At 39.1% G+C, this 121,896-nt stretch overlaps 1 protein-coding gene across 14 annotated transcripts; it reads left to right on the plus strand.

The window, feature by feature from the left end:
* The first annotated feature begins 33,851 nt into the window (after positions 1 to 33,851).
* OSBPL3 (oxysterol binding protein like 3) lies at positions 33,852 to 116,338 on the plus strand. Of its 14 annotated transcripts, none has more exons than XM_086853799.1 (24): positions 33,852 to 34,137; positions 52,579 to 52,699; positions 73,416 to 73,658; positions 80,064 to 80,183; positions 80,380 to 80,433; positions 80,649 to 80,762; positions 81,491 to 81,661; positions 85,198 to 85,324; positions 86,159 to 86,262; positions 86,409 to 86,501; positions 87,087 to 87,243; positions 89,649 to 89,779; positions 92,477 to 92,584; positions 95,287 to 95,421; positions 96,111 to 96,204; positions 99,211 to 99,461; positions 101,264 to 101,401; positions 104,122 to 104,185; positions 107,058 to 107,136; positions 109,214 to 109,358; positions 110,634 to 110,778; positions 111,462 to 111,588; positions 112,128 to 112,250; positions 113,391 to 116,338. In XM_086853799.1, exons 3-24 carry the CDS (start codon positions 73,566 to 73,568, stop codon positions 113,485 to 113,487), a joined length of 2,670 nt encoding a protein of 889 aa, XP_086709925.1. In that variant the 5' UTR covers positions 33,852 to 34,137; positions 52,579 to 52,699; positions 73,416 to 73,565; the 3' UTR covers positions 113,488 to 116,338. The 14 variants fall into 14 exon arrangements, with proteins under 14 accessions (XP_086709925.1, XP_086709946.1, XP_086709970.1 ...); XM_086853820.1 differs by having other exon boundaries at positions 80,067 to 80,183; XM_086853875.1 differs by having other exon boundaries at positions 33,859 to 34,137; positions 79,986 to 80,183.
* Positions 116,339 to 121,896: the final 5,558 nt, after the last annotated feature.

Consider the following 121,896-nt stretch of genomic DNA (forward strand, 5'->3'; position numbering starts at 1 on the left):
CCCAGCTCCCTCAGATTTCCTTGTAGACCTTGTTCTCCAGACCCTTCACCAGCCTTGTTGCCCTTCTCTGGACCCACTCCAGCACTTCAATGTCTTTCCTGTGAGGGGCCCAGATCTGGACACAGAACTTGTGGTACAGCTTCACCAGTACCAAGTAGAGGAGCAATCATTTCTCTGAATATTAGATCTGTATTCCTTCCGGTGGTATTTTTACAGCAATGGTACCATATTTTCAATTCCACAAGTTTTTGGGAATAATTTTAATTCTAATTCTTATGTACGAATTGTTTCTCTTCTTCATTTCACATGTTCCTGTTATATTTTATACTTTTCATGTCTGAGCTGCATGCAGCTTCTTGTACTTTACTATTAAAATCTATTCTTTATTTAGACGTCTCTTAACTCTACAGCGGACTCTAAAATGTACATCTCTAATGTAGACTCTAAAGGTAAAGACTTGAAGAATCCTTTACATTGTTTCAATTTTTTTTTTCTTTAAATTCACTGAAAAAGGTTCACTTTCAACTGGATACCTAAGAAAGTCTTTTCTTGTGATCCTCAGAAACATGCTTCCAAAACACAATGATGCAAGTGCTGAGAAATGTCTTTAGCTGGCTGCACTTCATCAGTTTCTTGCTTGCACTCAATGAACAGGAGAGGGAGCCAACGTACAAAAAAGCTGCAGAAGAGTTGTAACACGCTCTTGAAAGTAATTTTGAAAAAAACCTCAGTTTGACGAATTTCATTTGTAGATAAAGCAGTTTTAATGCAAGCGCTCAGCAAAAAACCCTGGAGGTGGTTATCCAGTTGAATACAATACATATGTCTGCAATAATTCTGTGGTATTCTGAAGTTTTACACCAATTCATGTTTTATATTTCATCAGGCATGCTCAAGTTTGAAATAGTCTGCATTAAATTTCAGCCTATTCAATGGTAAAAGATTCAGCTACAGAGCAAAATGTTTCTTTCTGGCATTTATTATTATTAAGAATCTTAAAGGTGGCAATCTCTAATGCGTATTCTGGCTTTGTTTCTACTGTAGAGCTCACTTTGATGTCAACAGTCAAAATATTAAGCTTGATAATAAGAAATGGAATATATAGGTAATATAGTTTATCCACTAGCAGTTAGGCAGAAACATTGTGACTTTTGTTAGCAAAAATGCATTTTAAAATCTATTTTTAATACTGCTTTATGGATGGTGCTTGGTGATAGTCTCAAATTATCCTGAAAACCATGATGTTTTATAGTACATGTGCATCTAAATACTAGCATTGATCCTATATAAGATCCTACAAAAACTAAGATTTGTAACATTTAGTTAGATTTTTACTCAGCAGAGATATTTTTTATGAGGCTATCAATGTTAATTTAACTACCATTATGGATTTTCTGGCACATGCCTGATCACGAAGCCTTTGCAACTCTTCAAAAGACCATGCTGCCTTTTGTACTGTCAGTTCATGGTCAATGTGTATGTTACAAGTTAAGCTTGTTTTCCAGTGTCTAACTCTACCAGGAGCACTCTGATCAGACATTAAAAATTTAGCTCATATATCTGTTTTCTCTCACTCTGAATTCTCAGAAAGATGACATCTCTCTCTGTACCAGCATCCAGTGACACATCAGAAAAAACTCCCCAAAGAGAGATGTAATCAAAGGCAGAGCTTTGCAGATGAAAGATACTTCCACATCAGAAAATCTGTCAAAAACATAGGGTAGTCTACAAATGAACTGGATCACAGGATAGAAATCAAGATGACACAAATGAAGCAAAGAAAGGGGAAGCAAAGTGGAAATTAAACAAGGTTAGGACAGGGTGACATATATGTTCAACAGGGACAAAGAATGCACCTGTGATTTCACCTACTGCAGAATGAAGGGAAAAGCAGTGGAAACCCAGAAGCAACAAAAACCCAACTTGTGTATCTTCAGTTAGAAGTTTAGAGGGAGTGGGTGTGTGCATTCAGTGAGTATCTCTTTGGTTGGATGCATTTAATTTTGCTTCAGCTAATTGAAGTCATCCAATTGAGGCTACCTGGCTCCAGCAGTTTGCACTTCACTTCCACCGATTTTACTGATATATGTCCCATGTTAGCAAATCAGCCAGCTGAGAAATGGTGTGATGCTTACTCAGTGCACATATCAAATGATGTTTTGCGGGGCTATAAGCTCTGATTCTTCAGAAACGCCAAAGCCTAATGTCCCCACTTACACAACATGCTTGAGTTACACTGCAGTTGATGGCATAGCTTTAATTTTTGCTCCAGCTTCAGATCTTACCTGAAAAGCACAGGTCAGTAATCTTTAGTAGATGCAGTGAACATACTGTAGATAAGAAGGTAACAAGGAGGGCTCTAGCACAGGAGAGAGTAGTCATACAGTAGAGTCAGCATGAAAAGGAGCCTTTGTTCCTTAGCAAGAATATATAAACAGTATTGATGGGGAGCTTGGCTTGAATTACATTTACATTGCTGATATATTTTATTTTAAATTTAAAGATGCTAGTTCTCTGAACTGCTCTGTGCCAATCCAGAATTCAGTTGAAAGTCAAGTCATCATGAAAGTCTCCAGAAGTGAAGATTAAAAGCCCACTGAATCCACATCTGCTGGAGTGCCATCTGTCTGGCTCTTTGCCTGTCTGGCTCTTTTTACACCAGTTTTCAGTTTCTTGGTAGTGCAGGCTGATGCTCTGACTGATAAGGTTAGCAAAATTTATGTTTCTCTCTCAGAAAATGGTTTTGAATTACCTTTTTTAATCATCTCAAGATTTCAAGAAAACTATTCCTTTGCTAAAGCAGTTAGTTTTATTTTTCTCATACAATCAAGTCAATGCTGTGTGTACACCTGGTGCTATTGCCAGGAAAGCAGGAGAGGGAAAGGTCACTATGAAGGCTTCTCCTGCTGCCTGAGTGAGGTAGAATCACCTCCCAGGGCTTCACACCATGACCCAAAGACAGCACTGTCCCAAGTTGTGCACTGACAACAGTTTGGTCTCTGGCAGCTGGAGTGTTTTGCCATAGCTCTAGAAAGCCTTTCTGGGTCCCATGCCCACTGCTACTGTGGCTAAAAAGAGAAGGATGGAGGGAGAAACTGTTGTCTGTTTCTGCACTGTGGTGTAGAGGTTTAGTCTGAGAGAATTTGCAGTTTGGGATGGCGTGCCAAGAGATGTTTGTCCAAACAGATTTATCTTAAATCCTGACCTTCCCACTGCCCATTACCAATAATGTTTGCTACCTCTCACCTTGTCTTGGTGCAGCTCCTTTTCCTGCATGGCTGCAGCAGGAACTTCCAATAACCAGGTCACAGACACTGGTTTGACTTCTTCAAAAGAGGGACAAAAAGAGGGACAGTCTCCACTCATCCTGTGTGTGTGTGTGTGTGATTTTCTTTCTACTGTGTTAAAATTTCCAAACATCGTTTCTTTCTCACCTTAGGGTTACATATTTTGGTTCTTACTTCAAAGGACAGCACAGGATTATAGGATCACTACGAACAGAAATCTTTAGATTTTCCCAGGACTTTGGAGCAATCCAGTCACTCATCTGCTTAACTGGAAGTGTTGGGATCATAATTTTCTGCTTGTTCATGTGCATTGCAAGAACTACTAGTATGTTTTAATTTAAAGACTCTTTGAAAGGCCCAGCCAGTCCCTTCCTCATGGGAAAATACCATAAACAAGAGGGCTTTTCTTTTATTTTCCTATTTTTCTATCTGCTTGAATTTAACCCTGAGTGACTTCTAATACAGGGTAATTATTGGGTGAGTATTTCTTACTAACTCATCTGCAGATGTTCACTTTGTTGGTGCACATCATGTGGTCAATTCCTCTTTGTTTATGGACCTAACTGTTACTAATTACTAATTAATTAGTTACTAATGTAACTTCACTGAAAGTAATAGTAAATATCAAGTGTGCATTTTATGACAGCACTCGACATGAAAATGTTTCAGAGACAGATTTCTTAATTTTCAGTAGCACAGGTGCTCAAGTCTAAACAAAAGCTTTATAATAGCACAATGAGAATATTTAACTTGGAATTTCATATACGAACAAGCAAATATTAATGAAATTCTGAAAAGTTTGATCTTCTGGTGACCCATCCTGTTGTTTTTTTTTCTGTCTACAGCTATTACAGCTACATTTTTCCAGAGAATCACATATATGGTTATAGTGATTGTTAAAACATTCAGCCAACAAATGCTTGGTTTAAGCTATTTTAAAGAGACATTCTGCATAAACACAGTAACTTGTTCTAGATTTTTCTTTTTATTTGATTGAGGGCCTTGTTTCTCTCTTACACATATGGAGGGTGGAAGAGGAAAGAGGGGCTCATGAGCTCTGACTGCTGTATGGAGCTCTTTCCCACAGCTGTGGATGTAATCCATATGGGTGGGACTTTCTTTTTGTCCTGTGACTTGTTCATGCCTACAGTTTTTTCCAGTCCAGAGGAGGGGACCTTCTCCCTCTTCATGAAGCCACGTTTTAAAGCAAGGCCTGTTATTTTATTACCTAAACCCATCTTTTCCAGTAAATGTAGATAGAACCAGTCTGAGTTTGTACAGTCTTGTGACTTTCTCTGTTTCTTTGAAAGTTTTAAGTGGTGCAGCTGTTTTATTTTATAAATAGAAAAGTTTTCACTACTCTCAGGAATGGAATCCACTTAAAATTGTAAAATTATATGCTTTGAACTTTCTAGCTGTGGGAAAATACACATTTCCTAATTTTTGCAAGTAGGTGAAATTTTTTTGTCTTGCCAAGCTTCGTAGGAATTACATAGTGCTGTAAGCATTTTCTAGGTATTTAATAGACTTTGGTGAGTTCAGAAATGCCAGGACTTTTTTCTTATGCTTTAATGCCTGTATGAGACTATGAACCTGTCAATACATAACTAATCACAAAAAATGCAAGTGCCAGGAAGTCTACACAGCGTGTATAAAGCATGCCAGAGGTGTGAACTTGACTGTTTATTTCTTGTCAGTCTCAGGGAACCCAAGATCTTAAAACATTGCAGGCATTAACTATAAATCAGTGTGGATTTGTTTCCCACTTCTGCCTAAAGTTTGTCTCCTACACCCAAAATTCATTGGATAGGATTTGCTCTTCATATCTGCCTTTGTTTTATTTCCCTGCCACCATAACCATAATGAAAACCTAAGCTGGGGGAATTTCACATGTATACATCGCTTATTTAGGCATCTCAATAGGGTCTTGCAAGGCTGGTGTGTGTGTGTACATATATATATATATAGATAGACAGATATTTATAGGTTTGGGCTTTTTTTTTTATTTCTTCTGTGATTCTGTGTCCTTTCCTGAATTGTTTCTCTGTAGTTTCAAAGTCTGGCTCAGAAAGGCTTAGAGGCCAATATTTATATTCCTTGCTTGAATTCCATGTTAGGGAAGTCAGAGGAGGCAGCCCAATAAAACCCAATGAAGTCTTGTCTTTGTTTTGCTCTGTTGTTTGCTCATAGATTACTATCTCAAATATACATATATATAGGGGTGGGGGTGTATTCTGTAGTTTCCTGCTGCTTCACAGTTTATGTACAGATAATAGGAAATTTGAAGACTGCAGTATATAAATTATTTCAATAATGATTACGTCAGTGCATCAGATTTGATGCACTGACGGATTTTTTTTAATTTTTTTAAGTAATGGTCCTTAGTAATTCAGAACTCATAAATAGGATGTGGAATAAAAATATGTAGCCCAGGACAATGTTTTCAGCAATCCTGTTTTTGCAGCTCCTTTCCTCCTGTTTAGATGCATTTTCTTGATTTGTGTCTGAAGCTCAGGAGGAAAATAATCAGCTTTTGCGGGATTTAGGCATTACAGTGCTTCTCTGTTTCTAAGCACTCAAGTAATAAAGGCTTTGTGAATTATCTCCAGCACACAGTATTACTATCTTTCCCAAACTGTCATTGCATTTGAGTTTAATGGCTACTCTAAAACTTAGAAGTAGCTATAAAATCAAAAAGGATGGCACCAAAGCTACAGAGTGAAATCCAGAAAGCTGTAGTTCTCACTCCAAGAAAAATATCAAATGCATTAGCAGAACATGACTTCATTAGCAGCATTAAAAGTTATCATTTACAGGAAAGCAACTTCTACTTTGGCAAATACTTCAGTGAATGACAACAGCTTCTTGAATATTTCAACTAGCGTGCATTGACAGCTGGTTTAGGGCAGCAGGTCTAAAAGCATTAAAATTACAGCAAAATTCCTTACTATAAAGAATTGTTGCTGCACTAATTTTCTGCATTCTAAAAAGACATTTTCTTGAGTGTTTAGTGTATACTAATATTCATATGTAAGTAAAGCCACAGCATGTCTCCTAGCTATTTATGTTTCCCAGTATCTTTCTAAAATAGAGTTTTCAAGGTGGGGGGGTTGTTTTGGTTTGGTTTTTTTTTTGGTTGATTGGTTGGGTTTTGGGTGGAGGGGGAGTTGGGTCTTTTGTGTGGGGGTAGAACAAGAAACATTCTACACTTTGCTACTTTGTGACTTAAAATTTTTCTAAGGGTTGACTCAATTTTGGGACTGGGGAGGGTTGTATTTTTTCCTTCTGCTTCTCCTCCATCTTCACCTCTGTACAGAAACCAACATAATACTCATCATTCCTTCCTTCAGCCCTGGCAGGATTTGTTGATGATCTCTTGTTTCTATGTAGCCTGCAGTGAGTCCTCTCCTAGGCTGCTGCCACTGCCACGCTGAGGTTGAGCTCTTGTGACACATCCTTCTGGGAACAGTAGGATAGATTTCTTGGATTGCTGCAAGCCACCTATCCAAATAAGAATATACCACTCTGCAGTTCAAAGACTGCTATTGTTTCCTGAGCCAGCCAACTAATATTGAAAATATTTCTTAGATGTTTTGACAGGTTTTTTTTTTTTTTTTTCTCTGCAATCTCATGATTATTAAAAGAATAACTGCTATAATTTTGATTTAGGACAGCATCATTCAATGTTTCAGAAAATCAAGATCAATTTTAATTAGGCTTTCTAAATTATCTTTTACTTACAAGAAAAGAAAATCAAAGTGGATAAAAATACTATTGTGTCTCTGAGGATTTCTTGCTTACACTTGTAAGGCTTGTTTCTCTTCTGTTTTATAGTGACACAAATGAGGCATTAATGTTAGGCACAATGTAAATGTAGACTGGTGTAAAAGCAGAGGGGAGAGGAAAGAATTTGGGCCTAAGATGGACAAAATAGAGAATATTTAGATGCAGGTAGAGTGCATTATCTTCAAAGCAGAGAAGGAAAAGAAAGTCCATGAATCTGAAGTGGACAGGAATCTGAACTCAAATCCTGTAGGGAAGTACAAGAGGTAGCTGGTTTGATGCCCCTTCCCAGTCTTGCAGAAATTACTTGTTTCCAGGCCCCTTCAGACAGAAAGATGAACAGGTCAGACATTTGACAGACAGAAGGGGAACATAACCGTATGATGCAAGCCTTCCCTTGCACCTCCAGGGACTGGGAAAGGAGAGGAAAGGCACTTTTCCCATGTCCTATTTGGTTCTGCCTGGCTATGGAGACCAAATGCATCTTGCCATACCTAAGATTACCCAGGGAGTTTCTGGAAAACAGGAGAGCCTCTCAGCAGCTGCAATGGCTGAGGTGCTGCAGAGCCACCAGGACCTGCCTTTGCTGGTGCCCAGGCCTGGGAACAACTGGTGTAAAGGAAACTTCTCTCCCAGGCAGTTAGAGAAGTCATGCAATCCTCATTTGCTGTCACCACATCTCAACAGAGCCACGAGCCTTTTCTGTAGTGGAGCTAGACACTCTTTCTGTCATATTAAAGGGGATAAAAACATGAAGTTTAAAGAAAATTAAGAAAGAAGGAAAGTAAGCAAAGTCAGGGTAAAATCAAGCCTGCTCTTCAGTGCATTACAGAGAGAAGAATGGCGAGGAAGGCATTCCTGGAGGGAAGGCAGAGGGCACTATGCCAGTTAACAATGGGAACTGGAAGTGCATGGAATATTAATTTGTTTGCTCTCATCTAAATTTCTACTAATGTTTTCAACAAAAATGGCCATTAAGCAGCAACACAAAAGCTGTATTTTATTGTGGTCACTACAGACCACCCTGTGGCACTAAAGAACTGTCTGAGCAATATAAGGAGCTGCTTCCTCTGGCCACCTACTGGCACTGGATGCATGTGTCTGTTCTGGCTGCCGCTTACTAACAGGAGCTTTGGCATCCCTGATCCAGCTGCAATGTCACTAAAACAAGCAAAATTTCCTTGAGTCACTGAAAAATCGACTACATAATTCTCATTTGGCAAGTGTGTGGAGAGGAAAGAACAAATTGTGCAAGTGTTTTTGGTGTGCTCCATATCCAGCACCTAGATGGAGAAATGCATGGGCACTTTTATAAAAGGATGAAAAATCAGTTGCAGAAAGGAATAAGGGAAACATGGAAGAGGCTGAGGAGGTGGTGAAGTGGATTTGTGGTAGAAAGAAGGTCCCCAATACTCCCATTCTTTGGGAAGAAGAGAACAAACGACTGGAGATGATAAAGGGAAAAGAAAGCTGGTGAAGTGCTCACACAAAAATTAGGGAGGCAGTCCTGATGACATTAATCAGGGAGACAGCACTGAAGTGAGGAGAGTCACAGCAAAAGCAAGAGGCATTAGTAAAGAACAAAGCAAATGCCATTTAAAAGAATCAAAGAATGTTCATGAAAAGAGTGAGACATGAAGAAGACCACAGAGAGTGTATCCAGATATAAAAGGACAGGGGTGGAAAATAAGGTAAGAAACAGAGCAGGACTAGGATGTTATTGACTCGGTTTTATTGAGTGTTTGGCCCATCGAGCATTCTGCCCTGTACGTGACTAATAGCTTGCTTCCCTCCCTAGATTCTACTTCTTTCAATACAGCCTACACCATCCTCTTTTTTCTTCCTTCTGAAAAGCTGCCTGATCTTGCACTCATGCAGCTGAAAGTCCATAAAAATTCAGAAAAAAAGTAATCTTATAGCAAAAAAAGCAGTATTACAATAGCGAATCACTGTGCCTCCACAGGCAGCAGCTGCAGGAATGGCATCTAATTTTCACTCTGATCAGCTCTTCAGCTGAGAATTTTCATATGCCTGTGGTCTCATTCTGTGCAATAACTGAGAGGTAACAACTCATGGAGAAGCTTCATATTATTAATTATGTAGTTACTTCATTATTAACTAGAACATACGTAACAGGACTACATGTACACTGAAACGATTATAAGTTATTCAGTTTAAACCATACTTACCAAAATTCCTAGGCAAACTATGTTCTATTTCATATGATTTTGAGTTTTGTCAATTTATTATTTGTCCATAAAGATATGAATCCTCTAATTTCTTTAATTTGTTCATATACAGAAGAAAAAGAACACCCATGATTCCACTTTCTTTGGAGGAATTTCAGAGCATAGAATAGCGCTGGTAGCACTAAATAGCTCATTTAGCTAAGACTTATTTGCAAACTGATAAAATAATAGCAATTTGTGGAAGCATCTTTCATTGCTGAATTGATAGTCCTGTTGTGTCATCTTCTGATTAAAACTGTTTTGGAAATATGGAGTAGGGAAAATTACTACCCCAGTTCTGTTTGTGTTCCTTTTAATAATATAGATCTACAGTTCAATACTAACCAAAATGTTGATTATACATAAATACATAAAAAGTTTCTATTCTCTGATAATAAATAAAAGTCTAGGACCATCTGAAGCACAGGTTTAATTCTAACTGGAAATGAAGTTTTAAAGAGGTTTTTTGTGCCTGACAGACCAGGGAACATAACTGGATCTTGACTATAGTATTTTCATTCTTGATCAGCTTCCTCTATTCTTCTTAAAGGTGTGCTTAGGAAAAGGCCTGGTTAAAAAGATGTAAATAAAAGTAAAATAAAAGCTCGTTTAGGAAGCAACGTTTCTGTACTCCCAGGTGGCAGCAGAAATGGGGGCTTCTTCTATTCTTTTGCATTCTAAGCTGCTCATCTTTTCACTCTCGGGGTAGGTGCACCTGTGCTATACAATGCAGCACAATGTACAGATTTTCAGGCTAATTCTTCCTGAGCTATCATTGGCAAAGAGGGAAGAGCTGCATTAGCAGAGCACTGCATCAGAGCCAAGTTCTCCAGCTGAGAGCCTACCCTGGATGCCTCTACTCCTTTAGCACTTAGCACCACAGGCAGGCACTGTGTCCAGGCATGGAAACACAGGCAGTGTTTCTGAGGGGGAAAGCACTGACCACTTCCCCTGGTGATTCACCAGCTCAGCCTGCCTCTTACCAATCCGTGTGTGGTGTCCTGTGGCCTTCCAAAGGATGTGTTCAGTCATGGGGGACACACAGAGGCCAAGAGACATTTGCATCTTTGGCCCCCGACCATACTCCTCTCCGTGAGAGGAGAGGCAGTCTGGGAACATTGATCTGGGTATTGAGTGGTTTCTTTCTCTAACCTAAGCAGAGCAGGATCCCTCTTTCCTAAGGGAACTGGCTGTGCGAGATCCTGAAGCAACAGCATGTGTCAAGTGCCCTGGGAATGCCTGGGGAGGCTCTGAAGTCATTATAGCCAGTGTTTCGTCCAGTGCCAGGAACAGTGCTATTGATTTTGTTCTGTTCTCTTGTCATCAAGCTGAGTCAAGACCCTGTTTTAGAAAAAAGCTACATTAGAAAAATGTCAGTGGAGATCTGCTGCACCTCCACAAACTGTTCAGAGAGCTCACAGGTTTATCTAGGCCTGACGTGGTAGGACAGTATATTGTCTTTCTGATTGTTTGCTGAAAATCTCTTGTTATGCCAGGCTCTGACTGTCCTGAGAAAGAAAGCATTGTGCCAAGTTTGATACTGAGTGCAGTTCTATAAATCAGCTTTAGTGCTTGGCTTATTAGAACCAGAGGCAAATGAGAGGCTAAATGAGCAATACTGGTATTTAACTATGCATGAGATATGATTCAAGAAGCACAAGGCCTGCATGTTGGATGTACTGTCAGTGGGCTCGGTAATGAAGCTCTTTACTGGGGAACATTCACTTTCCTTCAGCCAAATGACAAGAAATGCTTTTTGGAATCATATGACTGTGATGCTGCAAGTTTTGCAGTGCAGAAATAAACTCAAAAATCTAATTTAACACTGAGTAATAACTTACTGATCACAGGCCGTTAGATTTATCTTTAGGTAAATCTCCTTCCTCTAGACAACAGCAAGTGATGTTTACACTTAGTGGTATAATGGGAAGTTAAAAAATAAGATTAATATCTTCATCCCTGTGTCTCATAAACTCATTGTCCAAAATACATTTAGCTCTACTTAACCTTCACCAGTATCCTCTGCAGGACTTACTGCAAGTGTTCCAGACATTTGCTGCTTAAAGAATGATCAAAAATATGGGACAAAAATGGTTGTGATTTATTCTTGAAGCTGTTTGTTGCAAGATTCATACCCAAATTCAGCCCTCCTTAGGGCAGGTTTGTGCTGCACCCTGGGCAGAGTACCCTTGAAAAGGGCAGAGCTGGTGTTGTGTTTGTGGACTACACTCCAAGGTGTATTAAGCAGCAAAGGTCGAATTCTGCTTGCTCTGTGAACTTTTTTTAAAAGTCAGAAAAAGCTAAAGGCATAAAAAGAAAAGTACTTACTCTGTAAAGAATATGCTGTCTAAAACCTGTGTGGAGATCATGTTCGGTAAACAGTGCATTAACAAGAAATCAATGTGATTCCTCCAGCAAATCTGAAATCAGACCTTTTTGTTGAAAAAAAAAATAAATAAAGAGGCAATAAGCTGTTCTAGCTATGTTTGCACTTCAGTACCGATGCCAGAAGTGCCAAGCTGTCACTCAGAGTCCAGCTTTATAAACATGACTCTACCTTTTACCTTTTGCTGAAGTGCTCTGTTACATAACATCGTTCTGATTTATTTTTTTCTGGAGAGATGGGGTTTTGTCATCCTAGTTCTGCTAAGAAAGACTCATAGGAAACACCATTATGTCCACTGGCTTTAGCTCATACCTGAAACTCATTTTTCTTCTGCCAGTCTGTCCTGTCTGCATTCTCCTTCCTCCCCATCCCATTTTCATTTGTCTTCTTCACCCTTCTCCATCTCCTTGAGCAGGTAAGACGGTGCACCTCCGTGACAGCTGGATTAGAAAGCTGTGCTTTAAAGAGGCTGAATGATAATGCCAGCTCACCAGATTTCACAGGCTGTGGATTTAACCTAGCTGCAAGGGTGCAAGGAGTACTGCAGCAGCACAAGCCTCATCTGCATCTCCTGTATTTTCACACTGCTGTGTACATTATTCTGTTTATGCAGAAACACATGACTCAAGTCTCAATGACTCTCTCTTTGTCAGCTCTTTTCTAGGACTCTTTTCAGACATGCTTCAGCCACTGGGATGATCAGATGAGTGCATCAGTAAGAATTTCTGTCTCACTGCTGCTAGATCAGACAAATTCACCTTGATACATAGAAAAGCAAGTCTTTCCTTTTTGTGTCTTACACACATGGACATTATTATATGTATAGCCTCCTACCTGATCTTTCTCATCCCTTTGAGTCTGATTGTCATACCTGCAAGCTATAGCATGATGGAATGAAGTTTCCATTCCCATATGATCACATTGGCCCAGTGACATCCCACCCCAGGAGAAAACAGACAAGGTCCAGAGCATCCCTCACAATCAAGTTTGTGGCTGAGAAGCCCCACTGTGCATTGGGACTGCCAGCAAATGCTTTATTCCCCTTTCTGTAAAGAACCTGTACTTCAGTGTTTTGCCTGAATTGTCTCACTGTCTCAAGGACTGAGGAGACTGTGGTTGTTGAACTCAGCACCCCAAACTGTGTGGAACAGTTACTGTCATTCAGAGATAGGATAATGCTAGAGACGCTCTTTCACCTGGCCTGTTTTGCCACTGAAGTTTGGCCAGCACTTGCCAGACAAGTATCTTTTACTTAGAAATCATTATGTAGTTACATAAGAGCACTGATAGGACACTTTTGCATGTCTATTAGAGGAGGCCAGCACAGCTGATCTGCAGAGCCTGGGGCCTAATTCTTCAGCATGAATAAAGTTGAGATGGAAATGTCTTCCCACACTTCAGCTCATGTAGAAGTCAGAATGCAGAAAACCTTTGCTGTGACTGATAGCACAAGTAGACCATAGGCAAACCCAAGCTGCAGGAAATGCATGTTACAAGATTAGGTAAAAATGTCAAAAGAGTCAAACACTGATGCAATCTATATGGCTTCTATGAGTGTCAGAGTTTTTGCTTTCCTCACTGGAAAACAAATGCTTTTGTATTTTCTTCAATGGAAGATTTTAAAACAAGAGCGAAGCAGGTGTGCAAGTGTCAGGAATAATCCCCATATTCTTCTTGTTGCCAGTGACCTTGGAAGCTGAGATTGGATTGACATTTTCCTTCCTTAATTATCTCAGTTTTAATTTCCTGGCTGTTCATAAGAAGCCACTCACCTGGAAAAGCTGCTGGGGCTATGTAAAATTAACCTGAGCCATGTCCAGGGTCCAGCAGATGGATGCTGCTCTGCACAAGCTGACACATTTGGTGCTGACATCCCATCTTGAAGCTGAACGCCCAAGACTGAAAGCTGGATATGCCCTGGAGATCAGTATGCCCAGCCTTCCTCTGGGTTTATCTTCTTAGGCCTTGCAGAGATGGATTTGCAGGGGGAAATCAGAAGGAATGCAATTCTTCTCATCTCTAGGTACCACAGTGTGTTTTGTATCAGATGGGGAAGTGCCCATGGCAGGGACTGCTTTCTCCCTCAAAGTGTCATCATGATTCTCTTATAACTAATCCTGAGCAGTGAAATACCTTTGGAAAACCCTAACTCTCTCCTTTCCATCCTAAAGGACATGACGTTTCTTGAACTAAGGCAAATCTGCCCTGGCTGGTTTACTGCAGTGAAAACACAAGGTGGTTCCTAAGTGGTAAAGGTGGGATCAGTGTCCTGTGTGCAGTTGGCCTAGAATGACTATCTTTGGCCTTTTGCCTAGAAATTTTTATCTCATGGCAAGTCAGGTTAGTGTTTTTGCCCTGGTTTTACCTGTTCTCTGAATTATATCATTCAGCCTCCAGTGCTCCCAGTGCAGTCCTTGGCTGCAATTTTCCCAAGACTGGTTTTGGCCTGTCATTCTAAATGTTCATGTTTCAAATTAAGATTGTGTTTCATGGGGAAAATCAGCAACATCATAGTCAGTCAAGGAGAAGTATGAAGTCAGTTGACATACCTTGAAAAGGGAGAAACCTGCACATCGAGATTTTATTCCACAAAATGCCTTTTTATCAGTTCAGAGTACTCTTTCATCAAGGACTAAATCCCCTAAAGGATTAAGGACCACTTTAGTCACATTCAGACCACTTTAATCCTAAACGAGGACAGCCATTTGGGGTTTTAATGCATGTTGATTTTCCACGGTCAGATAAATTGGCTTAACTTGTTAAAGTGTGTCCCTTTGCTTACAAACTCCAAGTCTCCTTTGTTTTGCACTTCTGCCATGTCCTAGAGGAAAGGACTGCTGCATCACGCCTGCTACCCCACGTGTGTACAATCCTCTTTCCTTCCCTAAGTCACTGACTCATCCCTTCCTTCAACTCTTGACTGTCTTTGAAAAGTTTTGTATGCTGAAAGCTATATAAAGAAGCAAATTTCATTCAACTGTATTAGCAAGCAGCCTGGAGGAGATTTTATTTTTTAGGGGGGCAGGGCAAGGGGGGTTCTGTACAGAAACTGATTTTCCCAAATCTTCAAACTTTCTGAAGCACTTGACTCACATTCCTGAGTTGTCAGGACCACTTCGTGGTTGTATTTTACTTCATTCACTGTGTTCTTTATTCAGAGCTGATAATTTTTCCAAAATTATTTAAATGATGCTACAATTACCATATTTCACATAGAAATAGAAAGTCCATCTATTCTCTCACTGTAATTAGAGAGTAACAAAATGCATTTGAAAATAAATAGCCCAGGCATGAGGTGGTTTTATGGAACAATACAGAACAAGTGGGTGGACAGGAATGTGGAAATAAAGCCAGGATTTGAGTGGTAAAAACTGGCTCATCTCCATTAGCTTTCCAGAGCTACAATAGCTTGAACTCTTGCATTTGGCAATGAGCAGTAAAATTACAAAAATATGTAGTATCAGGAGAAACATGTCCTTTTAAGCTTTCTTTCAGTGAATTTCTGCTGGCAGCAGCACAGCTTCAGAACAAATGATCTAAAGTTAGATTTCTGTAGCTGCACTCTTGGCTATAACTCATGGAGTTACAGCAGAGAAGCTGTGTAGAATGGGGGGGTGTCTCTGTGATAGCTGGAATGATTGGTAATATGAGATTGCTCCATATTGTAGTGTGCTTAATGACCAGGAAATACAATAGCACAGACCAATAGTTCATGATTTATAATTCTATGCCACTGAGCAATGGAGAGTAAGGAACATCGAAAAATTTCTTTGATTTGTCCCCTTTCTTGCTAGCATAACTGCTTATTTTCCTAGAGAGCTGTTTTTGAGAAAAAAAAAGGCTTCATGCCTTTAATAAAAATCAGGATACAGGTTTCAAATTCAAGGTGCTGCTGGAAGTTGTACTGCCACCCTGCCAGATATCTCTAACTTCATATCATGAGTCTCCTTCACCATAGCTTCTGTTTATAGTTTCTTACAGGCAGATTTCTGATTTGTGTAGATTGGTCTCCCTCAGCATCTTTCAGATCATAGCCAGTGCTCAAAAAAGAATGAAGCACCTAAAATCTGCTTCAGCCATCATTTTTTTAGCATTAAGAGGAGAAAATCAGATCTTTGTGGCCCAGCTTTCTGCTGCAGAATCTATGGGTAGAAATGTGTGTTGAAAGAAGACCTTCTCTACTTGTTTTTGCTGTTTGAGGAAGTCAGGTCATTAAATCCAGTTATTCATATCAATCTTTACTTGAGAATTTTGTTTGTCTATTCTATTTTTCTATGAGTCAAAATATGACAGCTGAGAAACATGTGCTATATTTATTAGTTAGGAGTCTTGATAAAATGTGGCCTTATGACTTTACAAATATATTCTTCCACTCTTACTTTATTTGCTGCTTCTGGATGAAAGCATCTCTTCAAATGGCTTAACATAGCACATAAATATCATGAATTTGCAAAATATGGAGCATCAAAGGGAAGAATTACATCATACTCTGTCCTCCCTTATTTTCTCAAGCTAATATAAAATGTCATATGCTTCTGTTATTGAACTGGAAACAAGTTGTTCCTTTTCTTAAAATTTAGGTTATGGTGAAAGGCTAAACTCCTACACACTTCCATGGGAAATATCATATATATGAATCAACATCACTGCATTTCCCTCCTCCCTGATGCTAGCTGTTTCTGATCTCTCCCAGCAATGAGCTTGTATATGGTGTCCCATGCCTGCTCTGATGGCTGGGGTTGTGACCAGTATGTGGTTTTCACAGTTGTTGGCTGAGTTTCACACTTACACTACTTCTATCCTGAAATTAACAAAAATCTGCAGCTCTGGGAAGGCTGAGTAGGGAGAAGTCAGAATTAAGAATCTGAGAACTTGCATGGTGCCTCCCTCCTCAGATGATAGCTGCCAGGGCCTGCCATCATCACTTATCTGCAGAGAGAAGGACGTGAGTAATGCTTTGGATGTCACCCCACACCTCCCCCGCTGCAGAGCAGTGGTGCTGCTGCAGCAGAGCCACAATTGTCCCCTGGAATCCAAGGTGACAGCAGGAGTCCAGTCCCACTCAAATCTTGTATCACAAACATCTGGTCATAAATGACACTTTGGCCTTGGTTAGAAAGAAATACAGAGCCAAATCTGAGTTTTCTTCCCTAAATTTTTGGTAGTTCTTCTCTTACTTGCAGCACATGCCTCCTATCTTTCACCAGATTCTCACTTCTGTGGGCTCTCACTGTCCAGTGTATAAGGATGCTAAGTGTGAACATTCTCTCTGGGTTGTTTTTCTTAGAGACAGAAAGAGCAAGTTGGTTTGTATTTTTCACTGACACATCTTGAGGAAATAAAGTGTGTGTCAAAGAGGGATGGCTGAGCAGCGATCTCTGAGATGTGAAGATCTGACAGATGACTGGATGGGAGCAGGAAAGAGGGAGCAGCAGGGGGAACTCAGATGAGATTTCTCTCTGACAGCAGCTGGTTAACCAGTGACTGTGCCTGTAGCTCTTCATACCATGTGCTCATTTGTGCTCATTTGTGCTCAGCAGAAAGCCCTAAGGCTATAAACAAGGGACATGAGTAGATCTTTGGATGCTGTATGAACAGGACAAGGGACTGTAAGAGGAGTTGAGGTGAGGAGAATTTATGAGAGACAAAGACTAGGGACATGGTGATGGCAGTGCTGCATGAAACACGGGTGAGAGATAGATTACTAATCCATGTTAGGGCTCAGGATACATAACACACATTTGTAGCTTGTTAGTCTTAGTTTGCTTTCCTGTTAATAGAATAAGTAATTTCCCTCTTTAGTCCCAGTTGCCATAGCTTTGTCATTGTATCCGCTCCCCCATCAACAATGACTAGGAAGGCAGACCCAAACTTCCACAGAAGCTTGAATTTTTTTGCATGGCAAAAAAGAGTGTTTCCTAGCCAGGGAACATCTCCTGAATAAATGCAGTTAGCAGATGGAAGGGCCACAGCTCTGAAGTGTGTGTGAGCTTGTGTCAGCATTGGTTCTCTCTTTTGGTGCAACAATCTCTACAAATTAGAGGCAGAAGTCACTACAGAGCCAGCTCATGTAAGTAGAGCTTACCCGAAGTGTAGTGCTCAGCACCTTTTCCTACTCTTGGGTTTCTGATGTGTTTAGTGTGGGTGTTCTGCAAACATGGATAGGACTTATCAAGCTGTGACCTTGAAAGTGCTGCTGCTGTGCAAGAAACCAGATTCTGTTGTACAATGCTCATGGAAAAGTCACTAGCAGTCTACAACAGAGTAATCTGTCACTTCCTTGGTCACTGGAGTTTTTTCACTTGGCAGCATGCCTAGTTCAGAGTTAGTACCAAATAGAGATTAAGTCTAGATCTGTTACCTACTTCCAAGAATACCACTTGCAATAGGTCTGATTGCTGTTCCCTTTGTCAAGGTAACAGTGTCACCCTTTTGAAGTTCAGTGTTATGTTCTTATATGATTTGAGTTTTATTGAAGTTCTAAGGCAAAACACAACAGCAATAATAAATATTTTTGTGAGCCTCCAAGGAAGTAGTGGGATACAAAAAAGTGAAAAGACTTGGGTTAATTACCGCCAGATTTCCAGGATCTGTGTTACTCCTCATGTATGTGATTTGATGTAAAGCACTGTGGAATTTTGCAGGACCTGTAAAAGAAAGTGTTGTGCCTTGTCATGAAAAAAATGGCCACTGGAAAGCCTGGTGTCAGAGAAGAAACCAGAAACTTTGTATGTTTTTGGGTTTTTTTACCAGGCTGAAAGATGCTGCAACAGCATATTCTTTGTAGACAGACAATGGGTCCAATCTGCAAAAAAAAAAGTCCAAAATATAAAAAGACCACAATTTTACACTGCAAAACATAAGAAAGCCAGCATTTTTTGTTTTTCTAATCTAGGACTGTGAAGATCTAGCAGTAAAAAGTGAAATAGAAAGTTAAATGGAAATTGCATGCCAAACTAGTGACACCATCTTTTTTCTTCCAAGAGTTCTAATACAGTCAGAGTTCTCACTGCTTTGTCTTGCTGCCCTCACTAGTAAGTTTCAGAAATTCTCTGAGAAGATAATTGTTTGCAGCTTTTATGATTGCATCACTGGAATGCTGTCAAAAGAAAATGCCTGCCCTGAGCAAGATATTGAACTGCCAAAGAAGGTGACTCTTTGTAATCAAGAAACTAGAGATCTCTGGCTTTTCTCAGCTCTGCTTACAAGACTTGGTTGAAAACAGTGAAAAAAATGTTATGTCCACATGGACAGCTTAACATGCTCTTAAAGCAAATATCTGACCTTCAGAAAGAGATGTCAAGAATTTGTTGTGGAGACAGAGGGGAGAAGAGAAGCAGGTTGCTAATACAAGGCTAGTGCTTAATGTCTAGATGAGCTTAAAACACAGGAAGACATAGGATGTCATTGCAAATCTCCAGTGCTTCACTTCGAACCACAAAAAAGACTTGGGCTTAGTCACTCAAGAATATTCACTGTTAGATGTGAGCAATTTCTTTGAAAAATAAATATTACTATGGCTCGGCCATACACCAGTCAATTTTTTGCATTGTAAATAAATTATATTCCTGATAATTTAATTTTATCTGCACAGATTTCAACAGTTTAAAGACTTCTTAATATTGATGAGTTTCCATATTAGGTTTTTTAAATTTTTTAATCCAAAAAAGACCCTTCCCATGCACACATATTTAAAATACCAGCTTTTTTTTTTTTATTAGACCAGTGTCTACTTTTCATACTGCATTACTTTGGTTCAGGTGCCTCCTTTCAAGGTTAAAAGTGTCCATGTTCCTTTCCCACTGAGAGATGTGCTTTGGAGTGCTTTTGTACCTGCTGAGAAATCTTTGGAGGAAAACAGTAATTATATGACAATGTTCTTTTTTTGTCTTTTGTATTACAATAGCAAAGAAATGCACAAAAGTCACAAGATCTGACATCATCGCTAGCCCTGGAAATTCAGACTGCTTTAAATAAGACAATGTCATGGATGAGACAGAGCAAATGACAACCCACCATTGATCTGGGAACTGAACATTACTTAAAAACCAACCAGATTAGAATTTTTACCTTTCTTAATTATTTCGTATACTCAGTCCTACTGTCACCTCAGTGTTATGTCCTCTAAGTCTCAACTTCACTTCCCAGCAGGAACATCACTATTCAACCAGCAAGTGCATCCCCTGGTACTGACATACACGCAGCCCCCAGGTCTCTAAGATCTTCCTCCATGTTCAGGACCTTTCCTCTAGCCAAGATCTCCACATTTCTTTTTGCAGGCCACCTTCTTTTTATTGAGACCACTTCTTATTGGGAACCTGTCATTTTATCACCAGCTCTTCTTTACAGAATACAAGGACCCCATTTTCCCCAGTCTCAGCACAATGCATATGATCAGCCTTGAACTGGTGGCTCTGTCTCATGTGTCTTCATTAATTTCAGGATTCAGGATGTACCACTTCTTTTTAATCCAGGTGTTACCAAAATTTGCTACCAGCCTGGACCACTTGCAGTTATTAGCTGGCTTCTAGGCTGTGCTTGATGGTGCAGAAGTTCAGCTTTACACACTCTCCCCCCATACACATACATCGAAATATCTGTTCCCTGTAGCTTTCACAATTTAAGTAATTTTTTCAGTTAGGGCAGACAGGGTAGTCTCACCTAGTGTTATCCTGGACTAGGATTAAAGTTCTTGGGATGAATGCTTGAGGACAAACAGATACTGAAGTGTAGTCTGGCTGGGGAAGCACTGCTGAATCCTACCTGGGTTCTACTGGAAGAAGGAGACTAGTTGGGGATAACTTGTACATTTCTATCTTCCCTGGTAGACCATGAAGGCCGCCCTTAGGTTGCCAAACCAGACTCAACAGCACAATCCTGCAAATTTAGTCATGAGGGAGGTGTTAGGATGAGTTAGACTAGACAATAACAGAGTTAATAAAAACACTGGTAAAAATTTCATCAGCACATGCAAAGAGTAGGCAACTCTGTATTACAAGGCTTTTCAAACTAGCATAAGTTCAATGCAGTAAGTTTTAGAGTGCATCCTCATAAGAGTACAGTTATATTGCTTCCAGATCCAACCCAGCTCCCATGGAGCCCATGGGGACACCTCCACACTGTGAGCAGTTACCATGCCACCTTGTTAATTCTCTACCAGCTGACTAGGATGAGACTGTCATTGTTTTGGGTTTGGATGGGTTAATACAAACTAAAACTCACTTGCCATTATTTCATACAAGCTAAAAATAAAACAGGAATTAATCTGGTGGCTAGGGTGATATTATTTTACTGGAAATCTGCTCCATATTTGCAGTATTTCAATGCAGATTTTATTAGAGACTCTTCTGCCTTTTTCTTCTTCTGTATTTCCAGGAGCTAATTTCCATTTGCAAAGTTATTTCAGCTGGATCAGATAGCTAAGCTTCACTTCATTTAAAATGGCTGAAAATTATTTAAGTCTGTTCATTGTGAAAAGAGGCCCCAGAGTGTTGGGCATTTGCAACAGAAAACTATTTTTAGTCTGTTTTCTTAAGGAAGCAGTGCCTGCTCAGCAAAGTTGTTTGTTCATCCATCTATCAATTTAGCTCCAATAACTATGAACATCATACTGATTTCAGGCAAATTTGGAAAATTTGCAACATTCCTGCAATTTGTATTAAAACCCTGTGGTTAGGTAGAAAAAGCCTATTATTTCCTTCATAATGCAGGGAAAGGAGGTGCTCAGGCACTGTTCTTTTGGGTCAGAGCAGGCTGACCTGTTCATCTTGTTATTGATTGACTAGGTGCTGAGCTTGAATTCAGCCACAGCACATCTGGCCTCTTCCCTGCCTGGTAATTAGAGGACCTGGAGTGAGGCGAAGCTATTGTAGGAGAGCTGAGGGACATGTAGGTAAACTTTGCAAGATGAAGGGAAATCCATGGTTATTGAGTTGAGCTTTGTGAGAAGCATGTGGAGAAACAAATCTGTAAGAGAGCAAACTTCATTAGTTCTGCTACCCACGTCATACTGTCTTCTCTTTCCCTCTGAAGTTTCTTACTCTGATTTTTTTTTTTTTTTTTCCCTTCCATTTATATTCAGAAATCTCACCTGAAAGATTCAGGTCTTTTCAGCTGCCAGTTTGAATATATCTGTCACTGCCATTGAGCCTACATTTCCTGAATAAAAAGACAGTCACCTTTCTGGGCACCTCCTCCCTGAGCTGCTTGGGCTCACAGAAGCTTGAACAGCACATCCATTCTTTGCCAAGTGCTTTGTGTCACTTTCCTTCCTTTTATTTTTTGGGAAGCAGATACTGAATATACAACTCACATTGACACTGGGGACCTCTTATGATGACAGTCAGGATATGTCATGCTGGTTATGTCTGGATAATTTTCTTTTAGGTGGGAGATTTCAAGAATTGAAAGCATAGAGATTTTTAGCAATAAGTGCTTTTCAGATTCAGCCTCAAATATGGAAGTGATAGGATGGCCACTTGAGGAGGTAAGAGAGGGAAAAAAGGAAAAAATAGTAGAAGAATTGTTTAGGTGTGCACTTCAAGTATATGTGAGTCTGGAGAAGGAACAAAAAAAAAGAAAGAGAGTGACAAAATGAGGGAGTGGAAATGCAAAAAGACACACAAAAAAGCAATGTGGGATGTTTTTGAAAAATGCCTTTAAGTTTCAAGGGCTCTGATGCAGCCTGTTGTTAACTGACAGTGAGGACCAAAAGAAGGCTGCATGGTATCATATTGTTTTGTTTATTACCTTTCATTTTCATCTTAAAGATGTTAATACTTCACTCATTTCTTGACAATTGCTGAACACTCAGCAGATGTCTTGGATGAACTGACAGTATGCATTTGCATCCTGACTACCACAAATTGATTTGACAGCTAAACTGGACAATATAAACAAAGAAGTGGTTACAATCAAGACTATAGTCTATCTTCTTGTCAAAAGAATCCTTGGAAAACACTAGTTCATTTGACACAAATATTCCATTCAGCCTCAGAGAAATACTTTGCTTAGAAGAAAAATAGAAGAAAATATAGTCTAACCCTCCAGTTTTACTGTTCCTGCTTCTTCAGTGAGTAAGCATGAAGTGGGAGCCCTAACCTCCTGTCTAAAGCATTTTCTGGAAATCATGCATTTCCTGACAGGAATCAAGTTTTTTTGGTGGGGAAATACCACTAATGAAACACACTGGATTGGTAAAGATATTAAAACACTGCATCTTCTTAGGAATAGTTTACTCACTGACAAGGTCAGGGATTCATTATTTTCCTTTTTTTTCTCCACTGAAATGAAACAATCCAATCTGCACCCTTTGGCACAGCTTATGCTGTGGTAGCCCTGTGGCATTCCCCCAAGACATGTGGACTTCCCTTACAGGAAGGAAGGGGAACTAGTTCTCATGCATCTTTTCCAAGTGCTTCAGTTGCTACTTCCCTTTTTTGAGTCTGGCCCTTGACATTTTTTGGGTCTTTTCTTGATGAAACTATTTGGCTAGTCAGTTCATATTTGCAAGCAGTCTCGAGATGACTGCACCCACACTGGCAGTTTTACTGGTGCTTTTTTAATGGTCTTCTTGCTAGCTGTGCTTAGAGCTGTCCTTGGAGATTGCAGTTCAGCCAGAGCCCACTGCATACAAGTGTGCTACAACTGACATTCCTTCCAACAAACCTTGCCTTGAACTTTCTTTGTTGGTGTCCTGATTTTGGCTGAGACAGGGTTAATTTTCTTCCTAGTAGGTGGTGCAACGCTGTGTTTTGGATTAAGTATGAGAATAATATTGACAACACACTCAGTTGCTCAGTTGTTGCTAAGTAGTGCTTTCTCTAAACCGAGGGCTTTTCAAGTTTTCCATGCTTTTCCAGTGAGGAGACACAAACGAGCCATGAGGGAGCAGCACAGCCAGCACAGCATCCGAACTGACCAAAGGGATATTCCACACCACAGAGTGTCATTCTCACTATATAAACTGGGGGAGCTGGCTGGGAGGGGCAATCTCTGCTCAGGGATGGGCTGGGCATCATTCAGTGGAAGGTGAGCGACTGTATTGTGCATCAGTGGGGTTTTTTACCCTTGAGTTTTATTTCTCTCTCACTCTCTTTGTTTCCTCCCTTTTCATTACTATTATTAGTAATAGTATTAGTATTATACTTGACTTTATTTCAGTTATGAAACTGTTATTACTTTAAACCACAAGTTTTATCCTGTCCCAATTCTCCTCCCTGTCCCACTGGGGTGGAGGAGTGTGTGAGCGGCAGTGTGGTACTTAGTTCCTGCTAGAGTTAAACCATGACAGTTGGTATTTCATTTACAATTATATTGCTTCCAAACGTTTACAGTAGCTTTATTAGATCCATCTGGTATTCTTCATAATCCTCCCAGACTGTGCCAAACCCAAATAATTTGTATCACAAGCAAATTTTACTACCAGACCATTCATCCTTTCAGACTCTGAATACAATACAGAACAGTGGCTCCAGCCAGGGTCCTTGGGCATCCTGCTATTAACCTTTTTCCATTTTAAGAGGCAATAATTTATTCTAGCTCTTTATAGTCTCTCTCTCAGATAGTTTCTAACTTATGATATGACTTTACCTTTCACATACAGTTCTCAAGTTCCTTTACAGCCTCTTGGAAAAAGACTTTATTGACAGTGTTTCAAGGCTCTCAATTAATTTTGTCTCTTCATCCTTCACTAGCCAGTATTTTAATACTGAAATAATGTTTACATCTTAGAAAAGAAATGTTCTTCCTGCCATTAGTAAGTGACTTCATTTTGGCTTATCAAAACCAGTGCATGGGAGGCACATTTGCTAGTTTTTCTCTCCCTACTGTTATGACTGTTTGTTCCAGTCTATAATAGTCCTCCAGATGTCTCAGAAATACACCTTTAATTCTTTACCTCTACACTGACTAAAACTCTGTAACCTGTGCAATCCATAAAATCAACATGAGTTCCACTTTAGAGAGTGAATATTGTGTTTTTTCATTTTCTCCTTGCAAAGTAAATGTTTGCCATAACACGTTGCCTTAACTTTTTGAGGTCAGTTTAACAGCCCGTTTAATTAATTTTGTGGGATGGATTTTTGAATTCAGCTGCTTCTTATTTTAGTTTTTACTAGACATTCTTATATCACCTGCTCCCAGTTATGTAATGTGATTTAATTTCACCTTTTCAAAGATGTCTCCAGGAATCTTTTGCCTCTGTTACTTGTAAAAACCAAGAAAACCCTGAATTCTGCACAGGTAGTTATTTCCTGCCATTTGATTATACTAATTACTGTGAAAAGGATACAGTCTTTAGGCTGGAGAAGGCCTTTAAGATGAGCTATTAACCCAGCACTGCCGGGTTCACCTCTAAACCATGTCCCAAAGTTCCACATCTGTATGTTTTTTAAATACCTCCAGGAGTGGTGATTCTACCACTTCCCTGGGCAGCCTGTTCCAATGCCTTACAACCCTTCTGGTGAAGAAATTTTTTCTAATATCCAATCTAAACCTTCCCTGTACAACTTTTGCTCTCATTCTGTCATTTGTTACTTGGGAGAAGAGGCCCCTACCTGGCTACAGCGTCCTTTCAGGCAGCTGTAAAGAGGGATAAGTCCCCCCCTGAGTCTCCTTTTCTCCAGATTAAACTCCCCCAGCTCCTTCGGTCTCTCCTGTGTGCACCAGACCCTTCCCCAGCTCTGTTGCCCTTCTCTGGACACCCTCCAGCACCTCCTTTCTTGTAGGAAGGAGTCCAAAACTGAGCACAGGATTTGAGGTGTGGGCTCACCAGTGCTGTGTACAGGGCACAATCCCTGCCCTGGTCCTGCTGGCCACACCATTGCTGAGCCAGGCCAGGCTGTCACTGGCCTTGGCCCCCTGGGCACGGCTGGCTCTTGTTCAGCTGCTGTCAACCAGCACTTCCAGGCCTTTTTCCCCTGGGCAGTTTTCCAGCCACTCTGCCCCCAGCCTGTAGCACTGTCTGGGGTTGCTGTGACCCAAGTGCAGGACTCAGCACCTCACCCTGTTCTGTCACAGCCTTGGCCTTGGCCCATCGATGCAGCCTGTCCTGATCCCCCTGCAGAGCCTTCCTACCCTCCTGCAGATCAACACTCCTGCCCAGCTTGGTGTCTGCAAGCTTGCTGAGAGGCAGTCCATGTCCTCACCCAGGTCATTGATAAAGATATGGAACAGGAATGGCCCCAATGCTGAGCCCTGGGGGATGATGACTGTGCATAAACAGATCTGTATCTCTGCCAAATATTTTCCTTCTTCGGTTATGAATGGAGGACTTGGTGTTTTTAAAGATTATAGTATACACTTGTTCACCCTCAGTTCCTTCAAATATGTACAGACCAATCACCTCAACATTTTTGGTATATTTGCTGAACTTTTCAACAGGTTTGGTTTTATTTATTTATTTTTAAAATTCTATTTAAAAATAACAGCTCATTAAAATAAAAATCTTAGCAGCTGGCAAATCTCTATCTATTTGTATTCAAAAAGAGATTTTAGAAATGGCTGACTTTAAAACTTTATACAGATATCTCTTTCTGACACCTCTTCTGGAGGCAGAAAAGTAGAAAGGCAGCTGCACATCCCTGTCATGGCTGAGGGCACTGTTAATTGAACTTGTGCTAAGTGACAGATCAGCAGCTGAGTGGATTGAGGTGACTGAAGAACTGGCTATACCTGGGCTGCAGGTGAGCAAACTTCCTTTCATACCTTTTGCTCATGACCTCTATATTTGTATTTGCCCAAGGCGGACTGTGTGGGAGGTTTGCTTTTCCTCTATTTTACTTTGTCAGCCAGTTGTGTCAAAGTGTGGCAGTAATGCCATAAATACTCTTCTTCTTCTCTTTCTCAGCAATCACCTTTGAGCTCAGTTAAAGGCTCTCATTGCTCTATCATTGTCAGAACTTTCTTAACCACGGTGACCCATTGGCAGCAGTAAACCCTTAGAAAAACAGCATGGATGAAAGAATGCATTAAGCAATAGCCTGTGTGGCCCATCTTGCCTCAATTATCACGAGGCAATAGTCAGGGGGCTACTTGTCTTCCCACAGCTGCCTGGATTCTCATCAATATCTTGAGATGCCAGGGAATATCACAGACACTTAACATTTTGATTCATTAGATGAGGCATCTGACACAAAACTCATTGAACTTAAAGGATGATTTTTCCACTGATTTCAACAACTCTGATGCTGCTGCCTGGAATGTTACTTCAAACAAAGCAGAAGATTTGATTCCTTGGATGTTCCTTCTGCCTGGAACCATTGCTGACCTCTGGCAAATAAAAAAAAAACAAAGTCTGCCTGGACTTATTGACTTGTTTTGTGTGGAGCCAGTGTTATGATGTCTGGGAAGACATATTTTTCTGTCAAGTAAGGTCTACTTGCAGCAGTAAAAGCGGGAAGAAACCTCACTAGTATGCATCTGAACTGTTTTGAAGCTCAGCCCATGACACCAATGGTTGCAGTTCAGAAAGAGGAGATGCTGTACCCCAGCAGAACTCAACCCACCTAGCTTAGTTTTTCCCCCAGCTAACAGTAACTTGGCAGTCAGACTGAACAGTTCTCCTGATGGAAATTTCCTGATGCAAAATGAGCAGTTTATTCACAGCAGCAACAAGCATGCTTTCTACAGTCATCTGGTGAAATTCTTACCCATGAACATGTGTCTAACAGCTGTGACAGTGGATAGTTTTGCTACATTAAATGTTATTAAGGTGCAGGTCTGGGGGGGTTGTGCTTGTTTTAGCTGGGGTAGTGCTAATTTTCTTCACAGTAGCTAGATTTGGGCTGACTTTTGAATTTGTGCTGAACACAGTGATGGTGGTATGTTTCTGTTATTGCTGAGCAGGGTTTGCACAGAGCCAAGGTCTCTTCTGCTTTTCATACTGTAGTGCTGGTGGGGCTGGGGGTGCATGAGAGGCTGTGAGGAGACACAGCCAGGACAGGTGACCCCAACTGACCAGAGGGATGTTCCAGACCATGGGACATCATGCTCTACATATAAAGTGGGGGGAAGAAGCAGGAAGAGGGGGACATTTGGAGTTTGTCTTCTGAAGTTTGTGTTGAGGCATGATGAGGCTCTGCTCTCCTGGGGATGTCTGAACACCTGTCTGCCCCTGTGATGCAGTGAATTAATCCCTTGTTTTCCTTTGCTAGTGTGTGCAGCTTTTGCCTTGTCTATTAAACTGTTTATATCTCAACCCAAGCATTTTCTGTCCTTTATCCTTCTGATTCTCTCCCTGATCTCACTGGTGGGGCAGTGAGGGAATGACTGCTTGGGGCTTGGCTGCTGGCTGGGGTTAAACCACAACAGGGTGAGAAGTATCAGTAGGCACAAATGGGATGTAACTATGCCCAGTCTGAGAACTAGGAGACTGTCTGATCACTGGAGCAGGAAGGCTCTTTGGTTGGAGGCCAGAAGCCTAACTTTCAAGTGAGTATGAGGAGAACTGGTTCTCTGTTCTATTTGACTCCAGTCAGGAATAACTGTTGGCTAAGTTCAATGTCTGTAGCTGGACTTGCACACATTGTCAGGGTCATGCTTGTTACTGCCGTTATTGACACTTGCTGAGTATCACATGCACTCTAATGAAGTACTAGCAATTTCAAGGAGTTCACACAATGGAAAACTTTGTTCATGCTGGCAGGAAATGTACCTTGTAGTTCCAATTTACAAGGTTTGAGCAATATAATTTATTTTCCTTTGAAGTGGAATGCAAAGGTATCTATCCCATAATTCAGTGTCTTATCTTACCTTCTGTGTTCATGGTCCCAAAAGAATGAAGTAACAGCATCAGCAGATTTTTGCATTAGTGTTTCCACATTTTTTTTCTGTTGTATGTATTCAAAGGAAAGGAGCAGCAAAGTTAGCACTAATAAGAGAAACTGGGATCCTACTTTTAGAGCAGAAAGCGTGGCAGTCATCAAAGATTAAAGAATCTATGTGCAGATCCTCTGAGAAAAGAAGAACAGGGACCTAACCTCTGGATTTGAAGGGCTCCATGCTGTGTGTGATACTTGAAGGAGAAAGAATAGCACAATATGTATGCCTGGGCCTCACCCAGAGCCCAGGGAAGTAATAGAAACTCTGTTTGCAATGGACAACATTTAAAGTCTTCCATCTGCTTTTAGGTGAGACTCTAAAAAGCCGAAGGACGAATGGGTGTGGAATACCTTTGCTAATCCTTTGTGCCCCACAGGAGGTTTTTGCCTCTCCTGCTCCAGGCAGAAACCCTCACTAGCAATCTGAATGACCAGACCTGCATCAGAAGGGAGGGATAACCTGGCCCGTAGTGCATTGAATTCCACTGTTGCCCAATAGCTGTATTGCCCTCTGCCAGCTGAACGGTGTCTGGCTGCCAGGTTCTGCAGAAACCTGTATCACATCTCTGTAAACATGCTGTCTGAATATGGTAAACCTCCATGTACTCTGATGTTTTCTCCCTTAAGTAATACAAAAAATAATGGGACTAATTTTTTTTTTTTTTCCCCATCTGACCGCCTTCAAGATAAATACTAAAACCCCAGAACACTGGGACAAATGAGTAATAGTCACCAATGAGGGGGAGGAGGATAAATGTTATAAAACAGCATCTGGTATGTATGAGACCAGCACAAGACTGAGAAATCCAGAATCTCCAATTGCCAGTTTAACTTCTCTCCTTAAGGGAAAATGCTACTATAAAAAAAAAATCATAATAACTTTCTCTTGAAAACCTTGAAGTTTCCTCTTATTTCCAAGGCAGTATTAAGTTACTGCTTGAAAAATGTTATTGTCTGTGTGAAGAAGAAACTCAGTGATTCTTAAATCTCTGTTTCTCTTGAGTTCTCAATGTTAATTTTACTCATCCACCACACAGTGACCACTTGACATTCGAAATTGGCTCTCAAATGCAGTAAGCCTGGGAGCCAGACCAAATGCAAGTGGGCCCTCACAGTTTCCTTGGAGCTAAGTAAAATAGACAAATAAAACTTAAATCAACAGCAAGGAAAGTACTTTTAATACTCATGATGAATGTTACTATTTGGAATTCAGTGATTGCCAAGTCTGCAGATGCTACTGTGGCAAGTAATGCACAAACACACACGCTCACAAAAGACAGGGTTCTTGAGAGTCTGCGTTTTTGGCTTTTGGTTCTTTTTTAAGCAACATATGTTACATGCCTTCTCTATTTCTTTGGTGTACACTGGTGCCTTCTGGGACAGATCAGCAGTGTTGTAGAAAGAGGCTGTGAAGCTGCATTATGTTGTTGTGTTATATATGTCATGTCACGTTGTGTATATCATGTCATTATGCAGGTATACACTGCGCATGGCCATGGCAGCCACAGTAAATCTGTGCACCTTTTTAATATTTGCTGCCTGGTTCATCCGAACCAGCTTTGTAAATTTTAGACCAGGTCAAACTTATTTTGACCATTTGGCACAGGAACTCTCTTCCTGAGTGCCCAGCTGGTGGATGTTCCTTCCTTTTTAGTTTTTCACCTTCCTGTTCTGACTTACTTCTGGCCACACACATGCTTTGCCAGCATGGAAAGACTACAAGCCTCCCTGCTCTCTCTCTGCCCCCATAAGTAAACAACAAACAGTTTAGCAGTTTGGAAGAAGGAAAAGAGTAAAGGATGCTGTGACATCAGGTCTGCTTTCCCCCACAGCCGCAGGGCTCTGATCACCAAACAAATGATAAAGCACAATCAAGACTGCTGAAAGTACTGCAAAAATTAATGAATATTGCAGCACATATGATATGATTTAACTCAGAGGTATCAAGAAGGGCTCTGAAGGGAACTTAACAAGGCTAATTCTAGCTGGGCTGCCAGACAAGTCATGAAAGACCCTTTAACTATGGTCATGTGAAAATAGGCCTGGGGAGATAGGCAAACATCTAGAAGTACCAGCAAGAAAGACACATGAAAGGTGATGCCGATAGCTTCCATAATAGCAGCCAGTAAGTGCAACAGGACAACAGCAATGTTTGCCAAAGCACTGGCAATGGGATAGAGGCTCCTCAGCGGTGACAAAGAATAACATAGAGGGTACTGGCATAAAGACAGAAATTACATCATGGGGAGGGCTGGTGGAATGAAGAAAGCTCTCAAGGACAGATTTATTTTTGTGCATGAAGAAAGATGTTTCTGTATTTCAAGATAGATAACTCCTGCCTAGAACTGAAGGTATATGTGCATAGTCATCAGAAGGATTAGACAGATGAATCCAATAACTTTGCAAATGTGTACAACTCTTCTGCTGCTCACACCTCAGTCACATGAATACTGATAAATATATCCATCTGCTATAAATGTAGAAGCTCTTTGCAAAACTTATTTGTCAGTTGCTCAGCTCAAACCACAGGACAAAACTTGTTTCTCATAATGAACCTTTCTCTTCGTGGTGGAAAGATATATGGAATACATTCCAAGTACATCATACATGGAATGGAATGGAAGCTGGCTCACTCACCAGACTAAGATTGCTTAAACATGAAACATCATTGCTTGTCTTTGAGTTCAATAGGGATGCAATCATTATTTTTGCCTAATAATTAAAGGAAAAAAGATCAAGCTGGAAATCAAAAGACAATCCCTTTCATTGCACCACTGGAAACGTTATTATGAACAGTCTTTACAAAGCCACAGGAAAGACCAAGCTAAAAGAACACACATTTTGGTAGAGTTTTAATTCAGACCATGTAATTTAATTCTGAATTATAAAAAATCAAAGGGAAACTCAATTTTAAAAAAATACCTGTTGGATTATGCAGAATGGAGTTCCTCTTCTTAATAGCTCTGAAAATATTACTGTGTCATGAGACTCCATCAATCAGAACAGAAAACCCAAAGAGCAAGGATAAATCGAAGGTTAAGTGCATGTTGCTGAGGAACACCCTGACCACCTTCCTTTTATGATTATAAACCGGATGAGTTTGTGTTGATGGATCTATTAACAACAAAAAGCAGCAATCTATATTTACACAGAGGCTTTCTGCCCATGCATTTATCCCAGTGTGTACAACCACATTGTATTTTGCCATCTCAGTTAACGAACTGTCACTATTTCTCTGTGTGATGCTTTTCTAACAGAAAGAATGATCTTATTCTCAAAAGGCTGGTTAGTGCCTTATTTCTAAATTTTCCTTTAGCACAGAAAAACAGAACACTCCAATATTTTTTTGTTCTTTCTTTTTGACAGAAGTGAAGAACAAAAGGAAAGGAAACAAAGCCCTAAATCCATAAGATCAAACACTTTCCTGATGTAACTCCAGTGAAATAATGTAATACTGCCCATGGATGCACCCAGTCCACCTTTTTTTTTTTTTTTTTTTTTACACAGGAACCATAGAAGTCCTAAATATTTCAGAAATCTCAAATAGGGCAATGTCTATACAGCAGAACTCGAGATGGAGATTTTGGTCTGGAAGAGAATTTTATTTTTATTTTATTTCCTGTAAAAATATTTTTTTTAAAAAAAATTTTTTTTAAAAAAATATTTTTTTTTATTTATTGCAGGGCCTGGAGGTTGTATGTCTTCAGGGAGACACATGGTTGCGTTCTAAATTAAGAGGTGTTCTGAGTTTGGTCTCAGTGGAAGTTGGAACAGGCCACACATGCATGGGAAACATGCTGTTACCTAACAATCTGCTGTTATATCATGGGAACACTAGAAAGGTGTACCATCAACATACTCCAGGAGTCTAATTTTTCCTTAACTGATCTGATGCTGCAGGCTGTTTGGTGCCTTTAGTTCAAAAACTGTGCTCTTTAAAATTACAGGGGTTGTTAATTTTGTCCTAAAACCTGGATTTATAAAATCAAACCGTTATAAAATCTGAAACCCAAGGAATTGCTACATGTTGCTGTTAAACTACTTGTTTGCAAACTGATATATACCCTTTGGCAATGCCTGAATTCTTGTACAGCAGTGACTTGGAGCTACATTAAACAATACAAGGAAAACTAAAACCACTTTTGTTGCTTTTCAATGACTTTGATGCTTGATGCTGACTAAAGAGTCGTTGCTTGAGCTTTCATTGTGTTGGCAGCACCTCCTGAAGCTATCATCAGGCTGTATAGCTGCGGTGAACAGCAGAGGCATCAGAAGCCCTCTCTGCTGCAGAATCACACAGGCCAGCTCTGAGAGCAGCTTTCAGGGGGTTTGGGTCACTCTGCTGCTGATGGTTTGGGAAGCCTACAATGGATAGTGTTCTTACTAAAAGTGATACTCTGTGGCCTTTCTCACGCCCTTACAAGATTTTGTTCAAGATGCTGTGTACTACTCTGCCCCTGGGTTATATGCTACCTCAAGTTCCAATCTGTGAATACCATTCCTAACTTTCGGAATGTCACTTAAGCTTGCTCTTCCAAATGCTTCTGCTCTTTTTAAATGCTGTATGAATGGTATACATGAAAAAAAAAAAGGTTTCTGTTCCCCTCCAGTCGAGAAAAGCACCGAGTTCTGAATGGAATTGAGGAGCGGCTGATCAGTTTTGGGCATGTGAGTCTGAGTAAAGAAACCGGGGTGGTTCTTTCCGCCCCCCTCCGTTTCTCCTAAGAGTGGATTAAATCGCACTTTTTTAAGTAAATACAGTGTGAATGGTGTGCCAGGTCACATCCCGTCTACCTCCTCGCAAGCCGTAACAATTTCTGAAAGATTTAGCGTACACACTCGGGGTTCATGGAAGACGTCCAGCGCTCTTCTAACGGCTTGGATCTAATTAGTCATTCAAGTTGTTTATTTTTAAATAAGGTACAGAGGAACGCGATAATTTTAGGATGCCGGTGCGGGGTGGGGGAAGGCAGGGAGGGGTGGTTCTTCCACGGAGGAGCTGTTCCCGAGGCGGATCGGGCGCGGGCAGCGCTGCCCGTGAGCGGGCAGTGATGCCCGCAGGCTGCTGTGGATGCGGCCATCCCCCGACAAGCCCTCGCTCGCACTGGGGAAGCCGCGCCCTCGGGACCAGGCGGCTCAGGGATCCATCGCTCCCGAGGCTCCCTCGGGGCCGCTGCGGGATTAGCTCCGCGCCCGCCCTGCCCCGGCTGCTTAAGGCGGGCTCGAGGGCTCAGCTCCGGCTTAGCTCGGGGCTCCTGTCCCCGCGTCCCCTCGGGGACCGCTCCCCACCTGTCCGGGGCGCTGCCCGTGACGTCATGGAAACACCCCTTCCCCCGCCCGGGAAGGCGGGCGGCAGCTCCGGGCGGGGCGGACCAGGCTCCTCCTGCCCGGCGCGGCCGTCAGTCGAGCGCGGCGGTCCCGCCGCCCGTCCCGCTCCTGGGCGCTCCTGGGCGCTCCTGGGCGCTCCCGGGCGCTCCCCGGCAGCCGGAGCTCAGCGCTCAGCCCGGACCGGCTCTTCATGCCGGCTGCTGTCGCTCCTGCCAGGCTCCTTCCTCCCTCCCTCCTGCCTGTGGGGCGCCGCAGCCCGGGGGCCATGGCGGGGGCTCCCGGCGGGCCGTAGGTGCGGAGCTCAGGTGGGTGTCCGCCATAGGGACGGGACGGGACGGGGCGCAGCCCGGCGGGGCTGGCGGCGGCAGCCGCTCCCCTCGCTGGAGCGCCGCGGGGCGGGCGGCGGCAGCCGGCGAGCTCGGCACATGAGAAAAGTGGCGTTCTGGCGCCCGGAGAGCGCCTTTCTCGCCCGAGCGGCAGCGAGAGCGGCCAGGGCTGCCGGCCGGGGCGCGGGCGGGCGGCTGCTGCCGGTGCCGAGCCTTATCCCCCCTGCCCCGCCGAGCCACCTCCAGCCTCCTCCTGCGGCCCTCGGGCTCTCCGGCCGCGCTGTCACAGCCCCGCGCGGCTGTTCTGGAGCGGCAGCCAACTTAGCTACCTTCCCTGCTCCGGAGAGGTGCTGCTGAGGGGTTTGTTTGAGTGCATGTGGCGCCGGGACGGAGCGAATTCCAGGTGAGCTGGGACGCAGCGGGCAGCCGCTGGCCCCGGGGTGGGCTGGAGCGGCTCTCCCCGCGGCTGCGGGCTCCGGGGAATCGCCCGGCGGCCGGCCGGCTGTCAAATGGAACTTCAGAAATCTTGGGCGTGTTTGCAAACCTATCGATCTGTGTGCTCAATCTATGGTTCTCTGCGCTCATATAAAATAAAGAATTTTAAAATTTATTAATTTATTATTTGTTTATAGTTTTATTATATTATTATATATTTTATTATTTTATTATTTTTATTTCTTGCCTCTATCTTAAATAGGTTAATTAAATCCAGATTGTTTCCAGGTTGATTTAATTTCCGTTTGAGGACCAATTAAGCAATATGAGCTTTTAAATAGTCCATTATTTGAAAATTGTTTGGTGTGAAGTTCAGTGACAGTGAAGTACTCTTCGTTGAGAGTGGTGGGTTTTTTTTACTAAGAGAATATCTAGAAGAGCTGGAGGAAAGGGTGTTTAATAAATGTAAGGTAATTTTCTGCCTTATATTTCGGTCCTAGGCTGCTAATGATGATAACAATGTTCTTCTGTCTCTGTTTTCATGAGAAGGGACAAAGGGAACAGTTGCTTCATCCCTTGACTTTCATCGATTAATCATAGAGTTCAGAGTGTTTCACTCATAGAGTTCAGAGTGTCTCACTCTACTTAATTTCAACACAGCTTGTAAATCCGGTTTGGGTATTTAAGGCATGAGTTTTCATGAACTTTTATTTTATATAAAGCCGTGGGTAGTGACAGTTTTAATTTCCATGAGCTTTGTTTTGTTATTGTTTAAAATGTTTTTTTTAAAGGGTATCTTGAAATATTACTTCCCAGTCTGTACTCCCAGTAGATTAAGCTAACTAGTTTTCCATTGTGGCTCCTATCCATTTTCAAAGCAACAGCATTCATAAGTCTCGCTTGTCTTTCTCTTTGCTCTTATATTGCCTTCCCCACACATTGCACTAGGCCCATTTGTGTCCTCTCTTTTATAATTTTATAAACTATCTGGTTTGCATGCAAGAAAGGTGACAGGGGACTTTTAGATGTTGGGGATGCTCTCTGTGTGTGCACTGAACAGTTGTGGTTGTGCTGAAATTATTAGTGTGTTCACCAAGGACAGGAAGTGATGGTAAGACTCAGCTGGAGTCTGCCTGTTGCAACACTCTATGTGTGGCTAACTCATTCACTGTTGCAAATGTAAATATTCTGTGTTTTACTCAAAACCTTATTTGGATTTTTTAAGTAGATGTGTGTACATTGTTGTAAGAAATTGGGCCTTGTTCAAACCACATTTATTATAAACACATTCATGTCAGCTTAATTCCTGCATTTGTTGCATTCTCTAGGTCTTGTTACATACTGAGGAGAAAATAGAGTCAATTGTGGCATTTCCCAGACCTTATGGTTTCTAATTGCAAAACTGAGTTTTCAGTTTCTACAAATGGTGCTCTTAGCTACCAAATGAAAAAAGGCTCTCTATAGAAAAGTTAATTCATATCTAAGGTGCTGATATGCTTTAGGTTTAAGTTGGATTTGCTGCAAAGTGTATTTCAAAACCATGCAGTGATGAATGAGGCAGCAGAATGAGTATGTTACTGTGCATGAGGTACTTTTACACGTCAGAAGCAGTGTAGTATCTGTAGCAGCATATTTTGATCTCATTAAATTTAATCTACTTTAGTACAGTTAAGATTTGACTTACCAAAGTAGCAAAGTTTTGCTGGTAAAAGGCTGGGATATGGATATTGTGATACACTGCTACTAAGGTACCAGAGAAACTTCTAGGAGAATCTAATTGCTCTTTTTCTGTATCAAGTTTCAGATAATAGGATGCAGATGCACTGAGATCTGACAAACAACTCTCTGGACCGGGACTAATATGTTACCAAATTTACCCTGCTCTGCTCTTTGAGATGCTGGATTTGCATGTCTGTCTTCTGCATTAGTGATTATGTTCAAACATTATACTTTGGGGGGCAGACACTGTTTTTGGGATCCTGCAGCTGTCACTTGTGCTATGCCCTTCAATACTATGCCTTGAAATACTTATTTCATTGCTGAAGTTTCTCATTTATCTGAAGGACAAGGAGGTTTTGTGTATTTTAACGTTCTGTCCTGTTGTGGGTACTTGTCTTTATCCTGCTAACATAAAATATATCTTCTCCATGTTAATTTCTGATTACCTTAGAGGGAGGTTTTCTGTCTGCCTTCAAGGTTGAGTGATGTGGGTGTTGATGCTAATGACTATGATAGCCTAAGTAAAGGTGTAGGCATAATAGCTAAGAAAAGCACAGCTCTGGGTCTCACCCTGGGAGGCAGGATATCTGTAACTCCTTCTTTCAATCTGTTTTAGCTTGTTACTCGTGCAAAGTTCTTGAAGATGCCTGTGGCTTTTACATAGGGTATATCTTCAGAAATAGATTCTATTATATATGAAGCTATGACATGAATGAACAGCGTTGAGGTTTTGGGGCTCTGTCAGCATGAAGCTCATGCATGTTGTTACAAGTCACTTGAAACATTTAGAAGTGGAGGGCAGCTTCGGCTGGGGAAGAAAACGGAGAACTTGAACAAATCCTTTCTGATTTTCTGTGTTCAGCTGTTGCAACTGAGATAATTATTGAATTATCAGAGCTGTTGTGGCTGCTGGGTTTGTTGTTTGTTCAGGGGGTGGTTTTGCTTTTTTTCTGAAATACAAATTCAATTCCAAGTCTGGTACCTGCCTTGCTGCTAAAAGCAGTGAGGACTCTAGGAATGGTAGCTGAAACTGAGAAATGTACTTGGCCATTGCAGCTCAGTCTCTCCTGTCCTGCCTGTCTGGTGTGCCTGACTCAGTGCAAGCTCCTTAGGGTAGAAGTCACGTGTTGGTGTGTGGCACTGAGCACAGCAGGGCCTAATCCTATTTCAGCGTCTGGGCACTCCATGATGTTAACCATGAAAGAAAAGAAATAGAGTTGAGCTGCTTTCAATCTGGCAGGTGCTGAGCAAACAGCAAAAAAATGTCTGTTTGCTATTTGCTAATGATTCTCAGTCTTTGAATGCAGGCTGTTCTAGACATGCCTTTCAAATTGTGGAAAATACGTACTGATAAGCAAGACTTGACAGGAATCCCTGTTATGTGCAACAGGAGGAACAAATGAGAGAGAGAACTGACTTTCACTGACCACTAAGCCCTAAGCTGAACTAGCACATTGAGAGTTGCTATGTGCATCTAGCTCTTAGAGATATCTCTGAACTAAATAATTGTACATCTGGCTGTGAGACAGACATCCTGGCATAAAGATAGTGGCTGCCTAATAGCATCTGGTAGGTCACAGGGGGAAGGCTGCAGATAGAATGTTTTATGTGTCTCTGTCGATATTGTAACTGTTTCGATTGTGAAGACTGGTCCTTTGAAGTCACTGAAAAGCATACTAGGCAAGCTCTGCATTCCTTGTCTAGCCATGAGGTGTGGGTATATATCTGTGTTTAGATTTGTCATTTTCAAGTCCAGTTGTTAAACTCCAAGTACCTGAACTGAACATTTCCTCTCTAGTTTTAAGTTACGGGGTTTTGATACCTGAATCATATTTAGTTTGGCAAACACAGCTGCTCCCATGTCAACACTTAATTGTTTCCTTCTGAACATTTTCTTTGGCAATTATATTAACAGGAGTGTGTAAACAAATCTCCCTCTGCTTTCCAATGTAATGCACAGATTGAGATTTAAAGGCATTTTTCTATTGATTCATCTTTGCATATTAGCAACTTTTTAAGTCACCTTCACGTTCTGTCTGTATGCTGGTTGAATTTAAACCTGAAAAAAAATCTCAGCAAAACCGTGGTATGTGGTACTACAGTTGTCATGCAGCAATTGTATGTAATTGCTGTACTTAGAACAAAAAAAAAAAAAAAAGTTGGGCTTTCTGGCCATTCTGTGTGTCCTCTGATGAAGGTAAAAATCTGAAATATTTCCTTTACTGAATGTAGACATACTTTTCTCCCATCTTATTTGGAGCTAATTATTTTCTTATTGCTCATGATGATACTGCAGAGTCTGTTATCATGACTGTAATCTCCTATCTCTTGTGCCAGTCACTTAGGTCACTTTTAGGTCACCTCTCTCTTATCTGATGGCACTTATTCTCATCATTCTGGAGGCTTTTCCTAGTCACAGTGAACACTTTTTTACTGTTCCAATTTTAGTCTGTTCCACTTTCATGTAGTTGTTGATGAAAAGGAATGAAGCTCCTGGTGTTAATGGCTCTGATAAGGAGCAGCTGTGTGCATATACTCCATTTGCCTCCCGTGTCTGCTCTGCCCAGAGAGTCCCTGAAACCCCTGAAGAGACAATTTCTGAACAGCCTGGCAATCAGCAAAAGAACCATGTGTGCAGGAGACTTTATCCTTCTCAGTGCACAAGCCCATCTGTGTCTCTGTTAATTCTGCTAGTTACAGAAGGTTAAGTCCTTGCCCTTCAAGTTTTCATGTGAGAAGAGTAGGATATAGGTCTCTGGTACTACTTTTTTCCATCTTGCCAGTCACACATGTTAAAAACATTTTATTGCAATGTCTCTCTCTTCTCCAAGATAATTGCTTTGTCAGTGGGCCTAGAAAAATAGCCTTGGGGAGGGATGGAGTTACTTCATGCTCATAGTTGCCAAAGTGAAACGTACAATTCTTATTTTTACAGAACTTTTTCTGTCCTGTCTGCAGTGACAACATATGACTTCGAGACCAGTCATGCTAAGTGTTACTGTCAAAAAGGTTCTAGTGCCACCTCAGACTGTGAGGCATAACTATGGCATCTGCCCTGAATATGATGCGGAGTGGATCTTGCTCATACTGGCGGCTGAGACTACATTGGCTGTAACTGTGCTGCCAGAAAAGAAGTTTGCTTAATAGTCTGATAAAATACTATGCTCTGAAGGAGAGTGAATGATTCTATTACTTTTCAATATCTCTTGCTTGTGACAAATACGAGTGCTGAGATTCCCTACGCAAAGCTTTGGTAGCATAAAATCTGAAATTTAAGTGCAATTTATGATGGGAGGAAGGGAGGAAGTTTCACTGTGAATGCAATTCAGTCACTGACAGTCTCGTATACCTTAAAAAAAGAAACAGCAAGTGTCTGTTAATCTTCTGTGGTAGCGCTCGACTGATTTAAAATAACAATGTGTAAATCAGCAGCAGCAACAGCGATCCTGAAGGCGCGAGATTATTGTCTGTGTATTTGGGAGCAGATGAAGCGAGCTCCAAAGGATGTGGGCTACTGAGTCTCTGCTAGCTCAAGATGACTGTGATTAGGAGTTTGTGGTGCCTTTCTCAGGTTCACTCCCTGGTACCTTGCTGCTTGCCAAAGGCAGGCAGGCTGGTACTTGCTGAGAGATGCCTTTCTGCAGTTTGGTAGCTGTGTGGGGTTTCCCCCCTCAACTGGAGGTATCTGTGCGTGCAGCTTGGAGGCACGTGAGCTCTTAGTTCATGGGAGATGTGCAGCCATTTAGGTAGCAGGTCCATCCTTTCAGCAATGACTTCACCACCTCCAAAGAAGGCAGGCCATCTAGAATGCATCATGCTATTTGGAACTGACAGCATTTTTGCTGAAAGATTGAAGGTATTTGCTTATTAAATAAGCAATATTGGAATAAAGAAAAAAAAATAAGGAAAAGGTGTTAAGACTGTGCCTGAAGAGATGGCTTCTGCCTAATTTTTTTTTTTTTTTTTTTTTTTTTTTTTTTTTTTTCTTTTGCTAATAAGTGTAATTAATAGGACTCTATGGTCTACCCCGGGAACTTGTCAGAACTCCATCTTACATGCTGTTACTGTTAAATAGGGTTAGATGAATCACTCAGTTCAGTTTCCTTAAAAGATAACATTCTGATAATGGCTTTGTCACCTCTTAATATATGTGCTAGGAGCAGAGACAATGCCCATTGAAATTGGGGAGGTTCCATCTAAACATCAGAAAGTTTTCCCTTCACTGGGAGGGTGACTGAGCACTGGCACAGGTTGCCCAGAGAAGATGGAGTCTCCCTCCTTGGAGATACTCAAAAGCTTTCTGGATGTGATCCAGAAAAACAGGAAAACCTGTTTCAGGTGATTCTGCTTGAGTGGGGGGTTGGACCAGATGCCCTACAACTGGGGGGTCCCTTCCAACTTGAACCATTCTGTGATAATTTTACTAGGATATTTTGAAGCTTAGTGTAGTGCAACTTTGCTCTTCAGAATCTTTGATGAACAAATTAATTTTAAAAAGCCAGACAGAGTCTTGGTGGTTTTTCTTTCTGGTCTTGCCTGGGCCTTAACAAAGCCAATAATAACCTTGTGATTGGGATACAGGTCATCTCATACAACAGAGTGCATCCATGATTGGAGTAGGCTTCTTATGGAGGATTGTTGATGTTTGTCTGAGAGAATCTGAGTTTTAGAAAGAGCTAAAACTACTGGGGTTTTCTAATTCTAATTTGTAATTCTGCTTGATACTGAAGTCAAATAACAGCAATATGTATGTATATGAAGAGAGAAGAATCTAGGCTAGGTCGTGTCCTATTATTGAACTCTAGTAACAACCATGTTAGGAAAGAAGAGTTGGTATTTCTTGTTTGCTTTCTCATTAAGGTCATGGTAAGGATTAATAGAAGGAAAAGAGTTTGAGTGTTTGTCTACAGGATTTTGTCATGTCTTGGCAAGAAAGATATTAGTTTTTAAGTTGTGAATTCAGTAGGTGTGCTCTTACAGAAAATTTCTGTCCCAAAAATATCGACCCAAAGTGTTATGATTGATTCGGGTCTTCCTTAACTGAATGGTACTGATATTGTTTTATGGTGTGACCTAACTAGGAAGTTAACAATTGTTCTTACACTACTGCCATAGCTGCTGAAATTCAGGAAGTATAAAACACATTCATTCTTTCCTGTTGTTAAAAAAAAAAAAAATTACATCAGTGAGTTCACTTGCAGATTTCTCAGTCTTTCAAATCTACCAGTTTCAACTGTAAGACAGTAAACCAGAAGCACTCACAATTTTAACTTTAAAAACCTTATAAAACTAATAATAAACTAATAAAACTAATAATAAACTTAAAAACTTATAATTATTATTAAATATCTCCCAGTGCTTAGAGGGTATCAAATTGTTGAGGAAGGAGAACTTGCTGAGGTTGGGAAGTGCTACTGTGGATAAACTAAGTTCTTGCATTTTAGCTGATATCCAGTTTGTTTTGTTGAAACAAGCTTTTTTAACATCCTACTTCTTAGAACAGGAATACAAATGCTTTGCTGAAATCATGTTTTTTCACTCACTGAATAAATATGGAACTTTAGATTCGGAGATAAGAAGTTAGAATTTTCCACAGGATGGCTGAATCACAGTCTTCTCTCCACACAGGGACACAATTTTACAGCTTATTTTCCTGTGTATAATATATATATTTTGTACTTTACCACTTGAAGTAAAAACCATATATTGTACTTTACCACTTGAAGTTCAGCAGGACCAATGCTTGCACTTGAAAATCAACAGCAGAGCTATTGCCAGGATAACACTTTCGCTGATGACACTTGATATTTGTTTGCTTTTTTTGAAAGAAGAAAAAGGAAGTAATGTCAGGCTTTGACAAAATGGCCTATTTGATAAATGTGGTTTATAAATTCTGTTTTTTCCTTTATTGTTGGAACACTTAAGTATACAATTGAGTACACTTTCTTCTGCCATATCATATGTGTGCAGTTGTTGGTGTACTGAAGATCCCTTGCAGATGATATTATGTTTTAAAAGATCAGGTTTCAAGTAATGGGATGCCATTGAATATCTTTAAATACATACAAGTAATTGTTTTCAGGAGAGAAGTTTAATAATCTGCTTTTAGTCCTAGTTGATTACTTTGATAAGCTGAGCAGGGAAAATGCAACTTCCCATTAATTTCTGGCTGTAGTGTCAGCCATCTGTTTTTAAAGAAGTGGTGTTCATAATTTCATAGTAATTTGGTGTTAGAACAGTGGCTGTATCTCAGTGACATCAAGTGACTGTTCTCACTTTGGGAGGTAACAGCTTCCTATTTGAAGAGGCTTGGGAAATCTTGGTTTCTGGGGCACAGCTCAGCATTTGAAGACATTGGTGTTTTCCTAGCTGTGGATGCTATTTCAGTGTTGGCATTCCAGACATGACAGTTCACACTGAACTACCAAACACTCTTGTCGAGTGAGTTTGCATTATTTACTTTAATATGACTAGAATGCATGGTTAGCATAAACACACCCTTCTATTCAGTGCAGAATGAGAGTTGTTTGCTTCTGGTTTGCTCAAATTTAAATAGTAGTTCAGTCTCCAGAGCTCTTCTACAAAAGGTTCATATTTGCTTGCTGTTAAGTGAATTTTATGTTCTAAGCTAAAAAGAAAAAAAAGTTTGTCTCTTGACCATTAGAAAGATGCAATCCCTTTCTCACTGTGGCCTGTTTCCCAGCACTCGCCTCTTGCAGAACTAGAATTCTTGAGGGATTTTCTTTCATTGCTTGACACTCTGCAAGTGCATTGCTACTTGATCTACCTTGTGATGGCTTACTTAAGGAGTAAGTAAGTACTTAGGCTGTGCATTTGTTGTACACTAATTTATTGATAAAATCATGTCTTATATTAGCCCAGCATTATGCACTTACAGCTGAGAGGAAGGGTGGTATTCTGTAATGGAACTAGGGATGATGGGCAGGAAATTAGGATTTTATATTTTTTCTTAAATATTAATGTACAAAACTTAAATTCTTCTCTTTTTTATTCTGGTTTACCGACTGCTTTTTTATTTCCTTGTGGGTTTTTTTGGCCCTTGAAAATCATGAGGGTGTTTTGAGTAAATACAGCCAAGTCATCTTATGAAACTGTTTTGCCCAGTCTTTGAATGCCACTGACACATTTGCATGCAAAAATGCTTTGCAAAGTGTAGGAGGAGTGCAAACAAAAATTGCAAGGCATGGATGGGTTAGATTTGTGCTCAGATTGACTTTGAAGAAGGGAGCTGTTCTAATCTCCTAGTTCCTCCTTGCAGTGCGATTCTGAAGTGCTTGTTTCTCCGAGTCCCAGAGCTCTGGGGGCTGTAGCTGTCTTTGGAAAGGCAAGGACATGCAAAGCATTGGCATCAAATCAAGAAGAAAATAGGCGTAACTTTCATTGTCAGAATTGGTGTAATTGAATCTACCTATGACTGGTAGCCTAAACATAGATTCTAAAACATACCATTTTCTTAATCTGCCACTTTTAAAAATTATCTTCCTTAAAAAAACCCCCATAAAGACACAAAAACTTTGCACAGAAGAAATACGTGTAAGCGAGTAAAGATGAAGTAATTTCTTTTTATTAATGGAAACCTAAGAGTATTAAGGCAAGGTCAGTTTTCAGCCCAGATTAAATCAGCGATAATAACATTGCCAAGTGGTATATAAGGACTTCCTTGCCGAAGGTGACTGTACTGACACATAATACGACTGGAAGAGAGTTCCTGGATTCTCATGTTCAGTATTTGCTGCAGTCAATGCATTTGTATATTCCTTTTTGTAAAGTTCCCAAGCATCATCATAAAGTAGCCAAAGCTTGTCTCTTTAACAAATTATTTAAAAGCTTACGTGCTTGGACTAAAATTTTATTCCAGGATTCTGGCTAAAAGTACCCACAATCAGTTTGTATGCCCAGCTGGATAAAGCTGGTATTTATAAGAGCATGTGCACCCTTTGTAAAGTGGTTTTCTCTTTGTGTAGGGGACACTCTCTTTGCCCCTGTCAGTTTAGGAGGTTTGCATTTAGACTTGAAGAGATGCAGGGTATCTTGTGATATGGCTGATTAGAGATGCTCATGGTGTTCATTTCAGGACAATATTCTTGCCAGTTTCTTTTCTTTTCTTGTCAATCTTCCTTGCATAAACTTACATATATCTCACCTGTGTCCTAGGTGCTATTTTTAAGTTTTCTGACCAGATTAGCTACTGGCAGTGCCTTTTTTTTTTATTTTTCCCTATATGGCTCTGTAGAAAATGCCTTCATTTAAGTCATGGGTAGCTCTTTTCTCTTTTCATACCTTCATCAATTTGGTAATGAGTTGGTCAGACATGTATTCCATGCATGTGAGTACTTTCCTCTCCTTGGTCATTTCCCTGTGTCTCAGCAGAATTTGTGCTTGGCTCACTCCTTGGTTCCTGACCTTGCCTCCAGGGCTGATGAATGCCATTCCCTGTCACTGCTTCTGTTCATGTGGCTCCTCTCACCTGCTGTCCTACTTGCTCAGTGCATCAGATGTGCCTCTCTACCTTTTGTCAGCAGCAACTTTTAGTAGACTCCTCCATTCCCTTGCCAGTAGTAGGACTATTAAATAAAACTAGCTCTAATTAATAATTCTTGACAACTTCTTCTGATGATCCATGTCCAGACTGATAATTTTTTATTGTCTGTGGCCAGTCACTTCTGAATTCTTTGGCCAATTAACACCATTACTAACTTTTTTTTTAATGCAACTATTGTCAAGTCCAGATGAGATCTAAGATCTCTCCTGTCTGTTTTTAATTCTTTGTAAAAAGTTACTCTGTTACTATTGTCTGCATGGTACTGATTGTAATAGGGCTGATGTCATTTTGCTTTTCTCCCCTCAGCTTCAACTCTGAAGACAGATATTCTGTTTGCTGTCCTGCTATCAGAGAATATCTCCAACTGGGGTTTTTTTTGGTCTGCTTTAGAAATACACATTATAGGTTTTAAATTATTTTATTGGCTAGAGGTGAAGTAGACGCAAAAGCTTGAGAATACATGAAAGTTTTGTTTGCAGCTCTATGTACAATTTAATCAGCTTCTTTTTATTTTATTTTCAGAAATCTTTTAGTGATTTAATGTGTTTTTCTTCACACATGCTCAGGAAGATGTTACTTGTAATTTCATGCTGGTTTTGGTAGTTTCCAAGTCTGTTTGTAGTCGACATCCTAGACTTGTTTCTTTATTAAGAAATTTTCACTTCCAGGGCTCTACTTCACATAGTTTGTATGTGTTGCTGAAAAATTTAGTTTCTGATATCTTTTAAATCAAAATTTTTTTAAGCGCTAATTTTATTCCTTTATACTTTAACATCTGAGGTGCAACTTCTTTAATCAACTACTTCTCTGCCTTTTGGGAGCTGTGGTGATGTGCTTATCTAGTCGGGCTTATTTCATCTTTCAAGTTATCTACTGCATGCTGCATCCCATGAGGCATTTCCAGATTTGTTTATGCACATTTAATGAAGCAGCAACTCAGCATTTTCAATTCAGAGAGTCTGAACTCCTCAATCTACCTGACTACTTAAACTTCATATGAGTCAGAAGTTAATGTCTTGTAATGCCCAACTTACTGGGATATTTTTTATTGTAATAAAGTCTGTAGCAATCTACTGCAGACTCTGAACAAGGCTGTCTTTTTTAAGTGTGCTTGGTTTTGGTTTGGTGTTTTTTATTTTTTTTTACTCAGATTCCGTAAATTCTTTTGCACAATGGTGTGTTTGGGATTTTTTTTTAATGTATCACAATATTAAGTAGTGTATGCTTGAACACCCCCTATCTCTATGGGCTTTTTTTTAATAACATGTAGATTTCATTATGCTTTAGCCACTAAGATGCTGTTGTCCCTATGATATTTAATCTCGTATTTAGTTCAGGTGCATTAGTATTGCAGTGGAGGCCTGTTTTTTGTAAGTACACAAATACTTTAGAATGTTTTATCTCATCATGCCTGTTTACCCAGGCAGACTACTTGTCTACCTGAACCCTGTTCTAATCAGTGCTAGGACTTTCAGCCCTGTATCAAACATCAGAGATAAGAGTCCTTCTTGGTCACATTCTCATTTTCCTTTACTTGTGCATAGGGGTTGGATGTAGAGGTTGTGTGGGTGCCCAACAACTCTCACTTCTCACTTTCATCTGTAACACCCTCCCTGGGTGTGTCACCTTGTCCTTCATGGTCAGTGTCCTTGTGTCATAATTGAGAGTCCTTGAGCAGGAGAGTCCTGCTGAGTGACTCTGAAATGCTGCAGTGTTTCACCCATCTTTCTCTCTCCTCATTATTTTAATGCCTCTTTATCAGGTCACTTGAGATACAGCTGGATCAATTGTTTGAAGTCCTGCCATATAAATAATCTCTAGAGTCTGTCCCCCCTCCTTAAGTAACCTTGAACACCCAGATAGAATATAGCTTTGAATCAGCAGGGAACTATATAAAGAGCAAGGGAGGAGAAAGCCAGTATATGTGAAACTGCTCACTTAAATGTGCCTTTTTATATTTTATAAACATAAAAGAAACCCCTCATGTTGCATTTAAGAGAGTATAAATAATTAACTGAAAATAGTTATGTCATTTTCTTTCAATCATAAATACAGTAGTAGATGTAGATGTTGCCAGGTATTGCTACAGTAAGGCAAATTTGCAGGTCATCAGATGTAGAGAAAAACATCTGGTAAATAAATAGATTCTGGAATTTGTCAACATCTTGACTGATCTTTTTTTTTTATTATTTTTTCTCTTTTCAAGAAAATGCCTCTGAATAAACGTACTGATTAGGTTGACGCTTCTGTAGGATGGTATATATTTATTCTGGTAGATGTAATTTATTTACTCTGATGGATCTTGTTGTTTTAATGTGATTGCTTTTGAATTAATGTTTTCATGACAGTTTTGTGAATATTTAGGCCACAGTTGTCCTGACCTGAGGCTGATAATGTCTTTTTTTTTGTGTGTGGCTTTCTTTATATACGCAGAACTCTTAAGAGGGGAAGGAGTTACACTATAGGTGTTCTAATTTTGGAGAGGAGGGCAAAATCTCTTTAGTATGATGGATGGCAAGAAAACAAATTACCTTTTTCTGGTATCTTTTCTCTCCTGTTAATCCCCAGATCCAGATTTAGAAGCATTATGTGTCTGTCCACCGTAGCTGGGTGCTTTCTTTCTGCTCTGATGCTGCAGTTGTATTGGCTGATCTCCACTGTTCCTCCCTCCTTTCGCTTGCGTGGGATTTTCTGCTGATTTCTTAAAAGGCATCGTGTGGTGTGTCTGTACTCACTGCACCTCACATGGTGATGGATTTCAGGTGTGGGGAGAGGGTGAGAGGCTGTTTGGTGCTCAGGACTTGTGCAGCCCTGGCTGACAGCCTGCCTGCCCTGCCTGTCTGCTCGCTGCTGCCTGACAGTGGAACAGCTCAACTCGGAAGAGCCCTGTGGAGGGCACTGAGCTCTGATTCATAGCAGCTAACACACAGCACTAAGACTATATTTATCCACAGTACATGCATGATGTTTTGTACACTTTGTGGGTTTTCTTAACCTTCATTTGTTCTAAGTAGTCTGTTGTGATTGGCAGAGTTTTAAAATAAAAACAAGTTCTATAAGAGTAACCAGACCCAGTATACAAAGTGCCTCCAGTACTCATCCCTATTTTTGATGCTATTTATCCGCACTTTGATTTGTTACTTCAGGAAGAAAAATCTTAATGGGAATGAGTATCATGACTTTGTACTTCACCAGAAATTGGTAAATGAAGTCTGCACCTGCACTGACCCTGGGGAGCCTTTGTATTCTGGGGCAGCTCAGCTAGCAGTAGAGCATAGATGTCCCATTGCATGTCAGGAGGCTTGCTCTCAAACCTCTCTTAAACATCAAACAGACATAGTTCCTTTAGCTTGTTTCATTCAGCCTAGTCTGTACCTCAGAAATGGTAGGTCAAAGGGCAGGAAATCAGTGGCATACCACCTTTGGTCTTGTTCAGTGTGGTAGGTACTTCTTGGCAGCCCTCCAGGCAGTGTTTCTAAAGTGCTTGCACAGCTCTAACACAGGAAATCCTGGAATTTTACAGCTGAACTGAAGGGCCAGGTAATGTGGCATTTGGTGATTCATAAAGTCTTGTAAATACTTTATTTTCCTTAAGTAGCATCATTCTTCTTTTCTCCACTCAGTAAAGGAGAAGGGGATGAATGAAACCAGAAAGAAAATAGTAAGGTAGTCAGGTGATGGTTTCGAGGGGAGAGAACAAAATTTGGAGTTCTAGCCTGAGGGAAAGTGGGAAGACTTGTCATTGTTACTTTTAATTTAACTCCATGGACTGTAGAAAAACTGTGAGCACTTTAATTACATGATGACCTCTAAAATGAAGGTGAACAGAAATGCTGACTTTGTAGAGCACATTTCTAGGTCTCAGCCAGATTTTCTGAGTGAAACCCGTTATCAGCTCGGAGAGGGAAAAATGAAGCTTGCTATATGGAACTTTTTGTCACATTTTTTGAGATCTTTATTGGGTGTTAGAAGGCAGAAGAGAGAATTTGTTTAATGCCTTTATCAGAGTGCTGCAGTCTCCGCTGTTCCAGCAGATTTTGGACCCTCTTGTGTAAGTTGTGCCAGTGCAGTGGCTGCAGGGAAGGGGCAGGCTGTGTCTGAGTTGTTCCTCTTCCTGCCCCGTGGTGCCCAGCGAGGCGGTGGCACAGGAAGAAGTGTGCGGGCACCACAGCAGCTTGCTGACAAAGACAACATCTTTGACTGGAAGCACAGGGCAAGCCAGATTTGCAGTCTGCTAATAAAGGAGCAAAATGGCTTAGTTTGAAAAGGTATGCGTGCTTCCATCACCTGCTGCAACTGGAACCAGAGTGGTGGAACGGGGAAACATTTGGTCTCTTGAAAAACACGAGTTCTGAATGAATGTTGGAGACTAATGTAATCATCTTAATGGTTTGCTTCCTGCTTTGCTGTGGTAACGTGCCACTGTGTATGCCTGTGTGCTTTTCCTAACGAGAAGATTTTTCCCTCCTTGAAAGACAGAAAATCTGAGGGGGAGCTATTAAATTCTGAAAGCTATATTTAGCTGGGAGCAATTAAAGCTAGCACTGTATAATGACACTTGAGACTAGCTTATCCATCAGGCAAACACTAAGATTTTAATGTTTGATTTCAGTCAGACTTGGCGTTACTGTTAACTTCTGCTTACATTCACTAAATTCTGCATTTTAGAAGGTGTCTGGTGCAGGTTGTTTTGGAGAAGATATTTGCTTTCTTACTGTTCCTGCTTTGTTCCTACTTCCATTTTCAGTGTGAACCCCAATAGTCCCATGTGGCCTTTGAAAGAGGTAGTTCTGCTCTACCCTCCAGTCAGCAGGTGCCTGGTTTGCTCTTTTCCTCATCTTTATGCTTGCAGCATGTGGGTGCAGTGAAATGACTCTGCAAACACTATGGCTAAAGATTTGGCTTTTTCCCTCTTTAGTTATTAATTGGATTAACTTTCCACTCTAATTTCTCTCTGCAGTCATGTTGATACTGGCTTTAGTAGAACTTGCTGTGGGGATAAATGGCCAGCTTTGAGATGGGGGAGAATTGGCTGATTCCTCCCCAAGGGCCCAGTTCTACTTGATGCAGACTTGCACCAAATTGCACTCTGTTGCCAGACTGAGTCTTTGCTACACTTCTGGTAGGCTCTTCTGGAAATAGTCAGAAATGTGTAGCTTCCTAAGGACCAATACAGTACAAAACTGCTTAATCAATTGCTGTAGAATTGTTGAAAGGTCAGTTACTGCATGTTCATTGTTTTTTTTTCCCTTGGGTACCAGATAATTTTCTCAGTTCTGCATTAAATGAACATCCCTCTATGATGCTCACATGAGCTATAGTCATCCACTATGAGATGTTTATTGCTCAGTTTATCCTTCTCTACCAGTGCATCAGACTCTAGAAAATTTCTGATGTTGAATGCTTGTATGTCTGTACAACTGTAGGTTACTTTTCTATTACACAGACACAAAAAAAATATTATAAATTAATCAACAGTGCCATTGAGAGAGCTGATCTGGATTTCCCAGATGATTTTAGAAATTGCGTAGCGGTGTTGCAAAATATTCAGAAACATAATCATACAAATGCTCACTGATCAGAAGAGATGTCTTGAGACCAGTAAATTGTGGGGGAAATTTCCTCCTTTTGGAAGGAGGAAAACTTGATGTCTGTGCAAAAATGTGTGAAGACTGTGGAACAACAAAGACTTGACTTGGCTTTATGGGGTGACTAAATGGTTGATACAACCATTGGCTTCCTAACCTGCTGATGGCCTAAAGTGCCCAGTGAAGGATGCTTAGGTTGTGTCTCTTTATATCTGTCCCTTTCCTTTAACAGGGACCTTCTGGGGTCCCTGTTACTTCAATATGATATGTAATATACTCCAAGTAACTAACATAGTTCTTTGTAGCCTATATCAGAATTTTTTTTCCTGTTTTTCTTGTGTTTTTCATGCAAATAGCACAGAATTAAAGACAAAATTTTCAGATCTACCTCATTGCGTTTTTTTCAAAGGCTTTTTATAAGGTTATTCTGTTGCCTTAACCATGAGAAGTTTTTAATATACGATTAGTTGGAAGTTTCAAATGTAGAACAGCTTAATTTTTGAGTTACTGGGAAAAATGCCAGCCATAGATTTGGGAAAGTCTGAGTAATAGAATCATAAAGCTGGTTCATTGCTCAAATATGTTGTTATTTCAGCTGCCTCTGCCCACTGCATGTTCCTACAGGCTAAAAATGTCAATAGGCTCTTATATTAATAGCTATTTTAGGATTCTAATCTTAAAAGGCAGTACAATGAAAGAACCTTAGATTAATCAAAAATATCAAAGTTAACACATCAAGTGTTCTTTCTTACTCTAGTTTAAAAAACTTCCACCCTTAATACTTAGATGATTAAAAATGCACAAGTTCATGAGTTGAACTACCCTAAAATTAAATCACAGATGTTTAAGCTACAAACCAGATGGGGACAGTGGCATTTTTAGGAATCGATATAGAAGAAGCGAGAAATTGAGTGTAAAATTAGGAGATATTAAATGTAGACAGCTGATAGGAGAAGGCAAAAGTACAGCTCAAAACTCTTGAGTTGAAAACAGGGAAAAGAATTTCCTCTTTCCTTGGAAAATATGCTAAGATTGTAAGAATAATATTAAATAAGGGCAGTAATGTCAATTCAAGAAATGCAGAAGAATTTGATTTCATTACTGAATTAAAGCTGTAGTCTATGAAAGCATGTGGAAGTAATTGCTAAGAAAAAGTTAAATTGTAATAGGGATCTAAATTCAAAACTGTTATCACAAGTAATTTTGAAGAATTCTATTTCTCATATTGATTTTGAAGAAAGATCAGGAAAGCCTCAGCATTGGAGAAAGCTTAACAATGTGCTAGTTCTTATAAACCATATGTGGTACTCAGACACTGGTTAATTTGGGGCTGATTGTTTGCAGACTATTGGAAAATTCATCATCAAGCTGATATGGTAACTGACTCAGTGCAATAGAAATCCAAATCTAATAATTGGAATGAAGAACCATGCAGTCCATGAATATAAAGACAGACTAAACCATTGTCCCTTTTTGGCTCAAATGGAGCACATTAAACTTTGTCATAAGCCATTTCTGTTTGGTAGCGTTCACATTGTACAGGGAAGTCCTGCAGGCTGCTAGAACTGTAAAATTGGATTGTCCTCAGAAAAAGTGCATTTGACTAAATGTCAAAACCCTGTGTTAGTTGCTTCAAAGCAACAGCTGAATAACGATACAAATATGTCAAGGAGTGTAGTACCCTGGCATCTATTTCTGTTCAGGATTCTTCTTTCTTGTTTTGTGCTGACAGGATGTTTGGGTGGGTTCCCCACAGCCTCAGTAGAGTTACACATTTGTGCAGAGTTCTGGGTCTTCAGAGCAGGAAGGGTTTCTGTTACAAAATTTATTGCTCTCAGACTGGAATAGTAGACTAAAACTCAAGTTGCTTAGTTATACGGCAGAATGTGGCTAACCTGAATTTTTAATACTTATCTTTCAGAAAACAATGTCAGCTGTAGATACTGTATATTAGGGAAATATTTTGGGAGGGGAGACTGCACAAGAAAACAAGGCAGAAAAATCTTCAGATACTCATATATTCTACTTGTTACTTCCCTTGTGCTTCTCAGGAATGAAAGGACGATGCAGCAGGAAGTTCTATTTCTCATCTGATTCTTTTGGTTTGTTTTTCAGATCCAACACAAGACTCATGTGAGCTTGCCACATCTTGTCTAATGGTACTAGCTCATATTTTCACTTCTGCAAGAGAAGAGATTTGTATTCTTCCCAGTGGCAGTGATGCTACCCACTCACTGTAAGTCATCCTTCTATCACAGCTGTCTTACCCTCCTTCTAGGCAAGCAGAGGTTAAAATAGTGTGGAGCCTGTTTTAGCCTGGAGAGCAAGATCAAGGAAGCTGTGTAAAAGCTTCCTGGTATGAAGAATCATTTCATATGAAGAATCAGTGGAGAATGGGAGAGGACTGCAGTATAGCTGTGAAGGGGCAGCAGTTCAGTCCCCTTCTGGGGTAAAATACTGTGCTTAATTGGATGTCTAGAAGAATAGAAGGAAGTAACAAGGAGATGGAATAGGTAAACCCAAAGTTGTTCTAACCTTTTATTCTGCAGAGACAAGGGTAATTGTTCAAAAATACCTCAAAGCTGTGTTACTTTTGAGGGAAATAGGGGAAAAAATACCATTTTTTGAGTTGTACTGTGTTTGGGTTCCCTCCAGTCTAAGGCTTTAGGGTTTCCACTGATCACCCACCAAGTCAGGAAGGGGGAACTCTCACCCATTGCACCATTGGACTGTGTGGTTTGTGTCTCATTCTGAAATCAACTCTCTAGACTGCAGCCAAATGTAGGACTTGAGCATGGTTGAGATTGTGTTATCAGTGACAGTGAAAAACCTCTTGTCCTGCTGGTGTGTTTTTTCGCCTGAGTGTTCACTAATTGTGAGATTTAGCATTAGGAGAAAATTCTGTCCTGAGTCATATTTCCAGTCATGGTACTTGGGTATTTTGTCTTTTCTAATAGTATGCAAATGTAGTCACAATGCATTCTGAATGCTTAACAATTTCTCTTTTGGTGTAGGAACCAAACCATTGATACTGAAATGCCAGAAAGTTCAAATACAACTTTTTAATGCTTGTATATGTGTCTGTGTGTATAAGTATACATATTCTTGTCCTTTTAAACCTGTGGGGACTAGATTAGTATTCTAGAGCATATAGGATGGTTAGGATGTTGTAGGCCTCATGTGCATGTATTTTACATATTTGACTGCAGTTTTGGAAGGCTGGGTGTTCTGAACTGTGCAGTTCTAGCTCTCCTGTATATAAACTGATGTTTTTAAAGTCTGTCTTGACAGGCTTACATGGATCTTACACTTGTAAGCCAGAATATAGCACTGCTGTTTGCACTTACTTCTTATTGTAGTTGTACCTGTGTTTGTGTAAGCTTAATCACTACTTTAAACTTGGTGAATTTTTAGGCTGAATCTCTGTTTCTCTTGTGAGAGTGTAAAAAGTATCGCTAGCTCTATGATGCCCAGTAGGAACTTGCTTTCCTCTGGAGAGCTGGAGATGAGTCATGAGAACTGAAGTATGGAGCAGGCACAATCTTTGCTAGATGTGACTGCTGTAAAGCACATTAAAAACCACATATGTTTTCAGTTTCTCTGAATTACAAGCTGTAAAGGTGTCAGCAGAGGAGAGCAAGGAGGGGAAAAGCTTTTCACTTGGTTATTTCTGTTGGCAGGTACTGCCCTACTGTTCCAATGGGAGGTGCCCAGTTGCTGTAGGATCCTTTTACCTATGAAGATAGTGGAGTTTATCAGCACTATTACAAAACAGCTCGCTGATAAAGTTGGGAAGTTCTATGTTTAAGTAGCAAACCAAAGTTTTGTGATTGCCTAATGGCTTTCAAAACATTTCTGTATGAGGCAGAAAGGAACATAGATCTGCCCCACCCCAGTGTGCAGCACGTGGCAGCTTTATTTACAGAGAGGGTTCCTGTGGAACAGATTTGTTTGTGATTTCACATGGGGTCATGCAGGAAAACTCTGGTTTAGACCTTATCTGCTTGTCCTAGTCTTTCTAGTGTTCCCCCTTGAAAGAGAACTTTGATAGCAAGGGTGGTAGATTTACAGGGATGAAAAATGGACAGCATTTGAGCAGTTATGAAAAGGGAATTTTTCATTGCTCCTCTAATAGCAGCAGCAGAAGACTGAAATGATAATTGGGATTTATCTTAACAATAAAACTTCCATTTTCATCCTGACATAGTACAATCCTGTTGTATGTTCTCGGAATGCATTAATACTTTGTAACACCCTGTTTTTTGATATACATTAAATCTTACTTTAGCACATGGTATAATTTCACTCAATAGCTCTGCATCTTTTGAAAAAGGAAAGAAACAGTAGCTGGTGTTCCAAGTGAATTTGCCTTTAAGTGGCTATCTTAAATTCATTTTTACAAGCTTGAGAGTTGAATCTATGGCTGTTACAGAAGCAACTTCCATATGTCATTGAACCTGTAGAAGAATTCTTTTCTGCTCTCCTGAACGTAGAGAAAAACAGTGAAAGAAGTGATCCTCAGTCCACAAATTTTTTTAAGAGACACTTCATGGAATCCTTATGTATTCTGGTCTTAGGTACTTCCTATTAGTTTTGCCAATCTAAAATTCCAAGTTGGGTTCTTTGGTACAAATATTATATACATTGACTATTTGGTTTTATCTCACTTCTGAAAGGTATTTAAATCGATTTACTAAGCCGAATATTGGCAGCTCAGTGCTCTCTGCTGGCTCCTTATTAATAGTCCTACATGAAAAACTCTTCATACAGAACAAAATTCTATGTTAAAATATGTCATTTAGTACTTCCTCTGAAGGAAAAAGAGGCCAAATATTAGCATGCATATGCATGTAAATGCAAAAATAACTAATGTATAACCCTAGCTTTTGCGTACAAGCTCAGGACTATAAATTCAAGCCACTTCTCTCAGATGTTTCTTTTGGAATTAGCTATGAGTATTTGTACTTACTTGTCCTGTGAATAGTAGCACAGGTAAGCCTCCTACAAAAAAAAAGTGAAGGGAAGAAAAAGGCTGTTTGTTAACTTCTTGTTTTATTAGTTGCTATTGAAACTGCTTTTGTTATTTTTTAAGACCAAAACAGTTACATCTAAGTACCATGGATGGCATCTGTGGCTGGGAGGGGTGAATAAGCAGGTTACCTACCTCTTGGAAACATAATTTGGTTTTTTTTAGATTTAGTCATAGATACTTTAATCTAAAACGGAAAACACCTGCTTAGACAGAGGAACTGTTTGAAATGAGCAGGCTGCTGATTTTATATGATCTCAGAATAAAGTAAATTTTAAGACTTGTTTCAGTAGAAAATAAGTGTCTGTGAGATTACGAAAAGGTGGATGAAATATACAGGCACGGTTTCATTAATACAGCATGATAATATTTATCATTTAAATGCATCTTTTAGGGCAAGTTTTTGCTTGTAAATGCCGTCAGGCTCATGTTTGGCTTGAGGTGGTGTGACAAGGCTGTGAACTCCTGGGCCCTGTGGTGCCAAGGTGACAGGCCATTCTCCCTGGGTTAGGGACAGAGTGGCACACACAGGAAAAGTCAGGTCTTTTTAGTAGTTACTGCTTCCTACTTTGACAGAGACTATGAACTCTAAGTGCTTGAAATAGCTAATTAGCATAGCCAAAGGTAATTTAGAAGATCACGAGTCTTGTCTTACATTATGGAAACGTCAGATTCCTTATGCTTAAATGCAGAGAAAAGTAGCGACTGCTGTGTGTCTGCTTGTTCCAGAGACAATCACCCGGGTCACCCTTCCCATTTTAGCAATGGGAACAAGTTGCCTTCTTACTGACATTGCAGTGAGGATTTTACGAGGTGGGATTCCTCATTCTGCTTACAGAAAGTGATACAGATAGTCCATAATTCTTACCAGTGAAAATGTTTTGATCACACCCTCACTGAGCAGAAGCATATACTTTTCATTAACTCAGTCCTGTAATGTACATAATTTTTTTTGCTTGGAGAAGCCGAAAGAGCTTGCCTCTTCATTTAAGAGTAGCTCTAAGAGGCCATCTTGTCTTGCAGCATGTGCTTGAGCACATTCTTCTGCCAGCCTTATCTTTTTGAAAAAAGATGGGGTAAGTTTTTCCTGTCCTTTGCTGATGGAACCTCTGGTAATTTCTGTATTTGTCCATCAGCTGAAGAATAGAAATAAAGCCACAGACAGATCAGAAGGCAGAAAATTTGTCATGCTTCTAAGGTGGCCTTAGAAGTGAAGACCCACAGCTGTATAGCTGTGTAGTTGTATAGCTTTGGGGCCCTTCTTTGCAGTTGTACCACTGCAAAGGCAAATTACAGGAGAGTGGAAGAGAAGGTTGCAGTTGTTAGTGGGCTCCTCTGGATTGGTAATGAGGATATGAGACTGAATTCCCAATCCTGCTGTGTATAATAGTGAATGAGGTATGGCTTTGGCCTCTAGTGGCTGTTGCTTATTCACCAGTTCCTAGTTTATATCCCTTATACTCATATTTCCTTCTGAGAAAAGGTCATATTCCTGTTTTAATTCTTAAGACAGGTTCTCGTAGCACCAGGCATTTGAAGACAAAATGAAAATGGCATTGTTTCTCTAGGTTGGAAGAAGCTTCCTATTAAGCAGATATGTAAAATATTATGATTATTGAAGTAATTACTTCTCAAGGAGAAATAAAGATTACTTTAAGGACTGAGTACAATGTTAACAGTATAACTTTTTTTGAGCTATGTGTATAAAGTTCAGTGTCTTCTTCAGATTCAGTCAATGGGGTTCTGTTACATTAATGTGTTTTAATCTTATTTTATCCTTGTGTGTTTGACCAAGAATGTAATGTCATAGATTTTTTTGTTGCAATTCTTATCAAACCGTATATGAGGGATGAAAAATGGTCAAACCTGATGAAGTGTTATTATCAATAGTGATGAATAAACAGATGTTTTTAATGAAAATGTAAAATTTGCAGTATTTTTTTAATGTGTTTTTAGAGTTACCCAAATTTATGCATCTCACACACAAAATGTCTGTTGGGGAGACACATGCTTTTTAATGACCAAACCATAGCAAGAACTTTTCAGAATATAAGTACATTGTCACATCAACTTATGTTTCAAGAACACTAACATTCTGAGAGAAAACCAGGAAAGGTGTCACCTGACAGGGAGTAAAACACACTGACAGAATAATGAGCATCAGAGCAATGATGAAAATAAATTGATGATGAAAAACCTTTAAGAAGCCTTCAGTGCAGCAGTGTTTTTACTGTGACTTTCACTGCTCTTCCCTTGGGGGACATCCAGGTGACTTCTGTCTCCAGATCTGGAGGAGACCTGACTCTGCTGCTGGATCTTTGCAGAATGGCAATTTATTAAAGAAAAGGAAGTTTTTGATCTAAGACCAGATTTCATATGATGTTTTACCTTTGAAAGTAGCAAAAATTTTATTTATTTTTTTCCCCGTAAGCTTTGCCCGTGGAACATTTGTCCCCTGGAGTTTTTTACTTCCAGTGCTTAAATATCTCAAAAATTTGATGACTGTCCACAGGTGTGTTTGAATGTACTTCAAGCTGTACTTTATTTTAAACAGCAGGAATTAGGCTTTCAGAAAAATCAAAGAAACTCAAGTTATAATTCTACTTTGGAAGCCTAATAATAAAGACTGAATCAAAATATTGATACTAGTCTTTCTGTAGCACAGGATTTGTTTGGAACTTCTAACAAGATGTCAAATGCCACAAAAAGAAATAATTCCTGGGGGCTCTTACATGAGCTAAAATGTAGAAATTCTCAGCTGTGTTAATGGTCCAGAGGCAGCAGAACTCACTGTGGTGACCATGAAAAAGCTCTGTGTTTCTGGTTGAGGGACACCAATGGAATTTGGTATTGGTGATAAGAAGGACTGGAGAATGGCCCTGTCCCTTTGTGTGGGATTTTTTTTAATGACAGCTTTTATTGGGCAACATCTCTTCACTTCCAAAGATTTAAATTGTTGTCGTTGTTTTTAACACATTGTGATGAGTCATGTGCCACTCCCAGCCTGCTTTTATTTTTGCCATCACTGGGCAAAATCATAGTAATAGGTGGTTAGCAAAGTAAAATGTACCTTAGGAAAAGCTAGTTTATAGTTTTTTTCCTTAATAGCATCTGGCCAGCAGCTTTTGGGGGAAAATCTTTGTTTCAGGAGAAATAGAAAAAGCATTCACTGTTTAGTTCAAGCTTTGGAACTCCAAAGGAAATTGGATTTTCCACTGTATGGAGTGAGACAGGCTGCAAAATCTAGAACTTAAAAGTTCAATGGATTTTGATTTGTCATGAGGGTAGTATAAAATAAACATTTTCTATGCCAGTAGTTGTCTGTTTGTTCTATCTTGCCAAATTATAGTTTGTACTTCACCTTTAACATTTTTCCATATGGTTTATGTTTTGAGCTTGAATTTTCTGGGTTTTTTGTTTGTTGGCTTGTCTTTTTTTTCCTCTTTTTGTTATTTTGTGATTTTTTCCAGTGCCATATAACTATTGAGGAAATCTAAAAGAAACCACTAATTAAGAGGTGGTGATAACTAAGTAACAGCTGCTAAGGGCATGATTCAGCATCTCCTGCTGCAACTAGCTTCCCCCTGCAAGTTGTGAAATCTCAATCTCTCCTGTATTTGCAAAGTCCTTGGTAAAGAAGTGCAGGTAACCAGGGTGCAGGGACTGCCACAATGTGTGTGTTGACACCAGGTGCCCACCTGAGCCACTCTGTCACTCCTCTCAGCTGGGTGGGGCTGAGAAAATATAATGGGTCAAGATAAGTACACAGAGAGATCACTCAGCAATTGCTGTCATGGGCAAAACAGTCTTGACTGAGGGAAATTAATGTAACTTAGTGCCTGTCAAATATAGGATTATGAGAAATAAATCTTAAAACACCTTCCCTTCATGTCTCTCTTCTTTCTGGGCTCAGCCTCCAAATCTACTTCCTTCCTCCCAGTGAACAGGGAGTGAGGAATGAGGGCTATAGTCACATCATCACAGGTTGTCTCTGCTGCTCTCTTCTCCTCAGGGGAAGGACTCCTCCCTCTCTTGGCCTGCTCCAGTGTAGAGTCCCTCTCACGGGAGACAATCCTCCAAGAATTCCTCCTTTCCATGGGCTGTAGTTAATCACCAACCAAACCACCCCCTGTGGGGTCACAGAATTTGTGGATTACTTATGAGATGGGATTTTGGTTTTAAGTTGGAGGCCCTTTTAATAGTACCTTGTAAGAAATTAAGGTACCACTAATACCATCTTTTGCCTGGATGTCTGGCTCTGTGTGGGATGCTCCAGCTGTGCTGTACAGGCTGAACACTGAAGAGTTGGACTCAATGATCCTTGTGGGTCCCTTCCAACTCAGAATATTCTGTGATTCAGTTGTCACCTGTGGGAAGATAAATTCATGTTTTTTTCAGTTACATAACTGTGCATCACATTTGATTTAACTTATAGCCCAGAAATCTGACTGTAATGCACTCAATATGATGTGTGCATTTAAAACATGAAGGCATTGTCATAGGAAAAAATCAATGTGTGTATTATGACTTGATTAAAAGGGGATCATTAACACTTGAACAAGGCGCTAGTATCACTTCAGATGCATATATAGAAAACATGAATATCAATATGCCTTTGCTTTGCATAGGTATTGGAAGTGAAACAGTTCTATGATCAGCAAGAATTATGGGGTTTGCCGTGGAAAGTGCAGCAGAAGTTCTCAGCCTGATGAATGTAACAGAGCTCCTGAAGGTATATTTGGGAGAGGGGAAGGCTGCAGTCTCCCCAGATGTCCACCTGAGGCGGGGGGCAGGCTGACAGATCTGAGTACCGGGACCAGCTCAGAAGGCCCAGCCATGCAGATGCTGAGTGAAATGTCCAGATCTGAGTCTCTGCAGTGAGTCAGAGCTCAGGGGCTTCTGCCTTGGCTTCCAAATGTGCTGCCATCAGTCTGGTGTAATCTAATAGGCAGTGACCTTTAATTGCCTCTTGGCCTTATGGCATCAAGCTGCTACTGCCACAAATGACAATTAGTAAAATTCTTCTCATTAGCCTGGAGTGAACAAGGGGTAACATGATTAAAAAGTGCAGGGTAAGGAAGGTGTATTTTCCCTTATATTTTATTGCCATTGCAAAAGCATTCATATGTCTGCATGTGTTTGAATTTCAGAGTATTCTGAAATGATTGTGAAAACTAGCATTGTTGCTACTTATTTATTTAACAGTAGCAAAGAAGTTCTGGTTCAGTAGGTTAAAAGAAAGATCAAAGAGAAGACTGTTTAGTAGTTTCAGATAAGTTGTGGCAACTCGGTTTGGACTGTTAGCTTTCACCTGATTTACTTAATTTGCTGCCTGTGAAATACCCTGTCCATGGGCACATGAAGGCTCATTAATGTTGTTGAAATAATGTCTCTCTGCTTGCTCAGCTGAAGAAAAGTCAGGTCTGCAGCATCCCTGGAAGTGGGTCTGAATCTGAAAAACGGTGGTTGTTTATGTACAAAATGTTAATTGTCACGCTGCTTTCTTCAGACATAACTAATGTGGGACTTAATTTGGATACATTAGCTGAGAATCGTTACGTTCACAGGGGAAGTAATGCATTTGTCACATGTATTTGCTTTCTCATGCTTAATGCATAACATCCAACTTGACAATTCATGCACTTGTTGGTGAGTTTAAGCTTCTTAGATTTACTGTGTAAGGTGGTTAAGCTGCTGGTTTTAACTTCCAAGTGCCTAATGCTTTTTCCATGTCCTCACCTAGCTCCAGAAAAGTATCCCAGGCATGGGGAATGGGGCAGAGGAGAAGACAGAGAGAAACTGAGCTGTTCAGCCTGGTAAAAGATGTGAACTCTGAGTAATTAGTCAAGTCCCCAGGCAAAATGAATATAAAGTCAGATTCCTCTGTGGAAGGCAGCAGCATTAATTGGAAGCTTTAATTATTTTAAAGCACTGTATGCTGGATTTGTATGGACAATCTGTAAGAACAAATGACAGTCTTTTCAAAATTAGTTGCTGAATGCCATGGGGAGTAGAAGCAAATTTATATTCTAGTTTTGGGAATAATACTGAAATTTTCAATAGATTGGCAATTGGTAATAGGTCAGAATTTATTTCTGGGGATGCTATCATTTACATGAAAGAAAAATGTGAGGTGTGAAAGCTTTTACTGCAGAAATGAACTTCAGCTTAAGGTGGCTGTTTTAGGAGGCACCAGGATGCAATCAGCTTTTGCTGCATGCTGTTCACAGCCTGGCATGTGACTACCATTTGTCCCATTTTCAAAATCCTTTTCCAAAAACCTAATGTGCTGAAAGGAGAAAAACATAAGGAGAGGGATCAGAGTCTTTTTCTCCAAGTAATTCAATAACTTTTTCTACCTGACACAAATATAAATTATTTGCATCTTTATGTATGCACTTCAAAAAGGATCTGTCATGTGGCTGTAGCAACATTTTAATTCAGTTGGCTGAAATGACCAGTTAGAATACAGCACCACGTCCCCATGAAATGTTTTGTGCTGTAATGTATTTTCTTCCACCTTTAAAAAGTGTGATACCCATTCAACATGATTAACAGTCTGTTCCCAAAATCATCTCTTGTGATGCAAGCGATGGTGGAGTGTGGCAGGAGATCCTGCTTGTTTTGTCACTGTGTTTTATCGTTTAGCACTGCCTTGAAGCAGTGATCACCCTCACTGTGGTCTGCCTAACTGATATTGTAAAAATCACTCCAGAGAAGAAATTTTCTCTCGCCCTGAGAAACACAAGGGAAGAGTTTCAACAACACCTCATTTATTATTCTCACTGTTAGTGTGAGTGTCCTACTCTGGAAAATCATTATAATGAGGGGTTTCGTGGGGCTGGCAGGAAGTCAGGTGAGTCAACAGGTTTGAGAAGAGTCTGAATAGAAGCTGGGGCACTGCCAGCTCCCACAGCCACGTTATTTGTTTGCAGCTAGAACAGACAGTGGACTGATTTTCTTATTTTTTGAGTACAGAAGAGAAGGCTGTCGAATTCAAATGCTGATAATGTAACTTCTCCAAATGTCATCCTTCCAACTGCCATTGGTCATTTCTAGATTTATTTTTAATGTGATGTTCCATGTAAGTCCTTGTTATTTTGATGCAACAACACTAAAGATTTTTGGATTTTTTGACATATTTTGTGATGTGATCTCAAAAACATGGCATACAAAATATGGCATATACTGGAAAAACAGTATAACATGTTAGGAGAAATAATTTGATACATTTTTATATGGCATTCTTAGGGGTTTTTTTTACTTAAATTACCATTCACTGTAATTTTTTTCACATTTTTTCCTCCATCTCCTCATTTTCTACATACATTTAATTTTTCTACCTCTTCCCAATTAAATGCATGGAACAAAATAATGAAAATCAGTTCAATGGTTCTGTTTTAACTGCCTGTATTGCACAGGTGCATTTTTTTTCTACAAGACAGTGTGAATTGTGACAATGCTTTAAAGTCTGCAAATGTCATATTTTCTGCTCAAGGCTGGGTGAAAACTTTGTGCATAGAGTTTCAATGTTGAACAGCCTTTGAGAAGACAATTTTATGTCACAAGTGTAATTTTATATCCTGAACTTTGTAAAAGTGGTTTCCTCTTTTGTATGCATTCTGTATTTTATATTGTTAGAAACATGCTCTTGAATAAGTTTCTCAAACCTTTTATGCTATAAGTGTCACTTGGTGGCAAAACTGTAAAAATCCACATTCAGTGAAAGATTAATATTAGTAAAAGTTAAGAAAAAAAAAATGTAGGTCAGCATGGGTGAAGTAGGTGTGAGTGCCATCTGCTAAGAAAATAGCTTTCAGTATTATTCCTTCAACTTCATATGTTGTTTTAGTCATTTTAGACATTTAGTTTTAAAAAAAAAAAACTTTTTAGTGTCTTCTTCTAAGACATTGCTGTGTTCTACTTTCATTTTCAGAATTCATCAAGAGAGTTATATGAAGTAAGACTTGTTAAGTATTGTCAGAATTCACTGTATGCACTAACCATAATTAACCACAGGTTTGATTTATTTCTGTGTCATAATTCCTGATGGTCTAGCAAAGCCAATGCCATATGCCAGCAGTTTAAAAACTAACAAAACTGATGAAGGATTGGAAGGAGACTAGAGAGAGGGTGCAAAGACTGGTGGAACTTTCTCAATATTAAGATGTTTAAGGGGAATCTACATCACTTGTGAAAGCTTCTGTTTATTGCTGTTTTATAGCCTATAATTAAAACCCAGCTTGTTAGTTGCTGTTCAAGTATAACCAACCTCAAGAATGCTATGAAGCAACACAAATGTTGGTTTGTACACATTATAAAACTCTTCATGTTGTTGCCTGCCATCTCTATGGCCTGCTTGCAGTGACTGGAGCTGAACTGAAAAAATGCATACTACTTAGAAATCAAAAATATGGATTCTTTAGTTGTACCATCCTTTCACCGAGCTCAAATCAAGTTCTGTGTAAATTATTCATTCTCTCATATTGCTGAGGCATCCTAATTAAAACCTTCCATCTTTTAAACTCTAAAAATACTTGCGAATGAGAGCATAGCTAAAGCTTTTTTTTAATCATGGGCCATTTCATTTGTTTTTAATTAAATTCAAATAGATAGCTGCTAGCTTGTGCCAACCTGAATCTAAATGTAAAATTAGGGACAGAGTATCTTGTTCAGAACTGTCTGGATCAATTGAAAATAACACTGCTTCCACTTTCTTGGCCACCAGCTGGTGATGACCATCCCAAAGCAAAGTGTGTGAACTACTTGCTGTGACAAAAATCATGCTCTACTGAAGTGGATCAGAGAGGGCTCCTGTGATTTATTATTATTTTAAGTTTATTTATTTATTGGCAGGGAAACTACTGATCTTCAGGAAAGGACAGTAACAAATTGCTTGGGAGCAAGAATTTCTTTAATTACTTTGGCAGATTTGAAAATTAATATGGGTTTGAGCTCTGACCCATCAATGGAGGCATTGAACTGCTATTGAGACCCATAAAAGTTCTCAGCAGCTTTGTATTAACTCTGAGCTCTATTGCTGGAGGCAGGCCAGATGTTTACCTTGGGATGTCATATTTTACTAGACTTGTATAAAACTTACTGCATTAAAACTCTTTGGGTCCTCCTTGTTCCTTTTTCACAGTTTTCCTTTTTTTGGCTAATCTCTGAACTGGCTTTTAGATTTTGTATGTTTGTAGCTAGGCAGAGGCAGGGCAAGATCTGGCATGGATCTGACTCACTCTGAGATGGACCTTCTGATCTTCCCAAATAGAGGTTTGCAGCTTCTGCAGCTTTGTGCTTACCAGCTGTGTCCAAGTTGTAACCCTAGTTGGATTTGTCTTCCTCTCCAAAATTTCAGAACTTAAGGACATGGTGGTGGAATTGTATTATTTGAGGTGGGAAGAGGATCCCCTTTACAGTTCTTTCCTGTTCAAGAGCTGCCCTGTTAACCAGAGACCCTCACTTTTTGTGGCCTACCTGTTTTTTTTGTCTGACCCAGCTGTTGTGATTGATAATTTCCTGTTTCTTATTAATTAGGTAAACCATTGCATGTAGTCATTCAGATTTATAATCTGGATTCCCACATCTCGCATCTCTCTGCTTCTAGGCCTCTTAGTTCATCTTTTCCCTATGCCATGAAGATAATGTTGCAGAAAACTTGATCCATGGAACCGCTTTCCTGGTTCCCATTGTCAAGGTGTTCATTACAAACATAAATATGAATGGATTTAAGACCAGATGTGGTGCAGAATCTTCCGAGAGTGTGGTTCATGGCATCTGTGACTCATGGTTCCTGCCACCTGCCTACATGGGCGTGGGTGATGTGTGTTTCCAGGCAAAAGGACAGCTGCAGGCATCCTCCTGGCTGTCCTGGAGGAGCTCCTGCTAAAGCTTTAATAGTTTTAATTTGTATTTAAAATGAACACATTGCTGTGAGAGATTTAGATTAGATATTAAGAAGAAATTCTTTACTTTGAGGGTGGTGAGGCACTGACTCAGGTTGCCCTGAGAAACTGTGTGTGTTCCAACCCCAGCAGTGTTCAGTGCCAGGCTGGATGGGGCTCTGAGCAACCTGGTCTAGTGGAAGATGTCCCTGCCCATGGCAGGGGGGTTGGAACTGGATGATCTTTAAGGATGATCAAGCCCAAGTAGCTAAGCCATTTGATGATTCTCTGGTTCTCTATGTATTTTTTTCCTTCATGCTGGCTTAATTGAAAACTTGGAATTGGTTAACTCCTACCTTTTGTCAATGATGATAAAATTAATTAGCGCTTGTAGTACTAATTGTCCTCAGGATGATTTATATGTTATTATTTCCTACAATGCATTTCTAAATTGCTGATTTTTGTTTGCACATTGTGTGTTTAGAAACAGGGTGTTGAGAAATTTGTGGCCTCGCACCTAAGGTGGTGTTAGAAAGAGTTAACACTGATCTGCTAACAACTCCCTGCCCTTGTTCAGAACACCACACACCTCTTTTGTGGTTTCAAGCTCTCTTAATATGAAAAACCTTCTGGAAAAAAAAAAATCTACAGATTATTTAAAAGAAAGCTGTAATGCTACATATGTAAGTACTAATATTGTAAAGTATACTGAAAAAGATGTCCTGGAGTGGACTTAGAGACAGAAGCCTCTAAAGATACATTAAGTTGATCAAGAAATGCTACATTTTTATAGTTCATCATCATTGCACTTTATAAAATGTGTAAATGAATTTCTATGCATCCTAAGAAGAATTGAATCATGTTACCACAATTATTAAAGTTAGTAAGATTTAAATTTTGAGCTAATAGGCCTACTTACAAAGGAAAAATACTGAACATTCTCAAAGGGAAGTGCTTTTACCTTTGTACCTTTTTTCTTTTATTAATTAGTGATACACAGGACGAACAACAATTCCAATGTATCATGAAAAAACAGATTTCTGAGAGGGGATCAAAATTTTTGTTTGGTTTGTTTGGTGGTTTTTTGTTTGTTGTTTTTCATGTTTGTTTTTTTTTTAAAGAAAGTAGATGATGCCAAAGTGTGAAAGGTAAAATAACACATTAAAGAGGACAAAGCAGGTTTCTTGAATCCTGCCTCTCTTTAATGAACATGTCTAGCTTTCCTGTATGAGATAAAGAATATGTGCTGTGTTTGCTGGTCACAGCATCCTCATATTTCCCTTTGGCTTTGGTGAGCATCATTCCTGGGCCACTAAAATTCTTCCAGTGTTTCTGTTTGCTGTTCTACTTGAAACCAGAGGTGGCTGGGTTTGGGTTTCTTTCTCCATAGTTAAACCAATTATGTCAGCTGGTTTAATAAAATATTTTGTTTGCCTTGGTAGGTTTGTGCATCTCACAGCATTATGCAGTCCATCAGGTCACAAAGAGCCAGTCTGATTCCAAGTTACACTGATGTCTTCAGTGATTTGACAGAAAAGTGATGTCTTTTTCTTGATATGCAGGCAGTTCTGTCTTAAGATCTTGAATTACTACACGCTGGCAGACTGACAGATATTTCCGGAGCTAACATTGTGCCTATCAAAACTGAATCCGGGACAACAAACTGTGTATTTCAGTAACACTTTATCAATAATGACTGCAGTTTTGAAAAGGAATAAGCCTCAGGGCTTATGTGAAATATCTTTGTTTTAGTGAACAAAGCAAAGCTTTAAGTAGTAAGAGCAGAAAAATGAAAGACAACCAAGCTCCTGCCAAATGTTTCCCACTTAGGGATGTTATCACTAAGAGCTGGGCCTTTCCAAGGTTTTTAGTGCAGACAGTAAAGTGATACCGTGTGCCTGTTATTTTCCTTGCTGAAAATGATAATAAGCTTGTCTCTCTCTCTCTCTCTTCTGTTGCCTGATCACCTTTTGTAAGGTTTTCTCTAGCTGAGCAGCAGTTCAGTGCAAACAGACCTGCTCCTGGTTTGTTATTTGAGCAGTCTTTGACTGTCTACCTCATTAGCACTGCTGTGTGCAGTGTGCCTGCTCCCTGCCCAGGGTTTGGTCACAGCTCAAGGGCTGTTGTTTTCTGCTCCACCCTCTTGCTAGGGAGACTGTGGAGCCCTCTTTCACTGGGTTACAAATTGTCTCTTGTGTTCCCCCAGCTTTTGGCCTACTGGTCAAGTGCTCAGCCGTGCCCAGACTGGACGGGTCGTGTGCAGCCCCATCAGTCGTGCTAGTGAGCCCTGAGCTGCCAGGCCAGCCCCTTTCTGAAGGGGGCAGGGAGAGAAGAAGAATATTAATGATTTAGGACCTGATTGTGAGCTAGGTTAGACCTGTTAGTTATGATTCTCCACTGTGATTGAAAGCTGGGTGGAGAAGGTAGTATGACAGCTGACTAATTGCTGTAGAAATACTGTCATTACGGTGTGTATTTTCTGTATCGCTCGTCACCAAGACTTTTAACATGTCTATCTAGTTTATATACCCAGTAAGTTTGGGTTTTTGCTACAAGTAAGTGCAATCTATCAGAGAACTCCTGGGGGGATGGAAACAGTGTCGAGAATATGCATTTAAAATGAATCATGTCATGTGCAGTATAATAGTCAGTTGCTGTGGCAGATGTGAGGAAAAGGTGGTATTTTTATATGTACGCATATTTCAGGAAGCTGGATGACCTATTTCTAAATTTATATAATATTTTTTATAATGTAAGGATTGAATTATCTGCCCCAAGGTTTAGTGAAGCAGAAAAATATTTGCTTTGCTTCAGGAAAGTCTAACTAGACTTGACATTGATGTTGTTTGGTGTCTTTCTTGGGATGTATTCTACTGGATTGTTTCTGGGGTTTTGTTTTGTGGCTTGTTTTTGTGGTTTTGGAGTTTCATTGCTTTCTGTGCACTGGAACATAGAGGATTTCCTTTCATCAGGTGTTGAACATTATACATGATAAGCAATCTCTAGTTAAATGCACTACAATTGTTTGTCTGGCTCTTCCCCTTTCCCTCTCTGTCTGTCTCTCTTGATTAGACAGGAGAGTTTTCTTTGAACTAAATTTTCCTCATTTGGGCCACTGACATAGCATGATTAAATTACTACAGAAGCCTACTTAAGGAGACAAGATAGATGGATCTGTTCCTTTACATCACAGACTACTTCAGAGTAGTATTTTTTCATGTCTGATGAAAACATCTGCTCAAGAGAAGTTGTGATTTGGGTGAGCACCTATCTGACAGCAGGCAGTTCTGAAATGCTTCCTGTTATTGTTGGTCTCCCTAAGCTGTTTGAACTTTTGCTTTCAAAGGTAGGTTTAATAACCTATCAGTAAGAGTTGATTTAAGCTGCTTTATGTTTGTTTCTGAGAATTTTCTTCAGTAAAGAGAATAGCTAGTAACAGAACAGGATTTATGGGCTTTGACCTTGGGTAGTGTGCATCTTAGAGTAATTGAGGAACAGCAAATACCTGCCTTGAAAAGGCTTCTCCAATAGTTATACACAGTGTATCTGTAGCCTATAAATAATTCTTTCCTATTTTGAGCCAGATGAGACACTGGGATAGATTAAAGTGGCAAATTTAACTATAACAGAGAGGGACATTAAAGCAATACTAGGAAAAGACTATTGCTTTGTTTATCCAGGCAGACAGGAGTGAATGTAATTTAATAATAGGTGCAGAGCAAAGGTTTCAGCACAAAGTCTTTTTTAATTCTGTGAAAGTCACTCAGTGTTGCTTGCATCTCTGCTTTGGATTGCTCAGTTCCATGTTAGCTGTCCACCTGACTCTCATCAGGCTTTATGTTGTTTCTATTCTTCTATCCGAAAAACCTTAATTGACTACAGAATGAGATGTACACTTCCAGTTTTGCTTCTCAATGTTCCTTCAATGCTGAATCAGCTTTGAAGCAGCTGTTAAGGCTTTATTTTTCCTCCAGAACCATGGCAAAAATAATTGCATAATGTTGATTTTTTTTTTTTTTTACTGCAGTTATACATAATTTTTTTCCTGAAATTCACTTCAAAATCTATGATTTTGCTGTAAGCTTATTGTTTTCAGAGTTGTGAGAGGTACTGCAAGGCTGCTTTGAACCTGTGTGATTTTAAAGGTTTGAGGACAACCTGGGATAGTACTTTTTTTTAAAAAAAAGCATTGTATTCCTGTTTTACATATTATCATATGTTTACATTAGCTGTAATTGATGTAGAATGATAAGGCTCTTACTAACAGATGATAAGTAGAGATAAGTGCTGTTTATCATCTTATGGTGTAGCAGCTCTAACTAATATTTGATGCTCATGTATTCTTAATTCTTCAAAATGCACCTGGTGAGGTCATTTGCAGAGGTACTCTTGGCCTACTTTTGCAGCTGTTGACTTTATAGAAAAGAATTAGGCCAATACTTAGCACTCATGAAAATTACTGTCCTAAATTTATTTGGATTTGCCTCAGCCTCACACCTTTAAGTTGTCTTTTTGGAGTAGACCGAAGTAAGTGGCCCTGTGTGCTCCAGAGAAATGTGGGAACAAATACAATTCTGGGGCCATCCTGTGGCGTGGAAAAGAGCAAATTTTAATGAATCTGAAGCAATTGGATCATGAGGACCTAAAAAAATCAATTTTTGTTGCAATCTTCACTTCATTAGCATAACACTGCTTTTTATGCTTGCTTTAAAGTTGTAATTGCTCTTACACCTGGTGGCCTTAATTTCCACAGGTAATGCAAAATATCATTTTCCCTAGAGACACCTAGGCACTACTGCTGAAAGCCAGTCAAGCTAGGATGTGGGATCAGTGTTTTCTCACCTTCCTGGAAGAATAAGTGAGTTACTGTTGAAGAGCAGCCACAGTTTTCTTTTTTCTCTTCTAAACTTGAAGAGAATTTTAAAAAATAAGCACAAAATTATTGCTAGAATATGTAACTGTTTTTATGGAGGAGCTGGGGGCATTATTTTTATTCCAATGCACTTTTTCATGCTCAAATCTGGAAGTCTTAAGGTAATAAGTTAAATTACTAGGAAACACTAATAGAATAAAGCACTTTGGAGAGAGGACACATTTTTCACTCCTGAATTCTTCAGGGCTGGTAAGAAAAGTCCAGCCCATGCAGTAATTCATTTGAAGGAATAAAGGAAAATTCAAAAGCCCAACTTTAGAAGTAGACTGACAAAATACTTCAGGTGCACTCTGCTGGATTTACCTCACCTGTCTCCTGCTCCTTTTTCAAGCACCTCTTGTTAGGTAGTGACTCATCTTCAGCTCATTTGAGTTCTGGAAACGTGCCCATCTCACTCTTTTTGATTCCAGAAGGACAAATGACATTGCCCTAGGAGATCTTAAGTGCTTTCTTAGGTGGCATAAGTCTGTGTCTGTCTGACGTCAATGCTAGCAAGTGGAGCAGTGCAGTAAAACTGGATCCTTGTAGTCAGTCACTTAGAAGACCTAACATCAGCCACTGCCCAAGACTCCTCAGGACTAGCTCTAGCCTGGTGTTGTGGACTCAATGCTTTGAGCTCTGGATGCAGTCCTGGAGCATATTTAATCGAAAAGGGATTTGGTGTCCATGCTCCAAGACTGACCTGCAGTGCAAACCTTGTTGTTAAAGGAGATTTGCAGAGGGAGTACCCCACTGCTCTGTCCTAAAACATTAGTGTAGCCAAACTTTAAGTTCATTTAAACTCCACACCAGAAACATGATGATAGAAATATTCCTACAATTATATGCCTTCTCTCTGTGTTGAAGTCCAAGAGACCTCTAGGGTTTCTTGAATTTCTTGATACTTCTATGACATCAGAACTATTATGCTGTGTGTTCAAACAGGCAAAGGACATTGTATATGATAAATTTAGTGTTTCCTGGAGATATATACTGCGCTTTTTGCTGCAAATTAGAGCCTGTTTCATGCCATAAACTTGGCCAAGATGCCAGATAGTCACCAGAGAAAGCTGAAGGTGCCCATTCTGAACAAGAGCAGTGAAGGGAACAGGGATTTATCTGGGCAAAGCGTGTTCCAGAAGCAAAGAGCTTGCTGCGTGGTTTCAAGGGGATATCTGAACAATGAGTTTGCAGGAGAAGTGTTTCTGTTCCTGTTGAGAGTGTTTCACCCCTGCTTGTTGATACAGATGTTACCATGTTATTAATACCATGTTGCCAACTTAATACCATTCAGTTACCATTAAACTCGTTTTGCTAAATGGAGCTTGAAAGTAAGGAAGAAAGTTATCCTTAATATTTATTCCATAGTTTAAAACCTGAGCTACTTCTAAGTTTTAAAGAAATAATTTTAAAAAAAGGAAATAAATCTAAGCCTGTTAAAAGTATTATTTCTTAATGACATGCCACTCAAATTTGTCTTCCAGATAAAAAGTGACCATACCTGCCCCAAAATGCACTACACCTAATCTCAGTCATAACTTCAGTCTCAAATCCATTTGTTGGGCCCAAATCACAAAGACCTTGCTGTCACATTGCTGTCCTGGGGTGGTTTTTTTTGCCTTCATTGTGTTCACTGCCTTTGTAGCTCTGTGATGCTTCCTGGAATATTGTTTACCAAGCTGACTCACCTTCACTCCTGGAAGAACCCCAGGAGAGTTCATTTCTCACCTCACTTGTGGAGGTTGGGGCTGTATCACAGATTTGTTCTGGAGGTAACAGAGTATTTCTAACTAGGTAAAGTAAATGCCAGAAAGAGAGGTTGTGTTTCAGGTGAAAAGAGGGCATGTTGATTGAAATGTTACAGCAAGCTATATTGCCAGAAAGCACTGAAGATTGAGAAAGGTTTCTGTTCAGAAGCTGGATGCTTTGGACCACAGCTGCAGGGAGAGAGGTTTAAATATAGCACCTGGTTTTAATTTTGTGTTATGGTTGGCTTTTCTTATCTGTGGCTTTTGATGTTTTATTTTTTTAAGGAAAATGAATTCTTAAAATGCACAAAATGTTTTACTAGGGATCTGAAATTACAGCTTCTCTCAGAATAGAATTTAAACCTCTTCAAGAAAAAAATGAATGGCAAACTTCAATAATCAGTGATCCCAGCTCAGGACTGTGTTGTGGCAGTGCAAGCAAGGCAATTGTGAAGTAGTGCCTCCCTGTTTTGGCAATGAAATCTCTCTTTTCTCTGTGGAAACTTCCTTACCTTTCTCAGTGGTTGTTCTTGGACTCTGCCTAACTGTGAATTCTTTGCCCGAGGCAATAAAATTCAAAGCGATACACAATTTTTTTCAGCCACCTCAAGTTTTGGGAAGCATCACCCTTTTGTAATGTCCTCTATTTGTTGTTTTGTTTTGTTTTTAAAAAAGTATGCAGTTACCATGACAACTTTTACCCGTGCTGGAACTCCGTTACTGGGAGTTCCTGGCATGGCTTTTATTTGCATGTGCTGCAAGGAGCACTGTTATTAAACAGACTGTTAATTATTCTTCCAGTCCCTCACTGAGACAACTGATGAGACAGTAGACAGAGCTTTCTGACACCATGTAAAAGTGGTTGTGCACAGCTCTATGCAGCTAAGTTTTCATCCTCACTACTTTTAGATACTACTCTTTTATGCAGAGGTTGGGTTTTTTCCCTTATAGCATGAAGCTGTGCTTAGTTGTTTAAATTATCAAGGAACAGAGAAAAAGAGGCATTTATTTGATTGCATCATGATTTTTGGTGACATTTTATTGGATATTTGCCTCTCACTTTGGATCAATTTTGGGCCATTTCGTCTAGATACTTATGACTTTCTTTGTGTGTTTTTATTAGTTTTTTTATTACTTTGTCCTCTGAATAAATACCAATAATTAAAATGTTTTTTTAGGATTCAAAATTCACGTCATTCCTGTTTGAGACTTCCAAATTTATCTTAAAATGATTGTTCAATTTATTTCTTATGAAATATAGTAATGTGCTCAGTTTGTGTTACTAAAGAGTTTATTATGATTAATGCTAGAATATGGCAGCAAGAGACAGTGTCTGATAACTTGGGTTTGTGGTTTTTTTTTCTTTTCCCTTTTAGGAGTTTCCATGGGATACAGATCATGCCACTGGACTGCATTTGGATAAAGGATGAGCTCAGTGTTTCTCTGAGGAGTCTTCCAACACATTTTCCTAATTACCTTTTAATGGTGTTCTAAGTGAGCTTATGTGAAACAAATAGTATTGGATCATGAGTGAAGAAAAAAACTTTGGTGCATCCCAGAAAATGCTGTCTCCTTCAAGAAGTACTAGCAGCTGCTCCTCCAAGCAGGGAAGTCGACAGGTACTTTTTTCACCAAATGAAAGCTTTGCTAAGATTGGCTGCTGCTTTTTTCCTTGGATATATGCAAATCTCTTAAACCTTGTTTTCCTGTTGCTTGCTTGTTTTATTTCATCACTTCTTTGCTCTCCTCTTTTTTCTTTTGTTTATTTCTTGGGTTTTTTGTTTGTTTTTTTGTTTTGCTGGTAGCAGCATCCTAGCTAAATGCAGTGAACACATATTACTGAATAGCAGGCATGTATAAAGCTGGAATGCTTACAGTGAATTTTGATTTCTATCTTATTGTATGTATGGTGTCTTTATGGTGAAATGGAGCTGCTGCAGCAACTTGGTCTCAGTGGTTTGATCCTGAAATACCAAATCTTTTCTGTTAGGCAGAATATTTTTTTTTTGCGGCAGAATATTGTGTAACTGCTCTGTTTATTTCAAGTTTCCAAGGAAAGGTGTGCATGAATGTGTGAAAGATAATTCATTTTTTATGAACCTGACACAGGGCTTCTTTGAATGCCCATGTGTGCTGGTTGTTGCTGTAGAACTGTAGATAGCAAAATGAGTATTTGTTTAACACGATGCATCTGTGGGCCAAATGTAAAGGCTGCTTTGTTTTCTGCAGAGATGATGCTAATCTTTAAACCTCTCAGTTTGAAAAGATGTGTCTACAAGTGTTTGCACCTGACAGGTGAGGCTGCTGAAGACAGCTTTGTTTGTGGGCAAGAAATGCTGACCTGCAACCGCACTGAGAATTAAACTTTAATGTGCTCAATCCATGTTTGCAAAGTCATGAGCAAAGTGCTCAACATAAACTTTTATGTGTACAAGTGCTGGCTTAGTGGAGCTCTTGAAGCTGCCTGAGGCAGAGATTTTAATTGGAGTTGAGCATCCTGATCCCTCAAAACCTTTGGAGTCCTCATCTCTGTTTTGAAACAGCACCTGCTCTTCTAGGACTTCTGGCCCTGTTCATACAGTTGGCAAAGCAGACAAATGTTTGAACAATTTACCATTTTTTAAAGTGCTGTGCATTTCTAGTATACTGAGCAATAAAGTCCTTGCTCTTAGGACTTCTTTTTTGTTTTCCTGCAATATTATCTTTTATACCCTCCATATGAGATTACCTTTGAAAATCATAATTTAAAGTATTTGGTATTGTCTGTTCAACAGTTTGTGTCTGTCAAGTGCTATAATGTGTTATTTAAATAATAAGATTTACATGAGTATGACTAAATCCACTGGTGTTTAATACAGCCAGTATAAGAAACCATACTTATGCCATTTATTTGCCCTTTTCATCTGTATATTAGTTTAAATAAAAATACTTTAGGTGTTCCATTAAGAAAACAGCAACTATCTAAAGTTGCATGAAACTGTTAAAAATCCCCTACTCAGAAAAGGACCACATGTTGTAAAATAACCTTCAGGAGCTTTTGTTTATTTGTTTGGATTTGTCTTGGTGTTTTTTTCAAAATCCTGATAGGATAGTGGAATATAAGGCTTCTACTGATACTTTTTGATTGATAGTATCCTGAAAGTTTAAATGAAGTTGCCAGGTGCTGTGCAGGTCAGGGAGTGACATACTATGATTTTTGTGTTCTTTTCATATTCCAGCTCCATGAAGGCTTATTCCTCCTTCAAACACTTGCATCTCTCGTGCTTGTGGGTTAGTGACAGATCTTCCCAATGGTGCTTTTCTCTGTGCTGCTGCTCTGAGCCAGTACTTCTTTGAATCTGATTAAGTAGAAAGAAGATCTGAAAACTGTAGAGGAAAGAAGAGTTTGAAGCAGGGTGAAGTTTGCCCTAAAAACAGCAGGATCTAAATTCCAAGTCTCCTGATTTCCTAGATGCAGGCTTTATTGCTGGTGTACGCCAGCACCAAGTGAGTGACCTGAGGCTGGGATAGGGAAGCACAGTAGTGCCAGGCTGCTGTGCCTGCTGAAGTTTGGTTGCATGTTGGAGGGCTGTTTGTGTGGAGCATGACTCCTGTGATGCAGAAAACGAGCCACTGTGCTAGAAAGGAGTTGACTTAAGCAGGGCTGCAGGACTGTGAGGGATCCACTCCTTCCTTTGCTGCACGTGGTGCTTGTTTCCTGCCCCATGTAGTACATTTGCTGTGTGAGCTGAATAGGCTGACAATTAATCCTCTTCTGCTAAATTCACCTTCACTTTGAAGCCCCATGAGAAGTTGGAGGCTACTGCCACTTCCCAGCTCTTTGCTTTTCTCTTCCCCTCTCCTTCAGTTATGGAAAGGGATCTCTGCCACAGAGACGCAACTCAAATTGAGTTTTGTGAGGAAACAAAACCTGCATTGACTTTCCTTAAACTTAAATTGACCTGTGATCAAAAGAAGGTATGTTGTGCTAGTTATTTTTAAATCCAATATGTTAACTAACTTTTAAAATAGATCCACCAGGAAAAAGCTTTGTGACAGGAGAACTATTTAAAAAAAAACTCATGTTCCATAAAAGAAAATTAAATAATTTCTGCCAATTTTATGAACCGTAACAAATGCCTTAGTTGCAGTTGATGCCAACCCTTATCCTCCACAAAGCAGGTTTCTATTTTTGGCAGTTTTAAATATTTGGTACAACTGACTGCATTTTGCACTGGAAGAAAATGTGGCACTGTCATCTGTTTCCTTCAGGGAGCTGCAATCACAGGCGTCAGTCTGAGAGCCACTCGGAATCATTACTTCATAACTTCCCCTGAAATAATTTGCCTTAAGGAGCTGTATGGTGCAGAATATTGCAGAAAATGAGAAGGCTTTTATTATATCAAACCAAGAAAATGAATACATTTACCTGATAATGGATTTATCCCTGAAGACCAAACTCCATGGTTTTTTTCCTCAGCCGTAGACCAAGTATGAGCCAAGGAGTGTGTACAGTGGGATTTTTCTGTGCTGATCTGAAATGAGCACCTCTGGACCTGAGAAAAGCAAAAATTTTGGTCCTCCCTTAGCCTCAAGTGAAATTTCTTCCCAGACAGCAAATGTAGTGTTGATCATTTTGTGTAGATTTTGGCCCATAATGATGCAAAATATTTTGTAGTATCATAATCTTAAAGCACAACCAATCTAGACATCAGACTTACGCTAGAATTGTTAATGCCATTCATCTGGGAATTTTGGGGTCTTTTTTGGGGGGGTGTCATTGTTTTTTTGCAAGTTAGTGCCATGTTTTGAGCCATCTCTTTCAGTTCCCTATTGCAGAGTAAGAATAAGCAAAAAGGAGTATAATCTGAATGCTTTCAAGAAATCCTTTGTCTCCAATTTGCTCCTCTGCTATTTCAGAGGGATGAGTAGAGATGATAATTGACCAGCCTGGTTCATTTGCCTTCATTTTAGAGAGTAAGCAGTTTTCTTTCACTTCTGCAGCTGCTCCCAGGAATAGCCAGCTGACGCTTTTTCCTCATTCAGTGAGGTGTCAAATCTTTCGCAAAACAAAAAACCTGGTCAAGATCTGTAGGGTCTGGGTTCAGCAAATGGATCCAAAACCAGTCACAGCAGCAGTGTTTTTGAAAAATGTGAAAGTTTGATCAGGTGGGAAAGGTTGGATTCTTCTGGAAAAATGCATGTGGAAGAGGACCAGATTGTGCTAATGCATCATGGCACCTTGCATGTATCTAGAGCATCCCCAGACTGTTAATTCTGTGAGCTTTTAAAAGGATCCATTTCTAATTCAACTAAGCTACCTTTATGTACAGCTGACAGTTGAACTGTGAGGTTCCCAGGGTAGAGAGATAAGTATAGCAGACTTGCCTTCTACCTGAGATTTGGCAGGCTACCAAGCCCACTTGAGGGGAAGCAGTGCTTCCACTTCAGCTTTTCTTCCCATTTTCACACTTTTTATTTGAGAAGGCACATTCTAGGGCACCTTGCTGACCTGAAGAACTGTGATAAATATGAGTTTCCTGCAGGAATGCGAGAGACAGCTCGGGTCTGTGCTGCATGAGAGGTCCAGGGAAAATTGGATTTGTAACGGAACGTCGTATTCTGTATTAAAAGTTTGATCAAAACTATTAACATTGTATATTCTAGATGGTGTCATTGGCTGAGCTATATCTCAGCTGATTCCTTTCTCTTCACCTCACACATCCAGTATCATGGGTCTGTCTCACTTGAGGAGTCCCTTTCCTTCTAAGCTTTTCTGTATAGAAAGGTGAGGCTCTGTGGTTACTCACTGCGGCCTTTTTGAGTACTTAACAGAGAGTATAAAAAAGACAGAGCATGATTTTTTACATAGTGGTAGGATGGGGGGAATGGTCTCAAACTGAAAGAAGGCATATTTAGATCAGCTGTTAGGAGATTTTTTTACTGTGAAAGTCATGAGACCACTGAAGCAGGTTGCTCAGAGAACTTGTGGATGCCCCAGCCCTGGAAGTGTTCAGTGTCAGGTTGAATGGGGCTCTGAGCAATCTGGTCTAGGGGAAGTTGTCCTTGCTTATGGCAGAGGGGTTCAAACTAGATGATCCTGTAAGGTCCCTTCCAGCCCGAGATAATCTATGATACTGTAAATCTTTCTTGACTGAGATCAAATTTCTGCCTGTCGCCTGCAATCAGACCACTCTTTCAATGGTATGCTGTGTTTATGCATGACCAAACTCTGAAAACTTGATCCCAAACCTGGAGAAAGTTCTTTCATTAGGTCCAACATGAGAATATTGAAAAGGATCTACTGTTTACTACTATCAGATTAATTCTCAGTGGAAAAGTTACGTGTTTGGGTACTGCAGTTTAATGTATTTTGGCAAGACAAGGGAAATAGCTTGCTTGGTATTTGGGCAAAGCAGCTTCTAAGTTCTTCTTGTCTACTTTCAAGAAGAAAGAAACAAAACCATAAACACAGCATTTTTCTTAATCTTGCAGCTCTTCCTCTTAGTTCTGAATTAGAATTATATGACAAAATGTGTTCCCTCAATAAAAATTTTGGTTAGGACAACTGCACCTTTGACTTGTGCAAGTCCAGCCTCATTGGGTGGTCTGTAGGGTGTTGGTTGACAGGAGCTGCTCAGCCCCACATTCCCACTGCTTGTGGCCTATTGCATGCTGAGTGTTGGGAGACCAAACTCAAAACAGGAAAGCAGAGCAGCTTACCCATTTATTCTATTAAATGAGGCACAAGGAAAGTAACAGAGAAATAATGGAGTGCTACCCAAGAGTATGGTGGAATTCATAGATGCCTTTTCAGATATGGTTTGTTTGTAGTGGCTTATTACGCAAGTAATGAGCATATTACCTGATGTAATTTTTTTCTGGGTTTATAGAGATGAATTTTAAGGATTCTGAAGATAGATGAGTGAGGACAGCTAGCACACTTGCTGATTTTTTGTTTAATTTTGTTTCATTTTTCTTTTTATGTTTTTTTTTGGAGCCAGTCAAGCTCTATTTGGGAATACTTCCCTACGTATCTTGCAGGGAGCACCATGAGTACTTACCTACCTGGAATAGTTCTCTTTTCCCTAATGTGCTTCACACTAGTCCTTTTTTGTTATTATGCTCTATGTATGCCTTATCTTTTTCAAATGTAAAGGGATGGTACTAGCACATACCATTTCCTGACAGTTATTTATAATTCTACATCTGCCAAATCCTGGCAATAAATAATTCATGAGATCTCTGATCAGAAATCTTGAAACTCATGTTACATTGTCATTTGTAGTTGTTCCATAAATAAAAACTATAAAAAACTATGAGATTTAGACTCATCTCTGTTTTGTTGCCGCAAGGTCCCTCATTTAAGAGTTCCTGGTGGCAAAAAAAATAGAGATTTCACTTTTAATTAGTTTTACCTGATAAAGGGTGAGCTCTGTTTTTCTTGTAGTTTCCATTTATGTCATATCCCTTATAGTACTTGAGTTACTTCCCTTGCTTTTTAATCTGTTTTTCATTTAGTTTGATTTAATTAATTTTATTATTTTTGCCTTAGGGAGGCTGCAATTTGCACCAACAAAAAACCTTGTGTTACTGAGTATGGACAAAAGAGTTTTATAGAAAAAAGGACTTCATTTTCAGTGTCTTATTTTTTTGCTTCATAATCTGCAAAACCTATCCTTTTAACATTGGCTGTTTCTGTCTCATGACAGAAGGTTTTCTGCTAAATTCTGATTATGCTCTGGTTATGCACTGTGTGTGTGTATGTGCAGGAAAAGATAGATATAAAATTCTGGCAAGCACATATATTCAATAAAGGATGGTGTCATAAAAATTATGTTTTATTTAGTGGTATTGTTTCTATCAAAATTAAAGAGACCCTTATCTCTCTGATGATACATAAAGTGTAAAGATGGATCCTTGGTTATATTTCAACATCAATTGGGTTTTGTCTTTTTTTCTTATAGCCTTCTTCTTCTTGAATCTCTCTTAACAATTCAGTTCTTTGGAAGAAATAAGATCTACATTTGGATTTTCTGTTTAAGCAGGACAGCTGGGAAATTGTAGAAGGACTCCGGGGAGCAATGAATTGTACCCAGGAGCCACAGAAGCAGGAGGGCTGCTTGCTGAAAAAGAGGAAATGGCCTCTGAAAGGCTGGCACAAGGTAGGAAAGGAATGTGTATCTGAAAGCTTGAGTGGGACTTACTTGGTGTGGCTTGGTGACAAAAAGGTTACATAAAAGCAGAGAAAGTGTTCTCCAAGGAAATTGAATGGGGGAAGATGTGTTTGTGCAATTTTTCTGTTTGTGGCTTTTCTAATGGGTTTTGTTTGTTTTTAATTCTCTACATTTCTGTTTACAGAGATACTTCTTTTTGGACAGAGGGATTTTGAAATATTCTAAATGCCGAGCTGATGTAAGTGATCTGAAACCCCTTAAGGCCTTTATAAAGTAACACCACTCTATTATCCAAAATAACAATAATTCCCTACTGTTGGCAGCAAGAAATAGAGTTTTCAGCAGTTCTGAACAGTAGGTTGAGAGGGGAAGAAATTCTGATTTCAGAAGGCAGTATTTATCTTCTTGCTTTCATGTGGAGTGATTGTGTTTTTACTTCTCACTCTTTTGCAGATAGAGAGAGGAAAACTTCATGGCTGTATTGATGTTGGACTTTCTGTCATGTCTGTAAAGAAATCAACAAAATGTATAGATTTGGATACAGAGGAGCAGATATACCACTTGAAGGTAGGTCTTCAAGATTGTTATAACCTTGCTCCCAAACTACTGCCATTAGCTGTGTAGGTTGGAGCACTTTATTTTTTAATAGTAAGAGGTTTGTCAGTTACACTAATGACTTCTTAGTCTCATCAGATTAGCTTGCACTTAATAACTGGAGAGGTCTTATTGTACTGTTTCTGGGCCCAGAATCACTAACCCTGTTCTGAACAGAAACCTTGAAGATGCCTCATGTTTAGCAGTGCTTTTTTCATTTCGTGCACAAGTGCTTTTATTTTCAGTATTTTCATCCTTGTCTTATCTATAGGAAGTGTTTCCCATGGTCAGGTATGGGGATTTATACTTGTGGAATAAATTGTTTTAAGATACATCAACAAAATCAAATTTCTATTTGTAATTAGTTAAACACTGACCTAGCTTTAACTATGTCAATTAAGAAATTGCAAATTAAATGTGAGGGGGTTTATTCAAATTTTAAGGGTTTTTTCAATCTAAGTTGCCTTTAGTATTGTGTTCTGCATTGGAAGGCATAATTACTAACTGCAGTTTCTTTTTTTCCTGACTTTATCTTGTGATTAATTTTCTGTCATGCCTAAGCAGTGTGCATTTAGAAAAACTTCCCTGATACTTTGCCAGTAGAGGTCAGCCAGGCTAGCTGTCTAATGAGCACAAAATACCATCATTTCTTTGTTAGTTGTTTTGAATGTGAATGTCATCAACCCTGAAATTTTTTGTAGGTGAAGTCTCAGGAGCTGTTTGATGAATGGGTAGCAAAACTTCGCCATCACAGAATGTACCGTCAGAACGAAATCTCCATGTTTCCTCATGACGCCAACAATATTTTCTTCCCTGTGTCTACTACTACAGACTCTGTCCCTGGTTTCTGTGATTCTTCTCCAGGTAGAAAGGTAATAGTTCTTATTTATGGATAATGAGCTTTCATAAGGAATTAAATTAGTCTAATTTGTGTTCATTAAATAAAAAGCATAATGGAAGTTTGTGGTGGAACTTCAGTTATGCTCTAAAATGTTAAGAGGAAAATTTATTATTTACTGATTTATACCCAAGCAGTTTCCTTTATGATGCTGTTAAATTTTGTAGTAGTTTTTCACTATTTTAATCCAGTAAATTGTATTTTCACAGTGCATTTCGGTATATTGAGTTAGAATCCTCATAGTTTTTGGGACATATATCGGTATTTGTCTGATGTGCGCTGGTGAATATTAGTCACAGAAGACTACTCAGCTAGGTATTTTTTTCCCTTTAGCATTTTGTTGTATATCCTTTAGCTTATAAACCCTCTCCCCTTTTACATGAATGAAGCTGACTACTTAACTAAGGAGTATATAGGAATTGTACAAGAAGCCATCAACTGGGACCACTATTTATATTTTTAACTGTGGAAGAAGCATTACTCAGATCAATCTAAGGACTGTGCTGTGGGTGGATATGGGGTCTGGATGGGTCTAGTCATCAGAATATTTTTCTTTTAGTAAATTCTGTGAATTAGTTTCATAAATGACAAGACAGATACTCGGTCCAACCCCATAAACAGCCTCTTTGCAGTTTCACGGAGGATGGTGTGTGTTCTGTGCCTGAACACAGCCTCTGTGTCTTCAGCTGTCTGTACATTGGCTGACCTTCACCCAAAGCAGCTCTTCTGCTCCAATATACAACCACTGGTTGCTTTTCAGAATCAAAACCACCTGTTCTGCATTACTACAATTAAAATGTAATAACTGTTTCTGTCAGCTTCAGAATGATTCCTGAGCAGCAATGCCCTCCATGTTCTCCTTCTACCCAAGGCTTTCTTTTCCCTGGTGTAATTACTTCACGGTCTGAGTAGGCTCGTTCCCCAATACCCAGAGTTCATCACTTTATCCTGTAACTGAGGATGAGTTTTAGCAAACACAGACATGTGTCTGAGGAGCTTTTTGCTGGAGAGGGAGGAGATGTGTGTGAGTGGGCAGCTGAAGGAACAATAACTCACCCTGCGGTAACAAGGCCGTTCTGCAGAGACTTGTCTGCACGCATTTCGTGTGCCAGCAGCTCCGTGGCCCTGACAGCCTCATCTCCCCAGGCAGTGTCTGCAAGGGAATGGCAAATCTCCTGTGGCCATCTAGTTATTTTCTCCTGAAAGACAGCGGGGATAGAAGTGGGGAAGAATATCAAGGGCAGAAGTGGAACATTGATAAGTCCATGGTGTATTTATGCTGGCACCCTCTTAAAAACCCCAAAAACCCCTGGTCACTGTGTGGCCCAGCATATCTAAAATCTCTGCTTACTGTCATGAAACTAACCATTTCTTCTTTGGCCTGAAAGACTTTAATTCAGACTATTAATCCAGATTTGCGCTGCAAAGAAGCCCTACTTATTTTCATGTGAAAAATAGAAGGGGATAGTTCTTAAGCTGCAGTTAATCACCTTAGCTGTGCTCAAGCTAAATGGAAGTCTGCCAATTCACACCAGCCTTAGCTTGGCATTAGTTGATATCACTCCAGCACTTAGGTTATTTTAAGAAATATAGATCAAGTGAACTTTGAGTTGCATTTTATTTGCTTTTAGCAACACCTGATTGGTTTTCACTTTTTTTTTTTATTGTTGTTGAGAGACAGGTGTAGGTATCTACACATATTTATATGGAATTCTTGGATTCTGAAGCTTAACTGTGCTGATCCAAAGCCAAACTATGAAAACTGGAGCTACACAAGCTCTCTCTTGTCTGCTTCTTGGCAATCCCTACTTCCTTCTTTCCTCATGCTCATGTCACTTATGTGTATGACTTCTGGAAAAGATGGTTAGGTGAGGCCAATTTCTGAAGAGATAAATGTGGAATTGGTTCACAAAATGCCAATATAATTGACCGTTATTAAATTCAGTTTACTTGTGCTTTTAAAGGTACTGAGATTATTATTTGGATATGTATATGTGTGTGTATATGTTTATGTCTAAATATGTGACTAAAGCTTGTACAGCTTTATGTAGGAATAAGCCAGTTAAGCTGTATTAATTTAAAAACAAGTGCTCACTGATGCTTACTGCTATTGCACACCGACACAATACCAAATGACATCACATGGATGTTGCACTTTATTCTGAAACTCCAGTTGGTGGTTATGTTGAAAGATTTAAAAGGGCAACAAAGAAAGCGGCAACTGACTGAGATGTAGATGAATTTTCTTATTAATAGATTTAAAATTAGCACTTACTGGAGTTCTGATATAAGGTGAGAAGGAAAAACGTTTGTAAATTGTATGCTTCAGAGAAGAGCCAAACAATTTAGTCAGCTTTTCTCATAGCCTGTAAAATGGCTGTGTAATGGTACTAAAATGAAACAGTTTAAAACTGATTATTAACAAGATGTTGAAAAAGCATGTGATTTGTGCATCTTCCTGACCTGGTTTTTATTGAAAATGAAAGGTTTAATGAGATGTACAAATAATTAGGTATTTGAGTGGCTATTATTTGTAGTTACATCAGAGAAGAAAACAGCATTATAGGCTACTATTAACTGGTAATAGTACTGGGTAAAAATTTCTTCCTATTGGAAGTTATTTAATTCTACTGCTCATGTAGCTCTTTACGCAGAATTTCCATCACCTCTTGAAGGATCTGATGATAGGCACTGCTGAAATTGAACTAAGTGTGAAAATGTTTACTGAGGTGTTGTCAAAGGGTAGTCTTTACCCAGATAAGGTGTATGACCATCCCTGTATTGAGGCCTGTCAAGCCAAATCCATGCCGAAGTCATTCAACCTTGTATAAAATTTTAAATGACATCTAGTGTCAAAATTGTGATATCTTGCATTTACACTGAAAAATAGCTTCAACAAATGTGCATGTTACATCTGAGTTACTTTTGGGGCTTCTTTGGAAAGCATGGATGAGGAACAGAATATCTGAATTCGGTCCTCTTCAGATATGGTACTTTAATTGTTTTACAGAATCACTCAGTTGGAAGAGACCTTCAAGATCATCGAGTCCAGCCGAGCCCTAACACCTCAACTAAACCATGACATCCAGTCTTTTTTAAACATATCCAGGGATTGTGACTTCACCACCTCCCTGGGCAGAGAATTCCAATACTTGATCACTCAAAAAAACCCCTTTTTCCTAATATCCAAATTTCCCTCGGCACTGCTTAAGACTGTGTTCACTTAATTTATGCAGAACTTTGCCCTCCCTCAACATTTAGTTTTTGGTAAATTTTCATGGTTCCTTGACTTTTTCTACTGCTTGCAGACAGCAGTTACATTAGTTATTGTGGTGTTGTGCTCAATGACTATATACCTAGTCTAGATCATATACTTTTTTCCCCTCCATGTAATTGATGCCTTCAGTTCTTGTCCATGAATCATGGTCCTCAACTGTTGGTTGTCAGAATTAGTGTGCACAACATTAAAATATTGTGTGTTAATAATTCGCTTGTTCTTCTTTGGAACAGGCAGGCAGCTTGACCAAACAAAATTCAACATCTACTGGAGGTAATTTGTCATTTTCTTTTTCGAGTAATGAGTCCAGGATTTCATCTTGGCTACAGTCTTCTGAAGACATGGAAAAATGCTCAAGAGGTAATGATATTTGAAGAAAGTTGAAGGTAGCCTAATATTAAATAGCTTAGTTTCTCTTAACAATGAGATTATTATACACTAAGTAGTTATTACTGCTAGAATTTTCTCTGCAACTGAAGGGAAGGAAAGAGGTGGTTGTTGGTTAAGTGGTTACTCACTTGTTTTTAAAAGAACTGGTAATTTTGGATGTGGGGGTATCAGTTGTGGGCAGCTCTTCAAGGTACCAATGCATTTCAGTACATTTTCTTTTATATGGGAACATCACATTCCCATATAAAGTAAGATTTGAATGTCCTTAGACTGGAAAAAGGGAAGCATCCAAAACCTAATAACTTAAAAAGCACTAAGTCTTTGTACTTCAAAGTCACCTTCTGCTTTCATGCTTTCCTAAGAGCATGAAGATCTTCCTCATGTTGGCAGTGTCTATGTGCTATTTATTTGTTAAATTTCTACCTACCAGCGAGCTTCATCTCTAGTGCAGAGGCGCCTCACCTCTAGGTCTGAATGCACAATTCAGTGTTGATGCCTGTGGCATTGTCACCCTCACCATGAGGAGCTCTGACAAATCTCAAACTGTAGAAATTATCACATTATTCTCATTTTTCTGCATACAGTTAGGGGAAGATACCATGATCATTAAACACAACATATATAGATGCTTTTCAGTATTTTGAATTTGAACTTGACTATAGGATACAATCATTTTACCCAGCAGTCTTTTAGTCAATGAATAACTTAAGCTAGCTGCAGTCAAAATAGGACTAACCTACAAAGAAAACTGTCAGTGTCTCTGCTACTTTAGGGCAACTGAAAATACTCTGTTATTCCAAACAGACCTCTCCAACTGTCACGCATATTTACTGGAAATGAATCAGCTGTTACAGAGCATGGATGTTCTTCACAGGACATATTCAGCTCCTGCTATAAATGCTATGCAGGTTTGTTGTTTCAAAACAAAACCAAACAAAACCTTTTCCCTTACAATTCCAAAAAATAACCCCAAATCCTCAAGAATCGAGGTGTTTCTTAGTGTTGTTAGATTTATGGCAGCCTCTATTGTTTTTCTCCTGTGTGTTGTTAAAAGGTTGGACCTTTTGAAAGCCCAAAGAAGGAAAAGAGAACACACAGGAGGTGGCGATCCAGAGTTGTTGGGAAAGAGGCTAAAGGAATGTTACAGGTAATTTCAGTCCTTTCAGAGCCCATCTTCCTCCAAACCTTAGTTATTGATCACTTCTTGGCATGACCAGTTAAAGAAATATGAATCCTTTTTAAGCAGAGTCCTATATTAGCTCATATTAAGTGGTAATATATCAGACAAAAATCTGCAATAGAATCTGTCCTGTTATCTTCAGGACACTGGCCATGTTTTTCACCCATTTTCAGTTTTCTCTAATTTGTTGGGTTGTTTTGAGTTTTTTTACGAGTGCTTATTTTTGCAAAATCCCTAGATAGTTTTGTGCACATTTGCATCAAGAGGCCATGTGATTAGATACTTATAAGTGGGGGGGAAATAACCTAGCATATTTAACAGCTCTCAATGGACTTGTTTTTCTGAATTTGGCAATCTCCCATTATGGCACTTTGGGCAAAGTTATATCTCTGGTTTCATTTGCCAGGTGCCGTCCATTCAAAGCTTGTTGATAATTGACAGTAATTTTTTTCATTTTTTTGGTGCCTACAACATGGAATCCAGGTGGGTACAATAAAACAAAAATTTCTTTACAGTTTATAAAAACATCACAAATTACTATCCTACTTACAGGTGCCTTCAGTATTTTCTGCCCCTATGAGACTGCATGCTTCCAATCCAAACTTATCTACAATAGATTTTGTAGAGGAGAAAAATTACTCTGATGGCTCTGAAACATCATCAGAATTTACTAAAATGCAAGAGGACTTATTTCACATTGCACATAAAGGTAAATGAAATTGTCTTTTATAAATGGTTTTATATCATCCCAGTTTAGATAATGATATGGCTTTTGAGAATTCTTCCTGTTTATTGTTTAGAAAATGCAGTAATCACCCTTCGTTTAATTTCCCTGAGGAATTGCAAGTGTTGATCTTGTGATCAAGTGAGATCTCAAGTCATTTGAAAAAGTTGGCTTAATCACCACTTATTAGGGTTTTTATTTAATAGAGAACTATGCCTTGTTTTATGTGCTAAAAGCCTAGATTGCTTTATTTGTTGCCAAAAGGTAAAATACCTAAAATCTATTGCTAGAAATACAGCAGACTCTACTCTCTTGTGTTTGCACGCGTATTTGTGCATATGGGCACATTTCTGTTTCTATATTCTGTGTGCTTCACAGTAGTTCAGAGTCAACATTTGTTGGTGATGCAAGGGTTGCTATGGTAGTAACCTATTTTTAGTGAATACAGAAGAGTAAATCATGCAAAGCAGCCAGAGGGGGAGCTTGACTAGAAATATTTCTTCCCTCAAAATCATTTTTCATTAGCAGTGCTTTGTTCCATCACCCTCGCACCAGAAACATTTTTATTGTTTAAGTGATCTTGGTGAGGGAGGCACTTAAGCATTTATAGCTGAAAGGCTTTTGGGAGTGTAGGCTTTGTCCCCTTTGGCACACAATATTGGTTGATGGTATCAATAAGCATTCTTTGCTTGCTGCTCCCCTTTGGTGTCGATGTATCTTGATTCTGTTATGTAAGGAATGTATGTAAGTAGTAAACTTCATAAAGCCAATTATAGTCAAAACTGACATATGTTTTCCAAAAGAAGGAAAGAAGTGAGGGTGGGATGCGGTTGGAGAAGTTGCTGTTAAGCAAAGCAAAGAAATTATCTACTCAAGATCATCTTACTGGAATTGTCCATTATGGAAATTTTTGTTAGATCGATCCACACATTTGAAGGGACAATTTACTTTGTTCTATTGGCTGTAGAATCATTTTACTAAAAGGGTAAAAAATTTTTTAGTACTTTAGAACTTTTTTTCTGTAAAGTTTCTTCATAGCACACCCCTTCCAAGAAAGAGTAGTGGAAAAAACTTGTGCCACCTTTTTGGTACAAATTGAATAAAATGTAGCATTAGTAGTTTAGTAGGTAATAATTCTTGAAATTAAGTATACAACATATTAAATGTTGCTGAAGGTCACTGAAAATTCTGGTCATGTTATCTGCAAGTAAAAGAAAGCCTAACAGAATAGTTGGTATATTTCCCTCTCCACCCTGTGATACTGCTAAAGGTTTCTTTGGATAATATAAGATTTAGCTTTGGTAGTGGTTTGCACTGTTGGAATACATCTTAAAAATAATTTTTCACAAGACTAAACGAGGCTACATAACTACTTAGGGAAATGATGAAGATTGAGGTTGACTTGGAGTGGATGATCAGGAGAGAGAAGTATTGGGAATTTCTTATTGTTTGCCTTTTTCATGCATCCATGCTCAGATTTTCTATCATCATTTCCCTGTAAATGGATTCATTTTTCCATTGGCAAGTCTCATGACTGTATTACAGGGCTTGATTAGGTCCTCACAAGTCCCTTAATACTCCAGTCAGATGAATGCTGAAAACATAGACAAATACTGCTCAAATAAATTTTTATTCCTTGTGGTTAAAGAGAAGATGCAATGTCATAATGATGAAAAAAAATTCAAAAAGTGCCTTTCCTCTATAAAACCCCCTGTAGTGATTTTAAAATTGCATAATCTGTTGTCTATTTAAATGTATTGGGCTGGTGATAGTGCCTCAGGAAGGAGCAGAAGCAGCAGCATAACATGCACATCATTCAGGATCTGACCCTTTGAGTCACTGAATCTTCTAACAAGCTGAAATTTCGCTATCACAGAAAGAGATAACAAAACACAACGCCACATTTGACTTGCTTATGGGGAAACTACTAACCCTATAGCTGTGGCACAATAGCTGCCTTTTTTTATTTTTTTTTTTCCTATTTGATTTTTTTTTCTTTCATCTCTTTATCTCCCCACTGGAATTTATAGGGGAGTATGGAATACTGTCAGGACCATCTGAAGATTCAAGCTAATTGGGAAACAAAAGCAAGTGAAGAGCAGATGTGGTTAGTTAGCTTTGTTGCCATCTGTTACAAATAATCAGAGTAATTTTGACTGTGGCTAATATAGTCAAACTAGTAGCCTTCACCATAAACACATTTCCTACAAAAAATCTACCCTAAAAGCTTGATTAATATTACTTGTTTTTGGTAACCCACTCTGGATCTCTCAACCTGAGTTCTTGTTTCTGTCACTGTAAATGATGCTTTATTGGAGTTTTATGTAATTGGTGTGTATACAATTGGTAGCAGCTCTTTTTAACTGACACTTTTTGTGAAATGGTTCTAGTTTACTTCACCTTGAGGTCAGCTTTCAGCTCCATATCCACAGAGAGAGAAAAGCTGAAGCAGATGCTGGAGTACGATGCATCCTCATCTCCATCTGCACAAATAGTGGGCTTGAAGAATGCCTTAACATCTGTAAGTGACATGCTGAAGCTCACCAAGCTTCATTGTCATCAGATACTACATTTAAATTTTAGAGTAGTTAATTTCTCTTTCTTTAGTGTCAGCTGTGTGCTTAAAATTTGCAGCATTTAATCATAGTAAGTTATAGATAACATTTTTCAAAGAATTTGCTAAATGTTAAAGGTATTGTCAAATCATTGTAGTTTGATGGATTGATTTAGGTATGTAGTCTAATTTGTATCATTTGAGATTAAGAATCAGAGGAATGCTCTATGAGTCTGCTTTCTTTTGAACATGCTACTACTCACTTCTGCTGGGTCGCAGGTTTCCTTTTCCTTTACCTAAACAGCACTCAAATCCTCACTCTGTGACTTGGCATAAAATAAAGGTCAGAGTGGCTGAATGCACTCAGCTGCCCCTTCTAATGCACTAGAGCTTCACCATGCTCCACCAAGACACTGCAGAGCAAATTCAAGTACAACTTGTTTATATTGGCTTCCAAGCTCAATTATCTCTCGGTCCTCTAAAAGCAGCAATGGAGCTGTTAGGGCAGAGTTCTAAATGACAAAAGATTGTGCTCTTTAAAAAAGTGGGGGTTTGGTTGATGTGCTTTATGTAATTGGTCGAGACCAGAGCTTTTCAGCTTGGTCATGTTTAAAAACATCAACCAAACTGATCTGATCCCAGAGCAATGAGGGCATTCATTACCCTGGCCTTAAAATTTCAGTGTTTATTGCAAACACCACATCAGAGGCAGGGGAGACTCTCTGGCATGGATCAACGTGATGTCGATCATCTAAGAATTATTTCAGTATGAAAACTTCCCTTTGCTTTATAAAAGCTGCATGTGATTATAGTTTTTAAGCATATGACATGTCTCTTTGCCTGGGCCTACAGAGGCTGTGATGTCTCCACAGTATTTAGAGAAAGCTGAAGCCTGTTGCATAACTGTACTCGTTCACTTGCACTTCTTTGTTTATGGCTTTCAGATGTTCTACTTCTGATATTTGAATAGGTGACTTATTTTTCCAGTGTTATTTGTCTACCATGTTCTAACAGAAAATCACTGCTAAGATTGCTGAACTCAGTGAACAGTCAGCTTAGCATGAATGATTTTGTTTTCTGGGCAGTGGAATTTGGTTGTCCATCTTCGTCCTGTAAATGTCCTTTAAAAATCATTCCTTTAGGTCTTACCTTATACTTAATTAGTCTTGTAGCCCATCCAGAAATCAGCTGTGAACCTTGGCTTTTTCAGCAAGGTAATCACTTGTGAGGGCTCTTCTTAATCTGCAGATCTATAATGTCATGATGCCAGCAGAAATTTTCTCACCCCATACAGCAGAGATCCTCTAGGAGAATGGAATGAGCTTCCTTTGAATAAATTTGGAGGCATAGATATGATAAACTTGACATTTTTTAGACTTCCTTGAAAGAGTGAGTCTTGTGTTATTGACTTTGGCTTAGTGTTTGTTGTTGTTCATTTTAGTTTGTTTTCTGTACAGGAGGAGCAAAAAAAATCACACACAGGTTGAAAGCTATCAAACACAAGTCTGTTTTGCTCCCATCAACCTGGCAGTGGAGGAAAAATGAACAGATTTCAAGTGGATAAACCACCACAAAACTAGCATATCTGTCTCTGCTTCTCTCTCATTAAGATAGTACCTTGACCTACACACATTCTAAGAAAAGAAAATACGGAATGGGAAATGATACAATATTTCTGGTTTTGGGGGAGGAAGAAGAAAACATTTTGTAGCAAATAATTGAAATGGGAAGATGCTATTATAGGAGAGCTATTTTGCACTTGCCTGATGAGGATTTAACACAGTGCTGAGCATTTGACACAGTAGGGATATATATACCTTTATGGCAAATTCAGACCACATATAGGTAAAGCCAGAAATAAGTTTTCTTCCCTCCATCATCACATTGAGCTTCCTGTCTTTCTTGCACCCAAGAAAATTTTCAACACAAATTACTGGCAAAAGCAGAAGCATTTGTGTGATAAAGCGGATGTGTAAACAACAGGGCTCTCCACGTCCTAGTATTGATCCAGATCACTAAAACAAGATGTAAGTCTTCAATATTGTTACAAAATTAGTAACACCATCTTTTATTTCAGAGTCATTTTCATTCCAGGGTTAGGCTTCTTCCTACAAGTCTACTGTAATTGGCATCTGTCTGCCAGATGCACCCAGAATAAGTAAACAACATGTAATAAACATGCATTTGCAGTAGAGGCTGTTTATTCTGACTACTGCCACTATAACCTGATAGGACATAAATTGTACCTGTTACCTGTGTGAATTTGTCTTCTTTCTCTGTCATTGGAAGGCAAAGGAAACTGCCAGTATGGAAAAATCAAATGTTTTTGGATGTGTCAAGAACTACTGTTGAGAGAGGCTATGTTGGAGATGGGGGTGAAGGAAGGGAGCTTGAAAAGAAAAATATCCCTGCCATCTTTAACTTTTTCCTCCACTTATGTCTCTGTTTCCTCATACTGAAAAAACCACAGTTTTAATTTGAGAGATATGGAGTAAGGTTTGAAGCATTTATAATAAATTATTTGCTGAACCAGTAAAAAAATTATGTGGTGGTGGTGTTTTATACTGCACTTTAAATAGTCTTTGCCCCTTTTTATGCAATAAAGCCACGTTCGAATTAGTTGAGAGAACTTTATATCCCCAATATTTTTGTTAAATATTCCAGGCAATAGCACAAAACACAGATCTTAAAGACCGGTTACGCAGAATACATGCCGAATCTAAGATCATTGATTCAGCATCTAATGCAAAATCGAGCCCAGATTTGGTGAAGGTGGGTATGGATTTCCTCTTTCAGTGATGTCCGTTCCTCCAGCCCCTACATCTAGACAGTGCTGCATAGCTGCCTCTCGTCCTGTTCTCTGTGTCTCCCCTGTGGTGTGGTGTGGTAGCAAAGCCAGTCTGCTTCCCTGGTTGTGAGTCATTTATGATGATGCATTGTGTGATATTTGACTTCAAAGACTTTCCTTGTGAGCAGGTTTCCCGAGCACATCTTCCATTGCTTTTTGCTACTGGTTCCTGGCGTTCTCCCTCGCCTCCTGCCTGCTTCTCGTTCAGCATGTACAGAGCTGCCACCTCATCACCCTGTGCCTGTTTCTCTTGCTCTTTTTGTCCCTTGTTAAGTTCTGCAGATCTTTTGTCGCCCATCTAAGTGCTCCTAAGCCAGAATGTTGGCTACCAGTGTGGATCCTGTAAGGTTTAGAACAATTATCTGACATTTCCATGAAAGGATCAAAGTTAATGGGACATACAAGAGCCCTTTTAGTCTTCTTTGTGTGAAGCCAGGGAGCTTTCTGTATCCAGTTTGCCAGTTTGAGATTCCTCTGATGTTCAGACAGGTTTTTGGCTTGCTGCAGAATGCTTGTGAATCTGGTGTAATTATAGGTCATAAGATGTAGGTGTTAATGGTGTTAGTGAGGGGAAGCCAGAACCGTGTTATTTCTGATGGATTTTCCTAAATGTTAACTCATAGAGAAACCTCTGCTGTGCTTGTAGTATAAATCTTTCATTAGAACTTGAGTGGATGTAATGCTGGGGCTTTTATGTAACTAATTATTTCCTTTTTTTTTCTTGTTAAGACAGTTTAGTCATTCCAGAACAGATTCCATCTGTTCACTTCTGGTTCAGTTCTGTTTTAGTGGAGCTGTGTTTTGGTCATATTTAGCTGTTCAGTTTGGCTTTTTTTTTTCCTTTAGGTAGTTGATCATTCTAATGTCTTTTGCTTTAAAACCCACAAGAATTTGAACAGTATTTAAACTGCTATCCAGAAAAGCATTCATGCATTGTTAGTTTCAGGAGTTATTTTCCTTTTTGTGGAGGTCCTTGCAATGACAGTGGGTTATTTCTGAAACTTGTGCTATGTGCTATACACACACAAAGAGACACACGTGACAAAAATAGCTTTCAGAAGGTCCTTTGGAGGTTGCATTCACAAATTCCCTCTGGCATGGTTTGGGATGAAGGATGAAATCACTTATACCGGAGATGCTTCATTTCAGGATTGTCTGAGGACTGTGATACAGCAGTGCTGCTTTGAGGAAGAAAGGGCTGCTGCACAAAGCTTGTCACCAAATGATACATTGGGTGCTGTGATACACCTGTGAAAGTTGAAGCAGTATAAAATAGTATCCCAGTCTGTTGGGTAATTTAATTGTATTTCATCATGCCAAAGCAGGAATATGGAACAAGACAACCTGAGGCTTATGTGTTAGGTATAAAAAACCTGGTGCTCTTTTATGAGTCTTTCCTGCCTCACTTTCCTTCTTGGATTCAAAACAATACTGGAAACAATCCCAGTAGCAACACTTATGTGTGTAAGGTATTTTTTTTTCACTTGTAGGCTGGTGTAACTGCCTTCCTACAGGAGGGACAAGTTTGAGGTTCTCTTTTATCCCTGCTGTACAAGGAGGGGTTTTTCAAGTCTTTTGTATAGCAGTTTGTTTTGTTTCCATGTCAGCACTACCAGCATGTACCATATAACATTCCAAACAATAGCAAAACTTACCAACAGAAAAGCTTTCAAAGGTTTGTCAGCTTGACTGGGGGCTTGTCAGGCTGTTCGCTATGTTGTTCTGAAAATAAAATACTACAATTCCTGAAAAATTATGATATGGGAGTCATGGTTATAAGCTAGTAAAGCACCTCATGTAGAAAATCTTGAGAGCAGCAAATACACTCATTTGGGCCAGCATAGCTCATTTCCTTTGTGTTTGTGGAGTTATCAGGGAAAACAGTAGCACATAAGCTTCTCCAACTTCTGCACTGCCACCACAGAATGAGAAGTCTCACTGGTCACCCCACCTCTGCCAGGCCACCTTTTGGAGCTCTGCTTACACCAGTCATCTGCAGAGCTTCTGTGGAAGGGGCTATCAAGATCTCTGTGGCCAGCCAAATGTGCCTCCAGCAGCAAAAACAATTCTGGTTACATGGCTTTAATAATATGCTGGTTTGGGGTAACATGGAGATATCTTAGGTGTGGATATGAAGGAATGGTTTCCAAAGTGCAGCATCGAAAATCAGTGAAGAAAAAGAGCTAGGAAAACATACTGTTATAAAGAAAGCAACTTTACCCCTCTGAATTTTGTAGACTGCTCTATGGAACAATCAGGAAGGAATGTGAGTCTAGTATGTGATATAAAGAGATGGGAGTTTAGTTCTTTTGTGGGCATTTTGATGATACGCTTGGGTATATCTGGCTAAATCATTCAAATAGCAAAGCTTTCTTATATGCAGCACCTTAGGTGATTTACTCAATATGCACTGCTTTATTTTCCTTCTTTTTCCTTCTCTTTGGTCTGTTTTACTTTGTTTTTAAATCCCACTTCAAAACACATGCTACCTTTCACGCAAATTGAAGAGGAGCATGTGCAATCTTCTCCCAGTGTTTTACAGCCCTTCAAGTTAGGAAACTGGAATTGCATGCATGAATGTTGTTTGTGGTACTTCCTGGCTCAAAACTTTTTTTCTTTTAAACAGGAAAATTCAAGAGAAGAAGGCAGAGGTCTGGTTCACCAGGTCTCCAATGAAAGCAGACTGTCTATTGCTGACTCTCTCACAGAATTTTTTGATGCACAGGAAGTCCTACTGTCTGCTAGTTCTTCAGAAAATGAGGTATGAGCAAGAAGATTGACATCATTCAGATGTATTTTCTTATCTTCTTATTGACATGCAATCTTTCTGAGTGCTAACTGTATATCAGACCACTGCCAGGAAATTTAAATTTTCAAAACATTTAGAAATTAATATGCCATTTATATTTATTTGTTGTCATTGTCTCTTCACTGTAAAGGGTAGCAATTATTGTGAAGAAGTCTTATATACACAGTGAGGGAGATGGCAATTAAGTAGCTCACATGCAGATACTGCAGACATTGCTGTCTGCCTTGAGACATTATACAGGTGAACTGCATCACAAAAATACTTACTTGTATCTGTCCTTGTGGTACTTGTAGGTACCTTGAGGCTGATGTCATGCATATTGAAATTTATTAGAGCATTGTTTCCTCTCTTGGGTGCCATAAAAACCTTGGCTTTTGATATAAGGAAAGCCTTCTTAGTTGTGAAGCCAAGGAGAGGAAGCATGTCTCCACTCAAGTTAAAATTTCCATTATAGCAATCTTTCCCAAACTCAATTCTGTCTTCTTAGGACTTTACAGTATTTTTCTATAGTACTGAAACACAGCTTATATGGTTCAATTATATAAAACAATAATTGTAGGTGAAAGTAATGATTTTTCACATGCATTTGGAGTTACTTTAATGAGTGATGCATCTTGCTTTTTTGCCCACCTCACACTCAGGTATCAGATGATGACTCATATGTAAGTGACATCAGTGATAATGTCTCAGAAGATAACCTAAGCAATGACATGGAGAATGAAAGACAAACTTTAGGTAAGTTCAGTGGATTTTTTAAGCCATGTTTTGAGAATTTTGTTTCTCTTGGTTTGGGATATTTTTTTCTTCTCCTACTAGATAATTAGATGTTATAGGTTTTGAGGTGTAAAAAGCCCATGTTTTTTCTCATATAGACTCAGATTGGTCTGGAACAGCCGATTCTGGCTAATCTGCTTATCTGTTGATTAAGCAGGATGGTGGTTCTGTATCAGCAGGGACATGCCTCCTTTCTTGGCTTCTTTCATGCAACTCCCACTCCTCTCAGTTTCTCATGGCCACAGGGTTTTTTTCAAAGTAGTAAGGCCCAGCTGCTTTCATTTTTCCAAAAAGTTATTCTTTTCTTTCACACTGCTTTTTCAGTCTGCAATTTAGCAACTGCATTTGGAAGTTCTGTTGTTTTAGCAGAACTCAGTGTTTAAAGGAACATGAGAATAAATACTCCCTGGCAGCTCTGGTGCATGACTATAAGAATTTCCTTCTTACATGCATAAATCATGATAGTCTTGTTAGTACATATGCTCATTTGTGCTTCTAATGGAAAGAGACTCAGGAAAAGGAGAAGAATTGTCATTACAACTTAATTTGCCTTGTGCCTTCAGCTTATTTCAGCTAACCACAATGTTCTTCCCAGTCTAACAATATATTTTTATTTTCAAAAATGCTGAACAGTGATTTCTTATTAGCAGCTGTTTCCTGATCATCTCCAAGGACAGCAGATTCCTATGAACTTGGGTAGTTTGATATGTATTTTGTAAATGTTCAAAATGAAGGATTTTTAATTTTTTTCCTTTAAGATTAAAAAAACCACAAATTAATTTATCTCATGATCTTGGACCTTAGAAGGCTGTATTAATGCTGGCAGTTCATCTTTTTCTAACAAACACTGTCACTGAAGCTCCTCAGTATAAGAAGCACCTCTGCATGCTTCTGGTACCTGCTATTTCCGTGCTTTGGGCAGCCTGCCACTGCCATTAATAGAAAACTGGATGTCTTTTTTCCTACAGGGCTTTAGCTGCACCATAAATTGTGGGATTGTGACAAAATCCTCTGGCTACTGTAATGTAGAAGGTCAGATCAGATGTTGATAATGGTCCAGTTTGACCTTGAAAGTCATTGACTCTAACTGGAGGTCAGATGGCTAAAGCTCCTTCAGCATTCATCTTGTCTGTCACAGCTCTTAGAAACTAGAATTGCCTGGGTCTTTCTGTAATGGGGTCTAGGCAAACTTCATTGCTTAGAAAACTTGGCATCTTAGTATTGAAGTTCTTGCTGTACTCTGGTCTTCTCAGCAGCTTACCTCAGTTAGTGGACTGGTCCAGAATATGTAAATAGTTCAATTGGTATTCTACTTTTAATTAGAAGCTGTCAAAAGACATAGCCAAATCCCATTTCTGGGAGCTCTTTTAAACAAGGATAAGTTTTTAGCATTTATCTCATTCCTGAGGTATCTAAGGGAACATCCTTCTTTTTGGCCTGTTCCAATATTAAATTAATTCTTCCAATAGGGAAGTATAGAAGTCAGCTCCTTAACTCTCAGCAGTATAATTGTTTCAGGTAGATTTTTTGACTCATAGTGCCCATGCCATTTTTAAGCAAAAAGAGAGACAGAGGCAAGGGACTGCAAATAGTTCACCTGACCTTGTTAGAGTAACTCAGACATAGGAGGTATTACGACTTCTGGTTTGCCAGTGGCAGGAAAGGTGGAAACTCCTTCCTCAAAACTCTGAGGCTACTGATTACCCTTTAAAAACTCCATGTGAGGCATGGGCTGGGAGGCATAGCAGGAATGGAGAAGTTTGTCCTTGTGGTCACCTGTCACTGCTGTAAGCACTGCTGATACTGTGCTTTTGTCAGTGGCAGGGAAGAGGAGGTACTGGCTAGGTGCATTTAAGGGCAGGGATTCTTCAGGCATGTGTAGCACAGAAAGAGATGTGCTGCCCAGTGTGGGTTTAATTTCTTCAAGACAGAACTGTGTGAGGAAAGCCAGAAAAGGACTGGGGTTGACAGACTGAGGCTATGCCTGAATGTCTCCAAATAGTAACTGATCCTAAGGCAGGAGCTTCCTAGGTGCTCCTGAGGATGTGGAAAGATAAAATATGTTCTTTAGTGGCAAACACATTCCTCTCTGAAACAAGAGTGATGTATAGCTAAGCAATATAATCACTTCAGAGTAGTGCCTGTTGCAGAAGCTTGTAGCTCTATTTGGATTTTGCTACAAATCCTGTCGTGGCACACTTAGAACTATTTATCCTGTTCTGATTGCTTTGATATAGCAACACAGACTTCAGATATTCATGTCAAGGGCTCTTGACTTGAGTCTTTTTATTTTTATCTTTTTTTTTTTATCTTCAGCAAACCCATAGCTCTACTGTTGCTTCAGCTTTTCCATCCTTAAACCACGTCAGTTCTCCATCAGTGTAGGGGCGTATCTCAAAGTAACATTACTAAGTTTAAATGCTATGGGGAACAACATGGAAAAGCCTGTATGTTAATTCATGGTACAGTAAATTTTCCTGGTAGGAGTATGCAAAAAAGTAGGAAAAGATCAGTAGGAGTAGTTATTATCCTTGCATCTGTAAATTACATCTCGCCTTCTGAGAAGTGTCAACTTAATTGAAGCTCTGTCAAGGAAGGAGGTTTTATGTCCCCTAAACGGATAGGAATCCATCTCTGTTACAAATAAAATAGTTATAATATTTACTCTCTCAAACTCAGTGGAAAGTCTGAGCCTTTCCTTCCAGACTTTAAGGGAAAAGAAGGTAATTTTTTTGCATCTCTTGTACTTGGCATTTTTTTTCTGTTAATGTACATAAAATGCTCTTCTTAATTTTGTCATTTTTATAACAGGCTATTTTGAAACCACAAGTGAAATACTTAAATGAATCGTGGGTGGAAGGAAGTTTTGACAGAAGAAAAGATGGTTGCATTTTAATGTATGTTTGCAAAGGGGATGGAACTAAGAAAATGTGGATTTAATTGTTCTGCCACTTCCTTCCTTTTCAGATTGTATTTCTGAAAGCGGAATTGGATGCAATTCTAAACGGAGAACATGTTTACCAGCTCCATGTCCTAACACAAGTAACATCAGCCTTTGGAATATCCTGAGGAATAACATAGGAAAGGATCTCTCCAAAGTGGCCATGCCTGTTGAGTTGAATGAGCCACTAAACACCCTGCAGCGCCTCTGCGAGGAGCTGGAGTACAGCGAGCTCCTGGATAAAGCAGCGCACACACCAAACCCCTTCGAGCGGATGGTAAATACCTTATTCCAAATAATTGGGAGCATTCAATAGAATAAACATAGAAGCCATGCTGAAGAAATGAAGTTGTTCTATTCCACTGTTTTGTTTCTCTCAGCTGAGAGACAAACTCTCCAAATGTGTCTGTACATACTCACATAGCCACTATTTATGACTCTTCTGCTTCATTTCTGTTGTTTTTCAGAAAGTCTCTCCTCAAGTACCTTGCTGTTCTGCAAGTTTAAACAAAAAGGGAGCTTAGTTCTGTTTTGCAGCTCTTGCTCTCTAAAGCAAAAAGGGAGGAGGGGATTGAACTTAGTTCCCTCTCAAAGATGAAAGCTACAATAGATATTTTTCAAGGGTGTCTGATCTGGTAACACATTTATTCATAGAGATCCTGGATCTTCCAGCCCTACATGACTGTGATATCTCTATATTAACTAAATGAACTCCATGCTTTTTATTAACTGGCTTTCAGAAGTTTTTGTGTTTATCCAAGATGTTCAAGATCTCAAAACCAGGCTGCATGTTTATTTGGGTACAATAATGTCATCCTCTGCTAGTGCAGAACCCTGAATTCTGCATTTGGCAAAAGAACAAGAGAGAAATGCATTTCAGTTGTTCTACTTCTAGGTGTACAAGAGCTACTTAATATGAAGGCCCATAAAAAAAAGGATTAGAAGCTTCCTAAATTCTCTTAAATGGAAGATACAGATTTTCCCATAAACTGAATTAAGCCTTTTCAACTCAATATATCTTATCTCAAAATAAGGTTATTAATGTGAGTAGGTAGTCATGTTGGAAATACTGCTTGAAAAGTCTCTCTCCTCATTCTGACACTTTCAAGGGTTACAATTTAGGGCCTATTCCCAGGGTGTGGTCATTCACTGGGGGTTTCAGTCCATAGCTTTTTTTGTTCTTTCGAGAACATATGCTAAAAGGAAAAGGAAATGAGCAGTAGTTGTTCAACAGGGAGGGAAAAGAAGCCTTTTCCCTCCTCCCCACACCCAAACATCTGGAAATTACCTCAGACTGGTGTATTCTTTGCCTTTGAGAAATTCCTGAAGCAAAATTTAATACTAACTGTTGCATAGTAATTGTAATAGTTCATAAAAGAGCCTATCTTCAGTGCATTTGTTTTCTGAAACTGTGAAAAGAGAGTATCTACACTTTCACAAGATGAGAAAAAGGGAATGAAAAGAGGAAAAAAGTGTTACAAAAGAGACTTGTATTAAACAACTCTGAATGTTAATTCCTCACATTATGCTTGAGGTGACTAGAAAAATTCAGAAGGGCTACCTGTGTGTCAGTCATAATCAACAGTTTTATGATTAGGTAATAGCATCCAGAAGATAAAAAATAATTTAAGTCAAACAGCATTAGAAATAGCAAAGTTGGTGAAAACTCATCCAGTACTTCCTGCGCCATGTTTATGAAAAGAATAGTGGATACATTTATGGAGTCACAGATTAACTATAAAAAGCAGTTATTATGTGAAATTTAACAGTGGCTTTTAAGGTTACTTCTTTGAACTGTGTTGAAGAATGCTAAACTGTTTCAAACACTTTTCAGAAATGCTCTTTTCAGCTGGTGAAATTTGTAGTATCTGACCCTAATAATTCTATCCCTGACCTATTGAATGACTCTGAAAATTGAATAGTCCTCTAATGTGAGAACTAGGGCTTAGCTTGCAGGAGGCATGCATGTTTGTAGTCTGAAAATGAAGGGGAAAATACAGAATCAGGATAAAGCTTGATTTTATTTTTTTGTGTCTGTTGAAAATTAATTAACCTAAGTCCCAAATATGTACTTCCCAGGTGTACATAGCTGCCTTTGCAGTCTCTGCCTATGCATCCAGTTACTACCGAGCTGGAAGTAAGCCATTTAATCCTGTGCTTGGAGAAACCTATGAATGTATTCGTGAAGATAAGGGTTTCCAGTTCTTTGCAGAACAGGTATTGTATGCTGCAACCCTTAGAATTGCTACTCGATACGCTGCTGAATTCTAAATGTGTGGCTGGAATCCTCTAGAATTAATGGCAAAATACAAGATTATTTAACATTACCTGAGCCCAAGGGACCTTGCTGAATTACAAACAAAGGGAATTTTTTTTTTTATTTTGAGGAAGTCTGCTAAGTCTGGCATGGAGCATCACGAGCAGCAGCTGACACTTGAGGAGCAAAGGCTGGCAAGCTGCCTGCTCCAGTAACAAGATAACTTGGTTAAGTATAGTGCAATTCCCCATGCTGAAATCTGATCACAACCGCAACAAAAGTTTACATTCATGGCATTTTCTTTTGTGTGTGATCATTAAAAATACTGTATCTTCAGCTGTTTAATGCCTTCTTTTATAACAAATGTATCCCTTGTGTGAGTCAATCAACCTCTAGTATTTCCAATGGCACCATGACTATTTCTGCTTCCTGTCCAAATACACAGTAGACTTAGTCTTTCAAATCTGCTACTACAGCTGAATTGGTGAAGGATGTATACAGCACATCATGGTCTGAGTGTTTATGAAGATTATTCCCCAGTAGGAGAATAATTATTAAGTATGGGTGGAAAATACTAAATTTAAACCAGCCAAGCTACCAAAATCACTAAACTTGAAGTGTATGTTAAAAAGAGACAAAACTCAAATACCTGCTGCCTGGCAAAGTGAAAATGACTGAGAGCCGTCTTATTCTGTCTAGACATAACGAAAAATACAAAAAGTGCAAGTGGGCAAAGGTGTGCAACCTAGAAATTTGATCGGAGAAAGACTTCTAAGAGGCTTCCTTTAGGAAATGAAAAGTGCTTTTGACTGCCTGTGAAGGTACAACATTTTGCACATCATGTTTCAGAACTGACAAAAAGGAATGTTACGTGATCTGTCCTTAATCTCAGGAAATGTCACAGGCAAGAGTAAAAATAAGAAGGGGAAAAAAAACCCAACAAAAAATAGTGCAGTCAAAGCAAGAATCAAATTTAAAGTTCATTGTGCTACTTCAGTACTAAGATGATGTGTACAGAGCACTGCAAGTACCAGCACGACATCAAATTTGAGTAACATAGTGGTGAATAAACTAACTACTAACTCAGTTAGTACTGAGTTTAATGTTACACTGAATTAAAGGAAGATATTTTCTCTTGAATATTGGGTAAACCAGTAAAAAGACTAGTTTTTATAAAGAAGAATTTTACTAAATGAGCAGGATTGTGCTATTAACGACTGTTGTTCTAATACAAGAAATAATTGATGTGAGTTTTTAGAGTGGTAAAGTTACCATAAGGATATAGGGTGGAGAAATATTAGGAACAGAGGCAGTACAGGAGGAAAGAAATTTAATGCAGCTTGCAAGCATTAAATATTTCTCTTTACATCAGGAACAGTGCAGCTTGCACAAGCATTTTGATTCTTATTCCAGATACCTTGTTAGTGCAGGGAGAATGGAATTCAGGGAGTAGACTGATAGAAGATACAAAAGAACAAAGATTCTGTTCTATCAAGAGAGTGAGTTTAGGGTAACTCCTGTTAGCACCATGACCTTACTCTGGAATTATAACAGTTTAAGTGAGAGCTAAGTTTAACCCATGTATTACAGTGACATCTGGGGTTAATCTGGGTACAGTATGTAAGACAGTGTTGCTCTTGCTGGATTAGGCCATAGCTGAGAGTAATTAGTACTTTCATAATCTTTTTTCTTTTTTTTAAACCAAGTAGAAGGTGTTCAAGAAATAACTGGACACCTGCAGGAAAAAAAATCCTCAGTAAGAGATCTGTGAAATGAGTAACAAAAAAAAAAAAAAAAGTTGATTTGAGCCATGGTTAAGAAATTACGTAGCGAAAAATAGCAATTTGACTTGAAAATAAAGTTGCCCAAGGAACAGCAGGCGTTACACATCTTAAGAGCTGGTCCTTGTCAGTTGTTAGTTATGTTCACATAGAAGGGAGAATTCAAGTTGAGGAGGAGTGGCTGCTTTCACTTTGTGCTTTTTTTGTTTACTGTTGCATTTTAATAGTCTGAATTGTTTGTTTGCTCACAGTCCTTGCTTTGCTAGTTTGGTGGTTGCCCTAATTCATGCACCTGCTATTGGCCAATGCTGATGAAATGCAGTGCATGTGGTTAGAGTTTCACGCTAGAAACACCTGGGGTGTCACTGCTGCACTAGTAGGGATTGCTGGATGGAATTTCCTGGCTTGATTTCTTCACCCCTGGCCCACTTAGAGATGCTGATCATTATCTCCTCCCTCATACTCAGGGTTTTGTGGTTATTTACTGTACAGAAGCTTTTGGCCCTCTATTGTGTTTTTGGTTTTTTGTGTTTTTTGAGAATTTGTGTCACAAAGTGTGGTTTTTGCTAATCTGTTAAGAGTTCCTAAGGGTAAATTTAATTATCACCTTAGAGAAAATGTTCGAAGTATATAGCTAGATTTTCACTCAAACAAAATCTCAGGCCTTTTCAAATAAGTGTTTCCCATTTCTTTCAAGATTTCTTAGGTCTGAGAACCTTTATTAATCTCACTGCTTCCCCCTTCAGGACACAACTGCAAAGGGAAAATTAATGTTCAAATTGTAAATGCCATATGTGCATGAAGAAGAAAATAAAACAAAAGAAGCCAAACCAAAATGACTTTTCAAGTGTTCATATGTTAATCTTTTCTCCCCCTCTCCTTTCATGTCTTGCTCTTAGGTCAGTCACCACCCACCTATTTCTGCATGCCATGCTGAATCTGTGAATTTTGCTTTTTGGCAAGGTAACTCTTCAGTTTATCATTTACTTTTACAGTGTTCATAATGTTTTCATAGTTTGTCTAATGCAAAATATCCAGAAATTAGGAAAAGTTGAAATTCCTTGCCTAAATTTGTATTAGAATGGTTCTAAGGAATGCTAACCTATGCTGACTTGCATGCTTCTTACTTGGATCATCTGCCGTTATAAAAATTCTCAAGATATTTTGCATTATTTGGATTTTTTCGTGTAACATCAGTTGATTATTATTTTCATGTACAAATATCTGCTCTTCTTTAAAATCAGGTTTGTTTGGGCTTTTTTGGGGGATGTTTTTCTTTAGTAAAGAAGAATTGTATGTCAAGCTATTTATAAAACAAACGAGCTCGAAGACAGCATGAAAAAACTACAAGTCCTGAACCTTGGCAAATCTTGTAAAACTGTTCTGAAAGCAATTTTCAAAAATTAGTGTAGCAGCAAGGATAAATACATTTACCTTTTCTTTCTCTGCTGGCATTATTACATTATGTACTGCTAGTGAAGGTGTCAGCCAGTTACAGTACCTGTGTGGCCAGATAATTTTGGAGTGTACACAAAACAACCATGTCTTTTAACTTAAAATCCTTCACCCAGGGGTTTGTCAAATCACAAGGTAGCCATATTGTAATATTTTTTTTTTTCTGACTGGCTCTGCTGACTTGATTATAGTTATCATAGATGGAGCCATACTGAACAGACATCGGAACCCATTAGTCTGGGTTTTATTATCCTCTGTAATTTTTTGCTTTGTAAAAAATACAGGGACACAAAAATCCTTTTCTTCATGGCTCAAAAGCTCAGGTGGCCAAAAATTTATTCCCTAACATGAAAACTGTATAAATAAGATGATAGGAACCTTTCTTAATAAAAATAGATGAGATTGATTTGTTTAACAGATCTTGACAAGTGTTATCATTCAAATACTTTAACACTTCCATTTAGAGAGTGAAGTTCTTCTAATGAGAGCTGAGAATCTGATTAATATGAGAGTCAGATTTGGTCTTGATGAGCACAGCACACTCAATCAGGGTGCAGCAGGGCTTGGGGGTTTTTGTTTGCTTTGTTTTTAAATATGCTAGTTGAGCTTATGGGAGGGCTAGAAGGCAAGTTTTAAATGCTGCGACCTCTTGTAATGAGGCTATATTAACTTATGTGGAAAGGTTAACACAAATTTAATCATAAAGGCAGCTTGTCAGTGAGTTCAGTTCTTTCTGTGTGCAAAGACCTTTTCACTTACTGTGTCACCTTCTCAGCTGAAAAGGAGGCAGCAACATTGCCAGAGTAGTACTGTCATCCCATCAGACACTGACTTTAGTTCATGTGTTCCATCACCAAGAAATCTCCTGATCATGTCCAGTGACCTAGAAGACTGGGCTCTGATAGGAAACAATAGTTTGGAGATAGCGTTCCACGACTCATGAAGCTGACTCTGCTTTTGCAGAGTGTTGACACATGAGCAATGGAAATGAAGGAAGTTTCAGCTATTATAGCATCTGTGCCTGAATTAGTATGAGCATAGCTTTGAAATAACACTTTGCTTTTTCTTGTCTGTCCTAAAATTATTGTGTGATCAAGTTTCACCCTGGCTCCCCAGATGTTTCCCACATGCTGATCTCTGTGGGGCAGCTTTGCCAATTATGGGAGAATTTGGCACAATCTGGTAATGCATTTTAACTGTTAAACTCAGTGGGGTGCACCTTTGCCCTTTCTCTTCCATCCCACTGCAGAGGAGACAAAGCCAGGACAGAATTTCCCTCAACAACATCATACTAGAAGTAGCTTTGGAGCACTTGTTGTGCAGTGTAGGCATCACAACAGAATCGCTGTCACTGAAGAAGCTGACCCAGCACCAGACTTCAAAACCAAAAAACCCAAAATGTCCTTTTCTCATGTGATAAGAAAGGAACTTCTTTGCGTGCAGAATTCTGCCCTACATCCCATTCTGGTCTTTGCAATGATAGGCGGCTCAGTGTGGCTCACTCCTCACTCGCACATACGTACTCAGGAGGTACATGAGTAACCTCTTAGTTGTGGTTTGAGCATCCATCTCTCAAACAGGGTAAGAGTTTCCCCCCAGAATTGCACAGAAAACGGTGTTTTGTTTGTCTTCTGTTAGAACTAGCATCTTTTTGAGACAGGAGTTGAATTTTCCACTCTTTTTCAGGTGGGGTAGGGAATGGAGTTCCTAGAGTCTAAAATAGGAAGGATGCTGTTCTCCTGAGCTCTGAAGTTACTGTCTGATTATCTAACCCAATTTAACTGTATACCCCTTTTGCCGTGCTCCTGTCTGTTTCCTTCTCTTCCAGGTGCTTTTGCTCAATAAATTTGGCTAAACTTGCATTAAGCTTCCTTATCTTTTTTCTATTTTTGAAGAAATGGCATGAGACTTGGACATGTCTTTCTGTGATTCAAACAAGATTTCAAAAGATCAGTTAAAACCCTCTGCCATTTTGTGCCTTTTGGAACCTTCTTTGGTCTCTTGACTGTGGATGTTCTTGTTTTATTTTTGTATTTGAAATTCTGTTTTTGTTTTTGAAAATGTGTGCATTCATTCACTAGCAACTGAATTGCGGACAAGTATACGCTGTCTATGGCTTATTTAAATTTCTTTCTTTTGAAAAAGTTAAGACTGTTAAATATCTGTTACTTTGCTATTTAACCAAAATTACAGTGAAAATCAAATAAAGCAAACAGCAACAACAAACCCTCGAGCCAGTATTTGAATGTCCCACAACATTCTTTGAACACTTCTGTTGCACTTTGTTATTCTGAATTTCTTGAAAACAAAGTAGAGCCCAGAAACAGCCTGATTCACCTACCTGTGACTAAACCCATCTTTTTTTTACTTCTTGTTCCAGATGTCAGATGGAAAAACAAATTCTGGGGAAAGTCCATGGAAATTGTTCCAGTTGGCACGACACACGTAACTCTTCCAGCGTAAGTGCTGCCGTTGGGCACTGCTGTTCATGCACAGGCACAGATGTGCTTGCACACACTGGAGCCACACTCATTCAGGGCACAGCCAGCTCTGCTCTGCCCTTTGGAAGGACTGGTAGCTATGGTTTAATTTAAAGAGAAGAGGGGAGGAAAAAAGACCTCACCAAACCAAACCCAGAAGCATCAATCAGAAGCACTTTCAAAGGTTATGAAAAATAAATAGTGAAAAAAACCTCCATCACTCTTGTGTAACTTGAAAAAAGAAAAGTTGGTATTTTCATACTTCAGTTGAATTTCAACCTTAATGCATTTCAAACTCACAGGCAAAAACTGTAGGGTAAAGGAAGCTATGAATTCTTTTGCTTGAGAATAGGTTTTGGGGGAAGAGATGGTGTTGTTCCTGTCTTTTGTGACTATATTTGTAGGGACTCTGACATCATTCTGGGCTGTAGGCAAGGCCAACAACCATCATCACTGCAGAAATAATTACTGTAAGTGATAAGTAGAACCAGTTACATATCTGGTGTTTATTATCCAAGGAAGCAGCCACTGTAGTGAAGTGTTGAGTATAGCTTGTTTGTTTCCTTTTGTTTTGTTGTTTGTTTTTTTTAAATAAAAAATCTGCAGTGTTTCAATGCCAGTTTGTCAGAGTGCCCATTATTGATGAGCAATTAAAATCCCTTAAAATTTGGCCTATATCCATCATGCTTGCAGAACCAGAGGTCTAAAGGTTGAGTATTGTTCCAATTAAATCTGTTTTCCAGTGAGAGAGTACAAAATTAATCTGCCATGTGAAAAAAAAAACAAAACAACAAAACAAAGAATTAAAGAACCTAGCACTCATCAAATGAAGCATGCCTTTTTCTTTAAAGTGGCTAAAATTGAAACCTAGTAAGACAATACCCAAAAGGTAATGTATAGACCATGTTACATTCATAGCACCTGCCCTCAGCTTTTGAATGAAAGGTTTCTAGGATGTGCATGAGCACTCATAGCCAAGATAATTAATATATTAGGGCCTATGATGGGCTGATGAACTGGGAAGCAATCTGATTCATATGTGATCTCTATGTGCTGGTTTGTATCCTTGTGTATCTGATACAGAACTGGGTACAAAACAGGTGCTGTGGCTATAGGGAAAAATTAAGCATTACTATTAAGGTTCATTTTGAAACAAATACATTTTTTTTAAGCATTTATGATAACAAGTGATGTGCATAGGTAAGGGCAGAAAAACAAGTTACTGTGTGATAAATTAGCTGTGTATCTGCTAGTCTGTACAAACTGTCCTGTGTGTGCCTTACAAAGCAGCAAGTGAAAGCAAGTGACTGAGGGGAGGTAGGGAAAGATTCTAATAACTTCACAGGATGTGAATGAGGTACCTGCTCTGAGGAAACTGGTGCTTTGCAAGTTTCTATTTTACCTTACCAGTAGCGAGTTGGCCATCCATAGCCAGAACAAATTGTAGAATATGTCTTCATGAGACTTTCCTTTCCTTGATGCTTTATAAAACTGTTTTATGAGAGCATCTACCTCTTTCATAAAAGGTAAAATGTTGTATTCCCTATTGGTATTTGTTTATCTCTCCCTGTTTGCTGTTTCCCAGTGTGCAACTGCATCTTGAACTACCTTGAACTTTTGCTCTTGACTAAAGCACACATATTAGGCTCAGCCTTGAGAGTTTTGAGCCAAGCTCATTCCTCTCAGTATGTGTTTGGATCACTCTGGTGGCCCATGTTCTTGTGTTTTCCATTGTCAGGCTTGGAATGGGCATGTCAGACTGTAGAAGATACCAGAATGATTACTTTTGGAAACTTGAAACTGGTTAGAAGGGCAAGTAAACTGAGGGAAAACTGAATTCAAAGTATGTAGCAGAAGTGAAAAGGATTTTCTGGGAGGTGGGATAGTTGTCATAGGGTTTGTTTTTGAGAAGGTTTGGAACAAGATGAATCATTCTATTAAAGGAAAAAAATAGTTTGTTTTCTCTAATCAAGTTCTCTGCAATTTTTTTTTCCTCAAGTTTGAGCTCACTTGAACATGGCATGAGACTTTTCTTGTCTTGTATTTTTCCTTACAGTTTTAAAGACCATTTTGCCTGGAACAAGGTGACATCCTGCATCCATAACATCTTGAGTGGGCAAAGATGGATTGAACACTACGGAGAGATCATCATAAAAAATCTTAATGATGACACGTGCCACTGCAAACTGACTTTCATAAAGGTAACCACAGCAATGTTGGCACTGCCTTTTCTAACAGGCACAGCAGTGGGAGGGTGCTCTCTGCTGAAGCTCTACTTCTGCTTACAAGCTGTAATTACCTGTGATTCCTTGAAAACTGTATCTTTGAAGGAACTGCCACTCATTAGACAAAAAAAAAAGAAGCAACAGCTTTCTTGAGTGATTCCACTGGAAATGGAGGGATTTTTGGGAAAGGAATATCTGTTCTGGGTTTGATGAGAGACGTAGGCACAAGGTGTCTACTGACAGTGGCTTACCACGTGCCTCCTACTAGCCCACTGGCACATGCTGTGGTTGCATTCATTCTGCAGCTGTAGGACCAGTGCTTATGCAGGCTGCTTCTCCTGATGCTCTTTGCTAGCCCTTTGCAGGTACTCAGAGGAGTTTAAATAAGAGGTTGGGGTATTGCTCAAAGATTTTGCTTCAGTACAAGTACAATATATATGACTTCTTCAGGAACTGTTCTTATAACTGAAATTAAATTCAGTTTTTGGCAATAGATGAGTTGTAGTAAAGGAAAATCAATGAAAATGTAAAGCAATGCCAAAATTTCTAACCTGAGAAATAGTTTTATAAATCATTCTAAGAGACTTACCTTTCTCTGTATCTGAGAGAAGGTTCTGCTTTATATAGAACAGACCATACAGATACAAGGGAAGTACTTCAGTGTACCTATGCAGCATGCCATGCTCCCCAGCAAGTTTGGGGCTATTTTATTTTATCTATTTCCTGAATACTCTGTGCTTTCTAAGAAGCATTAGGGTGATTTTTTTTTTCCCAAATACTTACTTGAAAGTACTTTAATGTATTTTCAGAGCTGCACTGGAAGTTCAAATACTAAAGACTGAGAGCCTGCAAATCTTACACCTTTGATATTGTAGACTGTTTATAGTGCAGATGAATGTATGAGTTACTTCTCTTCCTCTTCTGCAAATTTGGGAGACATGTAGATAACCAAGTCAGGACTCAGGGCCAGCTGTGTTGGGGCAAAATTCAAGGTCAGCTGCACTTCACCTCATACTGCCCCTACAAAAAGGCAAACCAAATAAATACAATTCTCAATGTTAGTATTTTAAGAAGCTAACATATTAATGGGTTAGTGTTTTAATGTACTAGAAGTTGTTTGCATTTGATATTGTAATGCACACCTCAATTAACAGGTTTCATTGCTCTACAGCCTGGTGCTACTAGCATGGCAAAATGGCCTGCACTTGAGCTCTTATGCACCTTCCTTCCCTTTGTTCCTTTTAATTCTAGGCAAAGTATTGGAATCCAAATGCACACGAGATCGAAGGCAGTGTCATGGATAAATCTGGGAAAGTTGTGCATCGGCTCTTTGGGAAGTGGCATGAAAGTTTATACTGTGGGACAGCTTCATCTTCAAACTGCATATGGAGAGCAAGTTAGTGATCAGAATGGCTCATGTACACAAACAGATCTTCTTGAGTATTAAAACAACTTACTGTTTTAATCTCTTTATTAGGCCCCAATTTCTTGTTATTCTTCTGTAGAATATTTGATTTTTGTCAAGCATTTAAAAGCTAGATAGAAGAATATATCATTTAGATAATATGAGAACATAATCCCATAGCTTCCTTTATTTTCTCCATTCTCCCTCATTTTCATATTTGGTCATGAAGTGAGTATTGAGGACTCTAGCAGGAAGGGGGAAAAAAGGGAACAAGCTGCTCCTACTGCTTGTGCAGGGAACTGTTGTTTATTTCATGTGTTGAACACTAGAGGATAGCCTACGAAACTCAGTTCTGTAAATTACAGTGATAATTGAATTTCTCCCAAGCTTGTGGGGTTTTGCCTACTGTGTTTTGAAAAAACATTGTGATAATAGCATGGCCTTCATCACGGTTGTGCTGTGAGTCAGCTGAGAGGACAGAAATCTGTCTTGTTGCAGTGCCATTGTCAAGGGGGATGTTCTCTTTTGTCACATTATTAAAAACTTCTTCAAAAATCCCCCAGAACTGACACTGTGGATCAGGCATAAACAAATGACTGGAGGGAGCTTGAAATTTTCTTTCTCACTATAATAGCATTTAACTGGAATTCTGAATGCACTCTTTTCTTCTGTAGATCCAATGCCTAAAGATTATGAACAGTGGTATGGATTTACACAATTTGCACTGGAGTTAAATGAACTGGACCCACAAACTAGGTCGTTACTCCCATCCACTGATACACGTTTTAGACCAGACCAAAGGTAAGAAGCTTTAACTCTGAAATATTTTCCTTAAATAGTTCTTAATCTTCTGTTCACTCACTTTACCCTGAACTCAAGACTATTTTCTGTGGATAACTGCAGTGCCTTTCTATTTTTACATTAATGTGAATCTGAAACAGACATTGTAATCACTTATTGAGAGATGGTCTAGTTGTTATGGAAGTGTGTCCTAAAATTGCCTCTCGGATTCCTCTACATAACTGCCTTTCCTAGGATGTTAAAACTTAAGTACTTTAGGTACTGGATGTTGGGCATACAGTATTTGAATAACCAAAAACTGAGACACTTGCAACTTTTTTCTGCAGTGAAATTTTTACTGTCGCATATTTCCAAGTAGAAGAATCTAATGTAACTGTGACTCTGAGCTTGTTCGAAGAGTTATCTTTCCTTAAGTGCTTTTTCATGGTGCAGTTGTCTGCAGAGGTAGCTGTTTACCTTTCAAACACTGTGAAATACCTGCTGAAAAGATTAAATTCTGGGGGCAGGAGAACTATTGTCTCATATCACTGCTGCTGCAGGTTTCTAGAAGAAGGGAATATTGAAGGAGCTGAAATACAAAAGCAGAGGATCGAGCAGCTGCAGAGAGAACGACGGAAGGTGCTAGAAGAAAACAATCTAGAGCATCAGCCTAGATTTTTCAGGTACTAGATAATAATTAGCATAAACTATCATTTATTAAAATTCTTATTATAGATCTTATTCTAAATTGCCACGTGACAGGCTCCAGTTTTTTTCAGGGTTCACTTTGGTTTTGTACTTTGGTGATGTAGAATAATCCAGTCTTAGTTAAAGCTCAGAATTATGTATTAGTTTTTTATTAGTGCATCCCTGAATTTTATTTTTTTTTTTTTTTGCCTTGATGGCAATTGATATTTAGTCTGCATTTGAATTTGCCTGAGTTAATGTGGCATCTTTGAAGCATGTTGAAGTAGCTGGATTTAGCTCAATTGCCTCTGCTTAATTCAGGGGGATTACCTGATGTGGAATTGTGCAGAGTTGGAGCCTTTCGCATCCAAGGCTGTTTTTGAACATGTTTCCTGTGTTTTATGGGGAGAGAATTATTGTTCTGAAGGCACTTTATCTCTTCCTGTTGTAAATCAGTTAAACAGGAGACTTGAGGTGTTGAAAGACTAAAAGAAATGCTAGCGGTCTTTTGCCCTCCAGCTTCTCTGTTCTCCTGCAGTGAAAGAGTTTGAGCCAAGATTAATGTTGTATGGGCCTACAAGCAGATCTGAGATCCTATTTTTTCTGGATATATCTATACTGTACTTCTGAGGAACACAGGAATGTTGTAAACAGGTGCAAAAGGGAATGACTTAGGCTACTTCATCTCTGACAAGTTGGTGAGCTAACTCATCACATGCCAATTACACCTACTAAAGGGAAGCAGGATAGAGGCAAAGACTAACACTTTGTGACTATATATTTAGAATGAGAATTGTGAATAAGATTCAGGATTTGAATCCTTACAATGAGGATTTGAAAGTTGTGATTTATTCTGTAGATTTAAATGATGGAATAAAGAATTTAATTATTATATAGAAAAAGTATTAGAGCAGATGCAAGCTAATGCATTTGGCTCTTCAATAGTGATGTTCTCAGGTGAACATTAGGCTATTGGGATGCCTCTCCCTGGCCCAGTGCAGACACACCCATTCAGCTCTCCAAGCTGTGCTGCTCCTGGTTCGTGGGCTGGATTTGGTATCTGTGCATGCTGCTATACTGCGTTACACAACATATGGATGGAAAATACAAGCTTACATTTGTTTAATCTTTGGTAGGAAATCCAGCGATGACTCCTGGGTGAGCAATGGAACCTACATGGACCTTAGAAAAGAACCTGGTTTTTCCAAACTGGACAGTCCTGTCCTTTGGTGAAAGAGGAGCTAAGTGAAGATATTCTGTGCTGTATTCTTGGATCTGATTTAAAAGACATATATATAAAATATAACTATATATCTATATGTACACACAAATATATGCACACACACATACAGAATGTGTGTGGTGTGTGCAAATGTGCATATCTCCAGAATTGTGCTTAATTTAGAATCTGATAATTCATTTGTTTCCTTTACTCAACTATTGCAGTGATTGTTTGAATGTATAAATATCCTAATTTCTTTTTTATAAAATATTTAATAAATAGTACTGAATGTTAACAGATAGAAAAGAGAAGAGCTTTTACACTACTTTTTCAATGTGTAATAATGTCAGTTCTGAGTTAAATTATGCCTTACTGAATTGCATTGGAGACAGTAGCATCAGCATCTCCTAGCTGTGCTGAGGAAGAGTGCAAGCCTTAGTAACACAAACTGTAGGCAGGCTTCCACAGTGCAATGAGTAGTTCAGCTGTCTCTGGGCTGGTATGAATTGCTAAAACAGATTATCAGCTGGTGCTGAAATCTGACTATGATCTTTTGCTGTCTGTAGGAAAGATTTAAGTGAGCTTTTGTTTCTATTAACTTTCTTCTTAGCTTTATGGAAGAGGTAATTCTGAGCTTACATTGGTGGTTCTACTGCCTTATACATAAACTGTACCCGGTTACATGCAGTGCTGGAAAGTCAGGAATCGCCAAAATTTTCCACTGGGAAACATTTTCACTTCAAATTTATAGCCCCCAACAGGGCAAGAAGAGATGATTTGTATATACTGCTTGAGCACGAACTAGATGAAGAAGCTCTCTCTTTTTCCAGTAAGTGAAATCTTACACAGAGCACGAAATCCTGTGCTTCCATAGCTTCATTTGTTTTTAATTCACTCAAAAATTGCAACAGTAAGACTTTTTAAGAAGTAAGCAAACAGATTGTTTTAAGCTAGAAATTTTTTCCTAGTATTTTGATATTTTCTACCTCTTAAATAACATATTTAAGATCTTATATTTAAAAAATTACCACCTGCCTTATGGAGAAGTATATGGAGTCTTTGATCTTCCTCTGTTTGTTTGTTAAGTTCAGATAAATATTTAAATGTCTTGCACTAAATCAATTGCATCCCTTTCCTGTAATTTTAGATGTATGGTTCGATATGTGCAGCTACTAAACCATAGGTCAGAAATTTAGCAGGAAACAAATGTAGCAGAAGCCTCACTTTTGAATGAAGACTATAGAGATGGGCAGTATTTTGGGGTTTTTTCCATCAAATCACGATGCCATAGTCATTAACAGAATAATTTGCATTTCCACATATCTGCAACCCAATCCATGATTCTTCGAATCTGCTCTGCGTGTCTGCAACTCTCTGCCAGCAATGCATTTTTCCACATGACAGATCTACATCCTGTCACCACACCCTTTTCTTTTCTTTACATGCCACTGTAAAGACACAAAACAAACCCCAATGCTGGCACATTAAATTGGCTTATGACTGGAACAACTGGACATGGCATGGATAAAGTAGACTCCTAGGAGGACAGACTAATAGCTTAGAAAAGCTTGCACTTTACTGCAATTGTGCTGCATTGTTCTAGGGAAAATCGATTATAAATGGATCCATGTATTATATGTAACATGAAGGAAATACTATGAAGGTTTTAAATTTTAAACAAAATCTGTGGTGTCAGATTAGATGTATATTTGAACTTTGCTTTCTATTACCTTGAAGCCTCATTGTCTCAGAGGCAGATGAATGCTTTTTCACTGTTTTTCATTCTGCCCAGGATCTCTGCCTCACCATCATTTCTGTAATTTATTACCAAAGAAGTTAGCATAATTATATCTAATTAATATGTCTTGGAAAAACTTGACTACCATGCCAGCAGCTTGCAACAAGGCAAGGTTCACACTTACATGAAGACAAAATCTGGGCTTTGATTCCAAAGGAAATCTTTAAGTTTGGGGCCGTTCATCTTTTCAAGAAAAATGAGGTTCCCTTCATGACTTGTTCCCTTCCTATCTTTTTTCCTTGTATTAACTGTCAAAACCTGGCACAGAAATGAGTTGATAGTTGCAATTATCCTTGCTGTCAGTAATTACAAATTATACTAAAAATAAGGGTCATTTAAAAACAAAAGAGGGTAGAGGAAATAAAAGCTTTTAAGAAAAGGAGCAAAATTTGTGGAGGCTGCATTAAGCTTGCTCATTGTCATATTTGGCAGCTACTGTGATACTATCTGATCTGATTGCTGGGTTTGTATATTCTGTGTGTGGAGGGGATTCCCCCATACAGGTATTAAACAAAACCGATCTCACATGGGGTATTTGAGTCATGATTTTTGATAACCCAGACTGGCAGTGCCATTTCATAGAGTCTGATTTCTCTAACACTCCAAACTGTCCGAAACACATGGGATTAAATGACAAGAAGCATTGGGCTGAGCTGTGCCTTACACAAAAATTTCTTCATCAAAATTTCTGTATCAAGAGAGTAAACTCCAGAATTTTAGCATTGTCTCCATAAAAATGCCTGAGAATAATCCAGGGCATTTCTTAAATGCATGAAGCAAAATCACTGAACAAGTAATTGCTCCTTGTGTAAATCTATAATACACACCTTCAAACACAATGTAACCAGTTGTGAGTGATCCTCTGACCCCACATTTCCAACTGCAGTATAGTATTCCCTGCTTACTTTTGTATGAAACAATTTGGTTTAGTTGTTAAACTTCTGTTAACTGTATATTAAGAAGTGGAAAAAAATTGTCTTGATGTTAGTTCTGTGTATTTCTGCATGTAAATATATTCAGCATTCACAAACTTAATATATTCTATAAAGTTTTTCTTGGTAAAATATGTAATTTTGGTAATTTTCTTCCCCAGAACTTCTGCTGTGTTAATGGTTACAAAATTTATATTAGCTTTTGGCATCATCACTAAAACAACTGTGATTTTTAATTACTGACACTGAGGGACTTTTTACCCACTATTTCTACCCTGAAAGGTAAAAAAGCATGTATCAGGCAACTTAACTGCTTCCTTTCATACACATCTGTGATCCCCAAGGTGTGTAGCTCAATGGATCAGTCTTAAAATTTCCTGATGGACCCTTGCCTGCTGTTACAGCTCTCTTATTTCATGACTTTATAAACACTGCTTAATACAATTTTGGAGGCCAGTTTGAGAAGCACTCGTGTAGCTCTGCCTTTGCTTGTGTGTCTCTTCATAAAGTAAAACCCTCACTATAAACTTCCATCAAGGTGATGGAGCAGCTCAGGCCTTTGGGTGTTGAAACCCTGCTTCATTTTTCAAGTTGTAAAGCATAGAAAGAAAGAAAAAAAAAAAGAAATTCAGGGAAATATCGTACATAGGAACAGAAAACCACAGCTCTACTTTCAGATTTGCAGGATTGATGCTTAGTTTCTGATTTTGTGTAAATTTGGGATTACAAAACTGCATCACTTGTTCAGGAGGTGACTCTGGGTAGCATAAAATGCTCTTTAGACCAAGTGGAACTAGAATGTACCATTAATCACTGCATTCCTTTCTGGATCTCTATTCTCCAAGCTATGCTTGATGTGACAGTTTGCCAGCACTGAACTACTTCTTTTAGCCACTTTTTGAAACACAGATCCAGCAGTCAGTACTTAGGTTCTTTATGCAGAGCTTGGAATGTTAGGTGCCTAGAAGAAAGACTAAAACCAGCCCAAATTTTGATAAGGAAACATCCTGGAGCTCTGTTCTTCCACCAACCAGTTTTCTTTGAAGGACTGGAAACAGGATTGCCGTTTTCTTTTAAAATCTGGCCCCTGAAGGACATAGTAGTTGCAAACACAGTCACCTTATTACCTGGCAGCTTAGTGTTGAATCCAGATCACTGTACAGAAAGAACACCAATTCATGGGACCAGAAATTAGAGCCCAACAAGGGATAGCTTTCATGTTGCACAATGCTCCAATGCTGGTCTCAAAACAAACAACCACCAAAAAAGATCCAACCTAACAAAGACCTCACACCTTTCCATGCCCTCCACCTTCCCTCAGCTGTTTACAGTCCTGTTCAGGTTTTCTATGTGCTCCCTTATTCAGTGTCCCATTTTTCTCTTTATTAAAAAAACCTGATGAATAGGGAGACAGTCCATTCTAACAAATGATAAATCATATCTAAAGGCTGTAGTTAAATTATTTTCCCCATAAATTCCTTGTGTATCTTTTCCGTGACTGTGAATAAGACTTTCTTACACTCTGCAGTCAGACCTGGTAGTGTGCTATGGAAATATGCAGTTATATCTGCTCAGCAGTTCCTAATTACTAATGTCCTTGCATCTGCTTTTGTGTGAATTTCTTGTGTTATCTCTCCAAATGACCAGCTTGGCAGAGCAGGAAACTTTCAGCATATCTTGCTGTGTTCAGTATGGCTTCTTTTTTGTGTACAACTCATGCAGAGGGGGCGAGCTGAAGAGGAGTGCAAAACTTGGCCCGTGGTGCATTTTAATAGAGAGAAGGATGACATCCAACTCGTCCACATAACTGAATACATCGTGCAAGGGCTAGAATGAGATGGTGCTGTTCAAAGGAGTGACATTAAAATGAAAGGTTTTTTGGTTGAGTGTGTTTTCATTCATGAATTATGCCTACAATAAATAAAATTCAGTGTTCACTAACTCATCCTTTCTATTTTTTAGCTACTGGTGGGTGCAACTTACTCCAGCAACTGTGGGCTCATAAGAAACTGCACATTATCTGGATTACCTTTTGAAACTTAGTAAATGCTGTAACTCTCAAATGTATTACTGTACTGCTCAGTACTTAGATACTGTTCTTGCTGCAGCTTTTTGAAAGCAATAAGAGAAATTTTCCACATAAGTAGATGCCATATATTAAAGAATAATTTTAAATTATTCATTTTTTTTAATATAAATTGTGGATTTGGTGTTTTAAATGTTTAAAACAATACTGTAATAAAGCTTATGAGAATGTTTGGGATGTTGATCCACAAGAGGTGATGACCTCCATCAGTTCCACGCCTTGGAGATGGTTGGCATCCCTGAGAATCAGAAAGTCTTTGTGTTAACAGTATTTTTCTAGTTCCAGTATTGGAAAAACATCCCACATGTTTGAGGTATTACATAAACAAAGCTGCTAAATGCTGAATTTGTTGGTTTTTTTGATAGGGCATTCATTAGTGATTCCAGAATGAGGAACAGAATCTTATGTATTAGAATTATTGCTGACTTTCAGATATTTGAGAAGTCTCCCTGTAGTCAGGACCATCCCTGTTTTTGACTTCACTCCAAAAATTTGTAATAACATTGGAGTACCTTGATGCACAACTTGATTTATTATTTTTGTCTCTGTAACCAATTTAGTTGGATGTTTATAAATTCTACTTGTAAAAGGTCACACAGCACCCTGACGTTTTCCCAGGGGTTGTAAGTATCTTTCTTCAAAGGTTGTTAGTGGTAGCTGAAACAAATCTTTCTGGGGGAAAGTGATCTGTGCTTTTTTGTATTTTGCAAAATAGCAAGTAGGAAAGAGCTTCCATCTGCTAGAACCCTTATTTGTCACTCTTGCAATCTGTCTGGTAGTTGTGCAATGTTCCAGTTGTACTGCTCTACACAGCTCTGCTGCATGGCTATTGTGCCAGACACTGGAGCAGGAAAAGGGGTAAGCTGATGGAATCCATTTCAACTGGAAGTTTATTCTTAAAAGCAATTTTTAGTAGACATCTGTGCAGCATAAATATTATGCTGTAGTATGAGTGTAGAAGCCACGAGCTAAATGTGCTCCATAAAACAACTTTTGTAAACAAGGAAACATGGTATTTACTGGATAAAATAAATAACTGGAAAGAAAGGATCTCACTGTGGTGGTTTTTCCCTTAGAGATGGTGATTCAGGACAGCTCTGCCAATCGGACCTCAGCTGTGTCTCACAGTCCCACTATATGTGTATAAGATGCAATATAGTTGGATCTTGAAAACTGTGGAAGTACAGTGAGTGTAACTCTTGACTAATGTGAAATTTCTGACTGCAGTTCTGCAACACTGCAGCCTCAGTGTCTACAAAGATTTGGTGGGAAGGAGCATGGAGCTCTCAAGAAGAGCTGAGAAAACTGGATCTCTAAATGTGTTACCATGCAAAATATCCTCAGCTGTTGCACATGGCAGAATCAGGATAGAGGACAAAAAAAAAAAACATTCTTTATACTGGGCAAGAATCAGCTCCTGATTTTTTGAAATCCAGTCATTTTGGTTCTATTGGGTTAAGAACTTTGGAACTTCCTTATCATGTTAGGGGGAATTATTTCATTGCTGATTTATTTCGTAGAGATCTGATACAGTTTAATTGGTATCTGAAATAGTTTATTATTAGGAAATATTTTAGTATTTAGTAAACATTGCATATTTATTATATTTATTTAGTACAAGTTGCTAAAAAAAGTTGTGGTTTACAGAAGCAGTAATATTTTTTTCATAATTATAAAAGGAAGAGGAAGATTGCAAGGGATGCTCATTATTGGTGCCCCACTCATGAACACTCAGGGCAGCAGGAATTTCTCTTACAAAGAAATAGATATGGAGTGAATTTCTTGTGTCTGCCCCTCAAGCTAATAGCATGCCAAGTGCCCACAGTGTGGTCAGTGCTATGCAGACAAACCAGGCTGTTTCCCCTACAGAAGAGCAAGGTAAACTTGGTTTGTATAGATCTTGCATCCAGTTTGTGTTTAAGTTCAGTCATCTGTTCGTTTACTCTAATCTCTATTTTAAAGTCATTTTGCTTACTGCAAAATGATTCAAACCTTCATAGGGTGAGGAAAAACACTGACAGCTGAGCAAAGCTTGCTCTACATAGTAACCAACACATCTTGGCTTTTTTGTTGTTGTTTTGGTGTGGTTTTTTTATGCCTCTGTTGTATTTCTTTCACCTTGCAAATGTTGCTGTCCATGCTTGGTTTATTGATTTTTAATTCAAACCTTTCTGTTTTATGCATAAGAATTTGTGGGGTTACTCTCTGTTTTTAAATGGGGTTAAATGCTGGCCAGGTTCCAAATTCTGTACTATACTTCTGAATTTATATCTTTGCTTACTCTGTACTGAGAGAAATATTTGAAATTGCTTTGTGCAAACTCTCATTTGAGGTAAATCAACATTGCTCTACTGAGCTGAGTGTAACTGAGGCTTAAGTTAACTGAGAATTTGTCTCTGTGGGTTTGTTGATACAAGTTTTTACAGGCTCTTGAAACAGCAATAAATTCCTGGAACATGAGATGTTGTGTGTATGAACATCCGCTGATGTTTCTGACTGTAATTTCAGACTCCAGGAATTATTGTCTTCCTCCAAATATTAGGGTACCACTTCTCCTTGAGGACTTTGTGCACTGATACTGCTATTCTAGTAAAACCAGCTGTTAGAATTGAAAAGTTTTGGTTTTTTTTCTGCTTAGTTAACATTGCTTGTCTTCATTAAAACTTCTTGATAAAAATTCACTTCCAAAATTACGAATTCTTTACTTTTCAGCTTGCAATAAAAAAAAAGAAATATGATTGCAGTAAGTCAACTTTGAACTACTGCAGTACACACCTTGAAAAATCCTCTCCTCCTTAGGTTTTTATGGGGATATGTCTGCAGTGCCTAGATTGCTGCCTAAGGTAAGGAAGCTTATGTAGATTTATCAATAGATGAGAACCTGTCTAATAGCTGAAAGAGATTTACAGTTTTGTTTACTGCAAGGTTTGTTATAATTTCAGCAATTGACAGCCTGAAGATGGAGTGAAGTCAAGAGATCATCCTACTTGTATTCATTGTTTGCTACTTGCCCTTCATCAAGGAAGCAAACTCTGTAAAGGCAACTAGAGCTATATAGGTTTTTTGATGGAAAAATCAATTTTTCTTATAAGGTTCAAAAATAGTGCACCAAATTATGAAGTTCTTTGGTGGGGAAAATCTTTTACTAAGGGCTTTGCCTAAGAGAGCTCTGCAAATAGGTCAGTAAGGGCAAGATTGACTTTTTCTGAGTTCTCTAGTTACTGAAGGATGATGAGCTTAGCCCTTCCTTTCATTTTGGAGACAGAGTAAAGCTTCAGTTAAAGTTCATGCAAGGTAGAGAACTCCAGGATATTACATTTCTCACCTTTTGTGAATATCAGGACCAGAAAAAGAGGATGTGCCATATCACAGAAAAAACCCGCAAAACCTAGTAGGAGCTCCATTGTACTTTATCTAGGTGCAAAGCTCCCTAAAGCTGATGCTCATGTCTTGATGCTCTTTGATCTAGATACCAGCATGAATTGGTTGTTTGACATGATGGGGGAAAGGAATGGGAGGAAAGAGTGTATGTTGAAATATGATTCTCAGTATTGAAGTGTGCAGTCATGAGATCCCAGGAAAAAGGAATAACTGCAGTTCATGC

The sequence above is a fragment of the Cyanistes caeruleus genome, chromosome 1 (assembly GCF_971803275.1).
Source record: "Cyanistes caeruleus chromosome 1, bCyaCae1.hap1.1, whole genome shotgun sequence".
Classification (NCBI taxonomy): Eukaryota; Metazoa; Chordata; class Aves; order Passeriformes; family Paridae; genus Cyanistes; species Cyanistes caeruleus.

What these genes read in the sequence shown, in the direction of transcription:
- OSBPL3 (XM_086853799.1), top strand. Translation starts at nt 73,566, where the DNA reads ATGAGTGAAGAAAAAAACTTTGGTGCATCCCAGAAAATGCTGTCTCCT. An exon ending in CGAGCCCAGATTTGGTGAAG is followed by an intron (nt 92,585 to 95,286) that starts GTGGGTATGGAT and finishes TCTTTTAAACAG; the next exon opens with GAAAATTCAAGAGAAGAAGG. An exon ending in TCCAGTTCTTTGCAGAACAG is followed by an intron (nt 101,402 to 104,121) that starts GTATTGTATGCT and finishes TCTTGCTCTTAG; the next exon opens with GTCAGTCACCACCCACCTAT.